Source organism: Eschrichtius robustus, chromosome 4 (assembly GCF_028021215.1).
Source record: "Eschrichtius robustus isolate mEscRob2 chromosome 4, mEscRob2.pri, whole genome shotgun sequence".
Taxonomy (NCBI): domain Eukaryota; kingdom Metazoa; phylum Chordata; class Mammalia; order Artiodactyla; family Eschrichtiidae; genus Eschrichtius; species Eschrichtius robustus.
Genome location: NC_090827.1, coordinates 130,098,649 through 130,242,827, shown reverse-complemented (window position 1 = coordinate 130,242,827; position 144,179 = coordinate 130,098,649). Strand labels below are relative to the sequence as shown.

The following is a 144,179-nucleotide window of genomic DNA, read 5'->3' as shown; positions in this document are numbered from 1 at the left end:
AGTGACTTATACATAAACCTTGATGAAATGAGTACTTTTGGGCTAAACTATGGACATCCATAACCTTTGCCTCATGATACGGTAGGCATTATGCGTTAATAAAATTGAAGCTTCACTCATTCAGGCTTATTTATTTATTTATTTATTTATTTATTTAGTATTTGTTTATTTATTTATTTATGGCTGTGTTGGGTCTTCGTTTCTGTGTGAAGGCTTTCTCTAGTTGTGGCAAGCGGGGGCCACTCTTCATCGCGGTGCTCGGGCCTCTCCCTATCGCGGCCTCTCTTGTTGCGGAGCTCAGGCTCCAGACGCGCAGGCTCAGCAATTGTGGCTCACGGGCCCAGCTGCTCTGCGGCATGTGGGATCCTCCCAGACCAGGGCTCGAACCCGTGTCCCCTGCATTGGCAGGCAGATTCTCAACCACTGCGCCACCAGGGAAGCCCCTGGGCTTATTTATTTTTATATTATCCCATGACCCCCAGGAATTATGATTATTCAAAGAAAGCTTCTAGGTGTGCTAACATCATAGCGGAATGTGCTCTATCTTGAGTTAGGAGGCCATTGAGAAGGAGTCAAGACTGGAAGGTGCTGAGACAGGTACCCGAACACTGACTTACACTTTTCATTTTGCATCTTCAGGCCTATGGAGGGAAGGCAGGCCTTTACAAAGAAAGGGATCTTTGGGCCTAGAAACAGGAAAGTTAGGAACACGTGAAATCTGCTCCCAACATAAAGAGCAGATAGGAATCCTCAGAGTTTCTAGGGCTTCTAGCCATAGGGGGAAACTGTGAGGGAAGAAAAGGCATTAAAATGTTATGAGGGTGAGGGAAGGCGTTATATGGGAAATCTCTGTACCTTCCTCTCAATTTTGAAGCGAACTTAAAACTGCTTAAAAAATAAAGTCTTTCCCAAAAATGTTATAAGTTTTTTTAAATTTTGTAATTTTCTTTGATCATTTTTATCAAGATTCTATCCCACAATGAATAACAGTAAAATTCTGAAATGGGAAGCAATCTACTATGCTTGATTTCAGGACAGCGAGGAAGTGGGAGCTGGAGAGACTATATATATATCCTTCTCATTATGCAGCTAGAATTATCAAAAGGCCAGCAAGCACCAGAGAAGAGGCTAACACTGTTAAAAAGGATGGTGAAGAAGGCTACAGCCCATGGGCCTGTGCAGCAGGGAAGAAATGAAAGCAAGGAAAGCCAGCCTGACCCTGAGGATTTAATGGTCAGGAAGCCCTGTGGTTTTCAATTATGTGGAGGTACAAATTCTAAGGAAAGCAAGAGAAATGTAAGCTAAATAAGAAATCACCACCACTTCTTGATTCTTGAAATTTTATTGAATCACTGTTTCTCCCCAAATTACTTTTATATGTCAAGGTAGCCAAAAACCCATGCAAAAACCACTCACTTTACTTATAATAAATAAAAATACTCTAAAGTTATCTTAGTTATGATATAATGATCAGTGTTATTCAAATAAGGGGTTCTAGAAAAATCTGTATGACTCTGTTAGTATGAAAGCATTTTACTCAAATGGAAATTAAAGACAAGCTTAAACTTTACACTGGAATTCAGTGATTTTCTTTTAGCTAATTTTCATGTTATGTTGATCTGTGAAGAAATTTAGAATTTTAAAATTTAAAATTTTAGCGATTTTACAGATTAGTTAAAACATTTGATTAAAAAAAAAATCTATCCTGTTTCAGTGAACCATATGCTCTGTGTAGTTCTTTACTGAAAAATCCAGAACTTTCTCCATCAAAAGCTTTCTACTGCCAAATGCCATCCAATCTGCTATTGACTTACCATGTCTTGGCTGGCCTTGGAGTTATCATTTATTTATTTATTATATAATGTGCACACCTATCACAATTTATCATGCCCTCAGCTTAATAAGGTTACTATTTATGAAGTTTCCTGGGGAATTGGGTTGCTCTGTATGGCTGTTACTTTTGCACTACTAATAATTCCTTGAAATGAAGAATTTTCTCACGTTTGGTGTTTCTTTTGCACTGCTTTGGTAAATTACCCAGTGCCTTTAATGTAGAAACTCAAAGAAGAAATGCTTGTCTGTATTTTTTCCCTTTAAGGTTTGGAAAAGGATGGGGAATAACACGTTCTACAAAGATTGCCCCAAGTTTAATGTAATAATATAAATTGCTTAATTATATATTTATTAATTTATTTTGAAGCCAAGGTTTTTTTAATTATAAAAATAAAAACCTATATTTCTCGTTTATAGCTATAAAGAATAAATTTGTTGAATAAAGAATTTTTGTAGATTGTTTTTAAAAACAAAGCAAATTCATATCCTTTATTTAAAACCCCCCATAGAATAAAAATAAAAGAAGGATGTCCATTATTTCTATGTAATTGAAGACTCTATTCATCCTCTTCTTCACACTAAGAATAGAACAAGAGGAAACTGTTTTTTAGTATATATGCATTTGAAATTCTCAGTGATCTGGAGTGATTTCTATTCATCTCAATATAAAGAGTGGCTTAGTATGAAGCTTTGCTAATGAGGAGGACTTGATTGTCCTTTGGTGGGTTTTACAATCCTCCCTGATAAACCTATAGGCATCTCAGAACCAGATATTTGCTAACTCCAAGGAACTAGAAGATACAAGGCTACTCACTTCAAAAAATATTTATCGAGAGCCATCAATGTGTTCAACCCCATTATGTGATCCAATAAATAAAGAAATCATTCATTTCACAGGACATTTGTTGAGTTCCTACGATGTGCCTTGTACAAAGTGCTAAGTGCGGGGAATAAAGGTAGGTAACATATAGTCCCTACCCACAAAGAACTCACTAGCTAGTTGTGGGACCAGGTATAAATGCAAATCACAATACACTGTATGATATGTGCTGGAATGAAGGTAGATTCACTACTTTTTGGTATCTCAATGGTGAATAAAAGAATTATGCTGAGGGTGGTGATGAAAGGAGTGCTTATGGAACACTGCCAAAAGAAGAAATGATATTTGAGGTGGAGTTTGTAGACAGAAGAAGAGAGAGAGAGAAGAGAAAGAGAAGTAGAAGTAGGTAAGGAGATAGGTAAGGAGGGAAGCAGGGAGGAAGAGAAGGAAAAAAGGAGGGAGGGAGGAAAGCTGAAGGATAATGCAGATGCACAGAGACACTAACAAGGACATGGAGACATAAGTAAGCATGTAAGTTTAAGAACTACTGTAAACAAAACAAAACCCCCCAGGAACCTCAATTAAATAGTCACGAGACTAGAAGGGGGAGCTCTCATGCCCTGTGACAATAGCAGAGGCCAACAGGAAGAAGACAGACTCCTTTCCTGGCAAGGGCTCAGCCAATGAAAAGCCACTGGACTCTTTGTTTCCTGTAGCCTGCCCAACTTCCTTTTCCCCTCTATAAAAGTGTTCTTCCCTTGCCCTGTGGGAACTTGCACGTGGCTCACCATGGTTGCAGACCCTATGTGACAGTTCTCTACTGATCCTGAGTAAACCCATCTTTGCTGGAGAAATGTCCGGCAGTCTGTTTGTTTTGGGTCAATACTACTAATGGAGAGGTGTGGCTAGAGAATAAAGGCTGGGGCGGGGGCAGTGTTGGAATGCTCGAGCTGTTGCTGGAAGCCTTGACTGTAGTATATAAAGGACCTCGGTGCTATGGTAGACTTTGGACTTTATCTTAAAAGCAGTGAAGAGCTAACAAACATTCTTAAGCAAATAAATGAGAAATTGAGGGGGATTTTGGTGGTTATTTTGGTTTGTTATATTTTGGATGTTGCTGTTTAGATGTGTGTTTTAGAAGGTTACTTTGGGAGTAGTGTGCAAGGTAGAATGTACGTCCTGATGCCTCTGCTACTAATAACAATTAGCCAGGTCTTGACAAAGAGCTGTGAGAGATGAGGGGATCTAAACTACATCAGTGACAGTAGAAATGGAAAATTGTTATCAGCTCTTGCCTGAGGTGATACAGTGTGGTGACACAGTCTGGAAACAAACAACTTAGATTGGAAACGTGGATTTCCAGTTATTAATGGCATAAACTTTGGCAGGTTACTTAACCTCTCTGTAACTCAGGGTGTTTTTTGTTTTAATCTGTAAAAGATTAATAAAAATAATATCTACCTCATAAGATTGTTAGGAAGATTAAATGAGTTAACATATTAAAAGCACTTAGAATAAATAGTACCTGATGTAGTGATTGTAATATGTGCTAGTGATTATTAATATTATCTATTCAGAGGAGAAGTAAATCTCATATTTTTAGAATGTAGGAAGAAGAGACCATTTAATTTGGAATGTAGGGAAGAGGAAAATGCCAAAAGGCAAAGACTGCTGGAGTTCAGAGTGTACTCCAGTTGCGGGTAATAGCAAGAGCTAAGGCTCAGAGCAGGGAAAGGATAGGAGATGTTGAGCTTTCAGGAAAAGGTTCAAAGGGTCATGCTTCAACAGGAAATAATTTCTTCAACAGGCAAAAAAAAAATCTGAGAGCCTAAGGGCAAGGAAGACTCAACCTTGCCTATTAATAGGGGACCATAAAAATTTATCATCAAATTGTGACACTTTTGAAAGAGAAAAAAATAGTAAAAATGATAAAAATTAAATCATTTATATTTATTTTAATATATTTTTGAAATATTTATTGTCCAAAAATTGTTTTATTCAAAATTATTTTAAAATATAAGTCTTTCTGGGAAAAACTACACACATTAAAGGAAATTTTTTAAATTTTAAAAATTTAAAATTTTTAATCTGAACATTTAAAGATGGCTTAAGTGTAATAATTACAAGAACAGAAAATTACAGGTAAATATCTGTCACGAGCACAGATGCAAAAGTCCTGTGTAAGATATGAGCAAATCTAATAAAGGACATATAAAAAGGGTAGTACATCAAGACCAAATGGAGTTTATTCCAGAAATGCAAGATTGACTTAACATTTAAAACTCAGTGTAACTCATTACACTAACAGAATAAAGGAAAAGAACATATAGTTATCTCAATAGATGCAGAAAAAGTATGATCAAGGCAAAACAAAACAAAAAACCCAAACCCTTTAGCAAACTGGAAATGTAAGGGAACTGTCTTATTTCAGCAAGAATATCTTTTTAAAAAATCGACAACTGCATTTTACTTAATGGTTAATTTTAAACATTTGCCTCTTGAGTATATATATATATATATACCAAAAATGCCCATAGGAGTATTACTCATAATGGCCCCAAACTGGTAATATACCAAATGTTCACTAATAGACTAATAGTGCAATGGATAACTTAAAAGTGGTATATTCATATAATAGAATACTATACAACAATAAAAAGGAATAAACCTCTTTAATACCCCAAAGCATGGATGAGTTTTACAATGTTGAAAGAGGTCAGAGATAAAAGAATGCATATTGTGGGACTTCCCTGGTGGTGCAGTGGTTAAGAATCCGCCTGCCAATGCAGGGGACGCGGGTTCAAGCCCTGGTCCGGGAAGATCCCACGTGCCACAGAGCAACTAAGCCCATGCACCACAACTACTGAGCCTGTGCTCTAGAGCCCGCGAGCCACAACTACTGAAATCCCGCGCACCCTAGAGCCCACGCGCCGCAACTACTGAGCCCACACACGGCAGTTACTGAAGCCCACCCCGCCTAGGGTGCATGCTCAGCAACAAGAGAAGCCACCGCAATGAGAAGCCCGCACACCACAAAAAAGAGTAGCCCCCGCTCGCCACAACTAGAGAAAGCCCGCGCGCAGCAACAAAGACCTAACACAGCCAAAAAATAAATAAATAAAAATTAAAAAAAAAAAGAATGCATATTGTAATATTCATTTATATGAAGTTCAAAGGGAGTCAAAAGTAATTTTTTTGGTTACAGAGGTCAGAAGAGTAGTAACTTATTTGGGGCTAAATCAACTGGGAGGAGGCGTCACGGAGTCCACTGTGGTGCTGGAATGTTCTTCTCTTGATCCGAGTGGTGTTTGCACACTTATATACACATGTAAAAAATCATTAAGCCTTAAGATAGGTGAATTTTTTTTTAATTAATTAATTAATTAATTTATGGCTGTGTTGGGTCTTCGTTTCTGTGCGAGGGCTGTCTCCAGTTGCGGCAAGCGGGGGCCACTCTTCATCACAGTGCGCGGGCCTCTCACCATCACGGCCTCTCTTGTTGCGGAGCACAGGCTCCAGACGCGCAGGCTCAGTAATTGTGGCTCACGGGCCCAGTTGCTCCGCGGCATGTGGGATCTTCCCAGACCAGGGCCCGAACCCGTGTCCCCCGCATTGGCAGGCAGACTCTCAACCACTGCGCCACCAGGGAAACCCAAGATAGGTGAATTTTATGGTATGTGTTATATCTTCACTTAAAGAAGATAAACAATATAGACAGTAAAACTGGTACGTACAGAATTATTATCCTCATTAGGTCTTCATGTATCAGTTTCTTAGTCATATTTCTCTAATATCATGTCACTGGTATTTTCCTATGGTCTTATTATTTTGTATGTTTGTTATAAAATTACCTGCAATCTTTAAAATGGTATTTTATTGTTAATATATATGAAACTGTTAATATCTTCAGTTGATTTCTTCTATTTCAACCATACTATTTTTAATTATGAAAATACTCTCTACAGTTACTGAGGTACCTGGTCAGATCAATAATAATGCTAAATTGAGAATATTTTCCATTTTAATTGTATCATATTGAAATATAGTAATATTTCAGCCAAAATATTTTCACAGGTACTCTCTTTTTGCCTCCATTCAGAGTATATTTTTTCAATAAATTTTTTATTAGACGAAATTTGTCAAATTATCTCTATGATTCTTTTGAATGTTTTGCCAAATTTAAATTCTTTTAAGTTTTATTCTATTTTGGCACAGAGAATAATTTTCTCCAACAAAAGTGGGAACACAAAGGACATTCAAGATATCCCAAAGATCTATTATCTAATTTCAAAATCAAATCTTGCACTATTTGAACTTTCATTATTTCAGTACTTACAAGTAAGTTGAATATATTGTATTGCACTTAGATTGATTTACAAAGAACTTCCTTAAGGGCTCAAGCATTTCTAAAATTTGATAACATGTAGCAAAGAGAGAAAGCATCTACTTCCACACTGAATCTGAATTATTTTTTTATTTCAACATCAAATTTGTTAAAAAAAAAAAGTATACAGTTTAGTAACTCTAACTGCATGTACATACAAAATATTTATAAAATTTAACAACTATAGCTTCTATTTCAATTGTTAGATCATCACAGCTCTTTTAGGATGCAATTATGAATTTTGTATGTACCACAACCAATGCAATGAGCACATTTCTTCAGTGTATATATCTTAATTTAGTGGAACATTGTTTTTACCATGTTTTTACAAAGTTGTCCATCAAAATTTGTGTTCATTTTATTACTGAATAAAGCCAATAATTTTATATCAATGTTGAACTTTTAAACTACATTTATAATGTTTTTAACAATAGTGTGAGATGCTTTATCTAAACAGAATGAACTTTAAATAGTTTTACTTTGATTCCATGATTTGTATGGGAAAAAAACTTGAACCATTTTTAATTGGCTGGCTTTTATTTGTAGCACCTGATATGTTGTTGTAAGATTCTCATCATTTAACTATCTGTGAAGTTATCATCCTGTTAGAACTAATAAAATAACATCTATCACTTCACTTTTTGTACAATCATAAGAAAACTGGGAATCTAAAATGAGCAAAATGTAGAAGTAACATCATTTGATCCAAATGGAAAGTCCTGCTGCACAGAGTGACATGTAAATACACCTTCTGCAGCTGCACATGTTAAATCATGATCTCCAGGAACAATCATCTTAAAATAACTAAATTTTGAAGTGGATACTTTCAGTTTTCACGTGCTCAGCAATTATGGCCCCATTGTTGGATGGGGAATTTAAAATTTTTGCAAGTTACACCTTCAACATTAGCTTTTTTGAGAAACAGAAACCCAGTACTTAATTTTTCATGAAACACTCTTGGCTTTTAGCCTATTACTGTCAAGAGTTTATTGCAATTTTTATAAAGGCATGAATAACAAAATAAGAAAATTTTAAAGGTTTTTACCATAGGATACTGACAAAACTGCTGTAGCAAGAGCACTCAGACCACTCTCGGTACACAATATGGTAACCAGCCTCTATTTCCTGAACATATTTCATGGACACCTAATCTGTAATTACCCACATTTCCTAATGACCCTGCTGATTAGCAGCCTGGCAGCTTGTTACATATTGAAATCTGTAGCATGGGCCATGGCATAATTGGCTAGAACACCAAATAGATTGCAGGGGCAACTGTGTTGAATACTTCTTCCTCCAACCCCAAGACCAGAAGGATTTAACTGTTCCTAGTCGCCTGAATCCAAGGGCACATCATTTTATCAATTAAGACTCCACATACTATCCTGAAAAGCAGTTGTTATTTTATATATGTATATTTTTATATATTATATATATATTTTATATATATATATATATATATATATATAATATATATATAATATATATTTAGAAAGGTTCTGGAATAGAAAGATGTTCTCTCTAAGCAGGCAACTCTCTTTATATGTCCTAAACTGAGAATTCTTTTCCCTGCATATTAGCCTCATACTTCTAGATGAGACTACAGCAGAAATTGCAAGTACAAAATAAAGGCCCATCAAATTGATCTTCGCTTATTTTAATACAACACTTAACACTACTTGTTTAAATCAGGAAAAAAAATCCTAAAGTGGATGGTACAAGGGAATAGGCATAAATGGGGATTGTCTCAGGCATACTGGGGTATATGAAAACCCTAAAGTAGTTTAAATTCACAGTGGAAATAAATTCAATTCAAATCCACAAATATTTGTTGAGGACCTACTAAGCCCAAGAACTTTAGCTATAAGCTGAAAGGAAAATACAAATAGGAATTGAGCCAATTCTTTCCTTTTACCCTTAGGAAGGATAAGGCATATACACAAAGGATTCATATTCAGAGTAGAATGGTATGACATTTTCTTGAAAATTAATGATGTAAGACTCTTGCATTGAAGAAAATAACACAGTATTTGTTTCCAATGATAAAACTTGAGCTTTTGAGTAAAAACGAAAATTTGGAAAAATTGTATCCACCACTGTGAGCTTGACAGTTTCCCAATATCTAAAGGCTTTTCTGACGCGATTCGTAATATGATAGTAATATGAACAAATGTGATGGTGAAAAGCGTCAACATTTCAAGGACTTGCATAACTCACTGGATCAATACTTTCCAAATGACAAATGTGTAAGCAATGTTACAAAAATCACACATGGGTAGAAAATGGCCATCCAAATTGCAAGATAGACAAATGGATTTTAATATAACAGTCTGAAAATTTTATTGATATGGTTTCAGAGTTCACGTTACAAACTAACCTTTAAGAAACAACCCCTTGTTAAGTTTTGGTGTATATCCAAAAAAGAAAGAATATCCACAGTTTTCTGAAAAGGCTATTAAATATGTCCTTCTTTTTCCAACTACCTATCGCTATAAGGCTGAATTTTCTTTCTGTCCTTCAGTCAAACAGCTAATCACAACAGATTTAATACAAAAGTGGTTATGATAATCCAGCTGTCTTCTACTAAGCCAGGCATTAAAGAGGTTTGCAAAAATGTAAAACAATGCTACTTTTCTCACTAAATTGTTCTGTTTTAGAAAATATATTTTTTCATTAAAATATTATTTACACTGACATGTAATGGCCTTATTGCTATTTTGAAAGGAATTAATATATAAAGATTGCCTTAAATAATACAACTGTGTCTAATTTCATGACACTGGTGCTACTTGGAAAACAGGGGAAAGAGATTATGGCAGAAAAGATAGGGAAAGTTTTCACAAAAGACCTGGTATTCCACTTTAGATTCTGAAAAGTAGGACTTTAAGAGGAACTCTTTTTGAAAGGATGAAAAGTCATACGTAAAGGCTTAGAAACAGGAAAGCATCTGTTATTCTCAGGAAATAATGAGTAATGAGTTCAGTTGGCTGAAATATAAGGAAGGCACCATTCTCTCCTGCTTCTCTTGTTAACTCTCCCTCTCCCTCTCCCTTTCTGGCTTTTCTTTCTCTCCCACTCCATAAATCTTGATGCTTCCAACAGTTTTGTCCTTGGATCTGTCTTTTCACTCTATATGTCTCCCTCAACAATCATGTCCATCTTCAAGATTGGAACTTCACTTCTTGGCTGCAGAATCCCAGATGTTTATCTCACATTCCTTCCTGAGCTCTAGAATTATATGTTCTGGACATATTGAAAGCAACAAACCAAAAATGGAATAAACGTTTTCCCAGAAGCCACTCCCCCTCCTATATCCCCTTTCTTGGCATCCCCCCATATTCAGAAATAACTCAGGTCAAAAACAGCAGAGTCACTTTAATCTTCACTCTCACCTTCCTCCCCTATCTTCTTTCAATTTCATCCCCTTCCATCACCACTCTTCCTTGTTCTTCTTTTCTATACTATTATGGTATTTTCTTAGTTCTTTTCTGCCACTAGTCTCACAACCTTCCATTCCACCCTCCTTATTGCCGCTAAAGCCAATAGTACAAAAGCAACAAATCTAATCATGTTTACCTGTCTTGAAACCCTTTGATGCCCACCCCTCTCCAAGGATTCCCTAACACCTTAGTGGAACATAAAATGCCATCCATTACCTGGCCCTTGATTACTTCTCCATCCTTAATGCTTGGCAGGTACCCTCCTCAGCCCATAGCAAACCTATTTCTTGATTCTGCCATATTAAAGAACTTGTAGTTCTCAAAATGACTCCAGGTTGTTTTACTTTTCCATGACCTTGTTCAGGTGTTTTCTCATGCAGGAATGTCCTTTTCTGCCCCATCAACAAAGGATACCAATTCACCTTTCATCATTATTCTAGGGATACATTTCCTCTAAGAATTTTTCTCTTCACATTGGCTTAAGTAACATATTTATTTTCCTCTTTTAATAATAACATTTAAAGTGATTATTAGCTTGTGAAATCTGTTTCTGAAGCTGTTCTTAATTGATTTCCCCTCTTCACAGCACAAAATACTGAATAAAGCATTTTGCAAGGGCTCATCTTGTTTTAAATAAAAAGCAAAGAAAATTTAAATATCTAGCAGAAAGTACCCAAATCCATATTTCTTCTAATATTTCTACATATAAACTGGCAAAAAAAAGAGCCAAGGTTTACAAAACACATGTCCAATAGCCATGTGTGTATTATGTCCTTTCAAAACTTTTTTTTCACAAATAATTTTATATTTCTGGAATTCCTTGAATATTTTGCAAATTTAATTTTTGATAGACTTGACATTCTTTTATATCACAGAGGTATTTTGTTTTGAGAGGTTTTTTCCTCAAACTGAGTCACATTTCTGGTCTTTAATATTAACATAGCTGGTTATTCACAGCTTATTTTAAAAAGGATTAAAATTCTTAAGCAGCAACATCATAGCTGTATTTGCCATCCCCTGAATTCAAGTGATATCAGAGGTACAGATAGCCTGCCAGAGACTTGCTTCATTACTGAGCTCAAGTCCCCCAAATCAGTGAGCATCCAATCCAGCAGATAGAAAGAAGCTCTGAGCAGCTGCACAAAATAAAAGGCTTTTATAGGTAGAAGGGAGTGGGAACAAGGAAGTTTTATCAGGCAAAAAGCAAATTGGTTATTGCAAGGTTATTTTCCTTTAGGGGATGGCACGGGTCTATCAGGCAGATTACCTCACTACTGCTGATCAGGCAACTCCTGACTGACTGGTGTGAGATTCCATTTCTGGGAGAGCCCAAACTGTAATTAAGTCTTGGTATGGTGACGTGGGGCTTAGCATGAGTGACTCCTTTTGGGGCCTGTTGTCTTATCTTTAAAAAAACAAATTTGGATGGAGATATACTGAGGAAATGCAAAATGTTCAAAGCTTTTATGCCTAATTACATGAGGAAGACATTATCCCAGTTATAGAAATGACGGGTCACACATTTACATAGGAGCCTAGACTTCAGAGTCTATCACACTCATGCAAAGAGCAGAAACAATGATTATAAAGACAGGGAAGTGCCACTCGTTTGCTAACTCAGGTGATTCAGTGATAAGAGATTTTTTTCATCAGCCTGTAATGCAGTGATGTTTTTCGGTGCCTTGTAAGCACCTGACACATGGGAGCAGGGAGCTGGTTCTTTTAAAAGCGCTAATAGAGAGAGGCAAGAAATAAGTAAAGGAAGCAAGGCAGTGACGAATTAGAAAAAAAAAAAGGTTATGTGAAAACCATCTGAGAAATTAGCCAACATTTGTGGAGAGAATATAGAATATAGAAGTTAGGGTTCTTTATGTAGATAATGAGACTATCAAGATTTAGTGAAGCCAAAGTTTTATGACAGAGTGGTGAGATCTAACAAATCAGATTTTTCCTCATTTATATTTCCATTTAAAAGATTTTGTTTCATTGTAAACTGTATGGTCAAGTTAGTGGGGCAATAAATGGTTTAAAACTGTAGTAGAAACAGTAGATACATCAGTGATACATTTAAACAGGACAGAAAGTTCAACCTCAGAAATGGGAAAGAGGAGGCAGTTCCTCCTCTCCAAGAGAGCACGTGGAAGGTCATCCTAACTAAGGAGAAGGTTTTGATTTCCCACTTTCTGCTTCCCACTCAGTGACACTTTGCACCTGCTTTCTGTAAAGATGAGATCTTAAAGCTGAAATTTGGAGGCAGAAGAATTGGCTTTTAGAGTTAAAGCATTGTGCTACAAAAACAGATTTGTATCTTCCCCTTGGACAGCTTGGAAACTGTCAATGCAATCCAGGGTAAGAAGGTGTGGAACCTGGAAAGACAGAAGGTAGAGCCAAATTCCCAGGAACTCAAGGACTGTGTACAGTGTTGGGTTAAAGTGAGCCATAAATGGATGACTTCCCTTCCCCTCCCCTTCTCTATTTGTTACGCATTTTAATGTGTACATATATACATAGAGAGAGAGAGAGGGAGAGAATTCTTTTATAAAATTTTGCTTCAAAGTATTCTTTTGAAATGCAGTGATAGTTCAAATTTGCTTAACTCTTAAAATAGGCTTATTTTTTTAAAAAAATTTATTTATTTATTTATTTTTGGCTGTGTTGGGTCTTCGTTTCTGTGCGAGGGCTTTCTCTAGTTGCGGCAAGCGGGGGCCACTCTTCATCGCGGTGCGCAGGCCTCTCACTATCGCGGCCTCTCTTGTTGCAGAGCACAGGCTCCAGACGCGCAGGCTCAGTAATTGTGGCTCACGGGCATAGTCGCTCCGCGGCATGTGGGATCCTCCCAGACCAGGGCTCGAACCCGTGTCCCCTGCATTGGCAGGCAGATTCTTAAGCACTGTGCCACCAGGGAAGCCCATCATCATTTATTAATCAACATTATTTTGGAAGTTTCAATGAGTGCAATAAAAAATGTTAAATGAAATAATTTGTAAAGCCACTGGTATAAAAAATGTATAGGGCTGATGATGTAGTTGTACACCTAAAAAAAAAAAAATCAGTTTTAAAGTAATAAAAAAGAGAATTTGATAATTTGATCACATATATATTTAAAAATCAATAGCTTTTCCCTTACTGTCAATAAACAGACACAGAAATGAGAAAAAGCAAACACACATAAAACAGATAGCAATAAAGAATTAAGCTAAAAAGAAAAATACAGGACCAATATTTAAAAAAAAAAAACAAAAAACAGAAACCAAAAAAATCTATACTAACTTATTGAAGGGCCCAAAGGCAAAGCAATCAACTGAGTATGGTCTGGGTTGGAAAATCTTAATATCACAAAAATATCAAGCCTGTAGAAAAAACAATAAATTCAATTAAAAATATGTAATTAAAATACAGTGAACTGTACATATTTAAATACACAATTTGAGGTACACACACACACACACACACACACACCACACACACACACCTGTAAAACCATCATCACAATCAAGATAATGAACATATCCATCAACCTCAAAAGTATCCATTGCCCCTCTATAATCCCCCGCCTCTGCCCCCTCCCCATTTCTAGGCAACTACTGATCTACTTTCTGTCACTATACATTAGTTTGCATTTTTTGGAAATTTATGAAAATGGAATCTTCTGTTCTCATTTTTGTTTGGCTTTTTTCACTCAACATGATTATTTTGAGATTCATTCGTTTGTTGCATGTAGTTCATTCCTCTTTATTGTTGAGTATTTTACTGTATGGATATACCACAATTTGTATACCTATTCACCTGTTCATAGAAATTTGGGCTAATTTCAGCTTTGAGGCTTTACAAATAATGCTGTTATGAACATTTGTGTACAGACATGTGTTTTTGTTCTTGGAACTTTAAAGTCTCTAGAAGAAAACAGGAGAAAAGTATTTGTGATCTTGATTTTAAAGTTTTAGGTTTTTCATTAAGACCTATGTTCCATTTTGAATTAATTTTTAAATATGATGCGAGGTAGGAGGTACAGATAGAAGTTCATTTTTTCACATGTGAATATCAAATTGTTCCAGTACCATTTATTGGAAAGACAAGAAAAGCCTGTTCTCCTTTTTCATCTTTGTTGAAAATCAATTGAATATAAATATATATATGTATTCATATATAAATATATCCAGAATCTCTAATCTGTTTCCTTAATGTTTTTGTCTGTTTTGTTGCCAATACCATACTGATTTGATTATTGTAGCTTTATAATAAGTCTTAAAGTCAGATGATATAAGTTCCCCAACTCTGTTCTTTTTCAAAGTTGTTTTGATTTTCGTTTTTAATAAATTTTATTTATTTATTTATTTATTTATTTATGGCTGTGTTGGGTCTTCACTGCTGTGGGAGGGCTTTCTCTAGTTGCAGAGAGCAGGGGCTACTCTTCTTGTGCAGGCTTCTCATTGCGGTGGTTTCTCTTGTTGCGGAGCATGGGCTCTAGGCATGCGGGCTTCAGTAGTTGTGGCATGTGGGTTCAGTAGTTGTGGCTCGCGGGCTGTAGAGCGCAGGCTCAGTAGCTGGGGCCCACGGGCTTAGTTGCTCTGCGGCATATGGGATCTTCCTGGACCAGGGTTTGAACCTGTGTCCCCTGTACTGGCAGGTGGATTCCTAACCACTGTGCCACCAGGGAAGTCCCTCAAAGTTGTTCTGATTAATATGGGTATTTCATATTTCCATATGAATTTTTGAATAGCTAGTCATTTTCTCAAGAAAAAAAGAAAAAATCCTTGCTGGAATTTTGATTCAGGTTGCATAGAATCTACAGATGGATTTGGGAAGAACTGACTTCTTAACAACATTAAGGTTTCCGATTCATCAGAGCCAAAGTGAGAAGGAACCCTGCCCTACTCACCTCTAAACAATTGCTCTCAATGCCTGTTTGTGGAGATGAATGGGACTCAGAAGTGCTCGTAGAGGCTGCAGGGTGCTCCAGAGGAAATGGGCTTCTGCTCTTACTGTTGCCACCAATATAGGACATTTGTGGCCAGGATGAGCTCTCCAGACCTACTCCCCAACTGGCATAGTGGCAGACTTCTCTGTGTCTCTAAGTCTAGACTGAACTTTTAGATCTAGGAGAAGGGGAGAGGGAACCCTCTCCTTCCTCAGTCCAGAAAATCACCTTAGTTCTTGGCCAATAAAACACTATCCATTTTGATTAATGATAGAAATGATCTGCTCCCTTCAAAAGAAAACTCCACCCTTACCCATCAGGGTATGGTTTTAATGCTAGACTCCATCAAAGCAGTAGAATCACCAAACTGTCTATACATTTTCTCATATTTGGTTAATTCAGTCTTATCCATAGTACCCTTGTTATTCTAGTATATATGCTGATCTGTTGTTTATGATAGATTTACTCTGACTAGTATAATTATATATATATATATTTTTTTAATATTTTTTTAAATTTTTATTTATTTATTTTATTTATGGCTGTGTTGGGTCTTTGTTTCTGTGCGAGGGCTTTCTCTAGTTGTGGCAAGCGGGGGCCACTCTTCATCGCGGTGCGCAGGCCTCTCACTGTCGCGGCCTCTCCCGTTGCGGAGCACAGGCTCCAGACGCGCAGGCTCAGTAATTGTGGCTCACGGGCCCAGTTGCTCCGCGGCATGTGGGATCTTCCCAGACCAGGGCTCGAACCCGTGTCCCCTGCATTGGCAGGCAGACTCTCAACCACTGCGCCACCAGGGAAGCCCCTATATATTTTAAATTAATATATTCAATGTACAATTGACAGGTATTACTTATTTTTTTTTTTTGAATATACTAACTTAAAATATATAATTATTTGTTGTAAGAGGTCCCTCCTCCACCCAAAATCACTGGCTCAAACTAGAGTTTATTTTTCTGTCATATAACAGCTCAGAGGTAGACATGAGTTTCATGGAGCTATCCAGGGACCAGAGTTCCTTTCATCTTATTTCTTGTCATCACCCCTAGAGAACTGTCCTCATCTAGATGGCTAATTTGCCTTGATCGCTACCATGTCTACATCTCAGCTTGCAGGAAGGTGAGAGAATTGGGATGGAAACTCTAAAGATGAGACAAAGAAGTTGCACACGTAATTTCCACTCTGGTCAGTGCATCACAGAATGAAAACCAGTTGTAAAGAAGGCTAGGGCTGCTGTCTTTGGCTGAGTAATCAATCACACACCAGCTGAAACTCAGAAGAATGGATAGTATCCCAGAAAAATCAGCAGTCTCTGTCACAAATATAATATTCCAAAATCTAAATTTCTGATATTTTAATTTATAATTAACAATATAGAATTGCATTATTTTTCTAGGTAATCAAGTAAGTGGATTCGAGGAAGGAATCAAAGGAAAATCATTTCTTCTTGTTAATGATCATATATTCAAGCACTGACTTCAATTAAGTTGTGAGTACCATTTCTACTTCTTCCTATTTTAGTGAATTATCAGTTGCTTTTTATTTCTCAATTCAATCTTAATAGCAAGATTGTGATAGAATATCACATAATAAGCTTTCAATATTATGAAGGTGAGAGTACCTTCCTTATAAGCACTTTGTTACATAAAAATTGGGTTTCATTCACCTCTTAAGTGCCTGTTCTCCTGACTTTTTTGCTTAGATCAAGAAAGTCAGTGCAAGAAAAACACTGAGTCTTATCTCATTTACTTCATCAACTGGAAAACCTTTCAAGTCACCAGGAAGTTGGTATGAGTAAGGGGTGAGCTATGAATACAGAACTATGGCCATGTAGCCGTCATGACTCAGTTTTCCTCCTACTTTTATAGTAGGTCCTAAAGCTACATTTGCTGTTCCTCCTCAAACCTTAGCCAGCACCGAGAAAACTTATGGGAAACCAAATGATTGAAGGATAAATTTCTGAGGCCTAAAATCTCACTGAGACTTTGTAAAATAAATGTTTTCTGAACACCAGATTCTCTGTGAAGAGATGCCGCCTCGCATATAAGCAAAAAGTAATTGAAAAGCAAATCAGATCCTACCATTCTTCAGTTCAAAACTTGAAATGGCCCCTTTAAAAAATCAGAATAAAAATCAAACTCTTTTAAAATGGCCTAAAGGATTGTACACCGTCTCCTTCCCCTCCTTGCCCTTCTATCCTACAATTTTCCCTCACTCCCTAGGCTACTCCCTTGCCGGTCTCCTCCTCCTGGAGCATGCCAGGCACCTTCCTTCTTAACATGGGGACTCTGGAGCACTCGCCCTTCTGCATGGAATGCCAGGCCCCCAGGTAATCTGCATGGCTGCCTCCATGACCTCCTTCAAGGCTTTGTTCAGATCACACCTTGCGATGCGGTATCAATTCAGGCCCCCCAAAAAGCAGTCACCAATGTGGAATTAGCTGTACAAGAGAGTTATTGGGGAAAACACATGTGAAGAATATAAAAGAGGGAACAGGAGCAGGAGAGAAAGGCTGCAGGTGGCATGCAGATCTGACACCTGTGGAAAGAAGTGGAGGAGGTGGGAGGATTGGGTAGGACGAGCCTCAAATTGCACTGCAGCTCTCTGAGCAAGTCTTGGCCAGGGCAATGGGAACCCCAGAGGAAAGGTTTCTTACAGAGGGGTCCCATGTTGGACAGAAATACTGTGACTTTAGTATTCTACCATACTCAGCCATTGGCTTGGAACTGCTGAGAGGGCATTTGCTTTGGGATGAATGCCCTAGCGAGCCCAAAGGCATAACAACTGAAGGCTGTCAGCCCCTTACATTCCTTGAAGCAAGTTATCTTGAAAGGAGATCTGAGTGAACCGCATCCAGGGCCGCCTTAGAACCCTACCCTAACTACCCTATGTAATACTATAATCACTTAATTACACCATTTAATACTATCCACCGCCAACTCAGCATTCCCAATCCTCCTTACCCTGCTCTATTTCACCTTATTCCATAGCACTTCATTTATTTTATATCCTTTAACGTTCATGATCACAATGACAAGAATGTATCCGACATGTACAAGTGAGCCAAGGTTAGTAAGCTTAGAAACTGCACCCATTGTGGGGTTCCCTGGGGTTTCATCCTTAGACTTTATCTACTTACATTCAATTGTCACAAATATGCTATTAATAATGATGGTTATGATCATGGCACCAAAACATCATTGAGCACTTATTATGTGCCAAACACTGTACTAAGTGCTTTATCTGCATTATCTCATTTAATACCCAGAACAATCTTTGAGGTTACTATTACTATTACTCCCACTTTTATAGATGAGGATGCTGAGGTTTAGACAGGGAACACACTCCCTCTACCGGGAGATAGCTCTCACGTTTCAAGTCTGGGCTAAGTGTCCCTTCTTACATTTTCCTGTGGCAACCTGGATCTTCTCACAGAATGCTAATCCACTGAACTAGAATTGTAGGTCCCCCAGACCAGGGGTTGGCAAGCTTTTTCTGTAAAGGGCCAGGTAGTATATATTTCAGATTTTGTGGGCTTTGTGGTCTCTGTCACAACTACTCAACTCTGCCATTGCAGTGCAAAAGCAACCACAGAGTATGTTAATGAAAAGTATGGCTGTGTTCCAATAAAACTTTATTTATGGACACTGAAATTTGAATTTCATATAATTTGCATGTGTCACAAAGTATTATTCTTCTTTTGATTTTTTCAACCACTTAAAAATGTAAAAATCATTCTCAGCTCACAGGCTTTACAAAAACAGGCAGGTGGGCCAGGTTTCGTAGTTTGCCCATCCCTGTGCTATTCCATGAACTTTTAACAGCCAGAGCGGTATCACATCTGACTTTGTATCCACGGCACTTAGAATAGTATCCAGCTTATAGTGGGTGCTTAATAAATACTTGTTACATAAATAAAACTCACATAGCTAGTAGTGATTGATAGTGTCAGGATTCAAACCTGAGTCAACTGGTTTGGCAGTGCGACGTCATACTGCCCACTCTGTGGCCAAAGCCCTAAGTGATGTAGCACACTCAGAGCAATATACTGAGATACTCAAAAAGTAATTCTACCTAGGAGTGAAAGTACTGGGTCATATGGCAGCTCTGTGTTTAACTTCTTTTCTGTTTCTTCTTGAATCAGCTTTGGTGAGTTATATTCTCAACTGATTTCAATTTTAATTTGTTTTTTTTTGTGGTTTGACATTGCATATTTTATTTTAAAAATAAAATTTCATACAGAGTGACAATATTGCATAGTTGCTAAGAGCACAGCCTTTGGAGCCAGACTGTCTGGGTTTTTTTTTTTTTTAAGTACATTTTTTATTTGATTTGGGAATTAAATTCCCGAGAGAAATAAAAACATAAATCCAAACAAAAACTTGTACATAAGTGTTCATGGCAGCATTATTCATAATAGCCAGAAGGGGGAAGCAGCCTAAATGCCCATCAACTGATGAATAGATAAATGAAATGTGCTATATCCACACAATGGAATACTATTTGGCAATAGAAAGGAGAGAAATACTGATACATACTACAACATGAACTTGTAAAAGGATCATTACAAAGGACCACGTATTGTATGATTCCATTTATACGAAATGTACAGAATAAGCAAATCTATAGACAGAAAGTAAATCAGTGGTTGCCTAGGGCTGTGGAATGAGGAAGGTAGGGGGGAAAGGGGAGTGACTATACCAATGGATAGAGTTTATTGAGGAGGGATGAAAAAGTTCTAAAATTGATTGTGGTGATGGCTATACAACTCTGTGAACATGCTAAAAACCATTGGATTGTATACTTTAAATGGCTGATTGTTAATTATATCTCAATAAAGCTGTTATTTGTAAAACAGTAATTCCAGAAACACCTTGGTGTTGGGCCTTGATGAACACCTGAACTCTATTGTTACTCTTATTGGCTGCTACTCAGCCTACCATGTACCCTCTCCCCTAGCCCTACTTAACTTGGCCTAATTTACTGTGCTTCCATGTATTTAACATAGTCCAAATCTTGGCCATTTCAGTTTTTTTTTTAAATATAAAGCTTCTTCAAACTGTAGCTTTGTAATTAGAAACCTCTTAAGTTACGTAAATGCTTAGAGCATCATAATTCTGACTTTCCAAAGGCCACCTATCAGACAGAACCCTGAGTATTGTCAGGAAATTCCTTCTTTCTGTATAGTCTTTGTGGAGTTGACTCTCTTCTTTCTTTTCCTTTTAAAGTTAGAACAGAAAGACCCTAAGAACACAGAACCCCAGCACACGGGCATTCCCTGTGACCTCAACTTTCAATTAGGATATGGTTACCAGGGTGACCAAGTTAATTACATATGGAATATCAGCAGCTGACCTCAGGTGGAAAGAGCTCAGGTCAGACGCAGGAGGGCTGGGAATCCAGGCTGACCCTCAGGTCTTATGAAGTTCAGGGACCCAACCACAGGAATAAGGTAAGAAGTTAGTCACTTAAGGGATGGGTATTGGGGGCCACAAAAAGGGAAGCAGGACTGAAACCAGAGTTCCATGTCATCAGAAAAAGAGATTTCTGATTAGTAACTCCAAGCACTGGTGGAATTGTGTGGTTAATTAATATTTTAGTTATTTGAAAGCTTGAATATAAAGCAGTAACAGGAGAAGAAGGCAGAACCAGTTAATAGAGAATAGCAAATTAGAGTAATATCAAAAAGAAAAAAAATATGAGATGAAAAGAACTTTGGAATTAGAATCAGAAGGCATGACTTCCAAGTGACTCTAAGACTAGTAAGTCATTTTAATTTCCTGAACCTCAGTTTATTAAACTATAAAATGATTGGGTTGAACTCAGACCTCACTGAATATTGAGTTGAATATCCATCTCTCTAAAATTCCTCCCAGCTTTAAACATTTAGGAATTAAAAACAGTCTTAGAACTGAAAGCACAAGTTGTTTGTCCTGGTGCCCTGAGTAAGGAGAGAGAACAAATGTACTAATTCAAATTTAATGGTTTTACAGGAGCTACAAGCTAACGAAGTCATCACTTCCTATTTCCAAGTGACTCTACTCTCTCCTACATTGTGTCATGGCTGTGATATGAAAACTTTTTTTTTTTAATTGCTCTTACAAGTTGTACTGCTTCAACAAGGCAAAGCTTCCTAAACTCCATCAAATATTTCCATCATATTGAGAATATAAGAAACAAATTTAAAACCAAATTTTCATTGCAGATTTTCATACCTGACCAGTGTTGAACTGGACGTGGGCAGGGCATCACACCTTAACATCTTACAAAAGTAACATGGGGAAAGGGAACATTAGTCTTCACTACCCTGGAACAACATAAAATGCCTGCAAAACTCATGAAGCATTTCAGCAGAAGCATCATCCTCATGTAAGTTTTTACTGATACCTAGGCATTTCATCACTAAAGGAATCTGTCAAGTAGCTTTCACTTTCTTGTACCCCAGAAGAAAGTGTGTTCTGAAAACAAAACACTGGTCTGGTTTTACTTTTCTAAGTTTGAACAAAGTGGTAGTTATACCAAACCTCGGGTTGTCTGAAGGCCTTTCTATTTAGCAGTGGGGGGTTGTGAGAAAGCAGCCGGATGGTCCTGATTTTTAAGGCTAGAGAGAGAGGTCAAGTTCCAGGTCCCACATAGGTCGCCTTTCTTTCTCAGCTGTTTCTCACAGTACAGTGAGCTAAACGTTGGGTGCTTATACATGTAGCGATCCCTGTTTTGGGGTGGGATCAGTCATCCTACTTTACAGACAACGAATATGTAGACATTCGTCGAAGAAATACACAGAAATCTAGCAATTCTAGCTTCAGTGAAGACACGTCTTCCCATCCTTTTCAGGTGGGACATCCTTTCCTCCCTTTTTGCGCCGCGCTGACAGCTGCCTTGGGCGTTCCTTCCTCTCTAGTGCATCGCACGAGTACGTCATCAAGTTGCCCGTGTACACGTGCCAGATTCGCCTTTAGACTGTAATCTCTTCGAGATCCAGGAAGCGTGTACCTTCCGGTATCGGCAGTGCAGTACCTGAAATATCCTAGTTACTCAAGTAATACGTAATGAATGAACAGCCGAATCTGCAACCTGTTGAATGAAAGATTGAATGAACCCTCAATACAAACTCCCTCCTTCCTACGGGGCTCCACGGTGAAAATGTTGCTCTGATTCAGCAACAGCATTAAAATCTTTGACCTGTTGGAGGGAAAGGAACAGGCAAACAAGACGGACAAGAAGGGGCGAAAGGACAAAAAAAAGGGAGGACGCGCGGCCAATACGCGTGCCGCGCTGGGTGGCGGGCGCCGCCTCAGGCCCCGCCCTGCCGGCGTTTTTGCGCGTGCGCCGGCTGGAGCGCAGCCGCTGGTCAGAGCCCGGGCGCCGGGGGCGCGCAGCCGGGAGAGTGTTTGACGTGGCAGTTCCCAGCCCAGCTGCAACTCCGCGAGCGAGAGCAGCCTGTGGGGACACCGGCCCTAGGCGAGGCACGGCGGGAGCAGCGGCCGCCGCGGGAGCTGGGTCACCGGGGAAAACCGGCACTGGGAGCAGAGCGCAGGCTCTCGGAAGCCCGGCGTCGTGCGGGAGCCGACCAGGTAATGCCTCGCCCAGCCTAGCTGCGCTCCGGCGGGACTCCTCCCCAGGCACAGCTGGAGTGGGGTGCGGTGCCCGGACTGGGGTCGGGGGTGGGCAGAGGCTGGATGCTCACCTGTGGCAGGGCAGCGGAGGAGACCTCCTACTTTCCTCCTTTAGCCCCTTCGTGCAGTTTAATAATGGGGGTGGGGTGGGTGGGCGTGGGCATTTTTTACCCGCCCCATCTTTGTGTCTGGGGATATGCTGGAACTAACTCCCTGATTACGGCCCTCAGTAGCCACGGTGTTCCAGTGTCGCTGCCAGCGGTTTTCTTATCTCCGTATCAACTTAATTTCCCCTTCTTTGGAGGAAGGGAATGTTGGAAATTCTCATAGTAATATTAGCAGCTGTATCTTCAAGCTTCGGGACAGCCTGATAGTGAAATTGATTTGTCCAAATCCGAACTTGGCCCAGGGTGAGATTGCATCTTGGCTGGAATGGTCGAGTGACAGCGGACTGGGGGTTGTCCTGGGCTTGAAGCTCCCCAGATTTTGAACCTCGGTCTGCTCGTGCCAAGTGGCTTTCTGCCATGTTGCCTCTTGAAGCTGAGTCAGGTTTCTGTAACTTGGGGCTCCGTGTGAGGAAGTTTGACGTGGCAAACTGGATTGCGTGGGGAAGCAAATTCCTGCCAGGACCAGTTAAGAGGGACCCGACTGCTTCCTGCCCTTTGGAGTGAACATCCCTGCCTTTCCTTTCTGTCACTCAGCAACAGGCTGCTACGTAGGTGTGTTCCTGCTGACTTCCTAAATGCGCTTGGTTGGATGAGCTTGACCAAAGCTCAGGCTGCCACGTCTCTCTCCGCTAAGTGGGAGGAGGGAAAATACATTGTCAGTAACACAGTGGACCAGCAGGCCTCTCTCTCCTTTCTTTAGATCTCCCTTTCCAAGGAGAAGAAAGTGATCTTATAATATTTTTACTTCGTTGCTTTAATTTTGGAGTCTTAGAGTTTAATATGAAAACGAAACCAAATGAAGAATGCAGTTTCCTGAATATAGATTTCGGACCTTAGAAGGTTGCACTGAACTTTTAGCTTAAAAGGTAGCATCATAAAATAACAAAAGGAAGAATATTCCTATGCTGGGTGAAGAAACTGGAGAGAAATCGTAGAATCATTGTTTTATATCTGGAAAGGCTTTTGGAAGCTTTATTTTGTAAGAGGGTACTGATGCCCAGAGAGGTTCTTCAGCTTATTCCATGTCACACAGCTAAGTATTGGCAGCTTTGTAGTGTAAACCCACTTCTCTTGCCAGGATTCAGAGCTTTTTCTATTATAAATTCTTTTTTAAGAATAGTTCTATGAAATGTCTCTTATTTATGAAACTTGGAGAAAATGACAAATTTAAAACAAATTGATGTTTGGGTTCTGAGTAGAATCAAGATGGATCTGTTGTATTTGTGAGTTGTGTGTGTGTGTGAGTGAGTGTGTGTGTGTGCCTAAACACATATGCAATTGGACTTTTTTCCTTAGTTTCTTAAATATATGTGCATATGTTCTTAGAGGTATGATATTTAAATCAGAAAGAAAGTCTGTCATCTTTGACTGAGAAACCACTGACAACTCTCAAATAGTTGTAGGCTGCCACCTGGCTTCATCGATATATGACTCATAAAGTCAGTCCATTATCAACTTATCTTCTGCTGTATTTGTTGAACTTTTGATTTCTGTTTATCCTAACTGCCTGATTAAAATGACTAATTAGGATAGCACTAAACTGACACAAGTCAAAACATCTGATTGCAGACTACTGGCAGTTCTGCTGGTCAGTCAGTTGAATGACAAGGTGATTATTGCCAATGACATGCTCTGTGCTGTAACGGGGCTGTGGAAACCAAAGGCACCAAAATAGTAGATAGGTTATGAGAGACTCTCTGTGAAACAGTTTAGTCTTACAATGAAAAAGTGGTTGGCAGCTGTTATTCAGGATTTCATGCCTGAGAATTTAACTAGGGCTATAGAAGTGAGTTGCTAAGTTCCACAGAGCTATGGTTAGAGCCTTTTTAGGGGGTAGTGATATGATATATTGTGTGATATGACGCTAGCTGTCTCATGCACCTGATAATTGTACCTTTCCTTGAACCATCGTAAACATTTATTAACAGTGTTTATATTTTTAATAACATTAAGCGACTCAAACCCTCTTGTTAACAATTTCTTTTATCTGTTGCAGGGTTCTTTTATAGAACTGTTCCTTGGAATGATATTTTTATAATGAGTCAACAAGGCTACGTGGCTACACCTCCTTATTCTCAGTCCCAGCCTGGAATAGGCCTTTCTCCACCGCATTATGGGCACTATGGGGACCCATCTCACACAGGTTCTCCACCAGGTAAAGTGCATTATTTTGACCCATATGTGATTATTGAATCTCAGCTGCAGAGACATAAGATGTTCTGAAAGAGCTTTGAAAGAGTTGAATGGTCATTATAGATGATGCAATGGCTTGAGATTATAGGATTATTTGGAGAAGCCTACCTCATTAGTTTGGTTATTGCATGGACCAGAACGAGTTGGTTTTTTAAATATAGATGAAAACAAAGACACTTGCTGAGTGTTTTGTTTTTACTGTTAGACTTGCTCTTGCTATTAATCAGTGGTGTGAGGTTATAGTAAACACTAAAAACCCCCACAAATTGTGTGTGTGTGTGTGTATATATATATATATATATATATATATATATATATATATATATATATATATATGTATATATAAATGTATATACATATATATATATACACACACTATATACTAAATATATGTATATTAAATATATACATATGTTGATATTGGAAAAATATCATTAGATTTGTATGCAAAAGATTACTCAGTGATGATAATAACAAGAAAAACATGGCCTTGCTTTGAAATCATTATTGAATAATATTGGTTGCCTTAAAATATGGTACCCAGCAGGGAATCTTGGCTTTGGAGCAGAGGTGGGAGAAAAAGCAATAATGGAGTGGGATTGCTATTGCTCTGATGGCAGGTGACACGATGAAGTCACCTCCTATTATCAAGGGGCTGCTCTGAGGGACCAAGTTTCAGCGTCAGCAGTGAGGCTAATAACAGCTTGTTTCAGTTCTGATGATCCCAGATTCCCTAAAAATATTTGTGTAAGACAGTTCTTGGGACTTCTGAGGAATTCAGTTCAAATCCTTGGTGGAAATGGGCTGTGTATAACTCAATGAGTGCCTCTTGGGGTTCACTAGGACTGACTCAGGTATGTAGGATCCCGGCTGTGTTGAGTAGCATGTATGGAGTGCAGAGGCAGCCAGGGGTGAGGAAAGCCTCTAGGGAGGCTTGGTGGTAGCAGCCACGCACAGTTTGCTGTAGAAGATGCTGTGAGACTGTGAATTTCCTGTGGGAAGTCACTCTGATGACTTAGTCTGCCCATAATTTTTAAAAACCTCCAGATGAGGCATCCTCCTCTTGTCCAGGACCAGTCCTCCCCATAACATTTCTAGGTCTGGATCCTGTAGGAACCATTTAACCCATCTTTCTCTGGTTTCTTTCTGTCCGGTGGTTCATTCCCGCTCAGCATTTATATATAATGATAATTATAAGTTTCTCTTTTTTGCATGCTTTCCATGTATCAAAAAACTGGTCCTAAAAGATTTACGTGTATTATCTTCTTTAATCTTCATGCAGTGCTACTCAGGACATTATTAGCCCTATTTTGCAGCTAAGAAAACTGAATGTCTGGTATACAGTGATTTATCCAAGGTCACAGAGCTGGTGGTGTAGCCAAGATTCATGCCCCGGTCCCTCAAGAAAACAAACAACAAATTCCAATACACACCTAAGTATAACATTCAGTATTTTTCACTTTTCCTACCTGTCTTCACAGCCATCTTCTTAAACAAGTACTCACTTCACTCACTCACTCTCCATCCTTGCCTTGCAGCCCCTCCATGGCTCAGTGTGGTCTCCACTCCGTAGCTTGGGCCCCATCCACCCTTCCTCTTCTCCCACCGGGGTCATTGGTGGCCTCCTATTACCAAATGCAGTAGACGCTCTCCTGTCCTCTTTTGAATTTGACACCGTTTACTGCTCTTGTTTGTACAAAACTCTTTTCTCCTTTGGTTTCAGTGACACTATCCTTTTGTTATTTTTCTTGGTGGGTTTCTGGACATCTTCTAAGGAGTTCCCACTCCTCTACATGACCCTAAGCAGTGCTGTTTCTCCTTCTTTCTTCTATCTCCACCCCTCTTTTCCTCTCACTCTATAGATTTTTTTCCCTTAACTGTATCGTTCCATATAAAGTACTAGTCTCTCAGATCTGTTTCTCCAGTTCATATGTCTCCTAAACTCCAAATCTGTATTTTCAATTGCCCACCTGTTTACATAGGTATATCAAACTCATCATGTCCAAAATAATTCAGTATTTTTTTTTATAAAACCTATTTTTTTCTGATATTCTGTATCTCACCCGGCAGCTATCATTCATTCAGCTACCCAAATTAGAAAATTTCACTGTTTAAAAAAAATCTCTTCCTTTTACCTTCTCTAATCCAAATTCTTCTGGGGTAATCGTAAATGCCTTTTCTACCTAATTCCTCCTTTCTATCCTGTTGTCACTATTCTTGTTCCAGCCATCCACCTCTCGCCTGGATTACTAACATGGTCTCTTAACCATTATCCCTCTCTCCAGTACTGCCTTTCTCCAGACATTCAGCCCTGTGCTGGAGGGACTCTTATAGCCTGCAAATCGAATTCTGACTTTCTTTTGCTTCAGACCTTTCCAGGACCACCAGAAAGCCAATCCGTGCCTCTGTGTTCTTCCTCCCAGCAGGGCCTACCTCACACTCCCCCTTCAGACTCAGTTCACGTGTGGTGCTTGCAGGCATTTCTGACCACTATTCGTCCTCAAGCTTATTTGTAAATCCTCTTCTCCTGTGTTCTCTAACACCTGTGCAGCCTCACTACAATTTACCACACTGTGTATAATAGATGTGCCTGAGCAGAGAAGGTCTTCATTCAATGTATGTTCAATGAATGAGTGAATGACCAGCTGCTGCATTCATCAGCAAAACACTCAGGTGTTTACCAATAATTAAAAAAAACTGTCTTTGTTGGATTAAATCCTTCATGCTTTAATTTAAACCTCTTTCTCCTTATTCAATTCTCAGATGGATACCAGGCTATCAGACTCTGTATACGTACCTTTCTGTAAGTTATGGTGTCTTTGTTTAATGATTTAAGGCGGTCACTAAATTACCCTAGCCTCTATTTCTCTGTGCTGAATGACCTTAGATCTCTTAGTCTTTGGTCAACACGTGCCTTCTTTTGTAGCCTTTTGGTGATCCTTTTGTTTTTTTTTTTTTGTGACAGACACAGGCAACTTAGCTGTGGTTCCTTGAAATATCTATTTTACTGTAGATTGGCCAGTGCTAAGTCTTGGTTTGAATTTCTTACATACCATATTGCCATTTGTGCCTATTGTGTAATGCTAGTGCTATATAATAACAAATATAACAGATTTATTGAGTGAGCAAAATACTTGTGGAGATACAACAGTGAATAAAATGGACCTAATCTCTGTCCTTATAGTACTTACTTGTCTGGCAGGACATGCATTAAGGAAATTTGACAATGACAGTATGGGGGAAACACCATCTTAAGGAGGTAGAGGTGGGCTGGAAGCACACAGTGGGTGCACCTAACCAAGGCTTACAGGTGAAGGGAATCTTCCTGGAAGGAAAGACCTGAAAGATGACTGAGAGTTGGCCAGGTAGGGAGGCAGCTTGCTGGGGTTGGGGAGGTGCCACTCCTGAGGACCTGCAAGAGGTTTACCATGGCTGAGGGATAGAGTGTGAGCAGTGAGAGGTGCCTGAAGTGGAAAGTGGGGCCACTAAGACTTTATTTAGGCTTTATTCTAAGGGCCGTGGGGTGCCGCTGAAGCATTGTAAGCTGGGAAGGGTCACGATCCCGTGTATATTTTTCAGTTACACTCCACATTAGGAAGAGTGTGGAGAAGGAATCGGAGTGGGCACACTGCTTTCTGGAGCAAGGTTTCTTGTCCTCGGCGCTGTTGACATTTGGGGCCAGCTAGTTCTTTGTTGTGGGAGGCTGTGCTGTGCATTGTAGGGCCCTTAGCAGCGTCTGTGGCTTCTGCCCATTATTAGTAGATACCAATGCTCCCTCTCCTCCCCCACCCCCCGGCCCCAAGCCCTGCCAACCAGAAGTCCTAGACGCTGCCTGTTGTCCCTTCAGGAGCAACGTTGCCCTTGGCTGAGGACCGCTGGTTGGAGGCTGAGGGGCAAGAACTGCTGATGTCCTGGAACTGGGGCTGGCGGCTCTGGGGGTGGTGAGGCTTCTGCTAAATAGTGAGCTTATGTAGGTACAGCACCAGGCACAGTGCCTCAGGAACAATAGTCATTACAGTTCTGCCCACATAATAGGGAGTTTATCTTTGTTTATCTTAGATAAACTTTTTTTTTTTTTTTTTTATCAAATGGTTTTTAATTTTGGTTTTAGTCTGTCAGATCCAGGGCCAAATCCAAGATACGCTTTTCTGTGATGTTGTTTTGGTCGGGGTTCTTTTGCCAATAACAGAAGCCAGTCTAGCAGAAAGAGATTTGTAAAAGGGTATCAGGAAGCTCAGAGAATATTAGAGAGTCAGAGAATCAGGCTTGGGACTCTGCGGTCCATAGAGTGCACACCCTACATGGGGCTGTTCCGTCAGCAGCCGCTGCCTGTCTAACCTGGAGCCACCATCTCTGCCCCCTGGCCAGGGTCTCCCAAAGGTGTGTGGCTTTGCTGAATTTAGAGCACATGGGCAGCCCAGTTTATAAGGGAGTCTAGGAAATGGAGAGTCCATCTTTCCAGCTCAGGACCATACAGAAAGGCAAGCCAGAAAGGAATTGGAATTGGTATTGAGTAAGCTAGTCTATAAAATCTGTCACTGTATTAAAGGCCAGTTTATGATTTTAGATATTTTTCTTTGAGCATAAGCATAGTTAGATCTTTCTCTTGGTATGGTTTGCTTTCCTATTAAAATTCTCATACTGCTCTATAAAGAACCTGATTTCTCTTTATCTCTGATCACTTATGAAAATGCCAGTGATGTGGCCAGGCAAAGACTATGACTTTGCAGATAACAGTGATACTGACTTCCCTTTGCCCTGAGTATAGAGTCCAAATGGCACCCAGGACTTTGCAGTCTGACCCCAACCAACCTGGACAACCTCTGCTCCGGCCGCTTTCCCCACCATCTGTTCACACCGCACCTTTTGCCAGTCCCTGATCGCACCATGCTCTCTCAGGTCTTCACTTGAGCTTTGTCTTCTGCCTGGAATCCCCTATCCTGTCTCTGTACTAAGACAACTCCTGCCTGTCCTTCAAGACTCAGCTCAAGTAGTCCTTCCTCTTTGAACTTTTCTTGATTCCCCTAGGAAGAGTTAGGTAGTCCCTCTGCATATTACAACACTCGTCACAGGGCACTGTAATTGTTTACATGGTTATCTCTTCCCTAAGAGCTCTTAGTGTCTCAGAGGCACATTGAATGTATGTTGAACAAGAGTGAGTTTGAATCATTGCCATAGAGTTAATTTCCAAAAATAAAAGGGATTGACATGTACACACTACTATATTTAAAATAGATAACCAACAAAGACCTACTGTATAGCACAGGGAACTCTGCTCAATATTACATAACAACCTAAATGGGAAAAGAATTTGAAAAAGAATAGATTCATGTATACATAAAATTGAATCACTTTGCTGTACACCTGAATTTAGAGTGCATGGCAGCCCAGTTTATAAGGGAGTCTTATAAACTTCCTTATGTTGTGAAGCTAACACAACATTGTTAATCAACTGTACTCCAATATAAAATAAAAAGTTAAAAAAATAAAAGAGAAAGAACATTTTAGTAAGGTTGGTGTATGACATTGCTGCTTGAGTAAGAACTGTTTTTTGTTTTGTTTTGTTTCGGTTTTGTTTTTAGAAACAATATGTGCATCTCATGTACACATGACATGAGTAACTCCAAGAACAGTTTTTTTGATTTTCTAGACGTATATATGAGGGTTGTTGATGAAATTGCTGTTTACCTACTTATTTAAGAAATGAGACTATCTTTAGTTTCTTGTAGTGCATGTGATTATTTACTGCTTTAGTGCTAATATTGTAGATTTTCTACTTTTGTCCAAAATAATGTTTTAAAAATGAAAATACAAGTGTGCATATAATTATGGTATATATGTCTTGTTAGAATATAAATCCTTGAAAAAAAGAGAGCAAGGGATATGGCCAGGGAGAGAAACTAAGATTTCTTGAGAGATTACCTTTATTTATTGGGCATTGTTCTGGATGCTTTTATACCCATTGCCTCATTTAATTCTCAGAACAATCCACAGAGACAGGGGACATTATTGCCATGGTACAGTGTTAAAAGCTTAGGTTTCGAAAGAACAACGTATCTTGTCAGGGTCACAGGTGTTTAACGGTAGGGGAGGAATACAAACTCCAGTCTGTGTGACTGCAAGTCTCATGTTTTTCTAACTTTGCTGGATTTGGGGTTTAAACTCTATGTAAAAATAAGAATAATATTAGTTGTTTTTGTTCTTGGTGTATGGAAAATGGCTAAATATACTGTGACTGTAAAGTTACTATAAAATTTTTCTTAAGTTTGAGGAATCCTGTTTTAAGAAAAGAAACCTTTGTAAAAGTTTCAATAATATTATTCATGAATACTGCCACCTCACTGGTTATATTTCATTCTGCATTACCCAAACATCTGAGAGCATGCGCTCCAAAGTGTTGGCCAAAAAGTTCGTTCGGTTTTTAACAGAAGACACATTTTTCGTTTCACCAAGAACTTTATTGAACAATGTATTCATTAGCCTATTCATTAACCGAACGAACTTTTTGGCAAACCCAGTGTGACAATGTAAGAAGTTCTTTCTGGGCTACTGCAAGGTCACCCAGTCACTTCCCTTACTATCTGAGCGAATAAACTTTCTAGAAGAAGATAAAAGAAGAAAGGAGATGTTGAGTATGAAATACCATCATGAGGTCAAATGGAGGAGTGCACAGAAGCCAGCCAGGAGGTCATTGGTGATGGTGCCAGAGAGGAAAATGGGGTCAAAAGTAAATTGAATGGTAGAAAACAAACTTATGGTTACCAGGGGGTGAGGGAGGGAGGGATAAATTGGGAGATTGGGATTGACATATACATGCTACTACATATAAAATAGATAACTAATAAGGACCTACTGTATAGCACAGGGAGCTCTACTCAATACTCTATAATGGCCTATATGGGAAAAGAATCTAAAAAAGAGTGGATATATGTATACGTGTAACATATTCACTCTGCTGTACAGCAGAAACTAACACAACATTGTAAACCAACTCTACTCCAATAAAAATTAAAAAGAAAAAAAAAAAGGTAAATTGAATGGCCTGGAGCAAAAACAAGCAGGATGGAAGTAGAGAGAGCAAATAGAAGAAATATACATTTTCTCCTTTTTTTTTTCCTTTTAAAAGACTGAAAGAGGTGTCGCAAGTAATCTAGTCTAAGCCTTTCCTTTTGCAGTGAGGGAAAACTGAGGTCCACAAAGATAAACTTCTTGCCCAGAGCCATCCATCTGCTAGTAAGTGGCCGGATGGGGCGTCGAACTGCTCTAACCCAAGCTCAGTGATTTTTCTCCTGTACCATGATTTCTCTAGAAGAAGGAGAGAAAAATGTCTGAGAATGGTTTTAAAGAGAAACCTTTAAAGATCTCTATTGGAGAAGAGCTGCTTATAAATTAAAACGCCGGCACCGCCAGGGGCATCTCTTCATCACGTGTGATTCTGTATTTTGTATGAGTGACCTGATGACTTGAGAAGTCCCTCAACTCTTTAGAATCCTGGAAAAATTATTAACTCTGAAGGCTGTGCTCTGGATTCGTTGGAGAAACAGATGCTATTCTCCATTCACGTTCCTCATGCTGTAACTCAAATAAAGGTGTTTTCAGAGGTCTTTTTCCCCCCATAATTAGAGTTAGGATGTTTTGTGATGCCTCATATTGTTTTTTTTTTTTCCAGATTTGTATTCTGATATCCAGTGGACATTTTTCACTGTTTATTCTAGCATTCTTTGTGCGATAGTGTGTTCCATCAAGGTGCCTCTCTACCAAATGCAAAGATTTATTTCTTCTATTTTAGCTTCTGTTTAGTGTTAAAAGGATTTCTGCTCTCCTATCATTGTGATGGTCAAATAATGATGCCACAGCCTGGCATTGGTAAGTCTGTGATGGTTAAAGCAAGTGTGAAGGAGAACTTGTTCTAACCTGTTTTTCCTTCTCCCCCTCCTATTTTGCATTTTTAACCTAATATCTTTGTGTCCTCTCTCTTTGCACTTTCATACTCTTCTAAACTCATGTCCTTCCCTTGCAGGTATGATGAAGCCAGCAGGGCCTTTGGGGGCTGCTGCCCCCGGGGGGATGTTGCCTCAGGGCCATCTGCCTCCTGGACCCCATCAGTTTGGCCAGAATGGAGCTCATGCCCAAGGTCCTCCTCTTCAAAGGTGAGTGAGATTCCAGCCCTCATTTGTATAATCTACTAAAATTATCTTACAAGTCCCTTCTACTCTTGCATGTTGGTTGATTGAAACTTTGACCTCCTGATACTGCCCACATCCTCGAAAGGATCTACTGGAAAACTGCCAGGAAACAAAGCATTTAGAGAAGTTAGGCCAGTGGTAAAGCCTGTGGATTTGATGTGGAAGGCGCACGGATGCCAGTGAGGGACTCTTGAAAGGCAGGGTGATAGTGACAGCATGGGGAATGAATCATCTGTGTTTATAAATTAAGGAAGGGAGAAGTTGGAGGCAGACCTGGAGAAGCCGAGGTATGAGATGTGGGAGATGCTGGGGCCATGCAACCCCTCAGGACTGTGCCCGCATCACACCTTCCCTGCTGGAATCCCATTGCTGCTTGTCCTGTGAGGTGTTGCTGGTGAGAATCCCAGTGCCAAGCTGTACACAGTGTTTACGTTGCAGTTTCTCCAAGGATCACCCAGAGGCTTCATTTCCCAGGTTCCTTTCTCAGGTTGTCAGGCTGCAAGGTTGGGGTTGATGGAGGAGTAACCCCTCTGGAGGACTCTGGACCTTGCTGATGGTGAGGCCATTTCGTTACCCTTTGAAGGAGCCTGTAGTCCCTGCCAGTGGGAAAACTCCCTCTGGAATGTTTTAAATCATCAAGTTCATTCACTGACAGGGCATCTGTGAGGTTGACATTCCCTGGCTCTTGTCTGTTGTGATAACATTTGCCATTGACGTGGTAGCTCTGAGATGCAGAGTGAAGGTTGATGTAGGAATCACTGGATGAGTGAGTCTGGGTAATTGGGTTTACATGGGATTGTGGTTTGAACAAGGAGCACGAAGTCAAAGGGCCTGACTCAGGACCTGCCCCTCCTGCCCCTAGCCTCAATAGCATGGTGGTGGGGCACGAGGGGAGGGCAGAAAGCCTGAACCAAGACGCTGCCTCTGGTTCAAGCAATTCACTAGCCTTGTGACGCTGGTGACGTTCCTGGGCCTCTAGACCGCATTTTCCTCACTTGTAAAATGAGGAAGTAGAATTCTCAGTGCAGAGTATAGAGGAGAAGATCTGGAGAAGTACATTGTTGTGAACTGCCAAGCAGGTCAGATTTTTTTTTTTTTTTAAAGAAATGCAAAAATTGAACAGCCACTTTGAAGTTAAGAAAAGATTTGAGTCACTGGTATTAGCCTAGATTGGATTGATCTTTTTGGTTATTTCTACTTGTTTCACTTGAATTAGGTTGCTTAGGAGTAGGTAAATCACAGATGTTGCCATCAGACCGATCTAAGCTGTGTGATTGTGAGCTCAGCACAGCGTCTGGCACAGTGACGAATAGAGGCTCTAGGCTCGGGCACGTTTGATACCCTTGGCTCAGGGAGTTCTGGCTGGATGAGTTACGCTGCCTCTATGTGCCTTGGTTTCCTCATCACAGTTGTAACAATAATGGTGTGGTGGTGAGGATTTTGATCACTAATCCATGCAGAAAACCTTGCACAGTGCACAGCGCCCATGAAAGACAATGCGTGTTAGCGGTTATCAGCACCATTTCCACTGGATATGGAAAGTCTGCGGTCTCTTGCTTGCCCTTCCTACTAGCTCAGTGTTGCTACCCACCACAGCTCGGTTTAGGGATCTGCCTTTATTGTGATTCCCAGGGAAGCACTGACAGATTTTGCCCCATCTCTTCCTCCTCCACTGTTCACTTGCCTCAACTTGAACTTGAATTACAAGCTGGAAATGGGATTTAAAGATGGAAAAGTCTAGTATTCAGGCTAAGCCTCCATAGTGAGGCTACCTAGCCTCATGGGACGTATTTCTGTGTATACAGTTCAGTGCAAGCGCAAAGGGCTCAGTGACTGTGCAGGTGAGTCACACCCGTCTGATAACAGGGGTTGTCAGAGAGCATAGATCCCATATGACCTGGCTATGGTTGTAGTACTTCAGGGAGTCATTTGTACTTAGAGGACCCATCATGGACCCATCATAGAAATCTTTTCATTTTTACCATGTCTAAACTGTCAAATAAAAACGTGATTAATTCAGAGTCATTATGTTGATTTAAATGTAAAAATTATAAGTTTTATTTTTAAATGTTGCTACTTCAAAGGTAATGTTTCCTAAAACTTAAAAATCATACCTAATCACTTGTCTTTTGATGTTGGCTAAGGCAGAATAAATGTCTTAAACTTGTAAGTGGTACTAAAGTTATCTACAAAGTGTTACTGCTGGGTGGGATTAATCTCCTAAATAAATTCTATAACCTAAAGTTCCATTTTTTAATTATAGGGGGAAAAGTCAATTGTAAGTGTTCTATTTTGACCAAGAAATGGCAAATCGGGTGGGAAGGAAGGTTGGAAGGAGACTCGTCTTCCCAAATCGAAGCTATTATTAGGGAGAATCTAATAAGAAATTGGTTGCAATGGAAAAGGAGAAAACAAGAAAAATAAGAGAAATACATACTTGTTTTCTCTTCCATTTGTGTGTGTATGTGTAAAGCAATGACATGATTGGGCAGAGCTTTTGTTTTTCTCTAGTCTATGGGCTGAGTATTTAAAAATCTAGATTTTGTGTCAGTCAAATCTTGAAAAATTTGGTACCTTATCTCCAGATTCTAACAAACTTCAGCATACAGCTCACTTCTTAAGCAATTTGTTGTAAACTTGAAAATGAAAAGTATTTGAGGTTGAGCAGGCCACAGACAACGGAGTCAACTCTCCAGAGGTTTAGGGTTAAACTGAGGCTAACTTTTCATGTTTTATTAATCCTCTGGTTATGATCCTTTATGGTTCTTTTTGGTTCTTTTTGATGGTGAATCTGCCCTCTTCTGACAGTCAGTGAAACAGTTAATTAAAATATGTAATTGAATGTTTCTCAGCCCAGAAATACGTTAAATGAAGTAATCAATGAGAAATATTTAAATCTATATGATTTTTAATTCTAACCACATTATATTTACAGCAGGGAAAGGGATTGTTCCATTTTTATGGATTGAAAGCTGAAAGCTACGGGGAATTAAGTGGCTTGTCCATGCTCACACACCAGCTCTCCAGGGTAGGGTCAGGGGCCTGGATTCTCCCCTAAGCTCTGACACCCACATGCTGTGTGGTCTTGGATAAACTAATTTAGTAAAGTAATGAAATTGAAAAATATTAAACCACTCTGTATGTTTAATATGTTTTGTTGATCTCTTTTTTCATATGTATGTCAGTTTTTTAAAATACTTTTTATTAAAAAATTATTTAATAAAAGTTACCCTTTAATACTATTTTATTTTTACTTTTAAGTTGATAATATTGCTTTAAAATCCAGATCTGTTTAAGACTTAGTTGATCAGAAAAAAAAATTTGTGAATTTCTGACGCCTAACTCCTAGGATATGTATTATGCAATGAGTGATGAATCGGTTTTTTTCGAGTCAAAAAGTAATAGCTAATGGTGTACATTCTTTCATTCTGTATTTTAAATCTTTAACCTTTTGTTAAGTTAAAAAAAATACTTGAGGGTGCTTGTCATAACTTCCATTTGAAACATATTTCATCCTACCTGTACTATCTCTATAAAAAATGATTCACAGAATGTTATATTTTAAAAATATTGTTAACATCTGTGAAACATCTCTGAACATGTTTTGGGGAATTTTTTTCTCAAATGATTAAATAACACTACCTACCCCCTCCTCCCATTAACTGCTGGTTAGCCCAAGCCCTGTAACCATACTGCACACTACAGCCACTAATACATTCTTGTAGAGAATGTACATTCTGCCTGTGTGCAATTGTTTCATATATCTATGAAACCCCATGCATGAGTTTTAAGAAAAAGACAGAAAGCATCATTTCTTGAGAAAAGGAAATGATTTCTTTTTATGAAGCAGTGGATTTACAAAACATATCTTTAAGACAATTCTCAAAATCATTTCTAAGTGATCATAAAGATACAGTCACAAAGCATTTTAGTTTTCTTGACTTCCGGTCTATTGACCATTAGCCCTAGCATAGATTAGGCTGTGATGGACTCAGCTTCCCAAATTGATTTCCAAAACTTGTTCTTTGTTTATGTTAGAATTTTTTTTTTTTTGGCTAGGTGTCTTGATATGTGTAGCATGTGAGCATAGATATGGGATGATGGTACATGATTCGTTTTGAGCTCACATTGAGGTTAATTAAAGATTTAGTGTGTAACTGCTATATTTAAAATGGGTAACCAGCAAGGACCTACTGTTTAGCACAGAGACCTCTGCTCAGTGTTATGTGGCAGCCTGGATGGGAGGTGAGTTTGGGGGAGAATGGATACATCTATATGTATGGCTGCGTCCCTTTGCTGTGCACCTGAAACTATCGCAACGTTGTTAATCGGCTATACTCCAATATAAAATAAAGAGCTAAAAAATAAATAAATAAAGATTTAGCGTATAATATCAGTCATTTTCCTAGTGCCACTAGATGGGCTGATTCAATTTTACAAGTTACTGACATTTGTTGTATGTCATTTGCATATGAGACTGTATGACATTATCACCCCTTTTCTCTCTCAGATTTCCTGGCCCTCCACCTGTCAACAGTGCGGCCCCCTCCTATGCACCATACTCACCCTCTACACAATCGTCTTACCCAAGTCCGGTGTCCACTTCATCCGTCACCCAGCTGGGCACTCAGCTCAGTGCTATGCACGTCAACAGCTATGGTAACAATTTCATTATTCATGCTCACTGACTGTCTTGTCTCATGAGTGTTTTTACTAAGAAAGGTTTTCTTCAAATTCAAAATAGACATGCCTCTGGCATACCGTATTGAAGTAGTATTTGGACATTTTCATGTAAGTCATCTGTATTATGTATGGCAATAATTACTTTTTTCCAAATCATGCTGCCATTTATTTCAAGATAATTGAAGGACCCTCAGAATACCTTATGTTCAACACCAGATCAATAAAGAACAAAAAATGCTGACTTCGCAAATAAACATTAGACCAGTGAAATTATTTTAAGAAATGTGAGGGTAGTTTAACCCTGTGTTTATTATGAGGCCCCCAAATCAAAAATATAGTACTCTTTGTTTCACAGTGCTTTTTGTTGTTGTTGTTGTTTTTCATATAAATTTATTTATTTATTTATTTATTTTGGCTGCGTTGGGTCTTTGTTGCTGCGCGTGGGCTTTCTCTGGTTGTGGCGAGCGGGGGCTACTCTTCATTGCAGTGCATGGGCTTCTCGTTGCAGTGGCTTTTCTTGTTGCAGAGCACGGGCTGTAGGTGCACGGGCTTCAGTAGTTGCAGCACGTGGGCTCAGTAGCTGTGACTCGCGGGCTCTAGAGCGCAGGCTCAGTAGTTGTGGCACACGGGCTTAGTTGCTCCATGGCACGTGGGATCTTCCCGGACCAGGGCTCGAACCCATGTCCCCTGCATTGGCAGGCGGATTCTTAACCACTGTGCCACCAGGGAAACCCCACAGTGCATTTTAATTCTGCATTTAGATCTTGGGAAGAATGGAAGCTCAGATGCTGTGGGACAGAAAAGAGAACAATAGGAGAGAAAACAGTTATAGTACTGAGATTAACATCAATAGCAATGCTGTATAAGAGCCATGGAAATTTTCACTGGAACAACAGCATAGTCAGCCATTTATCTTGATGACAAATGTTTTCATTACTTAAAGTTAGTTTCTTAAAAGTATCAGTCAAAAACCCCCTCAGAGTATTTCTTTTTACTGGTTTCAAAATGGCTAAGTCTCCAAAGCAGCAGCAGTGCAGTTTCACATAATCAAAGAAAGGAAAAAAATAATCTGGTTTTACGATTTCCAGTATGATTGGATAGAATTTTAGTGGCCCATCCCTTCTCCTTGGTTATTTCTACCTACTTCCAAAATCCATTCGATCAAGTCAAGCACAGGATGCAAATAATTTATTGACTTGAGTGAATAATGCTTGTCACGCAAAAAAAGTTTTTTATTCTGTATGATTTTCCTATATTCTGTACCAGATAAAATTCCTTAATTAATGCCATGTGTCATGAAAAGTGAATGCAACTGAGTTAAAATTTATCCTACTAATTTTCTATCATTATAAATGTTGCTCCACTTGTATACAATACTCCAAATAGCATTTGTGTCACTTTCTGAATGATGATTTCATCTTGTGGGGGAAAAAATGTGACTTGTACGGGTGCCTTCTTGCTTTATTCTGAAAAAGAAGTGTCCCTGTTGTATACGTGGTAGAAGTTAAAGTGTTGAGAAGTGTGGCATTTAGGTGGGCTGGTCTTTTTCTGGCCTAGGTTCGGGCATGGCTCCCCCCAGCCAGGGGCCCCCTGGCCCTCCAGCAGCAGCAGCAGCATTCCAGGGTCCTCCACGGTCTTCGCAGCCATCCATCTTGCAGCCTGGATCTCAGGTTCTCCCACCACCACCCACTGCACTAAACGGCCCCGGTGCCTCACCCTTGCCTCCATCAACGCACAGACAGGACGGGCTCCCCGGGCCTGCTCCTCCGAACGCCCAGTACCAGCCCCCGCCTCCTCCAGGACAGACCCTGGGCCCTGGATATCCTCTGCAGCAGGGTAAGGTGGGCAGGGCTCAGAGGAAGGCCTTGGGTCCCCTGGGGGTACCCTTAATTGGGAATCAGATTTGTTCCTATGTTACTAGGCATCTATCACTTACTGTTTTTGATTGGTGTGGCAAGTGCAAAGTAAAGGGGAACTGTAAATATTCACGTTTAACTCCCTGCCTTATTTAATATGAAAAATTCAAGGTGCTTGACTGAACAGTATAATATTGTCAGTGAGCCCTACGTCTGGGTTTGGGGATTATAATCATTTCTTCTTAAAATTTTTTCCAAGCAGCCAACTATGGCCCCCAGATGGCAGGTGCACAGGTCTCCTACCCAGGAGGCTTCCCCGGAGGTCCTGCACAGATGGCGGGTCCACCGCAGCCCCAGAAGAAGCTGGATCCCGACTCTATCCCCAGCCCAGTAAGTGCTCTTCTCACTCTCACAGTCTACCTAACAAAGAACCATTCTTCATTCATTGTTCTCAGAAACTCTGCAGTTTGTTAGCATTTATCCTATCCTTTATTGTCAAAGCACAATACCCATCACATGGATGAGGCTTGCTTCCTTCTGTGTATGTATGGGGGTGGTGAGGGTGGGTTATGGCATACCAGAGGTCTCCATGAGAGAAACAGCCTGTGCAGATTTTTTTTGGTATCACGTAAACTTGGCAGTATCTATTGATGTTTATATTCACATATATTGGCAGTATGTATTGATATTTAATGAGTAATTAGTAGTAAGAGTATATTCTATATAAAAATGCTATTTTAAGAAACTAAAGGACACTTTTCAGGATACTCATAGGAGTACAAAGTATTTGGCATATTTTAAAAAACTGTTTTAAATAAAATTAGAGCTGTAACTTAATTCTCCTCCACCCAAGTGATTTTCTTTGGAGAATTACTTTTTAGTAACTGTATCAGTCGGCTTTCATTAGGTTAATATGCATAACAAACACTCCCCAACTTGGCTTACATCCACAAAGATTTATTTATCACTTAGGTTACGTGTACGCTGCAGTAGCTGCAGTTTGGTTTTAGATTCTGCTGCATATGCCCTTATCACTCCAGAATCTAAGGTGAAAGGGCACCCCTTATCCGGGACGTGTATTCTCATGGCAAAGAGAGAAAAGGAGGAAAACTGGTCAAAAGGTGCAATAGCTGTTAAAGCTTCCAGTCAGGTGTGGTACATGTCACAACCACACACATGCCCTTGGCTGAGACAAGTCATATAACAAAGTCCGATGTCAATGGGGGAGGGACGTAAACACTTCCCTCAGAAGAAACTGCAAGTCTTATGGCTTTGAGCAGGGATATAAAGTCCTTTGGAATAAGAATGAAATTGTCTGCAGTTAACTTGCACCTTTGAAGTGGTTCTATAAACATGAGTAGAAAAAGTTAGAAAGAGACTAAGGAGCACTAAGAGGTATTATATTTCACGTATATGTATATATGTATATATATATATATGGCCTAACTTTTGCATGTAACAAACCATCAGCAAACTTAGTAGCTTACAACCACTATTTATTAATGCTCGTGAGTCAGTAGGTCCTCTGGGCTGGGCTTGACTGATTTTGGCTGGGCTTGCTGTGTGCATCTGGGGTCAGCTAGAGGCTTGGCTGGAGCCCAAATGGTCTAGTATGGTCTATGAGTTTTCTGCGGTTGTATAATCAAGTACCATAACCTGGGTGGCTTAAAGCAACAGAAATTTATTCTCTTACAGTTCTGGAGGTCATAAGTCTGAAATCAATGTGTTGGCATGGCTGTCTTCCCTCCAAAGGCTCTGTGTGAGAATCCATTCCTTGTTTTTTTCCAGCGTCTGGTGGCTCCAGGCATTCCTTGGCTTGTGGCCGCATCATTCCAATCTTTGCCTCTGTTGTCATATCACCTCCCCCTCTTCTCTGTGTCTTTTCCTCCGGGTATTGATCTCAGAACTCCCTGTGCCCCTCTCATAGGTTTCATGTGATTCCAGTTGGGGCCCACCCAGATAATCTAGGATAAGCACTATCTCTCAAGATCCTTAATTTAATCAATTCTTTTGCTATATGCAGTGTTAGTCACAGGTTTCCGGGATTAGGACATGGATGTATCTTTTTGGGGGGCTATATATTCAGCCCACTATAAATGGTATCATTCACGTATTTGGTATTTGTTACCCATCTGTTAGCTGGGGATGACTGAGTCCTGTCACCAAGCAGGGTAGCCTGGGTTTCGCAGTGCCAGAGATCCAAGAGGGAAAGTAGGAATATGCAAGGTTTCCTGAGGATGGCCTGCAGTGTTCTCTCATCCAAAGCAAGTCCCAAGACCACCCCAGAGTCAGGGGCAGAAAAATAGACCCTGCCTCTGGATGGGAGGAGAAGCAAAGTCCTTAAAAATGGCATAGGTATAGGGAGGGGTGGAGGATTTTGGCTATTTTTGTACTCTACCACTTATTCTATATTTTTTAAAATATAAACTTGAAGATTCGTGATAAAGTATCTGATGCTATGTTAGAAATTAAATTTTAATAACTCTTAGTGCCCTTATTGATGATCATATTGCCAGCCATTACTTTTCTAGTTTAATATTATTTGATTATTCCAGTTGAAGAAGTATCATGTATTTACATGATTTACATTTTGACTTCCTGTTTCTCTGCTTGTATATAACATCTACAGACCCTCTGGGTCGTTCCACTTCATTCTCTGATGTTTCTAGCTCCTGGTTCATTGTTAGTTAGTCTCTCCAGTACTGTTTCTGTTACAGTTATTGGCAATTTTACTGTCCATCTGTAGAAACTTCCATTTCTCTGACCTCTCAATTCTTGACTTATTTTCTTCCAATGTTCTTTGTATCTACCCCACTTAACTCCTATCATTACCAGTGACTGTACACCTTCAAAGTCTCAGTTGAAAGCATCCCATCCTCCAACCACTGCCTTCTATCTTTTCAGCTCATTTCCTTTAGGACTCAAACGTCAGTAATAATTCACCCACCAGGATTTACAACCTACCACTACCACTCACGCCACCTTCATCTTCGCACTTCTCCTATGCAGCTTATATTATGTGATCCATGGTTATAAATCTGTCCCTTGCATCTTCTACCCTGAACTCCTTTGCCCCCTCCCTCCACTGCATTCACCTAGAAAATTCCCATTTGTTGTTAAACCAACTCTCCACCTACTCCATGCCTGCACCCCAGATGCTGAAGGCAACTTGAGAAAGATGCACACCACGCTTACTGGTCTCACTTTGAATTCATAACCACTAAACGAAAGTGAACGTTTAGTTGTGTGTTTCTAAAACCTGACTGCACAGAATAATAACTGGTAGAGCATTTAAAATTATTGATGCCTTGCTCCCAGCCCCCCAAATTATGATTTAATTGTACTGGGCATTGGAATTTTTCAAAGTTCCTCTGTTAATTCTAACATGTAGCAAGTTTGGAGACCATCACCCAACTCCGCTGACCCTCCCATTTTCCTGGATGACTATCATTTCTTCTCTCTTGAAACGCCTAACACTACCTTTTCCTTTTCTGACTCTTTAATATTAACCTGCTCCTTATTACACTGAGAAAATAGAAGAAATCCAAAGAGAACCTCTGCATGTTTCATTTCCACATCTCGCTGCATCTGTGCTCATTTATCCCTCTTCCTCCTGTTAGTGTGGATAAGCTTGTCCATACTCCTGACCAAGGCCATCACCTCCACTTGTGCCCTAGAATCCATCTCTATGGCCTTTCAAGAACAGCCCTCCAGAAAATGTCCCCTGTATTAGGGTTCTCCAAAAAACAGAACCAGTAGGATATATGTCTATATATGGAAATAAATTTATTTTAAAGAATTGGTTTACTCAGTTGTTGGAGACTGGCAAGGCCAAAATCTGCTGGGCTGGCCAGTGCGCTGGAGACACAGGAAGAGCTGATGTAGCAGCTTGACTCTGAAGGCATCTGAAGCAGAATTCCCTCTTCCTCAGGGAGACCTCGGTATTTTTCTCTTAATCCTTCAGCAGGTCAGAAGAGGCCTACCCACACTGTGGAGGGTACTCTGCTTCACTCAAGGTCTGCTGATTAAATGTTAATCGCATTTAAAAAGATACCTTCACAGCAAGATCTAGACTGGTATTTGAAACTGGCTACCATGGCCTAGCCAAGCTGACACATAAAATTAACTATCACATCCCCTCTCTGCTGCATTATCTTTACTTATTTGAAGATAAACTTCAGTTTTTCTCTGTCTAGATCATTCTCATCAGAATATAAACCTCCCGAAATACCTCTTATTGTTAATGAAAGAAGCCTCCTTTGTCCCTTCCCCATATCTATCCAGTTTCCTCCCCATTTTGTGGCTCTCTTTTACAGCAAGAAATCTCTAGTAGGGTTGCCTTTACCCACTGTCTTGGTTCATCTCCTCCTATTCCCTCCTGAACCTGTTCCAGTTTAGATCTTATCACTACAACCCCACTAATACTATGCTTGTTCAGGTCTCCAGTGACATCCCATTTCCAAATCTTGTGGCCAATTCTCAGATCTCCTCTGTCTTGACCTGTCAGCAACAGATTTGATACATCTGTTCATTCCATCCTCCTTGAAACACCTTTTCAGTGGGGTTACCGTGTCCCCAGCACATAGTGCCCAGTACATAGTATGCACTCATATTTGTCGAACGAATGAATGTTAACAATAAAAGCAATGAGCAGTATATTGTATCATTCATCCAAGACCCTTAAAATACACACATACAAATCAGTCCAATATTATTTTATCTTAAGAGTAATGGCAACACCACCCACTCGTTTACATCTCTGCTTGTTTCACTGGTGGCTCTTTCCTGTCTCCTTCGTTGGTTTCACCTCATCTTTGCAACCTCCTCGTGTTAAAAGTGTCCCAGAGTCTTTGGACCCGTCCCTTTCTCCATCGACATTAACTCTCTAGTCAGCTCTACTCGAAGTGTGCTTCTAGGACGGCACATGAATATTGGCTGGAGCAACCAAAATGTCCATCAGCAGATGACTAGATAAGGAAGATGTGATACATATATACAGTGGAATACTACTCAGCCATAGAAAGCATAAAATAATGCCATTTGCAGCAATATGGATGGACCTAGAGATTATCATACTAAGTGAAGTAAGTCAGACAAAGACAAATATCATATGATATTACTTATATGTGGAATCTAAAATATGATACAAATGAACTTATTTATGAAACAGAAATAGACTCACGGTCATAGAAAACAGGTTTATGGTTACCAAAGGGGAAAGGGGATGGGGGAGATAAATTAGGAGTTTGGGATTAGCAGATACAAACTAATATATATAAAATAGATAAACAACAAAGTCCTACTGTATAGCACAGGGAACTATAGTCAATATCCTGTAATAAACCATGATGGAGAAGAATATAAAAAAGAATATATATATATGTATAACTGAATCACTTTACTGTACACCAGAAACTAATACAACATTGTAAATCTACTATACTTCAATAAAAAATTAAAAACAAAGCAAAACAAAAAAAACATTGGCTTGGAGCTTAATAGAAATGCATGTTCTCAGGCTCCACCCCAGACCTGAATCAGAATCTCTAGGAATGGGGCCCTGGAATCTGTTTTAACAAGCTCTTCAGATGGTTCTTAGGCACACTAAGGTTTGAGGAGTACCACTTTAGGGAATTCCCTGATGGTCCAGTAGTTAGGACTCCACACTGTCACTGCTGAGGGCCCAGGTTCAATCCCTGGTCAGGGAACTATCATCCCACAAGCCACACAGCACGGCCAAAAAATAAATTTAAAAAAAAACAAAAAACAATAACAGAAAAACCCAAAAACGTGGCCCGAGAAGTACCGCTTTCGATGACTCATTCTCATGGCTTTAAATGAGAACGTAGATACTCCTAGTCAAGACCTTTTCCTTGAAATCCAGATTGCAACCCCATTCTTCCAGGTCCTCTGGCCAAAAAACTTGGAGTCATCCTTGATTCTCTCTTTCTCACATATCTCACATTAAGGACTCACATAGTCCTTTAGCTAATTCCATTGCTTCTGCCTTTTGTGCTCATCCTGGTCCAAGCCTCTACCATCTGTACCCACCTGGATTATCGTAAGAGCATCCTAACTGGTCTCCCTGCTATTCTAGTCTGCACAGCAGCCAGGGTGATCCTTTCACACTCTAAGTCAGATGATGTCACGGCTCATAACAAACCCTCCAATACTCCTCTAGTTAGAAACCAAAGTTCTTACAAAGGCCTGCAAGACCCTACCGTATTTGCCACCCCTGACACCGCTCACCCCCTGCCACACACACACACACACACACACACACACACACACACACACACACACACACTCACACACGCCACTCTGACCTGGTCTCTTACCACTCTTCTCCATCACTTTGCTTTGCGTCACACCAGCCTCCTTGTTATTCCTCAGCCACGCCAAGCGTACTCCTGCCTCAAGGCCTTTGCACTTGCAGTTTCCTCTGCCTAGATTCTCCTCCCCTACATACATACGGGGCATGGCTCAATCCTGCATTTCCTTCACGTCCTCATTGCTCATCCCCCATCTCACTGGCACCCCATCCATATCACTTCATATCCACAGCACTTATTACCTGACATAGGATGTATCTTATTTATGCATTTATATATCGCCTATCTTCCATACTAGAATGTCAGCTCCAAGAGGTCAAGGATTTGGTTTTGTTCACTACTGTGCCCCTAACACATAGAACAGGGCCTGGTACAGAGTATGGGCTCACATATTTGTTCAATGAATGAATGTTAACAACAAAAGCAATAAGCAGTATGGGATGTGATTTATTCAAGACCCTTAAAATATACACATATAAGTCAGTCCAATATTATTTTTATCTTAAAAGTAATAAAGTAGCAATACCAGATGGAGCCTGTTTTTATATTCTTATTACCAGAGTAGGATGCTTTTGCTAACTAAATTAATTCTTCCTTCTGGAAAGAAAGATGTGAAATCATGTTTACCGAACTCCTGTTGCATTCCAGTCCTGAGCTAAGTGCTCACTACAACTCTTTTGGGTGGTGGTCTCAGCCATATTTTGGAAGTGAGGACACTGGTATCACCATCAGACTCTTCCTCACTCTTTGTATCAGCAGGAGGATTATTCAGCAGTTGAGATCTTCCTATTCTCCTCTTTCTCTTACCATGCCCAAGTGCAAATAATTCTGCTTTAAGCAGCCTGCCTTAGATGTGTGCATGCATCTTATTATCTTGTCTCTCCCTTATCCTTTTTGTTCATTTATCTCAAGAGAATCACTTCCTTTTTTTCTCTTTCCTGATTCTATTTTATGAAACTAGAATACTCTGTTCATAGCAGATATGTGTGAAAGTAATTCTAGTGGCGGAAAAAGAGATCTATACATTTTGATGTAGCATTGGCATTATCAGGAGTCACTGTCACCAAATTTGAAACCCTTTAAGAACTGAGACACAGTCACAATCTCTATTGAAATTTCTGTGTTTTGTTTTATCTCTAAGCTGTTTTCCGAGAATATGGATTTGAGGTAAAAAAACAAAAACAAAAAAAACAAAACCAAAAAAAACCCTGTATTTTTAGAAATTACTAGAACTGTTTGTTATATTTCTTACTCCCTTTGTAGTATTCTAGCCAAGATGTGAATTAATTTAGAAATGTAATTACCACCAATGACATTGTTTCTTTGGAGGCAGTGCTTTGTGAGTTGCAAATGGCTAATTTAAAATAAACTTTTTGGAAGTAGAGTCTATCTGAAGACTGAGAGCTGCCTATGTTCAATATATAGATTATTATGACTTTTACCTCGCTTTCGTATTTGACACTTCATTGGTTGACATGATGACAGTAAATGTAAACTACTCCAGTTTTGAATGAACCAGATGAACCTTGTGGTTGAAATGTAGAGTATAATTACAGTGTTTTGATTTTTCTGTTTGCTTCTTGTCTCTGCCCATGGTAGCTTTTAGTCTCATTTGTATCTTACAGTAGTTGTGTTTGGAGCATATTCTATATCCTTAATTTAATAAGAATTCAAATCCTATGAAATTAAAAAGACAGAAATGCATGGATTTAAAAGCAGGCTAAATCTGTCTCTGATACGCTGTAAAAACCAATGATATCAATGCCAGCTGGGGCCTGGATTGGATGAGATGGGAAGGGAAAATGGAGCAGGTAACATTTCAGAGCTTGGGGGAAGACAATTTTCATATTATTAGTAGTTTCTTTTTTTTTAATTGAAATACAGTTGATTTACAATATTGTGTTAGTTTTAGATGTACAGTAAAGTGATTCAGTTATACATATATATATTTTTTTCAGATTCTTTCCCTTTATAGGTTATTATAAGATATTGAATATAGTTCCCTGTGCTATAAACACAACAGTAAATCCTTGTTTATCTATTTTATATATTAGTGGTGTGTATATGTTAACCCCAAACTCCTAGCTTATCTCCTGCTCCTTCCCCTTTGGTAACCATAAATTTGTTTTCTATGTCTGTGAGTCCGTTTTTGTTTTGTAAATAAATTCATTTGTATTATGTTTTAGATTCCACATATAAGTGATATCATGTATTTGTCTTTCTCTGTCTGACTTACTTCGCTTAGTATGATAATCTCTATAAGTCCATGCACCTTGCTGCAAATGGCAATATTTCATTCTTTTTTATGGTTGAGTAATATTCCATTGTGTATATACGTGTGTGTGTGTGTGTGTGTATACACACGCACCACATCTTCTTTATCCACTCATCTGTTGATAGACATTTAGATTGTTTCCAAATCTTAGCTATTGTAAATAGTGCTGCTATGAACGTTGGGGTGCATGTATATTTTTGAATTAGTTTTCATCTTTTCCAGGTATATACTCAGGAGTGGCATCACTGGATCACGCGGTAGCTCTATTTTTGTTTTTCTGAGGAAACTCCATACTGTTTTCCATAGTGGCTGCACCAATTATATTCCCACCAACAGTGTAGGAGGTTTCCTTTTTCTCCACACCCTCTCCAGTATTTATTATTTGTAGACTTTTTGATGATAGTAATTCTGACCAGTGACACCTCACTGTAGTTTTGGTTTGCATTTCCCTAATAATTAGTGACGCTGAGCATCTTTTCGTGTGCCTTTTGGCCATCTGTATGTCTTCTTTGGAGAGATATCGATTTAGGTCTTCTGCCCATTTTTTGATTGGGTTGTTTGTTTCTTTGATATTGAGCTGTATGAGCTGTTTGTATATTTTGGAAACTAATCCCTTGTCAGTCACATCGTTGGCAAATATTTTCTCCCAGTCCATAGGTTGTCTTTTTATTTTGTTTATGGTTTCCTTTGTTGTGCAAAAGCTTTTAAGTTTGATTAGGCCCCACTTGTTTATTTTTTATTTTATTTCTTTTGCCTTGGGAGACTGATCTAAGAAAATATTGCTATGATTTATGTCGGAGAATGTTTTGCCTATGTTCTCTTCTAGGAGTTTTATGGTGTCATGTCTTATATTTAAGTCTTTAAACCATTTTGAGTTTATTTTTGTATATGGTGTGAGGGAGTGTTCTAACTTCACTGATTTACATGAGGCTATCCACCTTTCTCAGCACCACTTGCTGAAGAGACTGACTGTTCTCCACTGTATGTTCTTGCCTGCTTTGTTGAAGATTAATTGACCATGGGTGTGTGGGTTTATGTCTGGCCTCTCTACTCTGTTCCGTTGAGCCGTGTTTGGTTTTGTGCCAGTACCATACTGTTTTGATTACAGTAGCTTTGTAGGGTTGGCTGAAGTCTGGGAGGGTTATGCCTCCAGCTTTGTTCTTTTTCCTCAGGATTGCTTTGGTAATTCTGGGTTGTTTGTGGTTCCATATAAATTTTAGGATTATTTGTTCTAGTTCTATGAAAAATGTCATAGGTAATTTGATAGGATCACATTAAATCTGTAGATGCTTTGGGTAATATGGCCATTTTAACAATATTAATTCTTCCAGTCCAAGAGATGGGATATCTTTCCATTTTACTTTCTCTTTCTGATATTTCATTATTAATGTAAAGAAATGCAACAGATTTCTGTATATTAATCTTGTATCCTGCTACCTTCCTGAATTCATTTATTAGTTCTCATAGTGTTGGTGTGGAGTGTTTAGGGTTTTCTGTATAGAGTATCATGTCATCTGCATATAATGACAATTTTACCTCGTCCTTCTGATTTGGATACCTTTTATTTCTTTTTCCTGTCTGATTGCTGTGGCTAGGGCTTCCAGTACTATTTGAATAGAAGCGATGAGAGAGGGCATCCATGTCTTGTTTCAGAATTTAGCAGGGAGGCTTTCAGCTTTTCACTGTTGAGTATTATGATGGCTATGGGTTTGTCGTAAATGGCTTTTATTATGTTGAGATACGTTCCCTCTGTACCCACTTTGGTGAAAGTTTTTTATCATGAATGGATGTTGAATTTATCAAATGCTTTTTCTGCATCAGTTGAGATGACCATGTGGTTTTTGTCTTTTGTTGATATGGTCTGTCACATTGATTGATTTGCATATGTTGAACCATCCTTGTGACCCTGGAATGAATCCAACTTGATCATGGTGCATAATCCTTATTATGTGCTGGATTCAGTTTGCTAATATTTTGTTGAGGATTTTCGCATCTATATTCATCAAAGATATTGGCCTTTAATTTTCTTTTTTTGTAGTGTCTGTCTGGTTTTGGTATCAGGGTGATGGTGGCTTCATAGAATGACTTTGGGAGTGTTCTTTCCTCTTCAGTCTTTTGGAAGAGTTTGAGAAGGATAGGTATAAGTTCTTTGTATGTTTGGTAGAATTCCCCAGTGAAGCCATCCAGTCCTGGAGTTTTGTTTGCGGGGAGTTTTTTTAAAAGTTACAGATTCTATTTCACTTCTAGTGATTGGTCTGTTCATATTATCTATTTCTACTTGACTCAGTTTTGGCAGGTGGTATGTTTCTTGATATTTGTCCATTTCTTCTAGCTTGTCCAATTTGTTCACATATAACTTCATAGTATTTTCTTATGATTTTTTGTATTTCTGTGGTATTGGTTGTTATTTTTCCTCTTTCATTTTTATTTTTTTTAAAATTTATTTATTTTCCTTCTTGGTGAGCCTGGCTAGAGGTTTGTCAATTTTGTTTGTCCTTTCAAAAAGCGGGCTCTGGTTTTATTGATTTTTTTCTTTTTCTTTTTTTTTCTTTTTTGGATCTCTAGTTTATTTATTTCCTCTTTGATCTTTATTCTTTCCTTCCTTCTGCTCACTTTGGGTTTTGTTTGTTCTTTTTCTGATTCTTTTAATTGGTAGTTTAAGTTGTTTATTTGAGATTTTTCTTGTTTTTTGAGGAAGGCCTGTATTGCTATGAACTTTCCTCTTAGAACTGCTTTTGCTGCATCCCATAGGTTTTGTATAGTTGTGTTTTCATTGTTGTTTGTCTCGAGGTATTTTCTGATTTCCCCCTTGATTTTATTGTTGACCCATTGGTTCTTTTATTAGCATATTGTTTAGTTTCCATGTAATCATTTTTTTTCTCATTTTTCTTTCTGTGGTTGATTTCTAGTTTCATACCATTGTGGTCAGAAAAAAATGCTTGAAATAATTTCTATCCTCTTAAATTTGTCCTAGTATGTGGTCTGTCCTAGAGAATGTTCCATGCATGCTTGAAAAGAATGTGCATTCTGGGTTTTTTGGATGTGGTGTCCTGTAGATATCAATTAAGTTCAACTACTCTGTTGTGTGATTTAGGATCTCTGTTGCCTTATTGGTTTTCTTTCTAGAAGATCTGTCCATTGATGTCAGTGGAGTGTTAAAGTCTCCTACTGTTATTGTATTCCCCTCAGTTTCTCCCTTTATGTCTGTTAGTATTTGTTTTATGTATTTAGGTGCTCCTATATTGGGTGCATATCTGTTAACCAGTGTAATATCCTCTTCTTGTATTGATCCTTTTATCATTATATAGTGTCCTTCTTTACCTTTCTTTATGGCCTTTGTTTTAAAGTCTATTTTGTCTGATACGAGTATTGCTACCCTTGCTTTCTTGTCGTTTCCATTTGCATGAAATATCTTTTTCCATCTCCTCACTTTCAATCTATGTATGTCTTTCACCCTAAAGTGGGTCTCTTGTAGGCAGTATATTATAGGTTCTTGGTTTTTTTTAATCCAATCTTCCACTCTATGTCTTTTGATCAGAGCATTTAGTCCATTGACATTTAAAGTAATTATTGATAAGCATGTATTTATTGCCATTTTAAACCTTGTTTTGCAGTTTATTGTGTAGTTCTTCTTTGTTCCTTTCTTCTTTTTGTTTTTCTTTTGTGACTTGGTGGTTTTCTTTTGTATTATGCTTAAGTTCCTTTCTTTTTGTTTTTTGTGAATCTATTGTATGTTTTTGATTTGTGGTTACCCTGGTTTTCAAGCATGTTAACCCGTAACTATTTCTACCTTCTTTAGACTGATAGTCATATAAGTTCAAATACATTCCAAAATATCTACATTTTTATGCCCCTCCCCCACATCTTGTGATTTTGATGTCCTATTTTACATCTTCATGTTTTTTTTTTTTTGCTGTTCATTATAGTTATAACTGCTTTTATAAAAATTTTCTTACTGGCTTATTTAAGTGATCTTCAATCTTTTTATGTATTTGCCTCTCCTATTGTGTTTTTCCCTTTCCTATAGATTCTTGCTTCCTTTCTGCTTAGAGAAGACCCTTCAATATTTCTTTTAGGTTAGGTTTAGTATTGCTATATTCTTTTAGTTTTTGCTTGTCTGAGAAATTCTTAGTTTCTCCTTCTATTCTAAAGGATAATCTTCCTGTGTAGAGCATCCTAGGTTGCAGGTTTTTCCCTTTCAGGACTTTGAATGTATAATGCCACTCCCTTCTGGCCTGCAACATTTCTGCAGAGAAATCAGCTGATAACCTTATGGGGGTTCCCTTGTACTGACTCTTTGTTTTTCTCTTGCTGCCTTTAGAATCCTCTCTTTATCCATTTTAATTATGTTATGTCTCACTGTGGGTCCATTTAAGTTCATCTTGTTTGGGACCCTCTGTACTTCCTGTACCTGGATATCTGTTTCCTTCTTAGGTTTGGGAAGTTTTCAGCCATAAATTCTTCAAATACATTTTTGATCCTCTTTTCTCTCTCTTCTCCTTCTGGAACCCCTATTGTATGTATGTTGGCATGCTTTGTATTATCCAGTAGATCTTGTATGTTCCTTTAATTTTTTTTTTTTTTTTTTTTTACATTTGTCTTCCTGTCTGCTGTTCTGATTGGGTGATTTCTATTATTTATCTTCCAGATCACTTATTTGTTCTTCTGCATTATTTGGTCTGCTATTCATTGCCTTTAGCTTGGTGTTTATCTTGGCAATTGAGTTGTCTAATTTTGATTGGTTCCTCTTTATAGTTTCTAGTTCCTTGTTACAGTGACCTGCATTTCTATAGATAAATTTTCTTAATTCCTTCAGCATTTTTATTACCTCATTTTTGAACTAGGGATCTGGTAGACTGGAGTTGTCTTTTTCATTGTTTATTCTTTCAGGGGGTTTCTCCAGTTCTTTTAGTTGGGAGTAGTTCCTCTGCTTTTTCATTTTACTTAAGTTTCTCTGGCTCTATGAATTTAGGAGAAAGTTATCTACTGTGGTCTTGAAGGGCTTTTTTTATGTCCGAGTGTCCTTGTGTAGACTGTGTGAGTCCAGTATTTTTGATATAAGGGCTGTTTTTAGTATGGATGTCTGCCACGTCTTTCCTCAGAGTGTGCTGGCTGTTGTCCCTTTGATATGGGGTGTGTTTGGTGTTGTGGTGACCAGAGCCTGCACTGGATGTTTGGGTGGGGCCTCCTCTTTGTTATGTGGTTGTCACAGCCCTGTCATGGGCAGGGTCAGCTCCCCAGCTGTTGTAGTAGAAGCCCCTAGATCTGGTTCTAAGTTGTGATGTGAGATAGGTGGGACTGCAGTGCTCCCGCTGGGAAAGGAGGTGCTGCATATTCCTTCCCAGGGGCTTTCCGCTGCAGACATGCAATTCTGTGAGGATTCTGTGACGCCACCCACCACCTGGTGTGCTTGCCCACAAAGTCCACCACTGCTGGTGTGCCCCCTGGACCTTCCCCCACTGTGGGAGCACTGATAATTGGCTGGGATGTCAGCCCCACCTCTGGTGTGTGCCTGCTGCCAAAGCCCACTGCCACCAGAGGCATGACCTGCCATGAGCATGCTGATAATGGGGCTTATGTGATGGACCTGTGCTCCATCTTGCGCACACCAACAGTGGCGTCCCCGACCACACTCCAGGCCCCTCGGGCTGCCTCTGGGCAGCCAAACTGAGTCCCCTCCCTGGGTCTGTCCACTGAAGCTTATGTTTCAAGACCCAGCCACTGTGCACACCAGCAGGCACATGTCTCGGGCTAGGAAGTGGGACAGCATGGCAGCCCTCAGAGCCAGTCCCTGTCTATGCTGCCTACCAGCAGGCCAGAACCTACACACTCCTCCCGAGCAAAGTCCAGGCCTCTCCAACTCCCTCTCTGTCCCGGCAGACCTCCCAGCAGGGGAAGGAGGTTCCCAGGGTGAGAGAACCTTTCCTCCTTCACAGCTCCCTCCCACGGGCACAGGTCTCATCCCGATGGGATCCTTCTTGCAGCTTTGATCTTGTGCCAGCTTTCAGTTGGTATTCTCTGAGAATTCTTGCACATGTAGATGTATATTTGATGTGTTTGTGGGAGGAGGTGAGCTCCACATCCTTCTGCTCTGCCATCTTGATCTCCCCTCACATTAATAGTTTCATTAGGACCACAAAAACTCCGTATCCTCCAAGGCTACATGTTGCAGTCGGGGCACTCATCTCATTTCTCCCCTTTTTTCCCTCTTTTTACTGCCTCTTTTTTTTTTTTTTTTTTTTTTAACCCCCTTATCTCTTGTCACTTTTATCCTATAAAGAAAGAAGTGAGGACAGGGAGAAGATAAAGAGGAAGAGAAAGATCCTTTTATTATTAGAATTCCTTCTTAACTCCACGCAACTAGATTTTGCTCATTATTTTAATCCCTAGACAGTTACAACAGAAAGACAATGTTTTGTCTCTATAGTCTTCATCAATAAATGTTTCAGTAGAGAAATATAAGATGTTTCCAAATTAAAGGACAAAACTTAAGGGGACTTCCCTCGAGGTCCAGTGGTTAAGACTCCGAGCTTCCAATGCAGGGGGCGCGGGTTCAATCCCTGGTTGGTTGGGGAACTAAGATCCCATGTGCCGTGAGGGACAGCCAAAAAAAAAAAAAAGAAATTAGGGACTTTTGTTTCTTCTCATGTCTATATGATAGGCAAAAATCATATGGGAACACGATATTGTTTGTTTCTTATGTCTCAAGGAGCAGGGGTGTGGTGGAGGAAACTTGAAAGGCAGATTGAAGATCAAGAGGGATTTGAGGAGAAAAGTTAAGTCTTCTTCAGCTTATATATTTTGAATCATTTCTTCTGAATTTATTTTTAGCCTTTTAGAGTTTTCTTTAACTTCAAAAAGTATTTTCTTTTAAAAAAAAAGGTATTTTCAATTTCTTATCCTATGAGAATCTTTTCCCAAAAAACTCTTATCTATGGGCCCAAGAAACAAATTGAATAAAAATAGAGTTCCCCAAAAGATCAGGTCAGAGCTCAAGAGCATTAGAGAATAGAACTTGGAAGCTACTGGCATAAAGTTGTGAAAGTAAGCAAAAGTGGGACTGAAGACATGGTGGGTTCTCAATGAGAGTTTGATCTGAAATGAGCTGAAAGGATTTAGAAAATGCCTTTGTGTGTGTGTGTGAATAGTGTGAGGGGAAGGTTGGGAAGTCTTAACTTACTTTAACTTGCTGTTGATCTTATTTATCAGATCCAGGTGATCGAGAATGACAGAGCCACCAGAGGGGGACAGGTTTATACCACCAACACCAGAGGCCAGATCCCTCCCCTGGTCACTACAGATTGTACGATACAAGACCAAGGTATTTCTTTTCAGTTACGGTTTTGACTGAGGTCTTAGTATTTCTCACATTTTTTAAGCAAATATACTGATACCCTTCAATAATGCTGTCACTGATGGGCAACCCCTTTATAGCTGGTTAACAGGAACTAATTTGCCATTAATCAAGTAAAGAGAAGGTACTATCGTCTGAGTTCTACTGTATTCTCTGCTTGTAAAAATCTAGAGAGTTTCTGGTGAGATACAGTGCAATGTATCAATTTAAGAAAATTTTAAATTTTAATTTATGTGTTTAAAATTGTTCATGCCCTACTTTGGTTTAATTTATTTACTACAGTGGAAACCTGGCAGGATGACATGAGCAGAGCAGTAGGGGATTGAATACTTGAGTCAGCAGACCTGGTTCTAGTCCCAATGACATTTTTTTCAGCAGGTCCTTTAACATTTGGGGTTCTGGTTTCCTACTTTTAAACTGGGATGAGGAGATGCTGAGCTCTGTCTCTACTGACTCTGTCCCACGTCTGCTATCAGTTTCATATATCTGTCAAGCCTCGTGCAGGTTTGATCTTTCCAGGAATATATTATTCTGTTATTTATGGCAAGTTAAAATATAGCCTGATGAGATGTGGCGTCTCAGATTCTGAATAAACCCTTTTAATGGGTCATATACTCAATCCTGGAAATATAACATTGGTATACAGGCAATCGTGTTGTCTCATCTCAAAGTTGTCAAGCCACCAGTTTCCAGATGGGGCTCCCCTGTCTTCAGTCCCTCCTCTGTGCTGCCTTTGGCACTGTCCTTATAGGGCAGGCAGCACAGTGAGGCAGAAAGAGCTCTGATTGGGAGCCTCACACGCCTGCACGCAAATCCAGGGTCTCTTCCTTAGTGTCCTGAGCTCTGCTTATCCCACCTCTCCGAACCTCAGTGTCGCCCGCTGTAAGATGTTAGGACTAAGATGTAGAAGGGGTTGATGTAAATCACAGATGATGTTACTGTTATAGGTATTAATATTAAAACACACTTCAGATTACTTCATTTCCTATTCTAAAAATAATTTGTTCCTGACTACTTACAGAATCCATCCAAACTTGTCAAATGAATTCACATTTGTTAAGCGCTTAGGACCTGGTATATAATAGGTTGAGCTATATGAAATTACTGATGTTTTTTCTATTATTGTTGACCTACAAAAATGGCAATTTCATTTCAACCTAATAGTAAGTGTTACGTTCATGTTTTTAATATTTATTTATTTATTTATTTATTTAATATTTTAGTTTGAGGCACTTTAAAGACCTAAAGAATATTCCTTACCAGCCTCGTCTCTCACCTGTTTCTTCCTCTGCATCTGCCTCAGCCATTACCAAACTCATCCCCTTCCCCTCCTGTCTCTGATTCTCACTTTGTACTATTTTCTCTGCAACAGACTGGGGACTGTTTTTTGTTCGCTGTTGTACCCCTAGAAATTCACCTGGTATCTAGAATATAATGGTTGCCCAACAAATATCTATTGAATAAATGTATTCGGTATATATAACTTTCACCCTTCTAGTTGGGAAATTCTTAGTTCTTCTAAACTCAATTTAATTTTTTCTTCGAAATCTCCTACAGTTTCTTCCCCCACAGTGCTTTGTATTCACTTCTTTCATAGCTCTTGTTCCATTAAATTTTACTGTGCTTTGGGTCTGTCTTTCCCACGAGACTATGAGCTGCGTAGGAGCAGGGTCATACTTGTTCATTCATTCATTCACTTATTCAGCAAATATTTATTCAGTACCTATTACCAATGTGGTTAATATTTATTAAGTGCTTGCTATGCATTAAGATGGTCTTCTAAACACTTTATGTGGGTTAATTCACTTAATCCCCCCTATAACTTAATGAGATAAGCATTAATATCATTCTCATTTTACAGAATGTGAAACGGAGGCACAGAATGCTTAGGTAACTTACGCAAGATACACAGCTAATGGGAAGCAAAGCTAGAATTTGAACCCCAGCATTCTGATGCTGGAGCCCATGCTCTTAACCACTCACCTACTGCCTCTATTCAGAAATAAAAGCCACAGTTCTATCCTTAAATGGGTGTACCATCTGGCAGGGAAAAAGAGATAACTTAGTATTAATTAAACTGTTATAATAGCAGAATAAAAGGAGTATTGCTGTGGGAACTTAAATGTCAGGTAACAAACCCAGCCTGTCCTGCTGGAGTGGGGACAGCTAAGCTGGGTCTCAAGTGGGCAGGTGTAAACCAGAACAGAAGTGGAGACGTTGGGAGAGGAAAAGGTTGCCAGGCAGCGGAGTGGACATGCTAAGGTTTGGCAGTGGGAGAGAGTGTACGTGTTAAGGAGCAGCATGTGCAGAGTTTTTTGTTTTTTGTTTTCTTTTTGAACGTAGAGGTGATTTTATTCTTGTGGTTAAATACACATAAAATAAAATTTGCTGTGTTAATAATTTTTAAGTGTACAATTCAGTGACATTAATTACATTCACAGTGTTGTGCACCATCGTGATTATCCATTTCCAGAACGTTTTCATCAACCTGCACTGAAAGTCAGTACCCAATAAACAATCACTCCGCCAGCCCCTGGTGTCTCGTATTCTACTTTTTGTCTCTATGAATTTGCCTGGTCTAGGTGCCTCACATAAGTGGATTCATACAATATTTGTCCTTCTGTGTCTGGCTTATTTCACTTAGCATAATATTTTCGAAGTTCGTCCATGTTGTAGCATGTATCAGAATTTCATTCCTGTTTAGGGCTGAATGATATTCACTTTTATGTATATGCTGCATTTTGTTTATCCATTTATGTTTTGAAGGACATTTGGGTTGTTTGCATCTTTTGACTACAGTGAATAGCCATAGCTATGAACATTAGTGTACAGGTATCTCTTTGAGTTCCTGCTTTCAGTTCTCTTGGGTGTATATCTAGGAGTGGAACTGCTGGGTCATATGGTACATGTAGGGAAAGAGTATGAGGAAGAAGCAGAAAGAGAAGGAAAGACTAGGATGGCAGGGTCCAGATCATTATCATCTCTCCATAGCCTGCAGCCCAGCCCTTGGCAAAAAGAAAGAGCTGCCTGGCATGGAGGGAGCCCTGAAGTCGGCCCAGTCACATCGCATTTGCTGTAAAGCCCCTTCCTCTAACCTGGGTTATTTGCTAATACTTATTAGTAGGCTTTTTTTTAATTTATTTTTTTTGATTGAAGTATAGTTGATTTACAATATCATGTTAGTTTCAAGTGTCCAGCAGAGTGATTCAGTTTTATATAGATTCTTTTTCAGATTCTTTTCCTTTATAGGTTATTACAAAATATTGAGCAGAGTTCCCTGTGCTATGCAGTAGGTCCTTGCTGATTATCTGTTTTATACATAGTAGTGTGTATATGTTAATCCCAACCTCCAATTTATCCCTCCCCCACCCTCCTTTCCCCTTTGGTAACCGTAAGTTTCTTTCTATGTCTGTGTGAGTCTCTTTCTGTTTTGGAAATAAGTTCATTCCTGTCTTTTTTTTTTTTTTTTAGATTCCACATGTAAGCGATATCATATATCACATGATATTTGTCTTTGTCTGGCTTACTTCACTTAGTATGATAATCTCTAGGTCCATCCATGTTGCTGCAAATGGCATTATTTCATTCTTTTTTATGGCTGAGTAATATTCCATTGTATAAATATACCACATCTTTACCCATTCATCTGTCAATGGACATTTAGGTTGCTTCCATGTCTTGGCTATTGTAAATAGTGTTGCAGTGAACACTGGGGTGCACGTATCTTTTCAAATTATGGTTTTCTCCGGATATATCCCCAGGAGTGGAATTGCAGGATCATATGGTAGCTCTATTTTTAGTTTTTTGAGGAACCTCCATACTGTTCTCCATAGTGGCTGCACCAATTTACATTCCCACCAACAGTGTAGGAGGGTTCCCTTTTCTCCACACCCTCTCCAGCATTTATTATTTGTAGACTTTTTGATGATGGCCATTCTGACTGGTGTGAGATGATACCTCATTGTAGTTTTGATTTGCATTTCTCTAATAACTAGGGATGTTAAGCATCTTTTCATGTACCTTTTGGCTATCTGTATGTCTTTGGAGAAATCTCCATTGAGATCTTCTGCCCATTTTTTTGATTGGGTTGTTTGTTTGTTTGTTTTTGATATTGAACTGCATGAGCTTTTTGTATATTTTGGAGATTAATCCCTTGTTGGTCACATCATTTGCAAATATATTTTCTCCCATTCTGTAGGTTGTCTTTTCATCTTGTTGATGGTTTCCTTTGCTGTGCAAAAACTTTTCAGTTTAATTAGCTCCCATTTGTTTATTTTTGGTTTTATTTCCATTACTCTAGGAGACGGATTGAAAAAGATATTGCTGCAATTTATGTCAAAGAGTGTTCTGCCTATGTTTTCCTCTAGGAGATTTATAGTATTCGGTCTTACATTTAGGTCTTTAACCCATTTTGAGTTTATTTTTGTGTATGGTGTTAGAGAATGTTCTAATTTCATTCTTTTACATGTAGCTGTCCAGTTTTCCCAGCACCACTTATTGAAGAGACTGTCTTTTCTCCAGTGTATATTCTTGCCTCCTTTGTCGTAGATTAATTGACCATAGGTATGTGGGTTTATTTCTGGGCATTAGTAGACTTTTTAGGATGTAGCCCAAGGATCTCAGACACACACAGAAATTCACAGATATAAATAAAGTATAGAAACAGAAGGAACCTTGGACTTCGTTTGGTGTGCTCTCTCACTTTACAGACGTGAGGGCACTAAGGCCCAGAGAGGTTAAGTGATTCGCCCAGGGCCACACAGCTGATTAGTGGCAAAACCAGTGAAGAGAAACACCTACTTCAAGAATATTACTCCTTTGCCTTTGGCTGCAGGATCTAATTTAAGACTCAACTTGTCCTTTGCTTCTGTGCTTCTGCCCATCCTACAAGACCCTGTTCAAGCACTGCATCCTTTGTGTAGTCACCTCTGATCCACGTGGCAGACTCATTGCCTCCCTTGGGCCACTTCATAATCGATTTGCTCTTCTGTAATACTTACCAGCCGTGTTGTAATTATCTGTTTTATTATTATCCTCTTCTACCAGACCTTGAAGCCAGAAGCTTCATTCTGTCCTGTCTCTAAGCTTCTAGCATGGGGATTGGCTTCATAAATATTTGTTGAATGAATAACTTATTGAATGTTTTTAGTCAGATTATCTCATAAGTTTCTTTATTAAGCATATTAGGAATTTTGGCTCTTAATTACCAAGGTTGCTAAATTATCTACTATAACCTTACCTTTCATGCCCCACTTCTGTATACTGTCTTAAAAAACAAATTCTTCATTGCTTTTTTAAAATTTTATTCTTTGTGTGCATTATCTTCTTGTAACAAGTTCATTTAGTCACCTTCACGAGCTCATTCATATGCATATTTCACTGTAAAAGATAAGTTTTTTAAAGATAACAAATACTCAATTTCAATATATTATTGGAAATGTTGAGTGGTGAAAATTGAGTACAATGAAAAAATATACTTTAAAATATTCAAAAATTCTTATTTCCCACTGTGTGTAACTTTGTGTGATGATGATAATGACGAAGATTTTATCTAAGTTATATGACATATACAATAATAGGGGTTCAAGCATATTTACATTTACTACCTAATATTGGGTTGGCCAAAAAGTTCCTTCGGGTTTTTCCTGTAACATCGTGTAGAAAAACCCGAACGAACTTTTTGGCCAACCCAATATTTCTTCTTCTATTCTGGTTGCCAAAACTCTTGTTTTACCCTGTGTTAGTAGTCACCTGGATTCTTACAGCAATGGACCCATCTACCTGTCTCTGATCTTTTTTCCTGCTCCCAGAAGCTATCCAGTACATTTTGAATAGATTAATTTTCTTCAGGTATTTATTTGATCATATTGCTAAAAAATGTCCCATCATTGCCCCTGGGCAAACAGGATTGGTCTTAACTCCTCATCCAGAATTCAAGACCTGGACCCAACTTGTCTGGGATGTTGTAGAGAATTGTGATAGGTTCTAATGCCACTTTTGCCATTTACTAACCCTTTGATTAAGGTAGGTCCCTTAACCTCGCAGTGTCTCAGTTTTCTCCTCTGTAAAATAGGGTCATAGGGTATCAATCTCATAGGCGACTGTGAGATGAAAGTGAATTTACATATAACAGTCTTAGAATAATGCCTAACCCATTGGCAGTTATTGTTATTATTATTATCCTTTTTGTTAGTACCACGTTTCTCCCTTTTCTCAGACCCTCTGCAGCAGAGCCCCCGAACTGGATTCAGCCTACAGTCATGTTAATTAATCATACAGAACAATTTGTTTCTATTTGAATTAGTTGCCATTATATAAAAATCAGAATATTTTATGTAAAGATCCATATTTCTAGCTGGTCCCCCCAAAACGTAAAATGTGGCAGTAATAGATTGAAGATGAAAAGAAACTCAGCTTTCTTAGATCCAGCCTTCTCCTCATTCTGGACCCACCTGTGCAGTGAAACATGGCCAGAGAAAGGCTCACAGCCGCACTGCAGGGTCTCTTTAAACTGAGGACCATGAACTTCCCAGCACATTGTCCTTCCCAAGTCCCTTCGCTTTTCCACTCTCCTTAGTAACTGTTTCACAATCCCTTCTGAAACCGGTAACCTCCCATCCTTTCTTTCAGCTGCTCTTACTTCCTCCTTTCTGAGAAAAGTGCACAATCAAGAGAATTCTCACCATCACATCAACCCCCTGTTGTAATGTGTCCTCAGGCTCTGCCTTCCTGATTTGGCCATAAATGTGCTCTAGTTGTAAGCCAGCCTCTCCTGCTGTGCACTACTCAAGTGTATTGCTACCATAAGTTTCCCTTCTTTATTCTTATGTCATCAATATTTCCCCTTTTACACAAGTATTCCCATCTTTTAAAAAGCCTTCTCCTATCTTAAAAAAATAAAAATGTTCTCTTGATCCACTTCTTTTACCAGCTACCCCTCTTTTCTTTGCTCCCCGCCACAATAAAACTTGAAAGGACTGTTGCCAATTCCTCGCCTGCCTTTCTCTCTTAAACTCACTCTAGGCAGCCCCCCTGCCGCACCCCCACTCCTCACTCCCCCATTCCACCAAAATTCTCTCTTCCGGGTCTCCACCACCCTCCACGTTGATAAATCCAGTGGTCGTGTTGATCTGGAGGCACCACCTGGCACAGATGCTCCTGCCTTTTCCTTGATGTGCTTTCTTCACTTCACCTCCAGCACACCCAGACTCCCTTGATTTTTCCCTTCTCAGTCCTTTAGCTGATTTCTCCTTTTCCTCTGGCTTCTTTATGTTAAGAGGACCCAGGGCTCAGTCCTCGGTCGTCTCCTCTTCTCTGGCCACCGTGATTCCCTGGGTGGTTTTAATCTAGTTTTGTGGTTTCAAATACCATCTATATGCTAAGAACTCCCAAATGTGTATCTCCAGCTCAGCTTTCAGCCCAACACCAAGACTCATGTATCTAATTGCTTACTCAGCATCACTGTTTGATTGCTTAATAGATTTCCCAAATGGACATGTCCAAACCCAGATTCCTGATCTCCACCCACACATCTGTTTAAAAAAAAAAAAAAAAAAAAAACCTGTTCCCTTCCTGCAGCCTTTCTCTTTTCTGTTGGTGGCAACTTCATGCTTCTGATGCCTCAGGCCAAAAACTTTGGAGTCATCCCTAACCCTGTCCTTCTGTCATACCCCCTATCTTCACACCTCATACATCATGCCCATCAACAAGTAAGCCACTGTACCTTCAAAATATGTCCAGAATGTGCTGCTCTCAGGCTGGTTCCTGCCACCACCCTGTTTCTCACCTTGTTGCTGCATAGCCTCCAAACTGGTCTTCCTGGTTCTCCTGCCTATTACATTCCATCCTGAAAACCGCAGGTAGAGTCAGCCGAAGTCCGATCACAACACTTTTCTGCTCAAAGCTTGGCAGTGTCTCCCCATTTCGTTCAGAGTACAAGCCAGAGGGTTTAAAAATGGTATCAAGCATCTAGCTAATCTGGCTTCTGTGACTTCTCTGAACTCCTCAACAGCTGCTGTGCCCCACTTGCCCCACTGTCAGGCTCCTGACATGCCTCTACCAGGCCAGGCACACCCTTCCCCCAGATACCTGCCAGATAAATCCCTTGCCACCTTGGAGTCTTTGCTCAAATGTTGCCTTGTGATGAAGACCAACTCTGTAACTATTTAAAATTGCGGTCTGCTTTCCACTATGGCACCCCTTAACCAGAAATGCTTTTTTCATAGCATTTATCATCTTCTAAGGTCCTATATAATTTACTCATTTATTGAGTTTAATACTTATTGTCTGTGTCCTCTGTGAGAACATAAGCTCTGCAAGGAAGCACCTAGTCTAAAACTTAGTAGACACTCAGTAAATATCTGATGTTCTTTTGCCAAAATATATTATAATTTAATTCAAAATTTATTTTAGATAAGTTATTCTGGTGATTTAAAAATATTCTTCATGCCATGGATATAATTTTAATTCTCATGTATGCCTTGAAAAAAATATTTGGTCAGGAAACCTAATGTGTTTTTAAAATAGATTAAGGTGTTTAAAAAAACAGTATTTCTATTATTTAGAATTTTCATTTCTAAATTGAATTTCAAGTTTAGGAAAAAAACTCATAGTCAAATGGAATCATATTTGACAAAGTATAACTTGCTGCTGTGAAATGGCATACAAATACTTACCTTTCCCATAGCAGATGTATTGATAGAAGAGGATGAAGAAGAAATTTTATTCTTATGTTTTGTACCTTTGCTTTATTTCTCCCATTGAATCTAAACACCTCTCAAGTCTCTGAGCGGCTATATTAACACCCTGCTTCTGGAAAATAATAATAATTCTAAAATCTCTTTTATATTTTTGCAGTAGAATGCAGAGTGTTTTATTTTACAAGAAACTACAGTGTGCTTAGACTATAGATTGTAAAGTTAGACAATACTACCTTTTTTGTAGAAATCATGAAGAAGTTTTACAAAGAAGACAATGCATTGTCTAGAAGTACCTTTTTTTTTTAATAAATTTTATTTATTTATTTATTTATTTTTGGCTGCGTTGGGTCTTCATTGCTGCACACAGGCTTTCTCTAGTTGCAACGAGTGGGGGCTACTCTTCATTGCAGTGCGCATTTCTCATTGTGGTGGCTTCTCTTGTCATGGAGCACAGGCTCTAGGTGTGCGGGCTTCAGTAGTTGTGGCACACGGGCTCAGCAGTTGTGGCTCGCGGGCTCAGTAGTTGTGGCTCGCAGACTATAGAGCGCAGGCTCAGTAGTTGTGGCTCGCAGGCTATAGAGCGCAGGCTCAGTAGTTGTGGCACACAGGTGTAGTCGCTCCGTGGCATGTGGGATCTTCCCAGACCAGGGCTCGAACCTGTGTCCCCTGCATTGGCATTCTTTACCACTGTGCCACCAGGGAAGTCCTAGAAGTACCTTTATAAATATTTAAATATTATAGGGCAGATTTTTTTTCTAAGCAGATTTTAAGTATGCATCCTTGAATATTTCAGGCAATGCGAGTCCTCGATACATCCGTTGCACAACATACTGTTTCCCATGCACGTCAGATATGGCCAAGCAAGCTCAGATTCCATTAGCTGCCATCATCAAACCCTTTGCCACGATTCCCTCAAATGAGGTAAGTGATAAAAAAAATAATTCAGTAATTTATCAATTCCAGAATTCTTCTTTCATCATTATTTCCATATGCATTATTCTGTATTGTAAACAGAAAGCTGGAGTATATATAATGTGAAAAACATGTAGTCATTCAATTCATTAAGAAAACAAAAATCTGACAAACTATGTTTTTTGGCATCCTGTATTCCAAACACTGATGGGCTAGGTCACTTTTTGGCTTAGTGTAACAATGCACATATACGGGAAATATGGACTGTCACACAGTGACAAATACCCAAACCTCTTGTGAGGCCCTTATGCCCTAGTTCAGGGCCCCAATATCTAGGTGCTCAGGTAAAGGAAGATAATAGAGCCTAAGGTCCTTGGTCTTACTGCTATATCTGCTTTAATAATCACTGGGCCAGGATGCTCATAAAGTCCTATTTAAAGTCAGCATGATTAGAAAGCATGAGGTAGATAAATCTGTATCTTTCAACTGGGGAAGATGTACCCAATTTATAGTTAATGGGGAAAAAAGACAAGAAGTGGTGTACATTTAAGATTTCTGGTATTAGGATGCTGTTAGTGGATATTATGATCAGGGCATCTCCTCTATGCAGCTGCCATTCCTCCTTTTGATGCCCCTGAGTGGTGGATACCCACATGCACACGGAGACAGACACAAGGTACTATAGCAGAGCTGGTCAGATGGGAGGTGAAGAAAAGCCTTACTTCTGGCTGGAATTTCCTTACAGTGGTCCAGTAAGCTAGGCTGAACTAAATTCTTGATTCCTTTCGCTCACTAAAAGGCCAAAGCCTCAGATTCTCTTCCCAATTTAAACCTCAGCTTGGCTTTAGTGATCCTTTGAGGTCGCTGATCTAATGCACACCTAGAAGCACCTGAGCAAGAGGTAGAGCATCTCTAAGAGAGAATAGATTTGTACCCTTTCTTGGGCCAGTCACGCCAGCCGGGATGGGGAGTAAAGTGGCCTGGGATGGGGAGGGGGCCTGCTTTGTGTCCCCTCAGGGAGGGAAGAAAGAGTAGAGAGACAGTGTCCACATGGCAGTGGCGTTCATCCCCTTTGGGATGTCCACGTACTCGTTTTATGAGTGTAGCAGAATGCTGCCATCTCTTCTTTTTGAGAGTATAGTGAACTGGGTTAGAGCTGGGCATAGGAGACAGACTGGGCTATTCCTAAAATCCAGTCTTACGTGCAGTGTGGTCTCATAGTTGTAAATCAAGAAGTACATTCAGTATTTACTTATTTTAGGCATGGTGCCTTCTATGATGGTCCCAGAAATTTAATGTAATGCTCATAAACTTCTCTTTAAAATCTCTATACTTAATAAAGTGGACCAGTATATAATGACAAAGAGATCCATGCTAAATAAGATACATGTGTTTTGAATACTAACTAGCTATTTTAACCAGATATTTTTCAACATTTTATTATGAAAATGTTTGAACATACAGAAAATTTAAAAGAATTTTACAGTGAACACCTATATACCTGCCACCTAGATTCTACCATTAACATTTAACTACAGTTGTTTTATCACACATTTGACCCATCTGTCCATCAATCCATCTTTTTTAATGCATTTCAAAATGAATTGCAGTTATAAGTATACTTCCCCCTAAATACTGCAGCATGCGTATCATTAGCCAGGGTTAATATTTGGTTATATATTATTTTTCCTTTTGCGACAAAATTCATTTACAATAAAATGCACATACCTTAAACACTTTACTGACTGAATTTTGACCAATGCGTACACCTGTGTAATCCAAACCCCTATCAAGATATGGCACATTACTGTCACCCTAGAAAGTTATCTCATGCCCCTTCCTCAGTCAACCTCCCAGCCCTTCTCATAACCTCCCTCCTCTGACAACCATTGTTCTGATTTTTTTTTTTCCCCACCATAGATTTGTTTTGCCTGTTCTAGGTCTTCATATAAATAGACTTATAGAGTACACATTCTTTTGTGTAAGTTTCTCTCACCCAGCATCATGTTTTAAGGAGCCATCACGTTGTTGCCTGTTTCAGTGGTTTGTTCCTTTTTTATTGCTGAACAGTATTTCATTGTGTGGATATACCAGTTTGCTTATCTACTCTTTTACTGATGAACAGCTGGGCTATTTCTACTTTTTGGCTTTTGTGAATAAAGCAGCTTCTATAAATATTCTAGTACAAGTCTTTTCTGTGGATATGTATTCATTTCTCCTGGATTAATACCTGTGAGTAGATTGCTGGCTAATGGGGTACATGTTTATTTAGTTTTATAAGAAACTGCCAGACCATTTTCCAAAGTGGTTATATGATTTTACTGTCCTTTCAACATGGTATCTGAGTTCCAGTTGCTCTACATCCTCTCCAACCTTTGGTATTGTCTTTTTAATTTTGGCAGTTCTGATGGCTGTGTAGTAGTATACATGAGAGATTTTTTTTTTTGTTTAATCTTGATCCTTTGAACAAAATTTAAAGTACTACTGAATAATATCACACCCATGTACATACCACCATCATTAACAAATGTTAATATTTTGTCGTATTTGCTTAAGATCATTTTCTGAGAATTAAAACTTCATAGCTACATAGGATGTCTCCTCTAATCAGGCCATTCTTCTCTTCCCTCCCACTCCAGACACAAACACTAATGAATTTGGTGTGTAATCCTTCCTACATGTGGATTTTATATATTGACTTCATATGCATGTATCCATAACACTATGTAGTATTTTTTGCTTTTTAATGAATCGGTTACTTTTAAATAAGTAAAATATAAACATTCAAAAGATGAAAAGGGTATACAATGAAAAAGGTCCATTCCTACCCCTCTACTCCACTCCCCACCCTTACAGACAATTTTTACCCATTCTTTGTGATTCCTTCTAGAAATAAATATGCATATACCAGCATATCAATATCCATCCTTAAAAAAAATAAATATATAAATGATAGTATAGCATACACACTGTTCGGCCCTGTTCTTTTTTCAGTTAATATGTCTGGCACTTCATTCATGTTGCCACCTACAGAGCGGCCTTATCCTTTGTAACGGCTGTGTAGTATGATATATTAGTAAGACAAACACTGTTGTAACTGTAGGTGTCAATTTTAAGTTACCTACAGATTTCAGAAATGTGAAAATTTGAGAACATGAATCCTAAAATTGAAGGAAATATATGAACATAAACGTGCATGGGATTGCAGCAGATGTGCACGCTGTCTCACTCATTCCCATACTGTCTGAATCTCTCTGCAGTGATCTTCTGTTATTTTCATAATCAGGAGAAGATGACAGTTCTACCCTGAAAGAAATCTAGGCAACAGCTTTATTGTGTATCAGTATGGGATGTACGCTCCCCAGCAGGGTTAGCTTGAGTGCATCTTGTTCGTGGCAATGAGTTTGCAGTTTTCAGCTACATGCTAGCAGAAACCTCTCCTCCCTGCCCCCCACCCCCTTGAGACAGCTGACCTGGGTCATGCATGCAAGGAACAGAACAAAATTCAACGTTCTCCAGACCCCAAACCAGAATGTGTAACCACCCTCTTGGTATCACCATTTCATATTAACAATGAAATTATTCAGTAACGTTTCCTGAAAATGAAACCTTGTATTTAGTTTTTTGGTTGAAAAAAGGTTTCAAACATTAGTCCAAGCCTCCCCCTAAACGTATATACACATTCCATACACACACTGAATGTGTGTGCTTTCTATTTTCTGAAGTTGTTTGATCTAACCAAATAGTACCTTCTCACCAGCATAAGGTTTTCCCTTAGTGAAACTTATGCTGTATTTTAGTTTCTGTGCTTTCCAAAGTAACAAGCAGATGAGTTTAGAGTGATGGCTTATTTTCGGAATCTGACTTAGGGTGAAACTCTGCTTAAGCAAATAACACACTCTAGTCTTTTCATGTTGCTATAGACCCTGTGTGCTGACCAGGTAAACGTATTTTCTCTATTCAGGCTCTCTCTACAGAAGCCTTTCCTTTTTTCTTAGACCTTCAAGAACAGGATTACTCAAAGATATATTTACATATTATACATATGAATATTTATATATATTTATATATAATTAATTTATATATATTATATATATAATTGAGGTAAAATCAGTGAACAAAATTGTAAGCTATTTAATGGATATACTGTATTTGAGAAGGATTACTATTTCTTATATAGCAGTGTGTCCTGGGTTGAATGAAGACATTCTCTATTTTAAAGAATACTTTACTTTTATTTGTTGAAATAGACTTAAAGGTGAAAAAAAAGAAATGTAAAAGGGATGCTAAAACACCAGGAAGAAGTTCCTAAAGGTTGTGCCCTCAAGAAAGTTGTCTCCCTCTTTGGGCGCTTAACTGGACCTGAACGTGGAGAGCCACTAGCGTTAGGGAACCATCACTGCTCCACTCTACCGCTGCCTGGATGAAAGTCTAGGTCGCCAAGGATCTGGGCCTTCTTGACAGCTTCCCCTCTTGTGGTTTCCATGACACCTTTCTGGTGTATTTTTTCCTGCTTCACAAGCGGGGAACATTTTAGTTCCCTTTGTTGCCTTCCTGACATCTAATATTGGGGTTCATTAAGGCTTGGGCTTGGGGGTCTCCTCTCTTCTCTCGCATACTCCCTGTCCCCGCAAGGACTAAGTATCATCTATAACAGCTACTAGAGTAGCTAGAGAGAATAATAATAGTCAAAACTTACAGAGTACTCATTGAGCACAATTATCAGTTTTTAAATGTATGTTTATTTATTTCATCCTCACATAAACCTTTTTTTTTTTTTAAACCCAATCAAGATTTGCCCATTGCATTCAATTGTTATATCTTTTACCCCACTCTTTTTTTTTTATTTATTTATGGCTGTGTTGGGTCTTCGTTTCTGGGCGAGGGCTTTCTCGACTTGCGGCGTGCGGGGGCCACTCTTCATCGCGGTGCGCGGGCCTCTCAGTGTCGCGGCCTCTCTTGTTGCGGAGCACAGGCTCCAGGCGCGCAGGCTCAGTAGTTGTGGCTCACGGGCCCAGTTGCTCTGCGGCATGTGGGATCTTCTGAGACCAGGGCTCGAACCCGTGTCCCCTGCATTGGCAGGCAGATTCTCAACCACTGCGCCACCAGGGAAGCCCATAAACCTATTTGTTGTTCCATTTTAGATGTAAGGACACAGGCACAGAGTTAGATAACTCATTAAGGCCAACGGCTGCTAAGTAGCAGAGCTAGGATTCCAAGCCAGGCAGTCAGAACCCGAGTCCCTGACTCTAAATCACTACGCTGCTGCTCCCTTACTCGTTCATCCCTGTATCTGTAACCCCGCATTCACATATCCAAATGCCTTTCTGAAATCTCTCCTTGGGTAACTCATAGACCCCTCAAACTTAACACGCTCAAAAGTGAATTTCTGCTCTCTACACCCTAAGCCTGTTCATGTGTCCACATATCCATAAATGGCATTGTCATTTATTTAATTGTTCAAGCCCGAAGCTGAACAATTAGAGCTAATAATAGAAAAGAAGGGGCATGCTGATTTTTGATATTTATAACCTATAATCAAGGAAATAAGTTTCAAAGTATGTTTCTTGAAGGTAAATGAATTACATGAATACTGCTATTCTCCCTGTGAGTAGCATTTTAATTTATTTTCCTCTAGAATAAATGGCTTGCTTATTTTTAGGTATAGTAAAACTTTCCTATAAGGAAAATCCAGATAAGGATTTTATTCCTTATCTGACTAATATTGCCATCATTACTGCAATTTAAAAAAAGATATCCTTCAAGATATCCTGATATGGCATTGATCAAAAGGATTTATTTAGTACAGTTTTGTGGTTTGTTTTTTTTAAAGTCAGTTCTGTTGTTTGACAGAACCTTTAAAGCATGTCATGGTGTTAGCAACGGACTATAAAAATAAACCTGACCCAGGCAGTTACCATCAGAGAATGTTCCCTGTGAGCGTTTGCTTTGGAGATGTATGCTATTTCCAAGGGCATATCTGTGTCATCTTTGTTTAATATTTCATATTCCTTACCATAAATTTTAACTTTTTTTGGTATGTGTTTTATGTGAAACCCATTGCTATATTTAATATAGTTAACTATGAGGTACTTATTCAGCAAAAGTAATCAGTTACCTTGTAAGCTCTTTTGCTTAGTAACCTGTGATTTTATTTTTGATGTCGTATTTTAAGACTGAGGTAGAAATGGTATAGATTTCCAGCACAAAGGATTGAAGATTATACTTAATTTTGCATTTTCTTTAAAATAGGAAATCTTTAGATTTTGGGCAAGTGCATACATCATCTAATTATACATGAAATTAAATAATTTCACCTATAAGCCAGATGGCAGAAGCTTTTACTCCATCTGTGAATAGATTCAGGAATATCTGTGTATTTTTTTTTAGATTATAAACGGATATAACAGTCAAAGTAATTTCCTTTCTTATTGAATTAGTTTAATCAGATAAATTTTTATCCAAGACTTTAAATTTCACTTGATTTATAATCCCCTACTTACTTTATAGGAACTGAGCTGGACTTTAGGAACACGGGGAAAAACAAGACCAGTTATTCTTGTCTAGAACGTATAGAAAATCTGCTGGGACAGCTAATTTTTGTACAGTGTGAAAAAGGCTGTAATGGAAATAATCTCATTCTTTGGAGTTTAGGTTCAGGGAAGTTTTACGTTAGTTATGACTTAATGAATAAAGAAGTTTGTACTGTTATTAAATACTGTTTAAATTATTTTTCTTCATGATTATTCATATTCTGATAGATTCGGTAGGTATGAAGAAGATGCCATTGGAAAGAAAAAGGGATGGATGTCAATGAACTGACAAATGAGGTTAACAAAAAGGGAAAAGACTGTAAGAGAATAAACTAAACACCAACACATTACGTCCACATCCATCACCAGCAGAAAGCGTTGCTTTGTCATGCACTTGACTTAGCCAATCTTGCTGGCATGAGTTGGCAGAGTTTAGGCAGAGTTTCCACTGCTGTTTAATGCATCAAAGGAAAAAAATTCTGCCTCGCTGTAGTATTTTGTTTGTGTGTCAACTTTTTTAAAGGAAGGTAGCTTGTGAAATGGGTGTTATGCGAGTTTTATAGATATAGAAGTTCTACAGGTTCTGGGGCAATGAAAGTCACACAGCTAATAAGTAATGCTGCTGGAACTCGAGTTTCCAAATTCCAAGTTCTTTCAGCAACATCTGTCTTGTTGAGGTTTTATTTGGTTAAACACATAAAATAGCATTCCTTTTTCTTGCTGGTAATTGTTTTAGAAATGGGCCTCCTGTTTCTGCAAGCTTGTGAGTTATCTTGACATGTCCATCTTAGACCTCTTTTCTTGAAGTCTTTTGACTTCAAGCTGCTGCTTAGTACTCCTTGAAGGCAAAGACCATCCGGAATCTGGCAGTGGGCTGGGCATACAGTAGAGGTCCTGGGTGAGTGAATGCACTCTTCTGAGGATTGGGTAGACATGGCATTTAAAAGACAAAGACAAATCAAACTACAGAACAGTGGTTGATTTCTAGGTATTTCAGGCTTCTGACAAACTCTGTGGATAAAGAAAAAAATCATTTGAGAGATCATAGATACATTCTATCACATTAATGAGAGAGGTTATATTTCATTATAGAGCAGAACAGCTAAACAAGTAGGAAGAATTGTTGATCATATAAAGATATTTCAGAAACCAATAAAAATTGACTGCTTTCTCCAAAGCACCATAGATGGTAACCAATAGGTGGAACACGTACTGGGTCAGGAGCCAGGAAATGACTGTAGGTCTCCGCTGTGCCTTGTACTGTGACCTTGGGCTGCCATTCCCAAGAGGGAGAAGCCTGGCTCCGATGTCCTATAAATCTAGAAGACTGCTAGTGTCTACTTTACTTTTCCACTCTTTATTGGACTTTCAGCGTGGATTACCATGTATTGGTCACACATCCTATGTGTTGTTAGAAGTATATGTGAATATGTTGTGCAACCCAACCCAAAGGGGTTTCATTTATATTATGCTTTTAGTATAAGAAATCTGTAGTATATTATTCACTTTAAAAAGCACATGAAGATTGTGAGACTATGCATTTTTATATATAGCCCCAATTTAGCTAGCTTTAGTGATAAATCTGCTCTGAAATGAAACTGATTACTGCATAATATTGTGTCCTTTGAAGAACTTAAAGAAGACTTGTATCTTAAATTATTTTAAAATGAAAGCTTCAAAAACCTGAATCTGTTTTTTAATATGTGCATTGTAGTCTTAAATTGTTTGCTTTAATGCAATATTTTAAAAGTATTAATATAAAAACTTGGAAAAATAAAATCTATGTACTCGTGTAGAAATAGAATTACGAATATAACACTTAAAATACTTAATGTATAAAGTTACTTTAGAAACTAAATCTTATCCCTTAAGGATTTTGGCCACTGTTTGTACAGTGCTATGGAAAAGTACTATGAAAAAGCTAGGCAGCCGAAGAACAGGATGTAATCCCTTTTTAGAGTGGTGTTATAGCAGGCATACAGGGAGAGTCACATTCGTCAGGGCAAAGGTTGTTAGAATTCTATTTTAAGTTACAATTTAGAAGTTTAAATATACCAAACTTATGTTTTTAATCACAGAATTATTCACGTAACTCTTTATTTATTTATTTTTTTAATTAAATGGAGAGTAATGTCAGGAGAAACAAGAATGAAAAAGAAAGCATTCTTCCTTGGTTTAACTTTCAGTGAATCCAGGTGTGGGTTTTATGACCTTCAATGCCTGGCAATTGAGTATACAGCATCCATCACATAGGAGCCGAGAAGACCAGGCTCCCTGGATGTAGAATGCCGGGCATCCGTGAGGAGTCACCACAGGAGAGGAAGCATTTTAGAGCCTCTCACTATCATTTTCATCAATTCTAAGGCCCACATTTTCTCACATTTTCTTCACATTTTAACATTTCTAAAAGAGAACTATATCTTCCTAACAATGACTTCTTAGCATTGTGTCATGTTGAGTTGGAAGCTTTGATGAGATTTTAGAATCAGTGAAATACACTATTTCTACACTGCTTCATTATTACTAACTTCAGTCACATTTTATGGATATTTAGGTAATACAAGAACTTAAAATTTCTGCAGTTGATGTGTCTCCTCAGTGCTCAAGTATACGAAAGTCAAAATTTTAAAGATTTTTATTTGAAAGTTTCCTTAGCCATAAGTTCTCACTGAATGAAAGGCTAAAAAAAAATAAAGTCATATTTTTAAGGATGAAAGGAAGAGAAAGCCCTATGCAAACCTGTAATTTGAAATTGTTTCATGAAATGTTTGAAAATAGCACCCAAGTTTGTCTGATGCACAAGTGATTTGGGGACCAATTCTTTGTCAGGAATTGAACGTCGTGTGGGTAAGGTGGTGCAGGCAGGAATTTGAGCGTCAATTGAAGTTGGGTGCACAGATTGACTCTACCACTTCTAGCAATGTGACCTTGAAAATTTTTACTTAACTTTTTTGAACCTCATTTCTCTCATAAAATTATAGCACCACTTAACTCTTAGTTGTTTAAAAATAAAATAAACTGGTATGAGAAATGATATCTTTATCATTAGTTATGATTATTTGCTGTACCCTATAAATTCCTCTTTGGAAAATTTAATTTAATCCAACAATCACTGATTTGGGGTTTCTACTATGTGCAAGGAAGAGAAGTATGAAAACTACAGTAATTTAAATTTACCTGAAGTGTATACATCTAAGAGGGATATTATCATACCCTTTCAATGATTCTAGCTACATATCTTACATAAGAAGGAGGGAACTGATGTGGATGCCACAATTTATATTCATATAAAAGGGAAAGAGCTACTCATTTACGTCTTTTAAAAAATGTTGCATGGTCTCTGTCATCTGATATTACATCACTATTTTCTGTTTTTACTATTCAAATGATAAACACCCACCGTTATATAAACATTTCTATAGCTTTTGTTTTTTCATAAGGTGCTTCATGGGCATTTGCTGGAATAATTTTCTCTCCATCTCCCACACACTATCCTGTCCTTTTAGCCTAGTTAATTACTATTCACCTTTTAGATTTCAGTTCAAGGTCACCTCCTCCCGATAGCTTTCCAGGATACCCCACATTATACTCCCTGGAGCTCTCCTAATACTGTGTATCACCGTTTGCAATTTTGTATTTGTGTATTTGATTCCTGTCTTTCTCCCACTAGGTTCTATGAGGGTAAGGACCACCTGTAATTTTTCCTTACTATTTTATTCCCAAGACCTGAAACAGTTCCTGGAAAACCTTTGTGCTAAATAAATATTTAACATGATAGTTTCATTCCACAATATCATTTGTATTTGGAAGTAAATTAGACTTTTGAGGCCAAGTAATTTGATGAGATTTTCACATAGAGATCTATGCTGAAACACTTATTGAGCATGTACTTTATGTAAAAATGCTGCATTTGCTACTGAACAAGTTCCAAGGTAACTTAAAAAGGAACTGACAATCCAGGAGCCAAGTTGTGCTGACTAGGATAATAGTTGCTTAAAGAATTTCCTGGACAGTAAAATTCTTCATACGTTTAGCTTAGGTTTCACTTTATTCTCCCGTCCAGTATTTGTTTCTTTCCATATCATCTCACTATAAAGTGAAGATATACTCTGCGTGTGTATGTGTGTGTATTTATGAGAGAGAGGGGGAGGATATATGGACATACATGTTTAAAAAAAAGGATTAAAATCTTTAAAATGTTATTATTTGGGAAAATAAGAGCATCTTTGACTTTCTTGAACAATATGTCTGCAAAATACAGGTAAAACAGAAGAGCCATAATGATAAACTCTAGTGTATGTAGATATCATGGAACTCATCCACCACAAAGTTCACTCTTTTTTAAAAAATAATTAATTGATTAATGTTTGGCTGCGTTGGGCCTTCGTTGCTGCACGCGGGCTTTCTCTAGTTGCGGCGAACGGGGGCTACTCTTCGTTGAAGTGCATGGGCTTCTCATTGCAGTGGCTTCTCGTTGCGGTGCACGGGCTCTAGGCGCGTGGGCTTCAGTAGTTGTGGCATGTGGTCTTCAGTAGTTGTGGCTCGCGGGCTCTAGAGCACAGGCTCAGTAGTTGTGGTGCACGGGCTTAGTTGCTCCGCGGCATGTGGGATCTTCCCGGACCAGGGCTCAAACCCGTGTCCCCTGCATTGGCAGGCAGATTCTTAACCACTGCGCCACCAGGGAAGTCCCAAGTTCACTCTTCTTAATCCAGAACTGAACTACCAAGGTAAATTGATGTATATCATAGTCTTTAACATGAGAATGAGATTTAAGTTTCTTTTTGTTTACTATATTCCATACTCTCTTCTCCTCCACAGTTTAAAAAGTTTTGAAAAACTCTTTTATCTAAGTACTTCAAACATCAGTTTTGTCTGCATTTCTCCTTTTCCTATAGAAAAAGGATAGAAAATTTATTAGCTCATATTTATCAATTTTTATTATTTATTTGATAAATTAAAAAGTCATCTTTCCTCTCCTTCCAGCTCATTATTGATATATAATAAATATATAAATGTGTTTATTTCTCTAGATGCTTTCAAATTGGTCACACACATTTTTTTTTTTAATTTTTTATTTTATTTGTTTATTTATTTATGGCTGTGTTGGGTCTTCGTTTCTGTGCGAGGGCTTTCTCCAATTGCGGCAAGCGGGGGCCACTCTTCATCGCGGTGCGCGGGCCTCTCGCCATCGCGGCCTCTCTTGTTGCGGAGCACAGGCTCCAGACGCGCAGGCTCAGCAATTGTGGCTCACAGGCCTATTCGCTCCGCGGCATGTGGGATCCTCCCAGACCAAGGCTCGAACCCGTGTCCCCTGCACCGGCAGGCAGACTCCCAACCACTGCGCCACCAGGGAAGCCCCACACACATTTTTTAAATTAAAAATTTCTTCTCAACTTTTTTTAAAACCCTATTTTCAAGTCTTACCTCCAAATGGCTTTTGTCTATTTGCCCAGATCAAATTAACTCACAAAAGATGATTTGCTGCATTACTTGGAAGTGGCCTGGCCAGTGCATGGGGCTGCCCACCAGGGATGGTGGCATTGATAGCACATCGGACTGCATGAATCTTAGAGTCCTGTATTTTTTCCCACTCTAAAAGCAATTCATATAAAAAGCTTGGATATGCTTGGATAAATGTGTAGCTTCTGTAGGTGTCAACTCTGAAAAGGGAAATAGTAATTTGACTTTTCTGATATCCTTATTTACAGAATCAGTTTTATAATTGTATAATCACATGAATTTTTAGGAATTTTTCAATTGTTTTGTACAACATAATCTGGGCAATAATACATTGTTTTGTGATATGATGAGCAGTGTCCATTTTTATGAAGGATTGCTAATTTACTTATTCTATTTCAACAAGAATTTTTTTTTCCTTTTTTATTGAAGTATAGTTGATTTACAATGTAGTGTTAATTTGAGGTGTACAGCAAAGTGATTCAGTTATACATACACACACACACATATATATATATATATATATTTTTTTTTTCAGATTCCTTTCCCTTACAGGTTATTACAAAATATTGAGTATAGTTCCTTGTGCTAAACAGTAGGTCCTTATTGGTTATCTGTTTTATATATAGTAGTGTATGTGTGTTAGTCCCAAACTCCTGATTTATCCCTCCCACCCTTTCCCTCTTGGTAAACATAAGTTTCTTTTCTATGTCTATGGCTCTATTTCTGTTTTGTATATAAGCTCATCGTGTCATTTTTTTCCTAGATTACACATATAAGTGGTATCATATGATATTTGTCTTTCTGTGTCTGGCTTACTTCACTTAGTATGACAATCCATGAAATAATGGAAAAGGATAGAAAATTTATTAGCTCATATTTATAATGCAAATGGCATTATTTCATTCTTTTTTTATGGCTAATATTCCATTGTATAAATATACCACATCTTCTTTATCCATTCATCTGTTGATGGACATTTAGGTTGCTTCCATGTCTTGGCTATTGTAAACAGTGCTGCTGTGAACATTGGGGTGCAAGTATTTTTTCAAAATAGAGTTTTGTCCAGATATGTGCCCAGGAGTGGGAATGCAGGATCATATGGTAGCCCAATTTTTAGTTTTTTAAGGAACCTTCATACTGTTCTCCATAGTCGCTGTACCAACTTATATTCCCACCAACAGTGTAGGAGGGTTCCCTTCTCTCCACACCCTCTCCAGCATTTATTATTTGTAGACTTTTTGATGATGGCCATTCTGACTGGTGTGAGGTGATACCTCTTTGTAGTTTTGATTTGCATTTCTCTAATAATTAGTGATGTTGAGCATCTTTTCATGTGCCTCTTGGCCATCTGTGTGTCTTCTTTGGAGAAATCTCTATTTAGATCTTCTGCCCATTTTTTGATTGGGTTGTTTGGGTTTTTTGATATTGAGCTGTATGAGCTGTTTATATATTTTGGAGATTAATCCCTTGTCGGTCATACCATTTGCAAATGTTTTCTCCCATTCTGTATGTTGTCTTTTTGTTTTCTTTATGGTTTCCTTCGCTGTGCAAAACCTTTTAAGTTTAATTAGGTCCCATTTGTTTATTTTTGTTTTTATTTCCATTACTCTAGGAGACGGATCCAAAAAGATACTGCTGTGATTTATGTCAAAGAGTGTTCTGCCTGTGTTTTCCTCTAGGAGTTTTATAGTATCAGGTCTTACATTTAAGTTTCTCATCCATTTTTAGTTTATTTTTGTATATGGTGTTAGAGAATGTTCTAATTTCATTCTTCTCCATGTACCTGTGCAGTTTTCCCAGCACCACTTATTGAAGAGACTGTCTTTTCTCCAGTGTATATTCTTGCCTCCTTTGTCATAGATTAATTGACCGTAGGTGCGTGGGTTTATTTCTTTTTATGCTATTCAATAGGTATTTAATTCTACAAACATTTACTCTTTACCCATTATGTGCCATGTACTCTTCTTGGTCCTGGGATATGTCAGTAAACAAAACAGACAAAGATCTCTGCCCTCATCGAGCTCACATTTTAACAGAAAGAGGCAAGACAATGAACCTGATAATAAGAAAATTATTGAACAAATGGAGGAAGGAAAAAGAAGAGCAGATTGGGGGATGAGAACTGCCCGTGGGAGGGGCTAGAGTGCAGGTTTCTGATTGAATAGGTTAGACAGGTATGCCTGATTGAGAGGGTGTCATTTAAATAATAGACTTGGCTCATGCATAGGGGGGAGCATTTTGAAGGTGTTTTCATGGCCATAAAGAAGTGAGATAAATGGAGGGAAGACGTTGGCTGACTTGTAATTCTGTCAGAGAGACAAAGGAAGTTTGCCTCTAGGCTTATTATTTTTAACGCTTTCATCTTTAAAGTGGAGTATTTTGCAACTTTCCTTTGAGGAACAAAAAATTGCCAATCATTTTTTTGTTTCTTCATGGAAGAAACAAACTTGATTCATAGGGTTTTTAAGTCTACAATATATTTTCATCATCTGTGGAACATTGTGCGTTCTTACAGCAATTGAAGCAATTAAACATGGCTTCTGCAAGTGGCCTATAATTAGACAACAAAATGTAATTCTTCCTTAGGGACCAAAGATAAACTATAATAGGTCAAAGTTTAAAAGAAATGTGGGAAAATGTCTCTCAGCTATAGAATTCCTGAATATCATAGCTCCTTGAGAGGGAATGTCTTACTCAAATTGCCAACATGTGTTCCAGGAAGAAAAATGTTGCTGATCTTTGCAAATATACCCGTAACTTGAAAGACTGCATCAGCATAACCCAATCCAAACAGAGCAGTTTTTGGTTAAGTATCATTTCTCACGGTTTATAATTTAGTCATGAACTATGACTTCCATTCAGGAAAACTGATATTATGGTGCTCTCCGAACTGCACTGATATTTATTTTCCCTTTCGAAACTCTGGATGCCCCGTCACCAGGAGCAGCCCTTTCATAGACTTCAGCATATAGTCCAATTTGACCTTCCCCCTAAAAAGTCCCCCTGGCATTAGAGGGCCTGGGGAGAAAGGTCACAGCTGTGTTTGCTTTAAGACGCTATTGGCCATTACAAGAGAAGAGTCTCGCAGTGTAGTTATTTGTGCATATATTGGGATGAACTTAACATATTAAGGTTTTTCACACCCACACCTAATCTTCTGTGATAAAAGAACTGGCAAATATCCTCATGTCCAAATGTGACTTCTGTATTTTCCTTCTTCCTTCATTTTTTTTTTCATTCAGACTTCAGTTTTTCCTTTTCCCCTCCCTGCCTCCCTCCTTTTCTTATCATCTATTCAATAAATATTTATTGAGCATATACTCTGAAACACAGGCCCTGGGGATCAGTGGTGAACCTGAGGCTTACCTAAGCTGTTAAGGAGTGAATTTTTTTATAGTTAGAAATTTACCTTAAAAATTAGATCTAATATTCAAACATCTTTTGAGTTTATTTTTAAAAGAGTTTTTAGGAATTGAACAACATACAGGGGATGATGAAACAAACAGAAATTCTGAAGTTCCCTCATGGTAATTGTAAAACATATGATAGAATTTACTAATTGATAGGCAGGTTTCAAAACCTATACCAACCATTCTTCCAAAGACATGGTTTTTGTTTCGTGAATGGTGAAATCTCTTAACTATGTTCTGTCAGAATTGTTACTATGCAGCAACAACTGATTTGAGATGAGAGAGAGAGAGAGAGAGAGAGAGAGAGAGAGAGAGGGAGAAACCTGGCCAGTGAGGATATACTACTCTACCTGGCTGTGACAACTCTCCCTAAAATCCCTCCATCCTTCCTCTTTATCTTCCTTCTTCTCAGCTGGACTAGGCTGCTTGCATGCTGACCACCAACAGACGCCAAGCTCAGGCTTTTCTTCCTGAGCTGTGCTGTTCTCACTATTTCCTCCCTGTCAGTCAGTGGAAATGTATCTCTGCGTAACTACCCGCCTTGAAAGAATGCTTTATTGACCACTCCCCCATGCCCAGCGCCCCCCACCCCCCCGCCACAAGTGATTTCTTCTTTTGTCTGTGCCTCTTGCTTAGCACCTATCATGAACTTCCCCAGGTAGTCATGGTAGTATACTTGTGGGTAGCTGGTGGATATTTTGTTTGTTCATTCAAAAACTATCACTGCCCCCTCTCTCAGGTATTGTGCTATAGGAGACACGCGATAAAACAAATGTTAGACATGTGAGGCATGGGTCTGAGAATTTAGCAGTGATGCTGAAAAGTAAAGCATTGTGATGAGTGCTGCTGGGCACAAGGTCATATGGCAACGCACAGCTGAGACGCCTAAGCCAGTCCTGAGGGGCCAGATTGAGACTTGGTCCGAGTTTAGACAAGGTCACTGACAGCAAGTCAGGAGGAGGGAGGGATACCCCTTCTGTTGTAACAGGAGGGAGGAAGGAAGACCTTAGGTAGGTGCTGGTAAATCCATGGGGAAAAGTCAAGGGAGTTCCTCTCTGAGGTTTTCTGTTTTTCTTTGTGAGCAAGGCGGCAAAGTTACCTGCTGAGGGAGGTGGGAGGAGAGCTTATTTGAAGGATAAAATGGAGTTAAAAAGATATAAAATAGCTCCTGTAGAGAAAGAGAGAGAGAAATGGCAGGAGACACTTCATGGGTACCAGGGACCACCAAGGGCTTGGTTCAAGACACAGACGGTGTGTGATGGCAGCTTTCTCTGAAACTATGTGCTTTTTCTACAGAAGCGGGCTGCAAGCAGTTTCTGAATGTTTCGCACAGAAAATGAATGGGGATTCAAGCTATAGCCCTGCAGTTTATTGGACAAGTCACTGCCCCTCACATGTCCATTCCCTTCTGAACAGCATGGGTGATAATTCCCACTGCCAGGGTTGTGAGCGTCTCAACATCACGATTAGATTTTATATACATGAAAGCATTTTAAACTATTGAATATAAATCGTACAGGTGATAGTTATGATCTTACATATATTATAACTTTGAATCAGTAACATTTTCCAGGATTTTTCAATGCTGGATAGACCAAAACAAAAAAATAAAAACACCCCCCCCAAACCAAAAAAGACCAATTTCCAAATAAAAGACATGTTCAAATCCAATATAAGCTCTAGATATAGTTATAACAAGAATAAATAGACTTAACAGGGATTTCCTTGGCAGTCCAGTGGTTAGGACTTCACCTTCCAATGCAGGGGTTATGGGTTTGATTCCTGGTCAGGGAGCTAAGATCCCACGTGCCTCACAGCCAAAAAACCAAAACATAAAAACAGAAGCAGTACTGTAACAAATTCAATAAAGACTTTAAAAAAATAAAAATAAATAGACTTAACAGTATTGTTGAAGAGGAAAAAATTGAAAATAATCTCTCAAGTGCCACAAATACCGAAACTAGCAAGAGGTTAATTTTCTGGAATCATGAAAATGCCAAGTTTTAGAGCCAACTGAAAACATTTTTTAAAAGTCTGAATAATTCTCATAATTATTACAGTACATTGAGTATTTTATTATCAGGCTTGGTTTCTTTTTAAAGGTTGCATAACATGATTTTTAAAAGGCATTCAGAAAATATTATTCTTTCATGCCATACCTGTTATTTTAAAGAGTCCAACAAAATAGAACTGCTGTTGAGAAAACGTGTGTACAGTAAGCAGCTACTGCCCTGTACTTTTTCTGCCCACGTAGGCTGACTGAATGTCATATATGGTGAAGCCAAAAATAGAAAACACACACAAGCTGCTTCTCATTTCTCTTTCCTATGGAAATATCTTTAATAAGTGCAGTTGATACAGACTCTCTTTTCATTTTAGCTACTGGGCATAATCCTCTGGGAATCCGGCTCTGCTTGTCTTCCAGCATGCCTAACAGTCTGAATGTTTAACATTTTTAAAGGGTAGTTGTTCATCACAGGTTCTGGATTATCTTTTCACGTACCATTTTCATGCTTCTACTTATACCCCCTGATTAATCCAAATTACCAACTGACCTCTCTTGAGACAGATCCAAAAAATAAGCAGCACTCCAATCCCAAAGAAGTAGCTGTGTGCCAGAATCACATTTGACAACACAAAACCTTTGCTGCTAGAGATACATATTTACCATTGTAAAGATCAAATTTACTGGGGAATATAATCTGATGTTGAATATGATCCTTTATCAAGCTGGAGGACCGTGTCACATTTTGGCAGGTCTTCTTGCTATAAATCTTCTGATCTGATTTAGGAACCACTGTAGGCACAAATGTCTCTCTCATTACTAGTAATTATTTAGCTGAGATATTTCCTTCAGGCACTTAGTAAAGTAGAATATTGGTCATGTGGGGACACTGATTACTTTCCTGGAGACTTCTAATGAAGGAAATAGAAGGAGAGGGAAAAAAAGGAAGAGAAGTATACATTGAAAATGGGAAATGTGTATTTTTTCAAAATCAGTAAACAAGTGTTAGAAGACAGGGGAAAGTAGGTGGTTAAAGAGTGAGCGTGTGTGTGCGTGCGTTAGAACTTAGGTGAACTCTCGTCCTGAAGAAATATGGAGGTGAGCAGTGGAGCAATGGAAGAAGAGAGAGGAGAGGGGGACGGTTTTCACCGAGGAATATCCTGGAGATGGGCAGGAATACCTTCTTCCCAAGCCAGGGTGTTCCTGAAATCTCCGATCTGGCCGCTCTGTCTTCTCTCTCCCCTCAGCCACACTGTTGCCCGTGATTTGATGTTCCAGCAGGAAGAAAACCATTTCTCCATCACAGTGCACTGCTGAGCACCATGATGCAAGCCTCCTCGTCTTTGCTTTGTTATCTTGCACCTCGAGTGCGAACGCAGAGAGCAGGGGGTTGGGCGCTGGCAGCAGGAGAGCTGGCTTCCTCGCCTCGCAGGCTGCCGTCAGCGGCCTACTGTGCCTGCCGTGCTTGGGGCTGCCTATCCCATCACTGTGTCCGTTTTCCTACGTGCAGACAAGGAAAAGTTGGAAGAGGATTAGAAACTTTTAAAATAAGTTTTTCTTGGCTATTATCTTCAGTTAATTTGGCACAGTCTGTAATTTCTATGTAATTCATGCTTAAAATAGCCTGTATTTCATGTTTAATCAAGTTTTGTTTCACCCAGAATATTTTTTAACCATTATCAGAGGATTTTTCAAGAAAAGTGTAGGTTTCTTCATTTTGTGATGGTAATAACTGATGTAAGTTCAGGTCAATGTTATTATAGTTACATAAAATGAAGGTAGCAGAATTTTCTTGAGTATTTTATTACCTACTGAGGAAATTATATAGTTTTGTTTTAATTTTTAGTTGTACAGTGCCACCTAGTGGATCTGTGCTATAAGAACACCTTCATATTTTCTTCAGCTTTCCAGATTTGGTATAATCAGCTTGTAATATTTAGCTGCCTTCTGTTATTCATCACTTTGCTAAGACAAAGACTATATAGCAAGACTTGGGTATTCAGACATTTCTTAGTTATAGAGATGCCAAAACAAAAATACAGAGGCTATAAACTTTACCAGAATTCTTCATGTTGGATCTTTCTAGGTTGTGCTTCATTTCTGTTTTTGTTTTGGATTACAATCTGTGAATGGTTTAGCGGTACTTTTTATTAATGATGATTTCCCAAGTATGCTTTCTACTCCTGCCTTGCTCTTTTAATCGCATGTTTGCCTGCTTGTTTGTTTAATGTCTTTCTGTCCCCACCAAGGCACACAGCATACCCAGCACCGAATGCACAGATGTTAAAGAGAATGGCAGTAATACTTAGAAAACTGGTAATATGTAAATACAGGAAAACTTTTAAAATTGTATTAGTAGTGCCGAGGAGTTGTTGATTGATACATTTTGTTATCTACTCCTTTTACGTGGAACAATAACCAAAAGTTTTACCACTGTACCTAATTTCTCAATGAATTATATTCTTTCTTGTTCTCCAGAATCGACCACGGTGTTACATATGCACAAAAAAGAGATACATTTTATTCAATTAAAGCATCTTAATTAAATTAGTACCAATAAAGTACTTGGCAAAACCCTGGTAGTCCAAAAATACAAGCCAAAGATTCAAATATTATTCTCCTCCCTCTTCTTTCCCCAGCATCCCCATCACTTACATGTTATATAAACTCATGCCACACAGGACCAGAGCCAAGAATAGCCAGATGAAGGTTTTACAGCAAGGCTCTCCATCCTTTTACTTTTTCCATTTAAGAGAAGAACAGAAAAGAAAGAGCAGGCAGGAATATACCAGACCCAAAAAGATTAAAACACACTTATAAACAAAATTGCGAAGTCTGAAAATAGCTCTGAGGTAAGTATAATATAATGCCCTTGGTAAGAAGAGAAAAAAACTTAGGCAACTTTTTGGAAAGTAATGTGATTTTTTTTTTTTTTTTTAAAGCTGTATACACTGAAGTTGAACTCAGAAGAAAAGTGAGATTAGCTATTTATGAGCTCATGCACGCTACTGTAGAGCAGATAAGCAGACATCTGGAGAGAGCAAAGAAAAATCTCTGATGGTCTTCAACATAGCCTAAGAGAGATGAAACAAGACAGTGTAATTTGGAAACCCTTGTCCTGTTGCCCAAAAAGAAAATGCAAACAGTTAAAAAGCTTTTAACATTCTTTACTGTCACCTCAATTGTCTGAGGACCTTCCTTACCTATCCATCATCCAGTTTCCAGAAGAGTGAAAATAGAAAAAATGCAAGCGTATTTTACAGCCTCGATACAGTCATTACTCGACTCCAGTTTGTTACTAGACATTCATTTTCAGTTCTGCAAGTTTGAATCTGCCAGGACTGGAATGCTTAGGTGGTAGCTGCCGACAATTTCACAGTAATTTTAGGCTGGGCCTGTCTTTCAGTAAATCATATCAGTAAAAATAAGGTTAATTTTCCTTCCATTACCTCTGCTAGCAAATAATTTGTCTAGCAAATAATTGCATCAGATTTTGTTTCTAAAGTGTCTCAGGGAATTAATTATAGCCTTTGAACTCTGAAAATAAAAGGATGAGAGAAGTAAACTTGGCTGGAGTTTATGCACATTGCAGGCTTTAACCCTAGTTTAACTCTCTTGAAATCACCTCCTCAGCTCCGAGGTTGAAGCTGTAGAACAGAGCAGCAACCAAAGTCATGACTGATGACTGGATTTTTGACCCAGAAAAAACTACCTTATCGTTACATTTTTTGTTGTCTTTCACTTCTTATTCTGATTCTCCATTCACTGTCCTAAGAATCTCTTGTTGGTACCTATATCTTTCTGTTTGCTTCCCTTTTGTCCCCTCAGATTATTTCTTATTATTACCAGTTGAAGAAGATACACGTCACTTTATGCTTTTCAAACAAAAAATTTATATAAAAAAAAGTATTGTGTATGTCAATATTTGAATATATATGTGTATTTATTTTATTATTTATTTATTTATTTATGGCTGTGTTGGGTCTTCGTTTCTGTGCGAGGGCTTTCTCTAGATGCGGCGAGCGGGGGCCACTCTTCATCGCGGTGCGCGGACCTCTTCACTGTCGCGGCCTCTCTTGTTGCGGAGCACAGCCTCCAGACGCGCAGGCTCAGTAATTGTGGCTCACAGGCCTAGTCGCTCCGCAGCATGTGGGATCCTCCCAGACCAGGGCTCGAACCCGTGTCCCCTGCATTGGCAGGCAGATTCTCAACCACTGCGCCACCAGGGAAGCCCATATGTGTATTTAAATCAAACTCCTAGAATGGTTTTAAAATCTACTGTACCTGTCAACTTTTGTAACCATCAGATACTATCAAAAGCTCCAGCAAGGTAGATTCCCTGTCTTCTAGATCATTTTTTACAGTAACATTTTACAGTCACAAGGTAGCTAATTTGAAAGTTTATATAAATAAATGCCTTTAGAAACTCAAGCCTATCTCACACTTATCAGACTATAACTGTCCTATTAAATATACACTCTCTCCTGAGCTGAGTGGTTTGGAGGAAAGGCTGCTCAGCACAGATGTGATAACAACAGTTAGTTATGCCAGGCTTAGTAGTCTGTCCTGCACGTGGCTTCCTCATTTAATCCTGTCACAACCGTGTGCGTGGGACACCAGAGCTACGCCCGTGCGTACAGATCAGAAGAGACCAGAAATAAGAAAGTCCAATCCATCTTCTGGCTTCCTTGAGGCAAGAGATGAGGGAGAGGGCAGTGCAGAGGGAGTGATTCTGAATGTATTTTTTTTTTTTATCCTTTTCCTGATTCTTTTATGTATTCTATTATCTGTGTTTTCCTACTCTGAAATCTCACAACTCATTTCTGAAACCTCAGCAGTGGATTAGTTTTCACATTGAACGTCTGGGCAGGGACAGACAGTAGATCTCTCTCTCTTTTTTCTTTTTTTTCCCCCGCAAGAAAATGGCAGAAAATGGCCTTATGACCCCACTTCATCGCCACCCTCCTCCTGCTCCTCAAGTCTCCATGAAACAGCAGTCTGCTTTATTTACGTCTTTGTCTTTAAAGAAAAACTTGGTTGATGTGCCAAACCCTGTAATTGTCAAGCTTTTCTAGAAATGTTATCTTTAAGGAGATTTATACAAGCAAAAAGAATCTATGTGGTTTTATTCTGAAAGCTGGAAGTGTTGAGAAACAAGGCAGACTTCTAGTGCTGAGTTTTTTCACTTTCAAGCTGTAAAAGATGTGTAATGGTTTCTATGCATGTTTGTGAGGAAGAAGCAATTGAAATATTTATTTTTTTGTTCTGGCAAAGCATGACCAGCCACATTGAAAGTACTTCGTGAGACGTTTTGTCATGGGATTAAAGACACAGAAAAGGCAGAATCAGCCTCCTTGCCTAAATAAGTGAACATTATTGCATATTTCTTCAGAGAGTTGCATTTTTGAAGAAACATTTTATATACTGTGATGGAATTAGCTAAGTGGCATACCACTATGCAAACTAGAGCTTTTATTTGTTTGTTTGTTTATTTATTTATAAATATTTTGGGTGCTCTGTGCGACATGTGGCATCTTAGTTCCCTGACCAGAGTTCAAACCCACGCCCCCTGCAGTGGAAGCACAGAGTTTTAACTGCTGGACCACCAAGGAAGTCCTGCTCTGTTTTTTTTTTTTCTTTCAAACCAGAGCTTTTAAAATCAGACCCAGTTCCGCCTTCTTTATTTATAGTTAATGAACAAACTTAGCAATATATGTGATACACGGTGTCCAGGACGTTTCCAACATAAGCTTTATTTAGTATTACTACCATCACGGTATTTTTTCTCTGTCTTCGCACACATGGGTAAATACACATATACATAAATGTACACATATGCTTATTAATTACATGTACATTTAGATTAATTTTCGTTTGGGTAGTGCCTTGAATTCCACAAGGTACCAAGAGGCGTCCTTACTCCCCTGGTGAACACTAGGAGTTGAGTTCCTTAATGAGTCCAGAGTTTTCAAATTACAATTAATAAGTAAGACTTCTGAAATAACCTTGGTTATTTAGAATAATCTAGAAATCCTATACCCACATGTCTCTTACTTGTGCTTGCTTCCTGTAGACGCCCCTCTACTTGGTAAATCATGGGGAGACTGGACCAGTCAGATGCAACAGGTGCAAAGCCTACATGTGCCCGTTCATGCAGTTCATTGAAGGAGGAAGGAGGTACCAGTGTGGATTTTGCAACTGCGTGAATGACGGTAAGTGGCGCCAGCACGTGCCCTCAGGGAAAGTTCTGTAGTAAACGGAACATATTATACTTCTTAGCTTAGGGAAAAAATATATGTCTGTTAAGGCTCTTAGTTAGACCTGAGCTTTTCCTAAACACCCTCAAGAATAACTCAAAGGAATGATGAGACAGGGAACAATCTCTGAGGTTTATCTTCTGTAAACATAAGAGGTAAAATTTCGTTTTGCCTCCAACTGAGGCTTTGTGGAAAGGAATTGAGAAATTAAATGACTTCCCTATTTTTTTTTTTAAATTAATTTATTTATTTATTTTTGGCTGTGTTGGGTCTTCGTTTCTGTGCGAGGGCTTTCTCTAGTTGCGGCGAGCGGGGGCCACTCTTCATCGCGGTGCGCGGACCTCTTCACTGTCGCGGCCTCTCTTGTTGCGGAGCACAGGCTCCAGACGCGCAGGCTCAGTAGTTGTGGCTCACGGGCCCAGTTGATCCGCGGCACGTGGGATCTTCCCAGACCAGGGCTCAAACCCGTGTCCCCTGCATTGGCAGGCGGATTCTCAACCACTGTGCCACCAGGGATGACTTCCCTATTTTTGAGTTTTATAAGAAACATAGCAACTTCCCTGTGGGACTCACGCATTTATATGAGAGTAGGAGGGGCTTGGATGTCCTAAACTGAGGGTGTTCTGGTTGGCTTCCCTTCAGGGAAATTACACAGAAGAACTGTCTTTTATCTGCGTTTACAGATAATAAACTTGAGAGATTGTTCCCTCTTTCACCATTCCTCCGAATTATTCTTGAATGTGAGTTCATCAGTATTTAGGAAAAGCTCAGGTATAACTAAGGGCTTTAACACGTATACAGATTTTTTCCTCCAATATGAATGTCAGATTGTTTAAAAAAGAAAAAAAAAACGTTATTATGAAGGGCTTTCCCAGATTCACTGTATTTTCAATTTCATCCTGGTATGAATTCACAGATGTTGAAAAAAACTGCAAGCTTGCCAAAAGTGTTTACATTCGTTATATTTATAACACGTCTTTCTTTTTAATTCTTTGGTGTCAAATGAAGCACATTCTCAGGCTGAGAACATGCCCATATTCATTTACATTTATAGAGTTTTTCTAGAACCACGCAATGATTATGAGAGCGTGAGTCTTTTATGTGTTTTCCTCTGTTCCTTATCTTTGTAGACATCCTTCCCTCCAGGACACTAGGTCTGAGGAATGTACAGCACTCTGTCCAGGAGCCTGTGGCTGCTGGCTGCTCCTTGATGACAAGGGAGCTCAGGCAGTTTTCTGCCTGTGTCACGGCATTCTCGGCCCCCTGGCTCCTGTGTGTGCTCTGGTGGGAGAGCAATGCTGGTCTCCTTGTTTACCCGCCCCCTTATCACAGCCCATGGCTTTGCCCAGCTCCCAGGGCCAGAGACTGACATGGTGAGGCTTACTCACAAAGACCTTTAAAAATGCCTTGCTGTGGAGTGGATTCATTGGTTTCCAGCCTCACCTCGAAGACCGGGCCGTGGTCCTCTTGGGAGGTCTCTTTCCTTGCTCCACCTGTGGCACCTACTCAGTACGAATTGGATACACTAGTGAGACCAGATCTTGTTCGTTCTCCACCCTTACTTTTCTTTCTAAGGAAGATCTTATTCCATCTCTCATCCTGGATGAAATCTGCAACCAAATCCTTGGCTGTCACACAATCCTGGGACCTCGATTTCAGGAACCCTGTGACCGTGCACTTCCCAGGGCTTTAGTTTTGGAGGAAAAAAGTCACGAGACGGCAGAGGCCTCTCCTGAAGCATTTTGATAAACGCCTCCACCAAGGTCACCAGATTTCCATTGTCTCCACTCAAGCCTTCAACCTTCTTAGCAAGGTGATCAGAAATCTATCCAGCATCTGTGCACTTAGAGCATCTAGGATCTTCAATTTGTTGTGACCCTCTGGCTTTACGCCCAACGTGTCAGCTCAGAGCCTTAAAAGGCCCCGCCACTTCCTAGTAGAGGAGAACCACACAGAGTTCCTGTATTTCTACACAGTAAATTCCCCTCCCTTGATATCCACGCCTAGGAAGCTGCCATGTTCATTTTCTATTCATATTAGACTCCAATATTAGTTCCTGCAAGGAAGCCAGACTCCCTTAGATTGACACAGGTGCCTGCATTCTTCATTTAGGTTTAAAGAAGACAGAGGTTTGTTGGAGTTAGAAAGAACCCACCGGGCTTGGTCACATGGCTCCACTCTGTTTCCCTTCAAAGTGTCCAGAGATTACACAGTGGGAAGCACGTGAGGCCAAAAGACACGCCGGAAGACGAGTGTCACATGGCCGTGCATGATTTACAGGGGGACTTGAATTCTGGTTTATAAAACATGGCAGATAATATTAAATGCTAAAATTAAATTGATTTGATTTGATTGATTTGATTCCCCCTAAAATTAATTGATTTTAAGGGGAAATTTTTTCACATCTTACATGCAGATGTGTGAAAATAAATTACAGGAACTGTAGAAAGTACCACCCGTGCATCCTAGACCAGCCAGTGCAGCGTCCTCTATCTCATCTAAATGTAATAAAGTAGCAGTTTAAGGCCCCCATAGCTTTCTCAGCTCAGCCAAGACTATCAGTTTCCCACTTCCATAATCTTTTCAAGACATTGAATTTTCCGAATTCAGAGATCCATATGTACATGTGAATCTTATAAAACTTGTTTGAAAAGAAATGGCCATGATATGGTAAGAAAATAGAAAAAAATCAAGCCTTAGTGATTATTTTCTTAAGGCGAAACTAAGAAAACAGTCCTGTTATAACCCTTGTGTTAGTTCACAACTGAAAATAAAGAATACTGAGTTATTGGTTTTAAAACAGGTCATTACTTCTGTGGTTTTACAAATGAAAATGTTGTTCTTTACGAAACGCTTAAAACCAGAGCATTACTGCTTATTCTAAATACTTCTATTGTCAGTGGTTTAATAGCCAGCTGTATTAATCTCAAGGCAACAGGAGTTCGTTTTCACAGAGATACCAGGCCATATTTGTCCAAGTGTTTGGTGTGTGACTCATAAGTGTTCCTATGCTATTGGATGACTTCCAGGGCTTTGCCAGATCTAACCTTCTTAGACATTTGAATCAAATTAAGAGTTCCTCAGCTGAGATCTTAGTGGTGTAGTCTTTTCCAAATACAGTAATCCTTTTCCACTCTGAAGCCCAAACATTAAAGATTACCATGCAAACTACCCATGGCTGAAGACATCTCTTAATTAAAGGATAATAAACATTATTGTTAATAATATGGTCCAAATAAGAAGATAGTAAACCGGTCTTTCTTTTCTCTGTGTGTGTAGACTTCTGTTTCTAATATTCTGAGGAAAATTCTGGGCCAATTACCTGCTTATTGTTAAATAGTTAGAAAAGGTCAAAATTCCTTTTAAAAGAGGTAATTAAATAGGGACAATTAAATTTTGGTTGTGACAATTTTAAAACGCCAGTACTTTTATCTGCTATTTCTCTGTAAAGATCCAAGTCATTAATGATTCTCTGTCATCAATAACTTGCAGAAGGGTCAAGAAGATATTTTAGAAAACCCTTATTCTTTCTAAGACATGCTTTTTAATAGTGGATGTTTAGAATATACTAAAATATTTTTTTTCTCATACTAACTCCTTTCTTCCCATAATAAATTTTGAGAACTTACTAAATTGTCTGTGTTGTAAAAATAAAAGATTTCCTTTCCTATTTTGTTTTTATTAGTTCCACCATTCTATTTCCAACATCTGGACCACATCGGAAGAAGACTGGACCACTATGAGAAGCCAGAGCTATCTCTAGGATCATATGAATATGTTGCTACTTTGGATTACTGCAGAGTAAGTGTTGCCAGGACTTCAAGTGTTTATACATGGATGTCAGATACAAGCGAATTACTTTTATATGTCATGAACTGACCTTTGATTCACAAACAAACTTTTGGGTGGTGCCATGGGGATGTAGAAATGCCTAAGACACAGATCAATCCTCCTAGGCTGTTAACATGATTAAATAGCTAGACCATCCACTGCAGTGATCATCTTTAAAAACTAAAAAGTGGTGGCAGAAAGAAAAAAATAGGGACTTCCCTGGTGGTGCAGTGGTTGGGAGTACACCTGCCAACTCAAGGGACATGGGTTTGAGCCCTGGTCCAGGAAGATCCCACATGCCGTGGAGCAGCTGAGCTTGTGTGCCACAACTACTGAGCCTACACTCTAGAGCCCGTGAGCTGCAGCTACTGAAGCCCGTGTGCGCTAGGGCCCATGTGCTGCAACTACTGAGCCCACGTGCCACAACTACTGAAGCCTGCACACCTAGAGCCCGTGTTCCGCAACAAGAGAAGCCACCGCAATGAGAAACCCGTGCACCGCCACGAAGAGTAGCCCCTGCTCACCGCAGCTAGAGAAAGCCCACGCACAGCAGCGAAGACCCAACACAGCCAAAAAATATATATGTAAAAATAATAATTTCATTTGTATGTCCCTTTCAGATAGAATATGATGCTAGGTTCTTTTCCTTTCTTTTTTTTTTTTTTAAGTTTTTTTTGATGTGGACCATTTTTTAATAAAAATAAATTTATTTATGTATTTATTCATTCATTTATTTTTGGTTGCGTTGGGTCTTCGTTCCTGTGAACGGGCTTTCTCAAGTTGCAGCGAGCGGGGGCTACTCTTCGTTGCGGTGTGCGGGCTTCTCATTGCAGTGGCTTCTCTTGTTGTGGAACACGGGCTCTAGGAGCGCGGGCTTCAGTAGTTGTGGCCCACGGGCCCTAGAGCGCAGGCTCAGTAGTTGTGGCCCACGGGCCCTAGAGCGCAGGCTCAGTAGTTGTGGCTCGTGGGCTCTAGAGCGCAGGCTCAGTAGTTGTGGCGCACGGGCTTAGTTGCTCCACGGCATGTGGGATCTTCCTGGACCAGGGCTTGAACCCGTTTCCCCTGCATTGGCAGGCAGATTCCCAGCCACTGTGCCACCAGGGAAGTCCCTTGATGTGGACCATTTTTAAAGTCTTTATTGAATTTGTTACAGTGTTGCTTCTGTTTTATGTTTTTTGGTTTTTTTGGCTGCGAGGCACGTGGGATAGTAACTCCCCGGCCAGGGATCGAACCCACACCCCCTGTATCGGAAGGCGAAGTCTTAACCACTGGATTGCCAGGGAAGTCCCTCCGCTAGGTTCTTAACGCAGCAGTTTCATATAGTGCCTCTGCCTTATTTGTTTTGTCAATCATCTCAGAAAATTTTCCCTTCCAAGGCAGAAGCTCAACTGATATGGTCAGTAAGACTATTGACGTGTTTCTGTAGCTCCTCCTCCACTCCAGCTGTCATCGCAGTGATTTAGGCTCTCAGAGTCTCCCTGAGACTATTTCAGCAGCCTGGGATCCTGGCCTCCGGTTTCCTTGCTTTAAAATGTAACCATGAGACTCCCCCCACTACCTTAATCTAAAAAATTACATTCAAAAATTTAAGTTTCTTTATAAGACCATTAGCTACCACCTTAGCTACATCTTCAGTTGTAGAAAATTCTGGCTCATGTACTCTGAACACATCACTCCCCTGTACAACTCCATGCTTTTATCTAAGATGCTCTTTTGACCCAGCTACCTTTCCATCCTCCTGTTACATCTATACATACCCCACCTAGCAAACTCCTACTTATTCTCTAATCCCTGGCTGAAATTTTATTTTATATGAGTGTGTGTCAATGTGCACACAACTTTCTCTGACTTCATCATGGTTGTTATTTACTAAATCTTCTGATTTTTTTTCCCATATAATTTGGTCCATATGTCTGTTTTAGCAGTTATCCCCATAGAATTTAAATCTTCCTCTATTTTCCCTCTTCCTAGATTCTGATATCCTTGGGGACAAGAATCTTGTCCTGGCTGTCTTTACAGCATCTATCATAGTGCCTGCCACAGCGTAGGCGGTTGATCAGTGCATGTGGATGAATGAATGAATGAGCGAGTGAATGAGTGAATGAATTTGCAGGTGGGTCTCTATTCCCAGGGCTGGCTGTTTCCCTTCTCCAGCGTCACAGTGATAGTGACATCATTATGGATATCTTGAATATCTTTCAAATTCTTCAGGGATTTGAAAATATCTTCGTGAGTATTAGTTCAGATTTCGGCTTGTATCTGAAGTACCGCGTGTAGACTTGAAGAAACAGGATCATTCTGACTTACTTCCTTTTCCAAAAATGAATGCCTCCTAGTGCCCAGTCCTCAGAAAGCAGCCTCTGACCCACAGTCTTTACTAGATATTTGCTAGGGGACCAGTCCATGTTGTGTTGAATATAAATTACAAAGAACATTATTCCTAACTAGAATTTTTTTCAACTGAGTGGATTTAAAAATGTTTTCCAATTAACATACCTTTTGCATTTATTTTAGTGTTTTGTATGAGTTTTTCAACTAGTTATTAAAGAAGAGTTAACACTTTATTAGTTTTAACTGTAACATTTGAACATATTTTGGGAAACATAAGAACATTTTTGGTACAAATGATTTATTTCAGGCAAAAACAAGCAAAAAAAACAAAACAGCAACAGAAAAAATGTCCTAAAATACCAGTTACTTTTGGACAGTTTATTTGTCCTTTACTGTTGTTGACTGAAGGAGAATGACCAGGCAGAACATAAACATTTGAAGTTCTAATTAAATGTAATAAAGCCATTGTATCTAGTGATGGAAAATTTATTCACTCATCTTTGCAACTGTAGTGTAAATCTAACTATGCTCTGAGTTTCCAGTTCTCTGCCAAAAAGGCTATATTATCTTGATTTTATGCTTTTTTAGCAGGAACTTAGGCAGGGAGTCAAATCTATTTCTGGGAACAAAAGTCTCAGTATCTTCAAACTCTTTTATCTGGAAATGTTCCAGATGTCTAATTGATGGGAAAGCTCACACAGCAGGCAAGGAACCAAACAAAAACTGTACATTTTGAAGAGTTTTTTGTAAGGTTAATCTTCCTTTTATTATTCCAAATAAGGTTCATAATAAAAGAACTCTTAATATCTTCAAATTTAATTATACCTTAAAATATAAATGAAGAATAATAATGAATTGCCTTAGGGGTTTGGGTGATGAATAAGAGCTTATTTAATTTGTATGTGTATTTTTTAATACCATACAAACTTAAAGAAGAATTACAAAATAACATTTTTCCTATTCATTTTAGATAATCTTAATGCCAATTTTAGATAATAAAATTAACATTCATTGAACATTCACTATGTGTGAGGCTCTGTGCTAAGTGCTTTCTATGTATTGTATCGTTTAGTTCTTACAGTGACCTCATGTGGTGAGTTATCACCATGATGTGGGGAAACTGAGGCTTAGAGAGGTTAAGTACCAACCTCAGGCCATACATATAGAAAATGATGGAGCCAGACTGAAAACCATGTCTGTATGTCCACAGAACCCCTATTCTCTATCAGTACACTGTGGATATGTAGGCATGTATTTACAAAATCACCATGGAGTTCCCCTGGAAAAGAAGACCCAGCTCTGTCTAATAACTGACAGTTTTTCACTTAGAAGTTTACAGAATATATCTATCTACATATAAAGTGTACCTGAAAGGTAAAATTTCATTCCAAGCCAGCCTGTTTTTTTTCCCTAAATAAAAATGTAGTTTCTCCACTTAGTTTTAGTTCACTTTGACATTTATTATATACCTAGTATGTCCAAGGCACTTTGGCTGTGTTTGTGAGTGATACCAAGATTAGCAAGAATATGAACCTGATCTCAAAGTCCTTACCATGCATAGACCTGATAATTAAAGTATATAATTATGATATAAATAATAGGATAAATGCTGTAAGAATAGAATAGTCAGAGTGCCATAAGAAAACAGATGAGCAAGAATTTATGATTTGGTGGATCAGGGAAGGGTTCTAAGAGTAAGTGACATTTGAGCTGGTTAAACCACGAGCAGAGAAGGGGAAACGAAATGTTGAGCAGAAGCAGTTTCTCAGAGGTATTTGCAACTTACTCCAATTTCTTCAGGGGCTGTGCGGGGCTTTGCAGATGAGTGATGGGGACCTAGTATAGAGACTAGGATGGTTGGAGAGTATATTCCCCCTTCCCCCAAAACACATTCAAATTCAAATATTTTTTAAAACACTATGCCAAACGAAATACTTTTCCAGCCAAGGAAATACTTTTCTTGGCCCACGCCCACTAGATTGTGACTTCTGGATAGAAAATGTTTTGAAAATGGTGAACACTTAAATTAGTTGGAGGAATGTGTATTGGGGCATAATAGGAAGTAAAGCTGGGAAATTGTTTTGAGACACAGACTATCCTTTTATTTTCCACTAGGCTTGGCATCAGAGCTTTGATCTCTTAGGCTTTTATACATGTTTGCTAAATGAGTATTATGGGGACTCTCAAATGCCAGGCCACTGAAGGATTGTACTAATTCAGTAGGCCATGAGGACAATTAAAGGCAAAGAGGGAGTTGTTTCCATTAATCCATCCACCCATCTACACATTCATTCACTCATCTAACAGTATTGAGCGCTCTCTTGAGCCATGCTCTGTGCTTGGCTCTGGGGACTCAGTAAACTTCCTGTCCTCAGAGTCAGTAGCCTTGGGATCTTTCTTGTGCCTTGGATAGTTTATTCTGACAGCAGTCTGTATAATGAGAGGAGGGAGATTGGAGGTAGGGAGGTAGGTATTAGAAGTTAATGTAGTAGTCAAAACAAGAGAAAATGAGGGTAATATAACAATTCCTCAGAAAATTAAAAACTGAATTACCAAATGATCCAGCAACTCTCCTTCTGGGTATATACCCAAAATAATTGAAAGGAGAGTCTCAAAGAGATATTTTCACACCCATGTTCATAATAGCATTAGTCACAATAGCCAAAAGGTAGAAGCAACACAGGTATCCACAGATGGATGAATGGATAAACAAAATGTGGTATATACATACCATGCAATATTATTAAGCCTTAAAAAGGAAGGAAATTCTGACATATGCTACAACACGGATGAATGTTCAGGACGTTATGCTAAGAGAAATAAGCCAATCACATAAACAACAAATACTGTATGATTTTACTTTTATGAAGTACCTAGAGTAGTCCAATTCATAGAGACAGAAAGTAGAAATGTAGAATGATGGTTCCCAGGGCTGGAGAGAGGGGGGGGGAATGGTAAATGACTGTTTAAAGGGTACAAAGTTTCTGTTTCCGCAGGATAGAAAGAGTTCTAGAAATGGATGGTGGTGATGGTTGCACAACAACGTAAATGTACTTGAAACCACTGAAATACACACTTAAAAATGGTTAAGATGGTAAATTATATTCTGTGTATTTTACCACAGTTAAAAATAATTTTTAAAAAGGATGAAAATGAGGGTCTGAATTTGGGTACTGGAGCTAGAAGGAGCCGCTGAGGGCTTCGCGGTTAACCAGGTGTGGATAGTAAGGGAGGTGAACAATTCCACAGAGGAAAGGAGGCGTCAAGCCCAGATCATTCTGGAGGATCATGTTTTCTGTAAGTTCCTTGTAGAAAAGGCCAGCATCGTGGGAGAAATGTTGTCTTCACTTCTGAGATTTTGAGTGTAAGGTGCTGGCGGGACCTTGCTGTGGAGGGGCGCTGTGGTTGATTGGAATGCTGGTCGGGAGCTCAGAAGACAGACCAGGAGGAGAGAATCTGAGGGGTCGCCTACAGAGAGGTGCTGGTTAAAAATGAGCAAATGAGATTCTGTGATGGAGCACGTGATAAGGAAAGAGAAGAGGGTATCCTTTAGAGAAAGATAACAAAATGAAAAACAGAAGCAGCAGTCAGAAAAGTGGGAGAGGAAATGACACCACGGTGCCTCGGCAGCTGAAAAAGGGAAAGCGGTCTGCCAGGCCGAAAATTGCAGAGATAAGAGAGACTGAGGATGAGAGCTGGGTTTTATTTCAAATCACTGTAGTTTGCAGCCAGGAGATGTGGAGCTTCAAGATGTCACGGTAAACCAGGTTATAGAGTTCGTACGTGCTAAGGTTGGCCGGACAAAGCCAGCTGGGTTGAATGGGTAGAGTGATCAATTAAGGCAGCCAGGGATGAAGCCAGTACAGTTGTCTAGGTGCAGGATGACAAACTTCCAGGTGGTTAAGAGTGGGGATGGGGTACAACATGTGAAAGAAGCATTTTGAAAGAATAAATCAATGGGACTTGGTGATGGAAAGAAAAGGGGTAGTCAAATCTAATTTCATGTTTCCAAACCTTTGGGTTGACGTGTAGTGACGTTATTGATAGAGATATTGGAAGAGAACGTTATTTATAGAGGAGTGATGTATTAGTTTTGCATATGTAGAAAACAAGTTACGGTGAAGCATTCTGTAGAAATGTGTAGGTTGGAGATATCAAAACTATTCAGTGGGGAACTGGTGATGCTGAACTTAGGAGAGAATATAAGAATAGTAAGGCACATTTGGATTGGTCACAGGTTTTGGTTTAATTAGTGGAAACGATTGTTATTTTCATTCTATGTAAATCAGCATAAGTTTCTGTTATGAATTAGATTAGGTGGGAATCAGGAATGATTTGCAATAAAAATCATTGCTCACGGGACTTCCTTGATGGTGCAGTGGTTAAGAATCCACCTGCCAGTGCGGGGGACACGGGTTTGAGTCCTGGTCCGGGAAGATCCCACATGTCACGGAACAACTAAGCCCCTGCGCCACAACTACTGAGCCTGCGCTCTAGAGCCCGCGAGCCACGACTACTGAACCCGCGCGCCTAGGGCCCATGCTCCTCAACAAGAGAAGCCACCGTGATGAGAAGCCTGCGCACCACAACGACGAGTAGCCCCCGCTCGCGGCAACTAGAGAAAGCCCGCGCGCAGCAACAAAGACCCAACACAGCCAAAAATTAATTAATTAATTAATTAATTTTTAAAAATCATTGCTCATGTGGACAGCAACAGAGTTCTTACGTTTCTTTGTTGGTCTGATTTTGGATGTGGCAAAGCAATGAAGTTTTCAGGTTGATAATTTTCAAGTCCTGCAATTTTTTTCCTTTTTTCAAATGAAAGACTTTTATTAGAGGAATGTTACATCTAGCCCTATAGTGGACATAGGATGAATTAGTAACTTAATTTGGAGATAGTGTCATCTAATTTTATAATTGTAACAATTAAAATTTAATCTAGAACATTTTTTTCATTTATCACAAAATTAAGATTAAATTAGCCTTAATTCTTTACTCTAGTGTGAGTCAGTAAAGTTGTTTGCCTGTGGTTCTATTTTCTAAATACTCTGTAAGATCCAACTAAAGAATTGCTTCCTAAGAGCTGTTTGAACACCAGCCAGTAAAGGGACCAAAAGCTACAAAACATTTATGTAGCAGCTGCTTTATGTTATAGTGATTGTTTTAAACAGAGAAAAGACCCAGTATTCATTTTTTTTTACCATAAATATGTAAGGAACAGGTACATGTTTAATAATACAGCACAATTTTTTAAGTATACAATTATATTTTAATATTTAATTTCATATCTTTGAAGAGTTTATAAAGGAAGAGAGTTGAAAATGGTGATAACAAGTTAATGAAGTTTTACTTCAGTTTCAAAAACAAACACTAATTATAGTTTTGTATACTGTTTTGGGCCACAGTTTGCCAGGGTTCCAGACATATCGCTTCCCCTAAGGCAGAGTGTTCTAAGCAAGGTCGCCACAAGACTGTACTCACCTTTGGGGAATTGTGGTAATAAGGCCTTCTGAGCCTTTCTCTGCTAGCTCTCATAATCCATAATCCTGTCTAATTCAATAGTGGGACCCAGGTCATAGCCTGGAAAATAAACAGCTTTTATCTTTTTTATAGCATCAGAGACTGTTCCAGAAAATGATTTAATTCCACACATGTTATATTAAATGAGCTGTCTGATGACCTTAAAGAGTTTCTGGGTGTTTTAATTTGATTATGAAATGTATGTACATTATAATTATATGTGTGTGATTTGTTTGCTTTCTTGTAGAAGAATAAGCCTCCCAACCCACCAGCCTTTATCTTCATGATTGATGTTTCATATAGTAACATTAAGAATGGACTTGTGAAGCTCATATGTGAAGAACTGAAGACTGTGCTGGAAAAACTTCCGAAGTAAGGGAACTGCCATTCTTTTTGTAACTTATACAATATTGCTGAATTAGTATATTGGCCAGAAAACAAGTGCCGAATGGCCCATTGGTCTCTTTTGCTAATGGGGACATCGGATACTTGTTTATAATTTATGAACAATTACAAACAGCATCAAACAATCCTTAAAAACTCAGAGTAATCTTTTGTACAAAGTAGAAGAAACACAACTGATAAGAAATAATGCCACGGTAAACAACATTCAAAAGTCCATTCTAAATTATAAGGAGAATCCCAGCAGTGTGGTGGAAAAGACCTTGGAAGTCTGTTATTTACTTTTCAAAAACGCTGATTTTCCAGCAGAAACGGGTAGTTGCTGGGTGTGGTAGAGAGTTCTAAGGGATGCCAGGAAACTGAACTGTTGTCTCATGGCAGGCCCCGGGGCTTTTTGGCCAAATTCCCTTTTGCCCTTATAGTACCCTGTCTAACCCTTCTGCAGCTTTCCTGCCTCCGTGTCCTATAACTTAAGGGCACAGGGTACATCATTTGTCCTGCTGTTGCAGGGGGCAGTGCATAAAAGGAAAAGTGGAAAGGTACATTAGCAAACATGACTATGTTTTATCGTGTACAAACTAGTTGTTTAGGATGGGAACCAGCATCTAGTAAGGAGACTTGTGAGCAGGGAGAAAGCTTTCCTTTATGAGAAGATGACATGCTTAAGAAAATAGAAGAGGCTAGAAAAGATTGTCTGAAACCTAGTGTCTGCACCGGTCTTAACATCTTCCACCCCTCCCTGTGTTCTGAACATAAGCAACCTCTGTTCTGAAAGGGGATGCTTTGAGGGGCGACTTGTCCGCAGCCCCTAGGTCTCCCCAGGTCCTCGGGTGCCCACTCCTCTGTATTTGTTCCACACGTGGCGGGTGCTTTGGTGCCTGTGAGGCTCAGCTGAGCGAACTCTGGACCTCCCAGGAGTAGTTTTGTTTGTATCCATGAAGCTGAAGTCATAATATTCTCAAGGATGGTTTGGAAAAGCAGTGGGGATGTTTAAAAAACATTGAGGTGATTTCAAACTGAATCCTACAATGAAGAATGAGCTGGGAGCAAGTTGAAGATGGGGCAAAAGAAAGGCCTCTGACGCCTGCCGACTGTTGTGACTATAGTTTCTGTGACCTCATTCTCAGGGACACTTGACAAGTATGGACTTTCTGCCTAAAACGGTGTATTTGATCACAGACCTCCCCCAGGGCTGCTTTAACACTACATCTGAATTTTGAACTTGAGTTGTATGAAAGCAAACTACTCTAATTTCTGGAAGTGGCCTCTCTCTCTCTTTTTTCAAACTGGTTCAAATTAGTTCCTCATAACCTATTTTCATAGTCACTTCACCAACCCCTTGTTTCTTTTCAACACACTGGTGATATGAAGCTTGTAACCTGTTGATGCAAGTTATGAAATCACACTGTTAGGTGTCATCATGACCTTTATATATCCCATTGGAGCAGAAGTGTGGCTTTGGCAAGAGATGGGGAGCGGGGGGAGAATACTGCTGGCTATTCCCCGCCACTTTTCAAGTAACTCTCTTGAAAGTTTTTATTCAAGCCAAAATGCCTTCTCCTTCTTTATCTTTTAAAACAAATCTGTTTTTTCTTTTCTCCCCTGAAATTTATTTTGGGCTGCGTGTATGTATAACTTTATATTTTCGATGGTAAGATTGCCATCAATTTGATTTACTTCTGTGAACTAAAGCAGTCTTTTTAAAGCATAGTATATAAGTCTTGATTAATATCTAAGGTATGTTCATCTCTCAGCTAATCTTTTGAAAAGGGAAAGCCCATTCCTACTCTTTAACTTTGAATTTGCATCTTTGATATTGCCAGGTTGCCAGACTTTTCTGTCTGACTTCTCTGGAACAGGAAAGAAAAGATTTGAAGTGCTTCACTCGTTCCTCAGATCAAACTCTCGGACTTTTTTCTGGTTGTTTGTTTTTAATGCTGCTGTAGCTAAGATGTTCAAAATGCTTGATTTTGGAATATTCTGGTTCTTCCAGTTACTAATATCTTCAGTGTTGCTCTGTCAGATTCATTCCATTATAATAATAGGGGCAACTGTTGAGGGAAGGGGTCATTGAAAAATGGAACAAAACATGTTCTTTATTAAGATATCCCTTGTATAACTTTACAAAATTTGTGTAGAATCAAATGAAGGAGAGACTGAGGTTTTGTTTTCTCCTGGATATGATTTAACAGGGCAGCTATACTGTTGAAAAAGAAAATTTTAGGATAGTTCTTTGTTTCTCAAATTTAAAAAGAGTTGTTCCAATGGAAACACTACTACTATTTTGTAATAATGTGAGATGTCCTGATTAGATGTTTACAAAAAAATGTTAATTAGATTTTAAGTGAACCCTATGAATCCCAGGATACTCTTTTCCCATCACTAAAAATGTCCAAAGCCAGTGGGGACTAGCAATCCAGATTCTTCTCTGTAATTTTTCTTTTGGGTCTTTTGCCTTGGTTGACTCCAAATTAACTATTAAAAGGAATAAATCCCCTTCATGATTTGCTGGACATTTTTCACCCTTTGTAATAAAAGGTTTACTGGGAAACAGGAGCTTAACCAGTGGTGTGCTGGAAAACTGGCTCTCAAATAAATAAAGCCTTGATTTGTAGTGTTTGCTCATTGCTGTGGTATAAATACTTCCAGCTGGGCTGATTTTAAACTACCAAGGCGACATCACTCCACTGGAGCTGAGAAGGGATACAGACAAATAGTTTATCAGTTTGGGTTCTAACTTGCCATCCCAGACAGTGTCCCACATCATGGCAGTCATCCTCAACGAAACCTCTATTCTCCACGTTGTACTAGACCCTCTCCAGGAGCCGAGAGTGTAAGCCTTGAGCCCTGCCCTTTATTGGTTTATTGTCAGGGATTCCTGAAATGTTAACTAAAAGGCACTTTCTACCAAGAGCCAAATGTGAACGAGTTGTAGAAATTTAGGAAGAGGAGGTAACTTCCGGTTGGTAGCATCAGGGGAGGCTTCACAGAAGGAGGATTTGTGCTTGGCCTTGAAGAGTAAAACTCTAGTAAATAGGGAGCGGGAAGGGGAACACGGATACAGTCTAGTATGGTCGTTGGTTGCGTAAAGTCATACAGTTCTGATTGTGGAGGGGATGTGTGTGTGTGTGTGTGTGTGTGTGTGTGTGTGTGTGTGTGTATGTGTGTCAAGTCTGTATATGTGTAGTTACAAAGGATAAGGATTCCCATTTCTAAAAATGTTGCAAGAGTCCAAAATGTAAACATTTACCAAGTGCTTTTGGGATTATGAGGATGTATTTAAACTGCCCAGCCATTTATCAAGGCCACAGTGGAGAGCAAATGTCCTCAGTTAGCAACGTAAGTAGAGAAGAAATAGAACAGAGTTTAAAGTGAATAGTTTGTCAGCCTGTACTCTGCTGAAACATCAAGGAAATTGGGAAGTCTTCGGTGGGAACTTCAGACACTTCCTTTGTCCTTTCTCTTGTACTCAAGTAACTCTTTTTTTTTTTTTTAAACATGGTTTTCTGCTTGAAGTGTTTAATTGTTTTTTTTTTAATTAATTAATTTATTTTTATGGCTGTGTTGGGTCTTCGTTTCTGTGCGAGGACTTTCTCTAGTTGCGGCGAGCGGGGGCCACTCTTCATCGCGGTGCACGGGCCTCTCACTGTCGCGGCTTCTCCTGTTGCAGAGCACAAGCTCCAGACGCGCAGGCTCAGTAGTTGTGGCTCACGGGCCTAGTTGCTCCGCGGCATGTGGGATCTTCCCAGACCAGGGCGCGAACCCGTGTCCCCTGCATTGGCAGGCAGACTCCCAACCACTGCGCCACCAGGGAAGACCTCAAGTAACTCTTTAGGCCATGTGCAAAATGTAGAAACTGAGCAGACTAGGTTCTTTTTCACAGAAGTTGTCCCCGAAGCAAAATAAGTTTTACTGATATCTAAGGGTCAAAGAAAATGGCTTTCATGTAGCCACTCAGCGCTATGTTATATCCGCTGCTGAAAATGCGTAAGAGCATCATTAGTGTCTAGGTGTGTTTTTTTAGGAGGGCGTGTGGAAGGAGGAGGGGGAAGGAGAGACAGTGAGAATAAAAACTAGAGTCTAGACCACTCAACTCTGAATATACTTAATATAAACTTGAACAGCAATATTCATGCCTTTATACTCCTTTCAGGAACATTAAGGCCTTGTCCTGGAATTCCTCAAAAAAGTTTTTACTAAAAAAAATTTTTTTTACTTTTTGTTACAGTTTTGGAGATTTTATTGCTTTTATTCTCTAGCCATGACCATCACAAATGGTTACCTAATAAGAATTACATTGTCAATTCGTATATGTGATTTATTTTAGTATTTACACTATATGTTTATATGGTATATAGCTTTCAAAATCTAGCCCATTTCCTATTGAGAGTCTTGAGAATGTGTAAAAAAAGAATCACACAGGAGGAGCAAGTCCTTTCTTGATAAAAATAGCTGTCCTGTTTGTAATCTGAATATGCCTTTCTCTTGCTTCAGATATGCCATTTGTTACTCTGACCTTCTGGTGACTTCTGAGAGCTTTGTTTCTAAAGACTGTAATAAACCTAGCTTGTTTGTGGGGGGGAAAAAAAAGCACCTTGTAATTGCTATGGTTACAATAAATATAGTAGAAAAATATGAGCAAATGTTTTCATAATATCGATTCGGTTTATTACCTAGATTTTTGAGAATTTTTTTAAAAATCAACTTAAGTTAGTTTTGTAGTATCTCCCATCCCCTACCACTGTGACTCAGTAATATCTATATCCTGTAAACGATAATTAAGACCAAACCTTTAAACATGTCTTCTGTATATTTTATAGAATGTATTCTTACTGAATTTCTCATAGAAGCCGCTCTCTCAGGACTTTATGGAAGAACGTCAAACCCTTTCTTTGTCTCTCACAGGGAAGGTCAGGAAGAGACTTCCTCACTTCGAGTTGGTTTCATCACGTACAACAAAGTCCTCCATTTCTTTAACGTAAAGAGCACTTTGGCACGGCCCCAGATGATGGTGGTGACGGACGTCAGCGAGGTCTTTGTCCCTCTGTTGGATGGTTTCCTTGTCAGCTATCAAGAATCCCAGTCTGTGATTCACAAGTAAATATCGAGTGCTTTATAATTTAGATCCTAATCAGTTGTCTGTTTTTTTAAAATTAATCTTTATTGGAGTAGAGCTGGTTTACAATGGCGTGTTAGTTTCTGCCGTACAGCAGAGGGAATCAGTTATACATATACCTGTATCCATTCTTTTTTAGATTCTGTTCCCATGTAGGTCATTACAGAGCACTGAGTAGAGGTCCCTGTGCTATGCAGTAGGTCCTTATTAGCTGTCTATTTTATACATAGTAGTGTGTATATGTCCATCCCAATCTCCCAGTTACCCCTCCCCACCTCTTTCCCCCCTTGGTAACCATAAGTTTGTTTTCTACATCTGTGACTATTTTTGTTTTGTAAATAGGTTCATTTTTACCATTTTTTTAGATTCCACATGCAAGTGATATCATATGATATTTGTCTTTCTCTTTTTTAATGTTTTGATTCAATCACACATATTTTGTTTTGTCATTAGCAAGGGGGTTTTAACACATGGATTATAAAAGTCTATTATTTATGTTAGTTCTGTCTCTTTTCATTGCAGACTGGTATCTAAAAGGAGGAATTTTTTTTAGTACACATACTCAGCCCTACCAGTCCCTTCTCTTTGCTGGAAGGCAACGCAAGGGAGTTATTTCCTGAGTGTGCATGAGAGTATTTGGTGATGATATAGCCACTGTTCCATAATTTATAGTCTAAGAGATCAGAAATGTAGTAAATAGGAAAAAAATCTATAAAGAGTGTGATTTTGTAAATGTTCCAACCAAATCATAAATTTTGGTGCCAAATCATGCCAGGATATCATTCCTTGAGGAATGACCTCTGAAATTCACCCACAGGTGTTCAGTGTAAAAAAAACACTATATGTATTTAGGCCTGAAGTGTTCATGATTTATTTCCTGATGTTTATTACAAATATGCTAAATATTTAAAACCTTTTGCTCCTTCATTTCTTGCAGTTTATTGGACCAGATTCCAGAGATGTTTGCAGACTCTAATGAAAATGAGACCGTCTTTGCTCCTGTCATCCGGGCTGGCATGGAAGCACTAAAGGTGAGAAGAAGGCCCTTTTAGTTGCTAGTAAATAAATTCTAAAAACACACACACACACACACACACACACACACACACAGAGGAAGTTTCATCCATGAAAGAAGAAGATACAGCCTTCATTAAAACATGCAGCTCGGTGCTTTGTGACCACCTAGAGGGGCGGGATAGGGAGGGTGGGAGGGAGGGAGACGCAAGAGGGAAGAGATACGGGAACATATGTATATGTATAACTGATTCACTTTGTTATAAAGCAGAAACTAACACACCATTGTAAAGCAATTATACTCCAATAAAGATGTTTTAAAAAAAAACAAAAACAAAAACATGCAGGTTGCTGGAGGCTGTTCAAACTTCCCTACAAATCTCAGGAGGAAACGGCCCAAACCACGGCTTGCTCCCAGCGTTTACATTCCAGCGCTGCTGTTAGCATCTGAGCAACTGATTTTGTGGGGTTTCCAGTTTAGCTCCTCCTTTTGGCTTTTGTGTGAACTTTATATGATCTATTTTTAAATTATTTCAACAATATCTGAACTACCAGATACGAAAAGAAAAATCTCCATCTCTCTCCTTCCTTGGGGTTTTCAAACATGCAAGGGCAAGGTCGTGACAGTCAGTGACAGAAGGGAATGCTGCCTGGGGCCTTGCTGAATGCCAGAAGCAGAGTGGGGTTGGCCGACTCTCTGGTTGGGAAGCTGAGCCCAAGTGACTCTGGTCGTTTTCATAGCAATAAAGACATTAATCTGGGGAAGGCAGAATGGTTGGAAAGTGCTTACTCTTAATTACTCTTATTTACTCTTATTACCTTAGCACAAGAGTCAAACCACTTTGGCCCAGACAGCAAGTTCCTAAAATTGATTTTTAAATTTTATTATTAAAGTTACATTTAAATTATCTTTTAAGATAAAATGGCTAGCAGTAATAACAAACAGCAACAACAACCCTACAGAATTAAGTTTATGAGATACTTCCACATAAATTTTATGACCAAACACTATAGTCTGGTTCCAGTATAGTGATTCTTGCCTGGGTTCTTTGGTCTTCAGAGTATTCACTCATGGGATCAAAGACTTGTAGATATCCCTCAAAAAGCCTCAATACAAGTTAATTTAACATGAAATTAAAGATAAATTTTACATCAGAAAGCGATTTGGAGATGTTAAGTTTCATCCCATGGAAGCCAGCAGTGATCATTGTTTGGGCTACAGAAAGACTTGGGAATTCCTATTTTATTCCACATTGCTAAGGACAAATATCTTCTGTTTCAATTTGAAAGAATTTTACAATTGTTGTTGTTCTCTCCTCCAATAAGGTGTCTAGAAATTCATATGTAAGTTTCCTGATACGTGATAAGTTATATATGACGCTACAAGTCTTTCTACTCTGAGAAGTTAGTACTGGGAGTAACACTGTATTCACATGCTCATGCCTGAAAGATGAGTGGATATTCATAAGCCAATAAATCATTAGTTAAGACAGTAGAGTGGAAAGAAGAGCACGGCATGGGTCTTCTTTAGTTGCTAGTAAGTAAATTTTAAAGAAGACAGATAGGCATATGCACGCGCGCGCACACACACACACACACACACACACACAGGAAGTTTCATCCATGAAAGAATATACAGGCTTCATTAAAACATGCATCCAGAATCCCAGCTCAAACCAATATATCTTTTCTAAAAGGGAGCAATACTGTCTTGTCACAATGGGTTCCACACTGGCAGTCCACAAGAGGTCTGGAGGCTGCTTAGCAGCTGTGAAAGAAGAAAATATATAAAGCAACTTGTGTACCTGCATTCCACATATCTAAAATGTGATATTATGATACATGACTGAAAACCACCGTGTTCTTATTAAGCATGATGTTCTTCGAGGTTGCTCAGCACCCTGATAACTGTGCTGTCAGTGTTCTCAGCTGCCTGTCATTTGCCAGAGGCCAGTGCATTTCAGCCAATCTACTTTCATGTCTTTTGCATGTTATTTTTTGTTATACTTGCAATTTTAATGTTAGAGTAGCATGTACTTTTACACTGAAGTTTAAAGATGAGAAGAAACTAATATCTAAATATAACCAATCAGAATAACTTTACAAATATCAAAGTAAATAAGTAGCATTATTCTTACAAAGTAGAATGAACTCCCTTTAGAGAAGGTAAAGGACTTTTTTTATAGCTTTTTTTCTTTTATAAATTTATTTTATTTATTTATTTTTGGCTGGGTTGGGTCTTTGTTGCCGCGCGCGGGCTTTCTCTAGTTGCGGATAGAGGGGGCTACTCTTCATTGTGGTGTGCAGCCTTCTCATTGTGGTGGCTTCTCTTGTTGCAGAGCACGGGCTCTAGGCGCGCAGGCTTCAGTAGTTGTGGCGCACGGGCTTAGTTGCTCCGCGGCATGTGGGATCTTCCCAGACCAGGGCTCAAACCCGTGTCCCCTGCATTGGCAGGTGGATTCTTAACCACTGCACCGCCAGGGAAGCCCCAAGAACTGTCTTTATATGAAGATAAGGAGCTACCTTTATAAAATGACACTGTTGGACATAATGTTAGTGGTGCTTACTGCCCTGTGCCTGCTGGCAGATTGCTCTCCCAGCCCGTCTTCACACAGACTCCAGGGCTGCAGAAGACCGGGAAGGCAGGCATGCCCCAAGTCGTGGAGTCACGTATTAAAGGGCGGGAACTTTTTTAAAATGCAGATCTCTGGCCCCACTTCCAGAGATCCTGATTCATTAGCTCCCCAGTTTGCTCTGCTGATTATCCATATTTGGGAACCACCAGCATAAAGAATTGTTATTCATTCTGCAATCTCTTGGAATAGCCTTACATTAAGTTAACTCACGAGAAAATTGCATACCTGACCCGTACAACTTCACATTACACTTGCACTAAGAACGCTTTTGTTTAACTATGATTTAATGTCTTGCCCTAAGCTGTTAATTAATGGTTAAATTAAGAAAGAACACTATGAAGAAAGTTCTTTCTTGTGTAGAACATTAACTGGAGACATTATTGCATGATTCAATCTCTTACATGGAGAAAGATTCACTAGCTGGTTTCCTAGAGTCGGTTGCTATAAGCAGTCTAACTCATAATGTTTCTTTTAGCTTTAACTACTAAGATACTACTTAGGGTAGATATTCTAATATAACGATTTCTTTTCCCTGACCTTCTTACTGATTTCCAGTTCTTTACATTTGCCTTAGTATTTCTATTGTATATGTGCCTTTAATCATCTGTTTCCTCAAAACTTTTTTTTATAAATAGACCGTTGCCATAAATAACCTTAATGAAAAAGGTTTCTTCTGCATCTTCCAAGAAGATTCTGGGTGATTATAATTCGTTGTATAAGAGCAGAAGCTGCTGTAGTACAATTCGATACTTTCTGCCTCATAGCAACTTTTTCAGGTTTGGATGAAGGAAAAAAAATTCCAAACAAGATAAAAGTGTGTGTGTGTGTGTGTGTGTAAATGTCTGATGTGTGTAAATGTCTGATGTGTGTATGATAGCTTAGCTGCCTCTGACCGTCACATCATTTCATCATCTTTTCAGGTCCCATGTAGCTAAAAATCAGTAAGACTTAAATTTGTGTAATATATACAAGGGTACTAAAATTCTTGCCTGAGGTCATTATTAGGCTAAGAGCTAACATTTTTGAGAATTTGCAGGGTAATATCTAAATATTGAAGAGACCACATCATTCATTCACTTTTCTTTCAATCAACAAAGATTGATTAAATGCCTGTGTTTTGTAAGACAACGTGAGGACTACTGTCCCTGCTTCTAAGTTGCTCATAGTATGTAGAAGAGATGTAACTCCGTAATACCATGTGTGATGTTCATTGCTTGTGTTCCCAAAAATAAAGGGGGTGGGGGAGGCAAGCAAAGAGTAACTCTGGGAAGTCCGGGACCGCAGCAGGTCAGCCGAGTAGCTCAGGGTGTTCTGCACAAGAGGCCAGAGCTGAGAGTCTCATTCTCTGTGGAGGGGAGGAGAAACTGAAAGAGCATCAGAGTGCAATGTTTCTTATTTGTGTCCAAGTGGAGACATTTTAGAACTGGACTCCCCCATTTGAATTATAGCTTTACTTTCTATCAGCTAGATGCCAAGTAAAATCTATATATAATTAGTTGTAATAAACTTTTTGAAGCAAAGAGAGTAGACAAAAACTAACATAAAACATGTGCTAATTTGTCACAAAGATAAAGAGGGACTGTTTGGTAACTTCTGATGCGTACTTTCTCAAAAGCCCTTGAACTATCCAACTAAAGGTTTCCATTCCCTATTTTCTGTTGTACATGCTTCCATGTCCACAGCCTCTTGTACTCTTAGTGTCTTTTTTTCCACATAGTCTTCCAAAATCTGCATCTCTTTCAAAATCTGACACTCATAACTCAACTATATGTGAATTTCTGGCATTGTCTTTTAAGTTGGCCTCAGAACAGTTTTCTGAGTTAGCTCTTACTTCCCCCATAAAACTAGATAAATGGAGTTTGGCAAAATGTTGGCGGGAAATGGCCTTTAGTGGTTATGCTTCAAATATATCATTAGGTGGGGGGAATTTGTCTTTCAGTTGCTTAAATTTGGTTTCAAGGTGATGCATCACCACATTCCTTCCACAAAAATTTACGGAGCATCTATAGAGTGCAAGGCACCAGACCCTGGGCAGGGGGCTTGGAGAAACACATGGTAGAAAGATCAAGGTCCTTCCTTTTCCATGGAGCCTGTGATCCATGGAAGACAGTAGAATACCTAAAGTTGTAACACAGTGTCATTAATTCTAGAAAAGTCTTATCTACCAAGCAGAGTAGGGACATAGAGGTAGAGGCAACCAGCTCTACTGAGGGGGATAATAACACATCTCTCAGAGGAAAGGACATTGGAGCTGAATTCAGAACAATGGGTTCTCCAGGCCAGCCTTTCTCAACCTGTTTCCACCATAATAAGAATGACATGTCATTCGTCTAATCCTACATGATGCACTCACGTGGGCACAGTCAGATTTTGGTAAAAAGATAAATTTTGTAGGGATTATAAAGCATATAATGCCATAGGAGCTCTTTCTTTTTTTGCTACTCATAAAAGATTTTATAAGGATGTGATTAATGAAATAATAAATCTGAAATTAATAGCCATTATATTAGGAAAAAAGATAAATATGGCTTCTTTATTTTTTTCAGTACTGTACTTTATTTTTTTTTTCCTTCAGAATTTTACTCCATAGGTAATATTAACTAGGCAATCATGTATGTGTAATTATGATTAACACCATGTCCTGCGTCATTGAATTCTCTCAACAGTATTTTGTAGTTACTATTTTTCCTGTGTCATATAATTAGGTAGCTGAGGCTCAGAGAAGTTAAACATTTTGCCCAGTGTCACTTAGCTGATAAAATGGCTGGGATTCTAACCCATGCAGTTAGGAACTAGGACCCATGCTCTTAACTACTGTGGTATAAAGTTACAATGCGTCTGTGAGTAGAGAAGATCTAGATGGATAGAAGAATTTTTGACAATGAATTCTTTAGGGGAATTGGGCAGGCGAGGCACGAAAAGTCAGGGAAAAGATAGACTTTTAAGAAACGTTTTATACCTTTTCTGCTACTTGGATTAAAATAAAAAGTACTTTTATAATAGTAAAAGTGATAGAAATGAAAAAAATTTAGTCATAGAATTGCAAAAAATTTAACGTGTTATTATCAATATTACTGGAAATTTTACTTGGGTTTGGTCATTGGAACTGCTGCCTTTGTTGGCCAAAGTGTTGAAAACATCTTTCTCCTATGTGGTGTGTATACACATATACACACAGTCACTGCCCATGCTCTTCATTCAGCCTTGCCTTCCTTTTTATTAATGCTGTTATGTATCAGTAGTTTTCAGTAAAAGACTCGGGCAACAATAAAGTCACTGCTCACTACTGGCCACACAGCAAAGACAAGATGGGGCATAGGTTACACACCCTTCCCAGGGTGTCAGCTGGGACCCACTCCACAAAGCATATCACAGTGTCACTCAGTGAGACACATTAACACAGGGCTAGCCTTGAATTCTCTTCATTTGTTTTGTGTTTTTTTTTTTCTGTTTTAAAAAATTTTTTACTAGCACAATCTGGTTGTCAAAGCTTCATTATACATTTTACTGTACAAATGCTTTTCAGATGATTTTTTTTTTAAACACCTTCATTTGTTTTTTAAGGAACTTATTCACAAACCCAAAGTACCTTATTATTAGTGGCAAATGAGTTCACATCTTGCAGCTGACCCAGGCACACAAGTGCGTGCCGCTAAACCGCATCTTTGCAAACAACAGCTCCAGGCCAAGGAAAGGGAAAGATGGATTCCAGGCAGAGGGAACAAATACGGAGGTGTGTAAAGCACGTGGTGTTTTCCAGGGAAGCAGGAAGGTTGTGTGGCTGCAACTTCCAGCGCAGGGGATGGTCAGGGGCGAGAAGATTAGACTGGAAAGACAGATTCAGACTAAACTCCAAAGGGCCTCAAAACTGTTGTTCACGGGCTGTGTGAGCTCGCCAAATTGGATGAGCCTCAGTTTTCCTATCCTTAACATGCAGACAATACTACCTTCATCACCAGGTTGTGAGTATTAAATAAGAAATGTGCGCGAAGGGTCTGGTGCAGGGCTGCACACAGCGAACGTTGGTAGCAACACATCTCACTGTTTCCCGGCCTTCCTGCTCCCACCCAAATAAAGAAATGTGGACTTTATCCTGTAATGGAAAGCCTTCAGGAGTCTTAAGGAGAAAAGCCACCTATGTGATCAGAACAGTTGCCTTGAAATTATTTCAAGGCAACAGTGTGCCTGGGTGGTTTGGAGAGAGGCAAGATGGGAGAGGGGCAATATATTGAATCATTTAATTTCAGTAAATTTTTCTTGTAGGTTACTTATTAGCTCCTTAAATAAGATTTTAAATATTTTTAATGCTGATTTGACTTTCATGGAGCCTCCCTGGGCTTTTTGTTGCTTCCCAGGGACTACAGATAGTGTGATGTTGATCCCGCATTTTTTCCTTTTGTCATCTTGCCTGGTAGCTGGTTCCTTGTGTCTGCTGTTGCCACAGCACCGATGCATTCTTGTGCATTCTTCCTTGAAGTACCCCTTCAGGTTTAATCTGTGTTTACTAATGATTTCAAAGAAGAGCTTGTATTGCATCATGATCGTGGGAATCCTGTCATCAGGGGATTTACCTGGTCCTGAAAGACTACTGTTGGCTAAATGAGAAAGTATTTTTACTTGGACACATCATTTTAATAGGTGTTTAAAGCATCATGGTATAGAGACCTACATTTATATATTGGCTCTTTGGGGAATTCCCTGGCGGTCCAGTCGTTAGGACCTGGTGCTTTCACTGCTGTGGGCCCAGGTGCGATCCCTGGTAAGGGAACTAAGATCCTGCAAGCCGCACAGTGTGGCCAAAAAAAAAAATATTGGCTCCTTCGTTTACAACTTGTGTGACTTTAGGCAAATCACTTAGCCTCCCTGAGCCTCAGTTTCCCAATCTATAGAAGGCACAAGGTTATTGTGAGGATTAATGAGATGTATACAGTGCTTGGCTCATAGAAAGTACTTATATTTTACTTTTCTGAGTCCCTTAAAATAAAACTTCCCACCCAAGACTCTTTTTTTTTCCCCCCAGGCAGCTGACTGTCCCGGGAAACTGTTCATCTTCCATTCCTCCTTGCCAACTGCGGAAGCACCAGGGAAGCTCAAAAACAAAGATGACAAAAAACTGATTAATACGGACAAAGAGAAGGTATTTGTAAACAGTTGCCCTTTGAAGTCCATATGTCAGTTCTTAAAATGGAATAAAGGGAGAGGGAGTGTGTGCTTTGTATAGGAAAGGGGGAGAAGCTACATGTAATGTATAAATCCAGGACATTGTATTTTGTAGGAAGGTTTTGAACTGTAAATAATTTAGGAAATTGTATATTCCTGGAAAAACTGATGTCTGAAATAAGATAAGGTCTCAAACTTTTTTCATATATAGTATGTGTAAGAGACTGAGTGATAAGACTATTAGGGGAATGGAAGAAATGGGGGGAAACGCAGAAAGAAGATCAAGGCAGAGGGCGACTGTAGTGTGACAGTAGTGACAGCACTCCTGAGGCATGAAGTAGACGTGCCCGGGGCTCAAAATATGCTTTGCTCAGACCCCCTCTGGCAGTGTAGCCGTGGGGACAAGTCGGGGGAAAGGATAAACCGCGAGGTGAGCATCCAGCCGTGGCCACGTGACACCGACCAAGTTGCCTCTTCTCGGTCTGTGAAAGGGAGGACTAAACGCCAGCTTCCTTAGAGCTGTCGGAGGATCAGAGAACATAGCGCACATACGTGTATCAAACACGGCACACGCCTGGCGCACGGGGTGCTCGACACATGGCCTCCTCTGCGCTGATGATTATCACGGCTCACTTCTTCTTCTGCACTTAACTGGGGAAAAAAAATTCATTTAACAAACTTCAGTGAGAATTCAATAGAAATTAAAAACAGAAACCAGAAACATTATGTGGTTTTCTTTTTTCCCTTTGTGTATCTTTTTCTTCAGATCCTTTTCCAGCCCCAGACAAATGTCTACGACCCTCTGGCCAAGGACTGCGTGGCTCACGGCTGCTGCGTGACGCTCTTCCTCTTCCCCAGTCAGTACGTGGACGTGGCCTCCTTGGGTCTCGTGCCTCAGCTCACAGGAGGAACCCTCTACAAGTACAACAATTTCCAGGTAAAGGCCAGCAATTTGTTCGCCTCGGTTTTCCACTGCTGGTTTACTTTTGGTGCTTAGATCTGAGGGTGAGAAAGCTGTGCCCCCTTGTGGGCAGCCGACAAATGTAAATTCTAGGTCCGATGGAAAAGGATGGACAGATGGTTAAGAATTGCTTGCCTGCTCCCTAAGGTATGGCCACAGACTGACTCATTCAGCCTCAGAGTTGAATGTCAATGTTAAGCTTCCATGTTGGGGGAAAATATATTTAATAAAAAATCTTGATATTTTATATTAAATATATTTAAGGTATTGTTTATAAAAGTGACTATATATTTGTTTTAAAGTGTTATGATATGGGGGAGGTCAGTTCATGATACTCCCCCCGCCCCCTCCAAGCCTGAACTGAGAGACAGAGTCGAGAGACGATCAAAATGCCAGCCCTGGAACGGACCTAGGTCTGTGGGCAAGTGGGCTTGCTAGCGCTTTCCCCTCAGTGAGACAAACTTTACACCGAGGCACGAGGCGGCACAGACAAAAGCGTCTCCTGCGGACTCCTGCCCCTGCTACTGTATTGAGGGCCAGGAAACGTGTGCTTCCTGCAGGCAGGCTGCTTCCCCAGAAAGAAGATGTGGAAGAGGCCGAGCTACGCCCGCCCAGTTCCTTTTCCCAAGCTTAGAAATTGGATATGTCACCTGCCCTCCCCTGAGGAGAAGAGGTTGGGGGGCGCCTCTAAGTTATGTACCTCCAGAGGGAAACATGGAGGGGGAACGAGTGTTCCCCCAACATAAATGACAGTGTTCATCATCTAGTTGTATTTTGATGAAAGCAGTTATTTTTCATTGCCTAGCTACATATTTATATTAGGAACTAGATGAGGGATTTGATAAGACCAAAGATTATAAATGGAATGACACTGAAAAAGCTTTCAGAACCCTTTCTGAGATTTCTGGATAAAGTAGGTTTTAATCAAGATTTTTTTAAAAAAGAATTGTTATTTTAAGTATTTTGCTGCCACCTGGTGGGCATGATCATACTTTATTTTTTAGGTGCACTTGGACAGCCAACAATTTTTGAATGACCTCAGAAATGATATTGAGAAGAAAATAGGATTTGATGCTATTATGAGGGTTCGTACCAGCACAGGTACTTTTCGTTTTTATTATTTTTCAGGTCTCTGTTGTATAATTGTTTCCTCTTCAAACTCATTAACAGGCCAACAAAGAAAATAACAGTAAGATAAGGAGAAGCAAAATTTCCCTTTTCCCTCATCCTTAGGTTTCAGAGCCACTGACTTCTTTGGTGGCATCTATATGAACAACACCACCGATGTAGAGATGGCAGCCATTGACTGTGACAAGGCAGTGACTGTGGAGTTCAAGCATGATGACAAACTCAGTGAAGACAGTGGAGCCTTAATCCAGGTGATCTAAAATGTATTCCCATCTTTTGCTTTGTAGTTTCTTACTGACATTGATCAGTGGGGGAGACTCTAGGGCCATCAACTGTGTTAGTCTCTCTGTAAAGAAATTCAACTCTATTTTGCCAAAGGCAAAAGTCACTAGATTAGAGCACTCTATGGTATATTCTCCATACTGATTCATATATGCTATTTATGTGAAGTAACGATTATGTATGTCTTTGCATGAGAGCCCCGCAGACTTGAGGTCAGAATGACAGGCATCAGTACCCACTCACTCACTGGTTTGCTGCATTCCTGATGGCCGTGTGCCAGACACCATTGCTGAGACGTGTTATCATATCAGAAGCAAGTAACAATACGATTTGGCTTTGTAGCAAGTAAGATTAACTAGAAGCCATGGAGACTTTGAATTAAAACAGGAGAAATTCTAATGGTCATAGTTTTCAGACACGAGCATCACCCTCAAAGAAAGGAGAGAGATTGGCATCAAGTTGAGGAAAAACTCTAATGTTTATTTTAAAATCACACCTATTTGGGGAAATGGTTACTTGTTTGCATTTTTGAAATGTATGCATATATTATTAGTACAAAACCTAAGTACGTCACCAAAGCTAGTTGTCCGTTTTTAATCGACGTGAGCCTCGAGGAGGACTATGAGAACATGCAGGTATTATTCCTGCACCTGAATCCCTGGTCATAACATCTGAGCTAGGAAATGTAGACTAGTTGTGGAAAGGCACACAGATATCTGCATGTGAAGAGCCCCATCAAAGCTTACGTTTAAACCAGTGAAATGCTACTTCAGAACCCAGTGTATGACTGGTCATTATTCCTCCCTTATGTGTTGTTGTTCAGTCTTTAGGAATAATAGAAAAAATCCTGTAGGAAAGTTTAGAGGTCTTTTGGCTGTACACACTGTTCTGTAAATGTAAATAAGATCAGGCTAGCTTGGGTGAATATGTTAACCAGAAAAACACGTGCCCTCGATGTTGCCTCTGCAGTGTGCCGTGCTCTACACGACCGTCAGTGGGCAGAGAAGACTTCGGATTCACAATCTGGGCTTGAACTGCAGCTCCCAGCTGGGTGATCTCTATAAGAGCTGTGAGACTGATGCCCTTATCAACTTCTTTGCCAAGTCAGGTAACACTTTGCTGATTCTGGGGTGCAGTATACCTTGCCTAGCAACGCAGGCAGGCCTCGTTGGTTAATCGAGTTAGCAGCTGACAGGTCCTGCGGTGGTGCAGCCTTTCGGTGGGTAAAGTCAGAATTTGTGAAGGAGAATAATCAGCATTTCTAACTCTAGACTAATAAGGAGAGCAGTGAGTCGGGCCCGTGCTATCCAGTTTTGTTTAAAGTTTGTTTCCCAGGGGGACTGAGTTGAAATTGAGGAAGGTGATACTTAGACTCATTATGGTATATGAGTGTGCCCTCTGGGACACAAGGATAATAGAAGATGGTCCCTCACGTGAGACTGAATTTGCTTATCCATACCAAGATAATTAGGAAATGGTAGGGGCCTGAGGTGGAGTTTTCTGGCTTCTTCTCCCCTCCCTGCTCCAAACCCCAATTGAAATGCTACACTAAGGTTTAGAAGAAAGAGCAATCCAGCCCATAAGAATTCAGAACATCAGAAGATAGTAAACTGGTCTTTCTTTTCTGTGTGTGTGCAGAGTTCTGTTTCTAATAGTCTGCGGAAAATTCTGGACCAATTACCTGCCTATTGTTATAGGTAGGCTATTGTTCTTCATTTGCTAAGTTATAATTAGTCAAGAGGAGAGCATTAACAAATGGCGTGAACATTTTTAAATGCTGTTATCCCTTGCTGAGTGGTCTGAAGAGCAATTTTTTTTTATTATTATTTGAAGGGGTCAATTTCTGAGCTAAACCTTTGATGCCCTTTTCATTGTTTTGTGCAAGTAGCTTTTAAAGCAGTTCTGCACCAGCCCTTGAAGGTCATCAGGGAAATTCTGGTCAATCAGACCGCCCACATGTTGGCCTGTTACCGGAAGAATTGTGCTAGTCCGTCCGCAGCCAGCCAGGTAAGTTACCTGCTGTCCTCAGGTGCTGAAGTGTTACAAACACCTACTTGTTCATTCAGCGTTCTGCTAGTAAAGGCTTACGCTGTTCCAGGCACTTAGATGCTGTATAGTAAACCATACAACCAAGATTGACAATGCCATTTTGGGGGACTGTGGTATATTTATAGCCAACATTAAAATGCTTAGTGGCTTTACAAGATGCATGAACCCAAAAATGTGTGTGTATATTGGGTTGAGGGTCACTACATTATGTATAAACAAAAGAATGTTATATGTAAGAAATGTCAGTATAAATGGGGTTATCTTTTGCATGGATGAAGATGGATATAGAGTTATGAAATGTGGGCGCTTAAATACTTTTTGGACATTTATTAACAATCAAAGTTGACAGGAACTAATGGCAGTAATGATTCTTTTATATTTTATAAACAAATATAATTTATAAATTTTGGAGTTCTTTATATTTAAAAGTTAGTAATAGGTATGAAGAGTTTTGAAAAAATTGTCTCTCTCATCTAGTAATTTGAAATTTTAGAAGATCCTTTAAATAAACCTGACTCTCTCTTGTAAAAACAAAACACAAAAAAAAGCAAAAAAAAAAAGGTAGAACCTCATGTCCACATTTATTTTTGCATCTGTTTTCTTTCTCATATTCTTCCCCATCAAAGCTAGATGCCATTTTTCATAGTTATGTATTGAATATCTGAGTATAGAATTTGGATTAAAGAGAAGACAGTAAGCAACAGATGGGAAAACTTTCTGGTTAATTCCTTGTCGACAGTGACATCTGAAACCCCACCCAAAGCAACCCTTCAGCAGTAGCAATAGTGCAGATACATCTGGGGGCCAAATTCATAATCTGGGTAAAGAAGGAAATTAAAACAAACATAGTTATTAGCTTGGACTTTTCACAAAAATTCCTTTCTGTGCTGTCCAGAGAGATTAAAGTAGCCATCCATTCTTTCATCTCCTGTTGATAATCACGAAAGCAACTCTTAAATCTGTATAAGTCAGTTCTCTTTATTATTCAGAGGACTTGCCACTCCAGTAAATTCCAGTATCAGTCCTGTTTCAGAGCACTTGTGTTTACTTTATACAAAGCCCCCCAGGTGCACCTGGATATAGTCCAATCGAGACCACTTTACTCCCCAGTTTTACTACTTGTTTTGGAGCTCTGGAAACATGGAGTGTTTCCATACTCTGTCTCTGGAGTGTCTCATACTTCAGAAGGATTGTTGAAGAAGAACAGGTACAGTTAGTGTCCTCTCAGGAAGTTTATTTGCTAATGTTAAAACAACTGGATTCAGAGACCTTAAGTCAAAGATCTGTTGCCTATTAAGGGAAGAAATGAAACTGGTCGGTTGCTGCTGGTTTAAAGTTAAAAGCTTTGACTCTACTACTAGATCATCTGTTTGCAGTTGAATTGTTTCTGGAGTAACAGCATTATGATGCCAATTTTTTTTCTGAAAAAACTGATAAAGATTATTCCTGTTCTTTTGGAGATTTTTCTTTCTCCATTAGCACATTTCAAGTGTACCTTTAACCTAGGATTACCCATCATGGAGTGGGGAAAATGTAGAGATTATAAAACTGTCAATAATGATAATATATTAAAATATACCATTATTTAAAAACAGAATGGCTGGACTTGAGGTTCTCCTCAGAGAATGTAACTTCAAATTTGGTGGCTTTCCATAGTTCACTTGCAAGAAATAATTTCCATGGAGAAATTCGTAAAGGAATTCCACTGTTTTACTATAGAGCCCAGTTTCCTTGATCCAAGCAAGACTGTTAAGGACCTATATACTTGGATTATATGATACTGGACCTCAGGAGATATGCTTTTACTGAATTGCCAGGGCCAGGACTAGGTTGATGCAAAAGGGGTGCTTAAGGTCTAAAATTTAAGGAGACACCCACTTTGGGGGGTCACAGGATAGATGCTGGGTTAAGACATATAATTAAAAACAACATTAAAACAAATTTTTAAGTTTACATAAGCAATGTAGATTCTTTTTTATTAAATCTAACAACTCACTGTTCTGAACTTAAATATATTACATCATATGGGAGTACACTGACTTTAAAAGGCAAGTCACATGACCTTAACTGCAAAGTAATAGTTTTTTTTTCATTACCACATCTGTTACTTCAAAACCCAAAGCAGAGAATTCTCCAAATTCAATTAAACTGTGGATTCATGAATTTCCACTCCCTCCTCACTCACACTTTTTCTCCCTGAGATTAATTTCATTATTTATGGAGAGGATCAAGGAGGTGGGGAAAGGTTTTAATTGCCTATCTGTTGCCACATTTTCTTCCCCACCTCAAAAACATTGACTAAGACTGTCTCTCTGTTTTCTTTCACTCTAACTCCATTTTTCTTCTTTACCATAAAATTTCCTTCTTACCTCCTCTGTTCTCTTCCCCCTGCCCTCTATAATTCAGTCTCCTCTAGTCAGATTTTTTAGTCCTGATAGTGTCATCATGGGCCAAGCTCACCTCTTTATGGTTTTCAGGACAACAAATTTCTAAACTGTCTTAATATCACCTGATTAATGAGTAGCAACCAGTGAATTATAAGACGATATTAAAAAACTGTACATGTATGCTTCTCTATGGGAATCTAAAAACATTCTTAATCCATAACATCTAAGATGCCTAACTGGTAATTAGCCCAGAAATAGTATTGGAGCCACATGGCTCTGGAATATGGCCATGATCTGTCCTATACATTTGGATAATCATTTTCTTTTTCTTTTTTTTTTTTTTTCCTGATTTTCCTTGGCTGAAAACATATTCCAGTACCATATGTTGTCAAATAAAAATACTTTACGCTAAATAAGTGAAAGAAGTCAGACAAAGAAAGACAAATACCATATGATCTCATTTGTATGTAGAATCTAAAAAACAAACAAACAGAAACCAAGCTCACAGATACTGCGAACAGACTGGTGATTGCCAGAGGCCTGGGACGTGGAGGGTGGGCAAAATGGATGAAGGGGCTCAAAAGGTACAGACTTCCAGTTATAAAATAAATAAGTCCTGGGGAAGTAATGTACAGCATGGAGACTGTAGTTAATAACACTGAACTGCATATTTGATAGTTGCTAAGAGAGTAGGTGTTAACAGTTCTCATTACAAGAAAAGAAGATTCTGTAATTTTGTACGGTGATGATATTAACTAGATTTATTGTGGTCACCATTTCACAGTATATACAAACATGAATTATCACGATATATACCTGAAACTAATATGATGTTGAACACTGATTATTCCTCAACTTAAGAAAAGAAAAAAATTTTATGCTAGAGAGAAAATTACAAGAAGAAAAGAGCTTTTCCTCATATGAGGAAACATGCATTTATTTAACTGTCTTTGGTTCTTCGAAAGGAGATAAAAGTTGAGAGGGAAAACTAACTACAAAGTAGGATTGTTCTGAAATATGTTTTCCTGAACCAGTGAAGTAAGTTCTGTTTACACATTCCTTACTTAATAGATCATGAGAAGAGACCTGTGATAAAGGGATTTAAGTTGAGGAATAAATCCTTACAGAGCCCTGAGGGAAATTTCCTTTTTGGTGTGGATTCTGATAAGTATATATTCTTTTTCATCATTAAGATAGAAAGCTAAAAAGAAATCATGAATTGATAGACCAGATATTTCTATTTACAGATTATCATTATCTCCCATATATACTTTTTTTTTTTTATATTTCGTTGTCCATTGACCTACTGTTAAATGGAAGGAAGTGACATTCAGATCAGTCGATCTTGATTCTTAGCCATATTTATAAAATTGAGTTGGGGAGAAGGTTAAACACACAGGCAAATTACTTGTAATTTTACAAATTACAAATTATTTGTAGTTGTTTTACCCATCAAGTTGTGTTTCTAGAACTGTTTCATTGTGTTATTATTTGGGGCGTCACTTTATGGTATGTACTTTGAGGCAGTTAGAATGAAGTCAGAATGAGGTCACATGAGCCAAAGAGAGGATGGAGAGGAAGGTACAGGTGGATTATAAAGGTAGAATAGAAAGAATTCATGTACTAATTGAAGGTAAAGAAAAAATGAAGTTAGGGTTCATCTGGTAGTTCTAGTATCTAAAATAGGAAACATAACAGGAAGAACATGTTTGTGGAACTGTAGGAGTTTGAGTTTTCGTTAGCATTCAGTAGTGACACAGCTAATAAATTCATGAAGCACTTCCTGTTTTATTTTCTACATATGGTATTGCAATTTCCTTATTATGGTTTATCTGTTATATGTATATCATCCCCAGTGGACATTAGACATCTTGCATGTGGACTATGCCTCATTCCTCTGTAGACCTTGATACTTTGATAGAACCTGTGACGTGGTGGCACTCATTCATTGTCTGATGAGTCTATGACTAACAGATGCACGAAGAGCATAGAGGAAGAGATATCTCATGGGCAGCTGGAAATGTTGTTCTTGACCTCAAGAGGTAGAAGCTGGTAATACAGATTAGGAAATAACTTATTTATTTCATTTCATTTAATAAACATGTATATGATACTATCTGTTCGGCACTATTGTAAGTGCTTCACAAATTAGAAATAATTTAATCCTCGTAACAACCCCATGATCATGAAGTAGAGGGGCTATTATTCCTTTTTTAGAAGAGAAAACCAAGGGAACGAGGGTAAGGAATTTGCTCAGTGTCACACACCGGGTGAGAGGCAGCGCTGGGATGGCATCCCTGGCCGTGAGTTGTGCTGATAAGCACTACACCAAGCTGCTAGAGTACTAGGGAAAATAAAACCACCTGCCGCTCTCTCAATACCTACTCTGTGCCAGTTTCTGTGCTCTAGGTGCTTTACGTGGGTTACCATTTAATCCTCTCCACGATCTCAACAGCAAACCTTTCTATTTTACAGGTAAAGTTGCTGCAGGTCTTGATTTTCGGTAAAGACCAAGCATCTGAAACCAATGTCTCTCTCTTCCAGCTTATTTTACCAGATTCCATGAAAGTATTGCCAGTGTACATGAACTGTTTGTTAAAAAACTGCGTGCTGCTCAGCAAACCAGAGATCTCAACAGATGAGCGGGCCTACCAGAGGCAGCTGGTCATGACCATGGGTGTGGCCGACTCTCAGCTTTTCTTCTACCCACAGCTTCGGCCAATAGTAAGCACACTGCGCTGGCGCGTTTCCTAGAGGAGTCTGGAAGGGAAGCATGTTTTGCCTTTTCCCATGTGTTATGTCTGAAACATTTCGTTCTTAACAAGAAACTTACGAGTCACGCATGGCTTCACAATGCATAGTGTGGGCCTGAGAGCCGCGGCTCTGGGCGACCTGCGCATGCGCTTCAACCTGCGCTCGGGGTGGCCGTGTGGGTGGTGGGCGGATCTGAGGAGTTCTTCACGGAATCCTTCAGATGACTGCTTTTCCTTCCTCATTCCCAAATTGGTAATCTTCAATTGAATAGGCAGAGTGAAAAGTGAGTCGACAAGTTGTTGAAGAAATCCAGACTTACGGCATGAAAGGCAACTGATACGTGTGTATATGGGATTTCACGTGCACACGTTATGTTTTTAGACAGTATATGAATGTCTAAGAGTCACCACATTTAATCAGAATGGCTATGATTAGCCTTGAGCAAATGCTATCAGGGGTTTACAAATCAGCATGTATTTGAGGCTACCTACACTGTACGCGGAAGGAACTGTCCTTGTCCTCAGAGAATTTACTTGGCAATGTATTCTACTTATTGAAAGGTAATCCTTGATGTCGTGAATGCCCCTGTACTCTCTGACTAGACTCCTTCCCCTGAGACCTAACAAGTTATAATTGAGGGATAAGAGGGGGGAAGGCTGATGGCTTATTTCTAACTCCTGTATCCAAACTCATACCCAGGCTCTCAGTGCAATTAGAGCGTAATTAGGTTGGAAGTAATTAGCTGTTGATCCTTTCACTTCATATGAATGTTAGATGTAAATTGTTAACAATTGATTTTCATATGAAATTGGATCATCAACTGTGCGCCAGAGAAACTAGAACTCTCAGAGGCACGAGCGTCACCGCTCCACCAAAATCGCCTTGCTGAGTCCAGTGGGCAGTCCTCCTCCTTTCTGACCTGTCCTCAGCATCTGACACAGTCTTCTCCCTCTGGAAACACCCTCTTTACTTGGCTTGTCCCAGTTTCTCTCCTGCTTCCTTTACTAGTTTACCCTGTTTTCCCTGTTCAAGTACCGCGGAGCTCAGTTCAGGGAAGCTTTTGCTGTCTATCTACACTTAATCCCTTGGGGGTCTTACCTACCTATGCCCTCAGCAACATTTCTGTACCGATGATTCCCAGGTTCCTGTCTCCAGCAGTACCGCTGCCCTGAACTGTGGCTGTGTCTGTGCCTTCTGTCGCCTCCCGAGCGTCTCTCCGTGAGCGTGTTAACGGGCATCCTAAACTGAGTCCTGATTGGACCTCCCACGCCTGCTTCTCCTGCAGTCTTCCCCGTCTCCATTTATCACCCCTCCCTCCTTCCAGTTCTTCAGGACCAACGTCCTGCAGTCACCCATGGCTGCTTTCTTCCTCATCCACCCCATCTCATCCATCAGCAAACATGTCAGCTCTCGTTTCCAAGATTATCCAGAGGCTGACCACTTTTCACCCCCATATGTCACCACCCAGACTCAAGCATAATCACCTCTCCTGTGGACCACCGCAATCCCTCCTAACAAGTCTCCTTGCTTGCCCCTCCAGTCTGTTTTTGGCACAGAAGTTAGAGTAATCCTGTTAAAATAATTGTCAGTTCACGTCCCTCCGCTACTCAGAACACTCCAGGATTTCTCATTTCAGTAAAAGCCAAAGTTTTTTTTTTTTAATAACTTTTTTTTTCTTTGATCCATGGCTACGTAGAGGTGTGTTTTTCTTTCTTTTTTTAAAAATTATTTATTTATTATTTATTTATTATTTATTTTTGGCTGTGTTGGGTCTCCGTTGCTGTGCGAGGGCTTTCTCCAGCTGCGGCGAGCGGGGGCCACTCTTCATTGCGGTGCGCGGGCCTCTCACTATCGCGGCCTCTCCCGTTGCAGAGCACAGGCTCCAGACGCGCAGGCTCAGCAGTTGTGGCTCACGGGCCCAGTTGCTGCTCCGCGGCATGTGGGATCTTCCCAGACCAGGGCTCGAACCTGTGTCCCCTGCATTGGCAGGCAGATTCTCAACCACTGCGCCACCAGGGAAGCCCAAGCCAAAGTTCTTACTGCCCTGGCCCAGTGCTGCCTGTGCTACCCTGCCCTCCTTTCTGTCTGACTCATCTTATTACTCTCCCCTTTCTCACTCCACTCCAGCCACACTGGCCTCCTTGCTGATCCTAGAACATCCCAGATAAGCTCTTGCCTCAGGACCTCAGCACCAGTTGTTCCCTCCATCTGGAATGCTCTTCCCCAGACATCCCCATGGCCCTCCACTCATGCCCTCAGGTCTTTACTCAAAAGTTATCTTTTCAACAAGCCTTCCTGGGCTTCCCTATTTAAAACTGTAACACTACCACCACAGACATGCCCTATCCCACTTTCCTGCTTCTTTTCTTCATAACTCTTAACACCATCTAAATTTCTATATATTTAACTTAGATTATTTGTTGTCTCTTCTTCCCTCCAGAAAATTGTTAGCTGTACAAGGCAGGGATTATTGTCTAATAACTAGTAGGATAGTAGTAGATAGGACTAGTAGATAGTAGGAACTCATTAAATATGTACTGGAAGGAAGGGAAGAAAGGAGAAAGGGAGGGAGGGGAAAAGAAAAGAAGAGAGAGGAAAGAAGGAAGGGAAGAGGGAGTTTCTAACTCTCTTGCCTTTGCCTGCATAGCACACATTAGATGTCAAGAGTACAACATTACCTGCTGCTATTCGTTGCTCTGAGACCCGTCTTTCAGAAGAAGGAATATTCCTATTGGCTAATGGTCTGAACATGTTCTTATGGTTGGGAGTAAGTAGCCCACCAGAACTCATCCAAGGAATATTTAACGTGCCATCTTTTGCACATGTCAACACAGATATGGTAAGTATATTTTTTCTGTGTTTTGTAGTAATATACAAATTCTTAAATGTTGCTTTCTTTTTAGAGGCAGTTGGTACTTTGAGACATATATATGAAGTATACTTATGTGTTTTTTTTTAATAAAAAGATCTTAATGTCAAAGAATACACAGAGGGAGTGGAATGTGAATATAAGTAATGAATTTCCTGCTTTTTTTTTTTTTAACAACTCCTGTGAAAAATATTGGCCATGATCTTTTCCTGAAACTTGTGACTTTGTGGTAGAATGTTCTAATTCACTTTTTCAATGGCTAACTCAAAGATGATGTATTAGCTCTTGGTGTCTTCTTGCTTAGAAGTAAGCATTAGCATTTTACTGTCTTAATGGAGGAAATCTAAGTCCAGATCTTTCACATCCCCCAGGGGCCACATGCAGCTGGGTAGTTATCTTTTGTTCACCATGAACCAGATTTCAGGGAAATCTAAGAGGCCACATTCCCTTTGAGAAATCAGCATTTGGTGGTTAATTTTAATGTTGGAACAGTGGTATTTGGATAGCATTTTCCAAATGGGGTAATGCCTCAGGGTCCTGCAACTGGTCCGCTGAAGGAATAAAGTGTGTCCTTTTCTCACACAGCATAGCCTTGAAATATCCATCTTGCAAAGGGATGAAAATCATGGTGAATGGGCCAAAGACATCCTTTGTAAAAAACATAACACCCTTTGTGTCACTTCAGTGATATACATGTGTCAAGTTCCAGGGAAGGATTTTTATTTTCAAAAGAGAGTTCATTGGTGGAAATGCATGCTGTTAAGTATGAATAATTTTTAGTACATTTTTTCATATTTTTGGTTTTTAGGTAAATGAACTAAGCCAATAGTTCAGTATATGGTTTAGAAGGATGTTTTTTAACTTTAACATTCTAGTAATCTCATTCTGCTTCTATCTAAATGTCAGAAATTGTACTGAAACTTAAACTTTGATTTTCTTAAATTTAGACATTATTGCCTGAGCTGGGAAACCCGTACTCACAAACGCTCAGAATGATAATGGGTATTATCCAACAGAAGCGGCCATATTCAATGAAGGTAAGAATGAGATTTTATTTTTTTCTTTTTTCAAGTCTTTTTTTAAAAATTTCCTTACAAACTTTTAAAATGCATGTCCTATATTTTTATAACATGATTTTTTGATAGAAAATTCACATTAACCTCTAAGTGTATCTACCTCCTTGTCAATCACAAACATATAAAAATAAACAGCTATCACCATGGGTTAACCATGGGTCATCTTACTAAGTATTAACTTAGAAACAATTGATATTATTAACAGGCTTTGAAATGACTTTTCCGTCAGTGCTTAAAATTACTTAGAACATTTGTTATATTTGGATTTTACAATTTTTGATTTATTATCTCTGAAAAATTTTGCTATTCTAGTCCTTCTAAGGACTCCTTTTTGAGTTTGAGGAAAAGAGTTTAAAATGTCTGTATCTCAGGAAAATTATGCCTTGTCGCTAAGTCCCACGTACTCACCTCTGTCTTCCTTCTCAAGCTCAATATTAGAATCTCCTGGAATTTGGAATGTACAGATGACAGTGGTCTATTACTGTACTACTTCCTGCAGAGGTACAGGACAGTCATCTGAAGTCAGGCCTCTACAGGAGCCAGGGTATTATGGGGCTATTTTTCTCCTGAAACACAAATGTGATATCAGTTTACATCAACATTCTTTACCATTGATACTCACGCATGCAAACATCAACTTTAGGTAGAACTTAGGAAATTTGAACTAATAAAGAGCTTTATAATCTCTAGGACATCTGGGTGAACGTAAAACCTTTCCAGAACTGTTTTTACATCACTACTTGGGTTCAGTTTTAGGACAGGACCTAGAGATGGCAGAGAAGGTTCAAAATAAACATGTTCTTCACTCTCTGAACACCCTGGAGACATGTAATGAAATCTTAGGGTCTTATGAAACACAAATTGAAGACCGCTGGTGCTCAGAATGCACAGCAAGGATGATCCACCTCTGTCCCAGCAGCAGCAACTGCGTCTCCACAACTGAGCCCATTTGCAGAGAAGAGGCCAGACTAAACCTGGGGATCACCCTTGTGCTCAGCAGCCCCTCCTTCCTCTGCTTTCTCCCACCTGCTCCAGTAACCCCTTATCAATCAAGGTCATGTCAGCTTTGGTTATTAAAATATCTGGGGTAAGCTCCAAATATGATATGTAAATAAAATATAAGCAATTGTGTAATACAATAATTTTAGCCTGAATACTTAATCAGATTTTTTTATGTACCAGTGGCAAACTTATCTGTTGTTTGTAAAATCCTTGCCATTTTCAGGGTATCATCTGTATAAAGAATTTGAAAATCTAAAATCCAGAGATGTAAGAGCTAAGGGAATCTAGGAGACACCTGGTCCACCCCTAGCCTTTCAGCTCCCCCCATCGCCATTTAGCAGATATGAAAGTGAGGCTCAAAGGAGTTCACTTACTTGGTCAGGGTTGCACAGCTAGGTCACAACAGACACAGGCCTGACCCTGGCTGTTTAGTCCAATGCACTCGGTTTTGCATGTTTTCTCCAACATTTGAAAATGGACCACACAAAGGAAATGAAAACACATTTAAGGAGTCTTTAAATCTCTTTGAAAGAGTCAAGATTGACTAAGATTGGGAAAGCTGAAATGGAAGGGTCAAAGATAGCAAAATCAAACCCAGAAGGCACTGCTACCTTCTAGATTATGCTAATTAGTTTTGCAGAAAATCAGCCCTCTTAGACCTCACTGTCTGCACAGTCTTACATTTGTGGGGGAAATAAAAAAAAGATTCCTATCACAGTGTGTTCCCAGATTACCTAAATCAAATGCAAGAGTCCTATCACAGTGTGTTCCCAGATTACCTACATCAAATGCCTTACTGACAAATTCTCCCCCTGCCCTGCTCGTGGTCCTCCAGGCTCCAAGTTATCTCTTCTTCCTCTTGTGTTTTCTGGATTACTCCCTCCCCATCGGCTCCTTTCCAGTTTACAAGCTGTTCAAATCTACCTTCTTTGAAGCTGCTGCTTCTCCAAGATTCTGCTTCCTTTTCCTTTCATTTTATCCCACAAATTTGTACTGAACACTAGCAACACAGCAGGCATTTTACTGCCATGCTTCCTGAAAAGTCATCTATGTAAACTGCTTATAGTTCCTTATTCCCATCTCTCGTTTTCTATGAACTGCCACATTGCTGAAGACATTTTATTCTCAATCCCTGTACAGAATTTACAAGATCAAATATTACTTCTTTCCTCAATTTTTCTCTTCTGTTAGCTTCCAAAACATCATACTCTCCTGATTCTTCTCCTTTCTCACTGACCTTTTTCCTCTGGCTTCTCTTCAGTCATCTGCCCCTTAAAAAGAGTTGCTGTTCTCTTAAGTTATATCCATGGCTCTCTTCTCCTTTCATTCAACATACTCCTTCTGGGCCATCCTAATCACTGCTACCTTTTATCTGCTCCCTGTGAAATAGGCAATGAGAGACGAAAATGGCTTATGAAGTACAATAATTCTGTAAGGCCACTGGTAACATGGCCCAGAGAATATCAGATTTAGACCTCTTGAATTAGCCAGTCATTCCTTGGAGAGGACACACAGGAAGCTGGGAAGGAGACTAACAGTGACCATTTTGCTGTTCTTCCCCGACTCTACAGAGCTATGTCCCTCCCTATAGAAATGTTAAGGAGGGTAATTAATAAAATATGGATTCCCAATCCATCCCAGTGTTTTCTCCTCTGATTTGTGTGGTGTACTCCTTGAGGAGAAGACCACTAGCGTGTCAAGACAGCATATCCCCCACTTCTATAAATGCAATTCCCTGAGACCTTCCACCAACAAGTGCTGGGTGGTCCAACTTTGTAGAGATTCAAATGGTAGAGCAGGATATTAATTACTTTACCTTATAGTTGAGTTTCCCCCAAGGCCGAAATTCATTCTATTTCCCACTTCACATCACGGCCAGATGCATTCATCAGAGAAGGTTTTACAGTGAGTACCACATGAAAACCAAAAAAATAAATAACCTAAATGAATGGCAGCATTAGAAAATACCCCACAGATGAGCAATATGAACTTCCATTAATTTCCATAGAGAAATTAAATTCTAAGGAAATCAAGGTCTCAAATCCTTCCCTCCACAATGTTTTTATTCTGCCCAGTCTCAGCCTGAGTTGTGTCACTGAGGCTGGACCCACGTTGCTGTTGCCGATAATGGACAATGGCAGAGGTCCTAGTGGCACCTGGGGAAAGATGGAGAAAACACAAGTAAAGAGAAAATCGCCTTGGTTTCAGGCTCACCAGGATGCACATCTTCAACTCCTTTGGAGATGTTTCCATGAAGGGGTTAGTTTCTTTCCCCATGTCAGAGTGGAATATGACTGCCCACACAGCTAGCTGTTCCAGTGTCAGCTCCCAGGGCTTGGCACTGACAAGCCAAGACATCACAAGTGTCCATATCCACATGGAATTAGCTGGCTTGTAATGGTAGCAGCAGTTGTTATAATATTATTATTAGTTCAGGGTTGGTTCAGAGTTTATCAGCCTAAGGCCCCGGCCAAAATAACATAAAGGAAAAAAAGCAAGGCATATTGACAACATTATTCTACTTGATTAAAAAAAAAAAAAAAAAAAAAAAAAAAAGCCTATATAAAGCAGCAGTAGGGAGGGCTGGGCCCTCCCAGCCGATATGTAACAAACCTTCCTCGCTGCAGCTGGCGTGAAGCTAGTAGCTGCAGGCCCTTTGGGTGGTTCCGCACGTGAAAGGAAGTAAGATGATGCCCTGGCGCTTCTGAATCATACAGGAGGCAGGTGGAGACAATGATTTGCATGCGCGGCTCCATTAACCACGCTCATGGCTCAACAGATATCAAATTCTGACCGTTCTGATCATCTGCTCTGAATTCCTGACACAGGAGTGAGTAAGGGGGCGGTCAGTAAGTAGAAGGGCTCAGAGTATTCATGACGGACTACCCTCTTCTGGGTTTCTTCTCCATGTGCCTCTCCCTCTAGAGCAGCACTGTCCAATAATGCAAGCTGCACATGCAATTCTATACTTGGTAGTAGCCACAATTCAAATGTAAAAAATCCATTTTGATAATGGATTTTATTAACCTAGTGTATCCGAAATATTATCATCTCCACATGTAATCAGTGTAAAAATTGTTTTGAATATTTGAAGAATTAATTAATTTTAGTGGTTTAAGAACTTCACATTTTCTTTTTTGTCCACTTCCTTTGCACCTACACCGCCTAATTCAGATCCTGATCATCTCCCACCTAGATGCTTCCAACTGCTTCCTGTCTGGTTTCCCTCATCCCCCCGGTGCATTCTAGGCACCATAACCAGTTGTTCTTGAACACCTTCACTGGATCACAGGCCCTACAAAAACCCAAAGGCATTACCTCCCATCGCCTTTCAGAAGTGTGGGCTAGTTTACATGCCAGGCAGGACTGTGTCTTTTGCATGTGGTCCCCGCATGGGATGCTAGCTCGGCCCCCACCTCCTTAAGGAAATCCCACCCTGTCCTTTAAGGTTCAGTACAGTCACTACATTGTGAAGCCTTCCCCGTAGCACGCGGCTTATGTTTCCTTGTTGCCACTTATAATTAATTGCATGTCTTGGTTTTTGTGGTTTTGGGGTCATTGCCTCTCTCCACTCTGGATAATAGGCGCTTTCCTGTCATCCTGCAAGGCCTCACAGACAGTGGACCTTATGTAATTTTGGTGAAATTGAAAGATACAAAATTTAGCCACATTCATAAAATGTTTATAACCAGCTACCTTGTTGTTGTTTTTTTTCCTAGCTTACCATAGTAAAGCAGCGAGAACAGCCAGAAATGGTTTTCCGACAGTTCCTGGTAGAAGACAAAGGACTTTATGGAGGATCATCCTATGTGGATTTCCTTTGCTGTGTTCACAAGGAGATCTGTCAGCTGCTTAATTAATTGAACCTTCTCTATTGTTAATACTGCATTTCTAAGGAGATAATCTCCTTCTTGGTGCCTAACTCTCCAGATAATAACAGGCTAGTTTTGATTTCTTGCTCATTTTCAGAATAGCTTTCCAAGACGGCATTTAGAACTACAGCTTTGGTGCTCAGGTATAAAGCCAATGAAGGTACAATTGTACCTTAAAGGGAACAGTCTATTTCTGATTGCACAATTTTTAACTGTTAAAAACTGATGCAGTTTGCATTTCATGAAAGGCATAGTTTACAGAACTGTAAACATTCTCAATTTTCTTTCTTTGTGCTAGACATATAAATTATTTTTCAAAATGTATAGATTTGGAGTAAAAAGTTTTGGTTCCTCTCCCATTTGCAGTGAGGAAAAAAACAACTTAATTTTTACATTATACTTAATTTTTTTAAACCATGTAACCCCGTTGAACACATTTTTCAACTTAAAGTTTGCATAGCAGACTTTTAAATAACCTTGGAATCTATTTGGTAGAACAATTTGTGTTCTATATTTTTTTCATAATTATATGTTGTGTATGTTAAAACTATTTTCCAGTTGTTGTTTTGTCTGTAAAACTGTCTTCATCAATATTCTTAATGGTTCCCTGTACAATTTTGATGGTTTCTACCTGTATATAATGGATCTTAACCAGTTCAATAAATCACTTCATATGCTCTTACTCAGCAGACAAAATTCATTATTTAGGTATTTTGAGATTTTAAAAAGAAACGAGGGTAGTAGTTAAAGCATCTTGGAAAACGTTGTTTGGATGGATCACTAAAAACTGAATATTTTGCGGGGGGAGTTGAGGAGAATTAGGTAAATAAATATAAGCAGTGTCAGAGACAGTGTACTTGAGAAAGGCAATTTAAAAGTTCTCCAATATGTGGGGCTTCCCTGGTGGCCCAGTGGTTAAGAACCCATCTGCCAATGCAGGGGACACGGGTTTGAGCCTTGGTCTGGGAAGACCCCACATGCCGCGGAGCAATTAAGCCCGTGCACCACAACTACTGAGCCTGCATTCTACAGCCCGCGAGCCACAACTACTGAAGCCCGCATGCCTAGAGCCCGTGCTCTGCAACAAGAGAAGCCACCGCAATGAGAAGCCCATGCACCGCAATGAAGAGTAGCCCCCACTCGCCACAACTAGAGAAAAACCCACACGCAGCAACGAAGACCCAATGCAGCCAAAAATAAAAATAAATTTATTAAAAAAAAAGAAATGTAGGTTTGTCAATATGAACATGCAGTGGGATGAGAGCATATATGATCCCCAGCTACTTTTTTTTACAAGGACTGCCTGTCAAGTAAGTATGGCGATGATCCCACTCCACTCTGAGGTGAGTGTTCAGTTCTAGGCACCACACACCGTGTGAAACAGAAGCCCAGATCACATTCCTTAACTCACTTGAAGATAGTCTAATGAATCAGATCAGCCAAGATGGCAGAGTAGAAAGATCCTGAACTCACCACCTCTCACATGCACAACAAAATCACTATTTGCAGAACCACTGATGCAAAAAACCAGAACCTACCAGAAAAGATATACAACTAAAGATAAAAAGGAACCACAGGGAGATGGGTAGGAGGGGCAGAGTCATGATACAAACAAGTCTCATAACTCCAGGTGGGCGACCCACAAATGGGAGAATAATTACAATTGCAGAGTTTCTCCCAAAGGAGTGAGAGGTCTGAGCCCCATGTTGGGCTCCCCAGCCCAGGAGTCCAGCACTGGGAAGATGAGCCCCCAGAGCATTTGACTTTGAAGGCCAGTGGGGCTTACTTTCAGGAGTCCCAGAGGGCTGAGGGAAATAGTAACTCCACTCTCTAAGAGTGCACACAAAACCTCACCTGCTCTGGGACCCAGGGCAGAAGCAGTAATTTGATAGGAGCCTGGGTTAGGCCTACTTGCTGATCTTGAAAAGTCTCCCAGAGAGGCAGGAGGCATCTGCAGCTCCCCTGGGGACACAGACACTGGTGGCAGTCGTTTTGGGGAGCTTGTTCTACCAGGTGGACACTGGTGCTGACAAGCGCCATTTTGGAACCATCCCTCTAGCTTATCAGCCTCAGGACCCAGCCCTGCCCCACTCAACAGCCTGTGTGTGCCAGTGCTGGGATGCCTCAGGCCAAGCAACTAACTGCATGGGAACACAGGCCCACCCACAGGGAGACAGGCTGATTTAAGACCCTCTGTGCAAAGCCCTGCCACCAGAGGGCTCAGGGCCCGGCCCTACACAGCAGACCACAGGCAACAGCCCTGGGACCCCCCAGGGCTCTCCAGCCAGAGACCCCAGGACCCAGCCCTACCCACCAGAGGGCAGACACCAGCCAAAAGAAAACCGCAGCTCTACATACCTGGCCCACCCACTACCAAGCTAACAGAAGCTTCAGGATCCCCCAGACCCCCACACCCAACTGTGTCAGGAACCAGCCCCAACCACCAGCCATCTGACACCAGCTCTGGGACACCTGGGCCCTGCATCCAGACTCCAGGACCTGTTTCTGCCTGCCAGTAGGCCAGCACTAGCCCCAGGACCTGGCTTTACCCACCAGTGGGTGGGCAAATGCACAGGGTCTCCTGGACCCTGACTCCACCCACCAGGGAGCCAGCATTAGCCACGGGGCCCCTGGGGTTCTGCAGTCAGTCACCTTGTGACCCAGACCTGAGCTAGGAAAAGGTAAAAAAATTGAAATATCTTTCTCAGACTCATCAAGAAAAAAGAGGGCCCAAATCAATAAAATCAGAAACAAAAAATTAGTTACAACCAACACCACAAAAATACATAGGATCATAAGAGATTACTAAGGACAACTATATGCCAATACAATGGACAACTTAGAAAAAATGGACAAATTCCTAAAAAAGTAGTCTCCCAAGGCTGAACTAGGAAGAAACAGAAAACATGAACAGACCAATTACCAGTAATGAAATTGAATCAGTAATATTAAAAAAAAAAAAAAAAACTAACAAAGAAAAGTCCAGGACCAAATGACTTCTCAGGTGAATTCTACCAAACGTTCAGATAAGAGTTAACACCTATCCTTCTAAAACTATTCCAAAAAATTGCAGAGGAAGGAACACTTCCAAACTCACTCTATGAGGCCAACATCACCCTGATACCAAAACCAGATAAAAATATCAAAAAAGAAAATTAGAGGCCAATATCACTGATGAACATAGATGCAAAAATCCTCAACAAAATATTGGTGAACCAAATCCAGCAATAAATTAAAAGGATAATATACCATGATCAAGTGAGATTTATTCTAAGGATACAAAGATTTTTCAATATCCACAAATCAATCAGTGTGATACTCCACATTAACAAATTGAAGAATAAAAACCACGTGATCATCTCAACAGATGCAGAAAAAGCTTTAGACAAAATTCAACATCCATTTATGATAAAAACTCTCCAGAAAGTGGGCAAGGAGGGAACATACCTCAACAAAATAAAGGCCATATATGACAAGCCCACAGCTAACATCATACTCAACGATGAAAAGCTGAAAGCATTTCCTCTAAGATCAGGAACTCTTGGATGCCCACTCTCACCACTTTCATTCAACAGTGTTGGAAGTCATAGTCACATCAATCAGACTAGAAAAAGAAATAAAAGAAATCCAAATTGGAAAGGAAGCAGTAAAATTGTCACTGTTCGCAGATATCACACTATATGAAGAAAATCCTAAAGATGTCACCAAAAAACTACTAGAGCTCATCAATGAATTCAGTAAAGTTGGAGGGTACAAAATTAATATAGAGAAATCTGTTGCATTTCTATATACTAACAACAAACAGAAAGAGAAATTAAGGAAATAATACCATTTACAATCGCATCAAAAAGAATAAAATACCTAGGAATAAACCTACCTAAGACATGTACTTGGAAATCTATAAGACACTGACAAAAGGAATTAAGGACAACACAAACAGATGGAAAGATATACTGTGTTCATGGATTGGAAGAATTAATATTGTTAAAATGACTATACTACCTGGGGCAATCTACAGGTTCAGTGCAATCCCTATCAAAATACCAAGGGCATTTTTCACAGAAGTAGAACAAATAATTTTAAAATTTGTATGGAAACACAAAAGGCTCCAAAGAGCCCAAACAATCTTGAGAAAGAAGAAAAGAGCTGGAGGAATTATGCTCCCTGACTTCAGACTATACTACAAAGCTACAGTAGTCAAAACAATACAGTACTGGCACAAAAACAGACACATAGCAATGGAACAAAGTAGCCCAGAAATAAACCCACACACTTATGCAATTAATCTATGACAAAGTAGGCAAAAATATACAATGGGGAAAAGACGATCTCTTCAATAAATGGTGCTGGGAAAACAGGACAGCTACATGTAAAAGAATGAAATGAGAACATTCTCTAACACCATATACAAAAATAAACTCAAAATGTATTAAACAGCTAAATGTAAGACCAGAAACCATAAATCTCCTAGAAGAAAACATAGGCAGAATGCTTTTTGACATAAATTGTAGCAATACATTTTTGTATCTGTCTCCTGAAGTAAAGGAAACAAAAGCAAAAAAACAAATGAGACCTAATTAAATTTAAAAGCTTTTGCACAGCAAAGGAAACCATAAACAAAATGACAAGACAACTACTGAACGGCAGAAAATATTTGCAAATTATATAACCGATAAGGGATTAACATACAAAATGTATAAACAGCTCATACAACATCAAAAAAACAAACAACCCAGGACTTCCCTGGTGGCACAGTGGTTACGAATCCGCCTGCCAATGCAGGAGACACGGGTTCAACCCCTGGTCTGGGAAGATCCCACATGCCGCGGAGCAACTAAGCCCATGCGCCACAACTACTGAGCCTGCACTCTAGAGCCCGCAAGCCACAACTACTGAGCCCAAGTGTCACAACTACTGAAGCCCATACGCCTAGAGCCCGTGCTCCACAACAAGAGAAGCCACCACGATGAGAAGCCTGCACACCACAACGAAGAGTAGCCCCCGCTCACCACAACTAGAGAAAGCCTGTGCGCAGCAACAAAGACCCAACGCAACCAAAAATAAATAAATAAATAAAAATAAATAAATTTTAAAAAAAAACAACTAAAAGAATGGGCAGAAGACCTGAATAGACATTTTTCCAAGACATACAGATGGCCAACAGGTACATGAAAAGATGCTCAACATCATTAATCATCAGAGAAATGCAAATCAAAACCACAATGCGATATCACACCTGTTAGAATGGCTAGCCTCATAAACAAGACAAAAAGACAACCCTCAGAATGGGAGAAAATATTTGCAAATGAAACAACAGACAAAGGATTAATCTCCAAAATATATAAACAGCTCATGCAGCTCAATATCAATAAAACAAACAATCCAGTTAAAAAATGGGCAGAAGACCTAAATAGACATTTCACCAAGGAAGACATACAGATGGCCAAAGGCACATGAAAAGGTGCTCAACATCACTATTAGAGAAATGCAAATCAAAACTACAATGAGGTATCACCTCACACCAGTCAGAATGGCCATTATCAAAAAATCTACAAATAGTAAATGCTGGAGAGAGGGTGTGGAGAAAAGGGAACCCTCTTGCACTGTTGGTGGGAATGTAAATTGATACAGCCACTATGGAGAACAGTATGGAGGTTCCTTAAAAAAATAAAAATAGAGCTACCATACGACCCAGCAATCCCACTACCGGGCATATACCCTGAGAAAACCATAATTCAAAAAGAGTCATGTACCACAATGTTCATTGCAGCACTATTTACAATAGCCAGGACATGGAAGCAACCTAAGTGTCCATCAACAGATGAATGCATAAAGAAGATGTGGCACATATATACAATGGAATATTAGCCATAAAAAGGAACGAAACTGAGTTATTTGTAGTGAGGTGGATGGACCTAGAGTCTGTCATACAGAGTGAAGTAAGTCAGAAAGAGAAAAACAAATACCGTGTGCTAACACATATATATGGAATCTAAAAAAAAAAAAATGGTACTGATGAGCCTAGTTGCCGGGCAGGAATAAAGAGGCAGACATAGAGAATGGACTTGAGGACATGGGGTGGGAGGGGGAAGCTTGGGCGAAGTGAGAGTAGCATCAACATATATACACTACCAAATGTAAAACAGTTAGGTGGTGGGAAGCAGCAGCATAGCATAGGGAGATCAGCTCGGTGCTTTGCAATGACCTAGAGGGGTGGAATAGGGACGATAGGAGGGAGGCTCAAGAGGGAGGGGATATGGGGACATATGTATGCATAGGGCTGATTTGCTTTGTTGTGCAACAGAAAATAGCACAGTACTGTGAAGCAATTATACTCCAATAAAGATTAAAAAAAAAAAAAGACTAGCATCGAAAAGAGCACAACAAATGTTGGCGAGGATGTGAAGAAAAGGGAACCCTTGTACACTGCTGGTGGGAATGTAAATTGGTGCAGCCAATGTGGAAAACTAAAACTAAAAATAGAACTACCATATGACCCAGCAATTCCACTCCTGGGTACATATCTGGAAAAAACAAAAACACTTAAGTTGAAAAGATACATGCACCCCAATGTACACAGCAGCATTATTTACAATAGCCAAGATAAGGAAGCAACCTAAGTGTCCATCAACAGATGAATAGGTAAAGATGTGGAATATATATATGATGAAATACTACTCAGCAATAAAAAGAAAATGAAATTTTGCCGTTTGCAACAACATAGATGGACTTGGAAGGTATTATGCTTAGTGAAATAAGTCAGAGAAGATAAACACTGTATGTTATCACTTACATGTAGAATCTAAAAATTAAAACAAATTAGTGAATATAACAAAAAAGAAACAGACTCACAGATATTGAGAACAAACTAGTGGTTACCAGTGGGTAAAGGGAACAGGGGGAGAGCAAGGTAGGGGTAGGGCATTAAGAGGTACAAACTACTACAACATATAAAATAAACTACAAGGATATACTGTACAACACAGGGAATATAGCCAATATTTCATAATAACTATAAGTGGGGTACAAGTTTTAAAAAAATAAAAAGATAGTCTAATGATTGTCCTGTGTGTTCCCAAGGGTACAGAAATAGAACCAATAAATAGAAGTGACAAGGTGCTGCTCAACTGAAAGAAGAACCTCCTAAGTAATTAGGTGCTCAAAGAATGTGCTGTTCAAAGAGGCAGTATGTTCTCACTTAACAAATATTTATTTCACACCTGCTATGTGCCAGGCACTATGCCCTCTACTGGGGAGACAGACAACAGTAAGCAGCACAAACCAAATCCCTGCCATCTCTACAATTAAAGTTTCATAAATGCCATGACATGCTATATATATATTGTATGTGTATGTATTCCTGATATGCAAATATATATATAGCATATATACTAGGGATATCTGACCTAGTCTAGCTAGGGGGCAGGGTGTAGTCAGTAAAGATTTCACAGTAGTTACACTGAAGCTGGGACCTGGAAAATTTAGTAGACATTAGCCAGGTCATCGGGAGTATTGGTAAATATTCCAGAAGAGGGAAAAATATGCATGAAGGCCCAGAGTGAGAGAGGGCATATATTACCCTTTCAATAAACTTAAAGAATTTTAAGTTTAAAGTTGACTGGAACTTACTAAGGAGAAAAAAGTGGCAAAAGATAAAACTGAGTGAGTCCTAGTCAAGGGGGAGTTTGGACTTAAGCCTAAAGGCAAACTGTAGACATTCAGTGACTTCAGCAAGAGTGACAAGATCACGCTCCAGGAAGATCACTTTGGGGGTGTAAGGTGGCAGAACTAGAAGCAGAGAGACCATTTAGGCGGCTCTCAGAGTAGCCCATTGAGGATACATGTGGTGGCCTGAACTAAAATAAGGGTACTTGACAGAGGGGGACAGGGAGGAATTGGAGTCAGTGAGGGAAAAGGAAGAGTCTGAAAATGATTTCTGCTTTGGGCAGCTGGGTAGACAGTGAGACCATTCCCTAAGAAAGGAAACAGAGTTGAAGCAGATTGCGCATATGTGTGTGTGTCTCTCTGTGTGTAAGGGGTAAGGGGCAGTAGTTCACATCTGTACATGCTGAGGTCCCTTGTAAGCTATGCAAGTGAGATCAACTATAGCACCTAAATATATGGGGTCTGAGGCTCAGGAGAGAACTCTGGGCTAGAAATTTGCAAGCCACCTACATATAGAGGGGAAAAAAAGCTACACAAATGGATGAAAAAAACAGGGCAATCCTATAGTGAGAGCACAGCAAATCCTTGACAGAGTAAAATAAAAACCTGAAGAGACTGGGGAGGAAGGGCCAGAGAAATAAGAAGGAAAACGTGGCGAGAGGATGTCTCAAAGCCAAGGGAAAAGAGGGGTGCAGGGAGAGTGGGCAGCCAAGTTGCAGGCTTCCCAAAGGCAAGTTAAGAAGACTAAAACATGTTGAAATTAGTAAAAAGGCCATGGGGAACTGGTGAGAGCAGTTTTACTGGGTCAACGAGCTTAAATGTTAGATTGGAAAAGCTTGAGAAATGGGGGGCAGAATGGAGGCAACTCAAGAAGGGGATGAGAGAGGGTCACAGACAGAAGGGAGGATTTTGTTGTTTAGGACAGGCAGGGATGATTTGACATTTAAATGCTGGTGGAGAGTCCAGTATTATGCTGGAAAAAAAAATAGTGGCAGTACTATTTCATTCTTCAACTCTAAAGAATGTTGAAGATTGAAAACAGAAAAAAACAAAAAAACCAAAACTAGTCAAACAAACAAAACCCTTAGAAGAGCAAGACTTGGAGGACAGAAGGGAATATAATACAGAGTACAAATGGAGAGATTCGATTTCAATGGTAGAAGAACCCAATATACAATGGAACTGCTCCAGTGAATCCTGAATGACCACTTGCCAAAAATGGTGTGAGTGCTGACCCATGGTGTTCTGAAATAGTCACCCCTCCCCCAAACCTTGAGAGGCAGTAGAACATAATGGCTGAGAGCATGGGCTCCAGAACCAACCACACAGATTTCTATACCAGCTCTACCCCACAGCTGTGTGATACAGGTGAATTAGAAACCTTTCTGTGCCTCGGTTTCCTACTCGGTCGTTTCAAGGATTAGGTTAATAAGTGTAAAAGGTTTAGAACAGTCCCTGGCACAGTGTGGCACCCAGGCATCACAGTTCATTGCCTTTATTATTTTATTAGGTTTTTAAATTAAACTTGCTAAGGATCATGAAAAGTAGGACTAATCGGACTCCTACATGCCATGAGAATCTTAATTTATATCCTTAAAACCAAGCATCTTTAAATGCTATAGAAGGGTCCAGTTAAAAGATGGTTTCAGAGATTTCACTTCCTAGAAATCTAACCTAATGACAGTAGGTTGAGAATTAGGAACAGCATATTAGTCTTTTTTGTAATGTTGTCAGATGGAAACATGGTTCTCTATTAATATAATAATGAAGAGTAAGGATCAAAATTTAGATCATGTTCAAAGATAATCTGAAATCGAACTTCAGCTCCTCTAGGAGGCATTACACACTATAGTGTCTGAAAGCTTCCAAAAAGGTTAGTCAGTAATCTTCCAGAGAAGACAATTCTTTGGGGAGAATTAACTATGTGATTTATAATTGCTGAAAACATAAGATGTAATACTGAATAACCTGGATAAAAAGGAAAAAAAATCTTAATTGAAAAGGCAAGAGAAATCCCCTAGTCATCATCTCTAACAGATGTTTTCTGGCCTCTGCTTGAAAAAAAGTGATGAGAAGCTACTCCTTCCCAAGCAGCCATTTATGAACAGTTCTGTTAGAAAATCATATTTAGCAGACTGTTTTATTGAAATTTCCCCTTTTTATGCAAACTGTCTTTTGAGGGCACAGGTGAATTCTTCTTCCACTTGATGGCAGTTTTCAGATAGTTCAAAGGCTATCACGTATCCCTATCATGTCCCTTGTCCAGGCCAAACTCTCCCATCCCAAAGTATGTCCTCATGAACATAATTTCCAGAGCCACTGTCATCCCAACTTAATACAAGAAAATCCAGTTTTAAATCACATAAAGAACAAAGTCAATTTGGGAAGCAAAATGACTAGTGTCTAGTTTAGGAAACTATCATTATAATAGTGACTGCAGATCCAATCCCACTAGTATGAGTTGTGCAAGAATTTCCAGGGTGTACTTTTTATTTTCATGATATTTTAAAAAATTGTTACCAGTTATAAACACACAGCTCTTTTACGATAAGAATTTTCAATTTTAAGACCTTTTACAGAATAAAACTTTGAAGTCAGTATTTTTCAAACTGAGGTATCCTTTGGGTCCATGAAAAACTGTTTCTTTGAAAACATATTAATGTTTGAAAAATAGTTTTAGGATACCCCATGGGATTTAGAGTAATGTTACCCAATCAGTGTTTTAGGACTTAATATGCCTATTTGGCAAAAAGGCTATTACATTTATAAATTCGAGGAAATCAGATTCAGCATA

At 39.4% G+C, this 144,179-nt stretch overlaps 1 protein-coding gene and 1 non-coding gene across 3 annotated transcripts; both read left to right on the top strand.

Moving 5' to 3' along the window:
• Positions 1–22,781: 22,781 nt before the first annotated feature.
• SEC24D (SEC24 homolog D, COPII coat complex component) lies at positions 22,782–134,218 on the top strand. Of its 2 annotated transcripts, none has more exons than XM_068543359.1 (23): positions 22,782–22,966; positions 25,172–25,330; positions 33,389–33,518; positions 38,065–38,213; positions 39,795–40,073; positions 40,356–40,483; positions 55,910–56,021; positions 65,547–65,674; positions 89,147–89,285; positions 93,016–93,131; positions 101,260–101,384; positions 106,320–106,511; positions 107,468–107,561; positions 115,201–115,317; positions 116,107–116,277; positions 117,306–117,402; positions 117,535–117,680; positions 118,681–118,819; positions 119,600–119,718; positions 124,692–124,871; positions 127,549–127,740; positions 128,718–128,807; positions 133,568–134,218. In XM_068543359.1, the coding sequence occupies exons 2-23, from the start codon at positions 25,213–25,215 to the stop codon at positions 133,706–133,708; spliced, it is 3,102 nt and encodes a 1,033-aa protein (XP_068399460.1). In that variant the 5' UTR covers positions 22,782–22,966; positions 25,172–25,212; the 3' UTR covers positions 133,709–134,218. The 2 variants fall into 2 exon arrangements, with proteins under 2 accessions (XP_068399460.1, XP_068399459.1); XM_068543358.1 differs by having other exon boundaries at positions 40,353–40,483.
• On the top strand, positions 45,729–45,801 carry TRNAD-GUC (transfer RNA aspartic acid (anticodon GUC)). Its single transcript has one exon. It is a non-coding gene; the product is annotated as a tRNA-Asp (tRNA).
• Positions 134,219–144,179: the final 9,961 nt, after the last annotated feature.

What these genes read in the sequence shown, in the direction of transcription:
- SEC24D (XM_068543358.1), top strand. Translation starts at nt 25,213, where the DNA reads ATGAGTCAACAAGGCTACGTGGCTACACCTCCTTATTCTCAGTCCCAG. An exon ending in TCACACAGGTTCTCCACCAG is followed by an intron (nt 25,331 to 33,388) that starts GTAAAGTGCATT and finishes CTTCCCTTGCAG; the next exon opens with GTATGATGAAGCCAGCAGGG. An exon ending in CAACTTCTTTGCCAAGTCAG is followed by an intron (nt 118,820 to 119,599) that starts GTAACACTTTGC and finishes TTGTGCAAGTAG; the next exon opens with CTTTTAAAGCAGTTCTGCAC.